Source organism: Ochotona princeps, chromosome 6 (genome assembly GCF_030435755.1).
Source record: "Ochotona princeps isolate mOchPri1 chromosome 6, mOchPri1.hap1, whole genome shotgun sequence".
NCBI classification, from domain to species: domain Eukaryota; kingdom Metazoa; phylum Chordata; class Mammalia; order Lagomorpha; family Ochotonidae; genus Ochotona; species Ochotona princeps.
Genome location: NC_080837.1, coordinates 46,556,172 through 46,699,591, shown reverse-complemented (window position 1 = coordinate 46,699,591; position 143,420 = coordinate 46,556,172). Strand labels below are relative to the sequence as shown.

General features: G+C 45.9%; 2 protein-coding genes and 1 gene segment (V, D, J or C); 1 reads left to right on the top strand and 2 right to left on the bottom strand.

Annotated features, from left to right (window-relative positions):
* Positions 1 to 36,107: 36,107 nt before the first annotated feature.
* On the bottom strand, positions 36,108 to 55,583 carry ABHD4 (abhydrolase domain containing 4, N-acyl phospholipase B). Of its 3 annotated transcripts, none has more exons than XM_058666188.1 (7): positions 55,352 to 55,583; positions 44,289 to 44,377; positions 43,105 to 43,477; positions 42,791 to 42,945; positions 40,878 to 40,989; positions 37,912 to 38,098; positions 36,108 to 37,213 (listed from the first exon to the last, which is right to left on the bottom strand). In XM_058666188.1, the coding sequence occupies exons 2-7, from the start codon at positions 44,326 to 44,328 to the stop codon at positions 37,124 to 37,126; spliced, it is 957 nt and encodes a 318-aa protein (XP_058522171.1). In that variant the 5' UTR covers positions 44,329 to 44,377; positions 55,352 to 55,583; the 3' UTR covers positions 36,108 to 37,123. The 3 variants fall into 3 exon arrangements, with proteins under 3 accessions (XP_058522171.1, XP_004584730.1, XP_058522172.1); XM_004584673.4 differs by lacking the exon at positions 55,352 to 55,583 and adding an exon at positions 48,745 to 48,896; XM_058666189.1 differs by lacking the exon at positions 55,352 to 55,583 and adding an exon at positions 48,639 to 48,748.
* Positions 55,584 to 55,805: 222 nt separating this feature from the next.
* On the top strand, positions 55,806 to 79,026 carry DAD1 (defender against cell death 1). The gene is made up of 3 exons (XM_004584672.4): positions 55,806 to 56,093; positions 67,926 to 68,098; positions 78,790 to 79,026. The coding sequence occupies exons 1-2, from the start codon at positions 55,883 to 55,885 to the stop codon at positions 68,054 to 68,056; spliced, it is 342 nt and encodes a 113-aa protein (XP_004584729.1). The 5' UTR covers positions 55,806 to 55,882; the 3' UTR covers positions 68,057 to 68,098; positions 78,790 to 79,026.
* An 11,920-nt stretch (positions 79,027 to 90,946) lies between these two features.
* Positions 90,947 to 123,336, bottom strand: LOC101536246 (T-cell receptor alpha chain constant-like). The segment is given in 5 exon segments: positions 90,947 to 91,516; positions 92,123 to 92,230; positions 92,963 to 93,007; positions 93,572 to 93,826; positions 123,235 to 123,336. Coding segments are annotated over 4 exon segments (447 nt in total).
* Positions 123,337 to 143,420: the final 20,084 nt, after the last annotated feature.

Here is a 143,420-nt window from a genome sequence, read left to right as displayed (position 1 = left end):
TGGCCTTGCAAAGTGAGCCTGGCTGATAAAGACTTCTGAAAAATTCCCACGTGAGATGATATTTCTTTTGTAAACCTTGGTGCTGTAGGAGACAGACAAGTCTTCCTGGTATAAACACACATCTTTGTGCAAGTGACTAAATGGTGGAAAGATTTGATTTGTAAGTATTTCTTAAGGGATCTGTTCATCTCTCTACTTTGATGGGGCTTGGGACTCCCCAGAGGATTAGTATAATGAGCCTCCTTTAGCCTCCCTCCAAGTCTCTTGGCTGTTACCACAACTTTGCCAAAATTTGTTTAGACTGAGAAAAAGCAATTACTTTTAGTTAAAGTAATAAATCCAATTATGTTCTCCCAAACTGGAAACTCCTATTTACCGTTAGGTGTTCTTCTTGCTCCAGGAATGTCAGGAGCCATCACAAGTAGCATAGAACTGTGTCCATCCTGTCCTGACCTCTACACCTTTGGGGTCAAGAGTTGATAGAAAAGGAAGACCTGGCAGGAAAGGGACAAAATGAGAGCAGGTTTGAAAAGTTAGAATTAAAGCATTTTATTTGCTTAAAAATGTAAAAGCATTTGAATAAAAACAAGATCCAGGGACCAGTGCTGTGGCCTATCAGGGTAAGTCTCTGCGGTGCTGACACTCGATATGGAAGCTGTTTTGTGTCCTGGCTGGTTCACCTCAAGTCCAGCTTCCCACTTATGGTTTGAAAAAGCAGCAGAGAATGGCTCAAGTTCTTGGGAACTTGCACCCACATGGGAAACCAGAAGAAGCTCCTGGCTCCTGGTTTCAGATCAGCTCAATTCCGGGTGTTGCAGCCGTTTAGGGAGTGAACCAGCAGATGGAAGACTTCTCTCTGTCTCCTCTTTGTAGCTCTACCTTTCAAGTAAAAATAAACAAATTTTCAAAAAAAAAAAAAAAAAAAAAGAAAAGAAAAGAAAGAAATCCAAAATTTTTATTTAAGGCAAAGTTATGAAAGCAGGATAAATGATGAAAAGTATGATTCTGTGCCAGCTAAACAAATGGCCTAGTTTCATGACACGGTGGGTCAGAGAAAAATATTTGAAATTATTCTGATCTTCTAATTTGTTAAGACTTATTTTGTGGTCTAGCATATAACCTATCCTGGGCTAAAGTCCATGTGTGCGTTTTCGAGAAGAATGCATGCTCTTTATCTGTTGGGTGAAAGGTTCTGTAATGTCTATCAGGCTCTCTGGCCTGGGATGTGGTCTAAGTCCAGTCCAGTGCTTCTTGGCTGATTTTCTGTCTGGATGATCTCCTTTGCAGTCTGGATTGCCAAAACTAGAGCAATGAAATCTACTATATTGAAGTGGATCTCTTTTTAGCTTTTAAGTTTGGGTGCCCCTGTGTTTGTTGCATATATAATTATAATCATTAAATCCTCTAGATGAATTGACACTTTCATTGTTAATATAATGACCTTTTTTACCTCATTTTGTACTTTTCAATTTAAAGTCTTTCTTACCTGAGTATAGTTACTTTTGCTGTCTTGATTTTCACCCCAATACAAGCTGTTGTTTGCTACCCACAAGGTGTATTAGTAGGGAACCAGATGGCAAACGGGGTAGCCAAGACTCAACCTGTCATTATGACATTGGATGTGGCCATTCTGAGCAATAGTTTAACTCATTGTACTACAACACTGGCCCTGATAAGGCTGCTTACATAGTGTCTGGTGTCCCTGAGACAATTATTAGAACAGAGCTGGTGGAAATTGCAGGCTGACCCAGACTGTGGTTATATGATATTATACTGCCTTATTTAGTTGATCAAAGCTTGCTGTTGGGCAGGTGTTTGCTACATCAGTTAAGGCACAGCTTGGGATGTTGGAACACTTGGGTTTGAGTTCCAGGTCCACCGATTCCAGCTTCTCGCTAATGAGCATCCTGGGAGGCAGCAGGTGTTGGCTCAAATACTTGTGTCTCTGTTACCCAGGAATCCCTGTGTCTTTAATTCCTAGTTCTTGGCTTTGGCTTGGCCTAGTCTTGGCTATTATGAGCATTTAGGGAGTGAACCAGCAGACAACAGATCTCTTTGTTTTCTCAAAATTTCCAATTAAATGAGAATAAATAAATAAAACTTTTTAAAAGAAGCTGTCAAGATTTAGGGCCCGGCACGGTGGCCTAGCAGCTAAAGTCCTCACCTTGAGCATCCCGGGATTCTGTATGGGTGCCGGTTCTAATCCCGGTGGCCCCAATTCCCATCCAGCTCGCTGCTTGCAGCCTGGGAAAGCAGTTGAGGATGGCCCAAAGCCTTGGGACCCTGCACCCGCGTGGGAGACTCGGAAGAGGTTCCTGGTTCCCGGCTTCGGATTGGCGCGCACCGGCCGTTGCTCTCACTTGGGGAGAGAATCATCGGATGGAAGATCTTCCTCTCTGTCTCTCCTCCTCTCTGTATATCTGACTTTGTAATAAAATAAATAAATCTTTTAAAAAAAAAAGCTGTCAAGATTTAAATGGAGGGGACATAAGGTCTGATTGTTGAGAAGAGGAGTAGAAAGGAGTGCACTGTGGAATAGGATTGGGGATGGGCCATATTTAGATAATATAGTTTGTCACATAGAGATAATATGATTGCCTATGTTATAAGGTTTTATGAGTATTAAAAAAGAAACTACTTAATATGGTGCTTGCAACACTGATAAAGCTCATTAAATGTTATCTGTATTATTATTGTAACACTGCCTTTGCAGAATTTTTTACTTTGAAGGAAATACTGTATTGATTTTCTGAGTTACTTTTGATTCTCAAAAATAACTGACTAAGCTTAGACAGATCAAGGCTAAAAGATACAAAAGAAATTATTTAGAAGTATATTGTGGTTATCTTTGGAGAGTCTTGAATGCTGAAATCCAGAACATCCTTTTGTTGAAAAGAAAATGTCCGGAATCAGGAGGTCGTTCTCTGTGGCCCTGGTGCTGACTTTGAGGTGATGAAAATGCTTTGAATGCAAGCCTTCATGGGAGTGTTAGCACCTATTGCTTTAGGCTTTGTTTTCTTACCTCTAAGTTTGTTGTGATGATGAAGTCAATACAAACCTTCTTATCAAGGCCTGCAGGACTGTTCTTTATGATTAGAAGAGTCACGGGTTTTCAGTCATCCCGAGATTCAGCAGCTGTAACCTTGCCTTCCCAAAGCGACTGGAAAGGAGCATCCCAGATGAGGAGCCTACTTCTGACAAACTCAGCTTGTGTTTTGTTGTCAAGCTGTGATGATTTAGATTCCACTCTTGTTGGCTTCAGAAATCGATGTCACAGCTGCACCAGGTAATGGGCAAATGATGTTCTCTTTATCTGCTCTGCACTATGAAATGGCGTGCTTATCACTGTGGGCTGAAGGACATCTTTGTTCCCGGCCGCTTTGATTTGAGGGGGATGTCAAACAGGTTTTGACTCAAAAAAATATTCAGTTGTGGGAAGAATGACAATTTGTTTCCTTCAGAAGTGTGGAATGAATGAAGTAAGGAGAAATATATTAAGTAACCTTTTTACTTTTCCTTTTACTGTAAAATAATTGATGTTCTTCATTGGGAAATTGGAAAGTAAATAAAAACAAAAAGAATAAAGTAAAAATCACCTCTCCTATTACCTGGATACATTAAATGATCAATTTGGATTATGTGTCTTAAGTGTAACACATATAAACATACCATAGATTTAAAATACATTGTGATATACATATTTTGTTATTTTGATTTTAAATTAAAATAACAATGCAGCACAGAGGTCTTTTCATGTTGGTAAATACATGAAATCAATTTCGATTGTTTTATTCCATTTCATTTCTCTCTCTGTATTTAGATTGTTTTCAGTTTTCACAAATATAAATAGCACTATAAGGAATATACTTATGCAATATGTAAAGAGTTCTTTGAAAAATTTATAAATTTATAAAATTTATAAAAGGTTATAAAATGGAAAGTTAAAAATTTCCTACCCTATTCCCTAAACTCAAGTCACCACAAGCACCACTGATAATAGTTTCTGATTGAGTACTTCTCATGATGGAGATTTTTTCTTTTTTCTTTTGAGATTTATTTTGTTTGAAATTCAGAATTGGAGAGCGAGAAAGAGGAGGAAACAAAGAAAGAGTCATCTTCCATCTGCCGACTCCCTCCTCAAATGGCCGCCATGTCTAGAGACGGGCCTGTCTGAAGCCAGGAGAAGAGTTCCAAGGACTTGAGCCATCCCCCACTGCATTCCCAGGCCACTAGCAGAGAGCTGGATCAGAACTAGAACAGCTAGGAAGTGAACTGGTTCCTATATAGGATGCTGGCACCACAAGCAGAGAATTAGCCTGCTGTGCCACTGTGCTGGCCCTTATTATTTTATTAAAAAAAAATTAAATGCAGAGAGAGTGAGAGACCTTCCATGTTCTGTTTCACTCCCCTGGTATATATAATAACTAGGTCTGAGCCAGGCTGAAGCCAGGAGCCAAGACTCAATCTACATGTCCCACAAGGGTATCATGGTCTCAAGTACTTGAGCCATCCTTCACTGTCTCCCAGGATGTGGATTAGCAGGAAGCTGAATTACAAGCACAATAGCCAAGAGTCAAGCCATGCAATCTGATAGAATGCAGAGACCCCAAGTAGCAATTTAACTGGTTTGTCTCATGCCTTCCCCTATTTTGTCCTTCCTGTTTCTTCCGTTAGTAATGTTTCTGCCCTTTTCCTAGGGATTATTATTTTTAGATTGTCTATGGCAGTATTATAAAACATTAGAAATTTCTTTTACACCACCTCTTGTCCTTAACTTTCTCCAACTCCAAATTCTAGTTAGCTGCTTTCATTTTGATCATGCATTTGATAAATATACAATAGCATGTCTTTTTTTAATAATTCATTTTTTTTAGATTTATTTATTTTGTATTGGAAAGTCAGATGTACAGAGAGGAGGAGAGACAGAGATGAAGATCCTCCGTCACTGCCGGGATTAGAACCGGCGCCCATATGGGATCCCGGTGCGTTCAAGGCGAGGACTTTAGCCGCTAGGCCATGCTGCCGGGCCCAGCATGTCTTTTTTTATTAAAGATTTTATTTATTTTTATTGGAAAGTCAGATATACAGAGAGGAGGAGAGACAAGAAAGATCTTCTGTCCAATGATTCACTCCCCAAGTGGCCGCAACAGCCAGTGCTGAACTGATCTGAAGCTAGGAGTCAGAAGCTTCTTCTGGGTCTTCCATGCAGGTACAGTGTCCCAAAGCTTTGGGCTGCCCTTGACTGCTTTCCCAGGCCACAGGTAAGGAGCTGGATGGAAGTGGGGCCACCAGGTCACAAACCAGTGCCCATATGGAATCCTGGTGCATGTAAGGCAAGGACTTTAGCTGCTAGGCTACCACACCGGGCCCATACACTATCTCTTTTTAAATAACTTATTTATTTGGAGAAGAGAGAGGTCTTCTATCTGTTACTTTAAACTCCAAATGCCTGCAGCAGCTGGGGCTGGACCAAGCCTAAGCCAGGAGGCTAGAACTCCATCAAGGTCTCCCACATGGGTTACATGGACCCAGCTGCTGCCCTCCAGGGTATACATTAGCAGAAGTTGGATTGGAAACGGAGGTGGAACTCAGTTCTGCGCACATTGCATGCAATATGGGATGTGAGTATCGCAAAAGTTCTCTGTCTTTGGCTGTGCTAAAATGCCCAACACTAGAATCTCTATTCTTAATAATAACCCTAGCTAGATCTCCTAGATACGTTGTTTTCAAAGACTAATAAATAAACTGTCCTTCAGTCTCGCCTCTAATCTCCTAATACTGTTAGTTGTGTTGTTAATTTATACTGTCAGGATTTATAATATTCGCATACTACTCTGTAACTTCAGTTAAGTCTTTGCATCCTGCCTACAGATTAATTTTAGAAGCCAATAAACATAAACATCATTTACCATGTAATTGAATAAATTTCACAGAGCAAAAGATAGAAATTTAGTTTATGTCTTTTAAAACTTCGTGTTATCGTATATTTATGGTGACATTGTATACATAAACGTACTGTGCTGCCAAGTGTATAAAAGTATAGCATATGGGCCTGTGCAGTAGCCGCCTAGTGGCTAAAGTCCTTGTGTTGTACACGCCTGGATCCCATGTGAGCGCTGGTTCGTGTCTCAGTAGCCCCGCTTCCCATCCAGCTCCCTGCTTGTGGCCTGAAAAAGCAGTCGAGGATGGCCCAAAGCCTTCGAACTCTGCACCCATGTAGGGGATCCGGAAGAAGCTTCTGGCTTTTGACTCCCGGCTTCAGATCAGCTCAGCTCTGATCATTGTGGCCACTTGGGGAGTAAATCGGCAGACGGAAGATCTTCCTCTCTGTATATCTGACTTTCCAACAAAAACAAAATAAATCTTAAAAAAAAAAAAAGACTGGGAAGTAAAGGTCAAAGTAAGAGTATAGCATATACAATTATGTACTGTACATAATACTTGAATGAATATGGTACTGGTTTATGTATTTAGTATGCAGTACTTTTAATCATTGATTAGGGTATACTTCCTCAACTGATTTTTTTAAAGCTTCCTGTAAAACAGTATGCCACATGATATAAGTAACACCCTCATACTTCTCATGCTTTGGCTCTTGATTCTATCAAGAGATTGTAGCGAATTGTTGACATATGCTATCTATGTTTGTGAGGACTCTCTGTTGTTTACACTGCAAAGGAATTGCCTAGTGGCACAGTTCTCAGACTGCATTCCTGCTAAGCAACATATGACTGTATCTTTGTTTATGGACCACTTGCACTTCTTTGGTCTGCCAATGACTCATGCTTCGCCATTGCCTGTTTTCAGTATTTATACCTGGTTGAAAAATGTTTTGTGCTGGGCAGAATCAGGCTGGGCTGCAGTACCTGTTGGTTCCAGTGGAAGACAGGGCTGGAAGCAGAACCGACCCAGCAATTGCAACCACCAGCTGATTGGGGCAATGGACTGTAACGGGCTCTGTATTTGCAAACACACACAAGAATTGGTCTGGGATCACCTCAGACAAAGTTTCTTTCAGGATCTCCTTAATTGAACTGCCAGACTCAAAACCCATAGTCTGCCATGGAATGCAAGTGCCAGAGCTGAGCCTCCTCAGAGGCTCAGACGGAGCAATGGAGAGCATAACCAGCTGCACATGGAGGATATGGCAGTCTATCGGAACCTGCAGAGGATACCTGGCACACCAACAGAGGACAGAACTAATCAATCAACTACTCCAGCCATATGTTGGCAGTGAAAAACTGGGCATACGGAGACTCTAAGATGGACTATGTCAATCAGTGGATTCTGCAGCAACTTCATTGTGCTTGGAATGGCGAGATTGGCAGCAATTCATAACTGTTGAACTATCAAAACCACTTGAGCAAGACCCTCAGAGCACACCCCATATCGGGGACCTGGGATGGGTGGGAGGCTGTGTGGGGCTTTTCCCTTTATCTCCCCATTTACCCCAGACATAGAAAGAAAATATGGAAATAATAGTCTTACCCACTTTCCTGTAGCCCTTGAACCTTTGTGCCCTAATTAACTATGTAAAGATTGTCAAAAATAAAGAAAAAAAATGGAAAAAAAAAGAATCCTGAAAAATGTTTTGTGTGACTTTCATGAACTCTTCAAAATTCTCAAGGCCAAGGGATTTCTGAAATAATAGCGTTCACAGAGCCGTTGGTCCTAGTCGGGAGAATTCTAAGCCCTGGAAGAATTTCCCACACATCTAGCATCAGGACTAGATAACAGTTGGGAAGATGTTCACCAGACAAGTAAGAGCATTTTTGTTGTTTTGTTTTTTGTTTTTTAAATAACAAGGATTTGGAGGAGGAAAACCTAAGTTACTTACATCAAGCCTACCTTGGCTAAGATCACCTGGTGGAATTGCCCGGAACAGGGATTGTCTTGGAACAGGAGGACCATCCGTAAGGACTGATTGCTACTTTGGGATTGGTTGGGGTTAATGGGCTGAAAAGTTTGGATGCAACAGGGTTGGTAACCCCTGGTGGGTGACTATGATGAGATTTTTAAAAGAAGACTTACTTTGTTTCTTTGAAAGGCAGACCACCAGAGTCGGGAGGTGGATGGAGAGGGAAAGACAGAAGTAGATCTTCCATCTGCTGGTTCCCTCCCCAGAATGGCCACTACACTCAAGGATGGGCCAGGCTGAAACCAGAGCCAGGAACTCTATCTGGGTCTCCCACATGAATAGCAGGTGCCCAAACCACTTGGGATCATTCTCTGCTGTTTGCCTGTATGCATTAGCAGGGAACTGGATTTGAAGCAGAGAAGCTGGGACCAATGCTCTAACATGCTGCGGTATTGCAGGCTGAAGCTTAACCCACTGTGATGAGATTTTTAAAAAAAGAATTATTTATTTTATTGGAAAGTCAGATTTGCAGAGAGAAGGAGAGACAGAGAGAAAGATCTTCCATCTCGCAGTGGCTGATGCTGAGCCAATTTGAAACTAGGAGCCAGAGCCTCTTCTGGGTCTCCCACACAGGTGCAAGGTTCAAGGCTTTGGGCCATTCTTGACTGCTTTCCCAGGGATAAGCAGGAAGCTAGATGGGAAATGGGGCAGCTGAGACACTAACTGGCACCCATATGGGATTCTGGTGCATGCAAGGTAAGGATTTAACCACTAGCCTACTGCACTGGGCCCTGTGATGAGATTTAAGAGACGGTTTGATATTCTTTTTGTTGGTTTTGTCAGCAGCTGTTGACAGACTAACTCTCTCAACCCCATCCTTCAGCCCTTGTGATTAAATTTAAGACATCTCACGTTTTTTCTTTATTCAATGACTAAGAATCAGACATGAAACATAATTATAGATTCAAGAAATATTAAAATAATTAGAAAAGTTTACGTGGAACTCTATGGCAAAAGCAAGATTCTTTTTTAAAAGAAGATATTTTTGTTGTAAAATACATATGATGAATAATGGATATCAAGATGTTGCAGCTCATCTCCAGCAAACATGAGCTAGAATGGGGGCAGACCAGGCCAGGCCAGGCTGCAGCACCTGCTGGTAAATGCCGAGGTGAGAAGGGCCAGGATAGATTGGATTGCTACACCCACCAGCATATGTGAGATACCGGGGGTGGTGAGCCTGGTAGAGGAATAGTGGGGACTCCGCTGCTGGGCCACTGCTCAGGCTGGCAAACGTGAGAGCTAGAACTAGGGGCAGACCAACCTAGGCAGGGCTACAACACCTGTTGGCCTACATGTGAACTGGGTTAGGGAATGAGCTAGGCTAGTGTATCTGATTGTATTTACTGGTATAGGCATGAGCCAGGGGTATTGGGCTTTGCTGGGACTGGGGGCAAGTCCTGTCAAGCTGGACTGCAGAACCACCTGGAAAGTGCAGTATCCAGGGCAGGAAGTGGGTCCATGGGGAGGTTGTGGGCTCCTCTCTTATGGGCTGTGACTCCCCTAATGAGCATGAGAACCAGGACTGGGGGTGAGCCTGGCTGGACAGGCAAAGACACCCGCTGGCTTGAGTGTGGGCTGGAGGCTGGAGTTGGTTGATTTGAGTTAGGCTTCAGTGCCCAATGATGTATACAAGATCTCAATGGGATGTGGGGCAGACCAGACCAAGTCCACTGCACATTGCTGGCAAGCACAGGAACCAGAGCTGGGGCAGGGCAGGGAGTGCAAGTCAGTGGGGGTTATCTGGGGTCACTCTGACTAGGCTGCAGCTCCCCCTGTGGTACACTGGAACTGAGTGTGGGTTGGGCAGGCCAGGGCTGGACTGCAGCATCCATTGGATTGCTGAAGATGGAGGCCAGAACAAACTAATCAACTAACCCAGTGAAGCTTGACAGCAAGTATCTGGGCTAATGAAGACTCAGAGTTGGACTATGACAACCAATCGATCTTGGAAGGATTTCCTCATTTGTAGAATGGCAATATGAGCAGCCTCTCAGAACTATTGGAACCACTAGAGCAGAACCCTCGAGAAATGCCCACAATGGGGATCTGGGGATGACATCAGGTGGCAGTTCCCCATCCCCCGAGGAATGGAGCAGTTGGGAGATTGGGCGTGGTTTTTTCTCTTGTCCCCCACTTCCCCCATATACAACAAGAAGAAAAAGAACATGTGTAAACAATGGTGTCACCCACTAGCCCCTGATCCTTGACCCTTCCCACCCTGATCAACTATGTAAACTTCATTAAAAAAAGAAAAGATGTTGCAGCTGAGATAAGCCAATTAAGTAGAAGACATTAGAAAAGTGATTTAAGAGTTACCAGTGGAAGAGGGCACAACTTGGTAAATTCACAGATGTGGTATATTTAATCTTTTCAGATAAGATAATCTCAATTTTGTTACAGAAAAAGATAAAAATCTCCATGATTCATTTTGTGAAACCAGCATAACTTTCATCTAAGACCTAAAAATAAAGAAAAGGAGTTACATCAGGCTTGTGTTACAATGTGAGAGACAACTCTAAATGAAAGAGTAGAATATAAAATTTAGTGTTTATTAAAAGGATAGTAAATCATCGTCTAAAAAGTTTATTCCAAGAATACAATTGTGTTGACCATCAGGAAATTAATCAATGTAAACTATGACATTAAAAAATTAAGTAGAAAATAAGATCATGTCAGCATCATATTACAGATGCTGAGAAGTTGTTTGATAAAATTTGGCAGCCTTTCATAATTTTAAAGCTATAGAAATAGGGAGAGAGGCAGATTTCTTAGATATAGCAAAAACCAACTACCAAGCCCACCAGTAAAACTAATTGAAGTATGGTTTCAATTAAAATTAGAAACCAGATAAGGATGCTCGCTATGACATTGCTGTTTGGCATTATCATGTAGACTTTCTAGGAAATACAGTAACACAAAAATGGAAAAGCTGATTGAGTCACTGGAAAAAAAGGAGGTAAACACATTTTTTTATACTTATGAGTATATAAACTCAAGAAATTTGGGGAAGTATCATTAGAATTAATAAGACAATAGCAAATGGGGGAAGTATTGTGTTCACAACAGTAAAATATTTGTACGTGTAAGTTTAACAAGGATGGGGCTGGCACCAAGGTGTAGTAGGTTAAGCCTCTGTTGGCAGTACCATCATCCCTTATGGGCTGCCATTCGAATTCCGGTGCTCCACTTCCAATCCAGTTCCCTGCTGGTGGTCTGGGAAAGCAATAGAAGATGGCCTAAAGCTTTGGAATCCTGTACTGAGTGGGAGACCTGGAGAAACTCCAGGCTGCTGGCTTCAGACAGGGCCAACTCTGGCCATTGCATCTATTTAGAGAGCGAACCAGCAGGTGGAAGACCTGTTTCTCTGTAAATCTGCCTTTCAAATAAAAATAAAATGTTAAAAAAATTGAGAATGGTAATATTTTTCAACACTTTTAAGATATTTGTGTTTTTGAAAGGCAGGGAGACAGAGTCCTCCCCTGTCTACTGGTTCATTCTCCAAGTGCTTGGAGGGCCAGGCCAAAGCTGGGAGTTGGACCCAATCCAGTTCTCACATGGGCGTGATAAGGACCCAACCGCTGCCTCCTGGGGTAGGCATTAATAGGAAACTGCAAGTGGAGCCAGAACTTGAATTCAGGTACTCTGATATGGACTGTGGACATCCCACTGGGGGCTTAACCACTGGGCTGAACATTTGCCCCAAAATGTGACTTCTTTAAGAAGATAATTTTATATACAAAATCTGAAAACATGGAAGCACATACCATGTTCTTGAGGAGTTAAGACATTGAAAAAGTTAATTCTTTCAAAAGTAAATCCAGTTAAATCACAGTTAGAACATGTGTGTGTGTGTGAAATTAAGTTTAAATAAAAGGTGATTCAGTAGAATTAAGGAATTTTTTGTGGTGGAAGAATTAATATCTAGCAAGGTATTTTTTTTGCCTTCCCGAAGATGCAAAGCGATGGAGCAAATCAAGATCGTTGTGGACAACCATTAAATTGATGCAATAGAATGTGCAATAGAATGGAGGATCCGTAACAGATTGCATCATGGGATGGGTCTGGAAAGTCCCAGATCAAGACACCAGCAGGTTCATGTCTGGCAAGGAGCTGGTCTGTGCTCAGAACTGATCCTTGATGTCTGTGTGTTCACACAGCGCAAGGAACGCAAGGGCCCAAGGATTCCTCCCTTCCTGACCTAACCCATTATGCCACAATGCTGGCTCTGGATCTATTTTTTTTTTAATTTTCCAATATAATAGGAAAACTCATTGTCTGTTTTAGTTGACCATTTTAAAGAAATGTGCAATTCTGCAAACAAAAAATATGAGAAGTATATAGATTTAACTAAATTTTTTAGTGACTAGTATGTGAGTATTTTTCTATTTCCTAATCTACTTAATATGAAATGATTGGCATGAGGTTTTGTTTTCATAAAGCATATTATGACAGTGTCTTTGCCCTAAAGCCTTTTGTTAAATTGCGAAGTTTTACCACTTTTTCTTCAGTTATGATTTCTAATCAACATCAAACAAACGAACATGAAGCTTGTGTTTTTATGGTTTCATAGTTGAAATTGTTTTTAATATTTCAACATTGAGTATAATCATTAATTGGCATCTTGTGAATTTTAAATTTCTTCCAATTCTTAATAAGAATTAAAGAATTGAATTAAAAAGGGCCCGGCGCAATAGCGTAGTGGTTAAAGTCCTTGTCTTGCACTCACCGGGAACCTATATGGGCACTGGTTCATATCCCGGCAGCCCTACTTCCTATCCAGCTGCCTGCCTGTGGCCTGGGAATGCAGTTGAGGACGGCCCAAAGCCTTAGGACCTTGTACCCTTGTGGGAGACCCAGAGCTCCTGGCTCCTGGCTTCAGATTGGCTCAGCTCCAGCCGTTGCGGCTCACTTGGGGAGTGAATCATCGGATGGAAGATCTTCCTCTCTGGCTCTCCTCCTCTGTGTATATCTGCCTTTCCAATAAAAATAAATAAATCTTTTTTTAAAAATTGAATTAAATGGTGAGTTATTGTGCAATAGATTCCCATTTCCAGTGCAATAAAGAATTCAAGGATAAAACATAGGCAAAGGTCAACAGAGAAGCAAGATTTATTTGCATGCAAAGTAGGAATGTACATGAAACGAGAGAGAGAGAGAGAGAGAGAGAGAGAGAGAGGGTGTGAGGCATTCGGTGAGGCACATTGGGTGATCTGCAGGTGTAGGGGTTTAACTGAATATTCATAAGGAATGAAGTTTGGGGTGGGGCTTGAGTGCCATTCATCGCCTTTGTCCCTCTCTTCCATTGACTCAGATGTGTTTTGGTATGAGGTGCAAGATGGCAAGTGTGTCAGCCATGGTAATTTTATTGTAATGACAATATAATGAGCTAAAGGTTAATTTGGGGCTGCAACTAGCAGCCATGTTGTTTATCATTTGGCCAGGGCCTGGTTCTGAGTTGTGATTTCATTTTGGCAGAAAGCTGGGTCAGGAATATGGAGACACTCCAATGTGGCATGCAGGTGTCTCCATGCAGCAACTTGGCCCACTGTAGCTGAGAATTTTGTGATGAAGAGCTGAAGAAATTTTGGTCTATTTATAATTATAAAAAAAAAAATCTAGGAATGCTACAGAGATAATAAAAGACATGCTAAGTAAAAATTACAGGAGGCCATTGTTTTGGACTAAGTTCCTGTACTGGGTCCCAACAGACTGTACTAAAAACCAATGTGGCCTCACCCATGCTGAAGTTCCCAGTCGGCAAGCTAAAACCAAGTTGTGATCTGACCTTGTAAGATTTCAGGAGAGTGTAATAACAGCCGAATTTCCCAAACAAGCCATGAAATTGGCATGAGAAAAAACTTCCTCCCCCTTAGTACTCCCACAAAAAAAGATAACCTCAAACAAGCTGATGCTAACTGGCTACTTTTCCACTGTTCTGTCTCCCTTGACCCTGCTTTATAAGGAAAATAATTTTGAAAACATAAGTCTATTTTTTGTTCTTTGTTCTTTCTTCAGCCTCTTCTGTTCTGCTTGTTAGAACTCCCCCTTCAACTTTATGGAAGGAAATATTATCTGATTCTAGAAATGAAAATGAAGTCAGTTCACTTCATCAGATTGTCCTACTGTTGGTTGTTAGCAGAAGGAAGGGGATCGGCTGTGGGGGAGGTACAATATCTGTGTGAGTCAAAGACAGGTGGGGGTGACCCTCTGGTGCTTGTCCTCCTGAAGCTCATGCCGTTGCTTGGCCTTGTCTGTAAGAGCTTTATGGAGTGGCTCTTGTTTGGCACAGTGGTTAAGAGATGCCTGCCTCCCATTTTGTGGTGCCTGGGGTTGAGGCCTGACTTGACTCACCATTCTGCCTTCCTGCAAATGCACTCCCTGGGAGGTATCCGGTGATGGCTCAACTCTTTGGGTGTCTGCTGCTCGCACGGAGACCCAGATGGAGTTCTTGGTTCTTAACCTGGTCCAGATGTGGCTGTTGCAAGCATTTGGGGAGTGAACCAGCAGATGAAAAATTTCTAGTGCATTTGTTTTTGGTCTTTGTCTCTCTGACTTTCAAGTAAATAAGAATAAACGTTTTTAAGGTGAGCTCCATAGTTGCTCTTCATGTAGGATACCACTTGTAACAAAGACTGGAGAAGGGAGACAGATCACTCAGACAGACCCAGGGTGCCACTGCAATTCACATGCCTGTAGAGTTCACTGGATGGTGTCCAGCTGCCCTAAAAGCAGCAAGATGGTGCTGGCGGGGGTCATTGGTTAAGTGGTACCTAGAGTCTGCCTGCTGCCTTCTGTCGGCGCCCTCTGTGGGACAGCCTGTGCCTTGCATCTCACCCTGAGCGTTTCCATCAGGACGCTGAGCATCAAGTTCAAGACCCTGGAGTTCAGGAAAGCCAGCTGTTTGTTTTCTCCCCGGCATGAAGAGTTCATACCAATCTAGCACTTGCCAAGAACAGGAGTGTTCTAAGAGAAACAGTGTTTGCCCCATTGGTCAAGAAGATTCCCATGACAGTGAAAAGTAATTCCAGCAAAAGATGCGTGCCTATGCTGACCATATCTTTAGTCATATTGTGAATGTTTTGACTACTGGACAGCCTCCAGAGGGCTTTTCATGTAATACCTAGGGCTATATGTCCCAGTTCTGACCATGATTTGAATTCTGACTCTTATTATCTAGCTATGTAACTTTGGAAGCAAGTGCCTATTGTCCCTGTCCCTTGGCTAACCCTAGCGGCTGAAGTCCTCTCCTTGAACGCGCCGGGATCCCATATGGATGCTGGTTCTAATCCCGGCAGCTCCGCTTCCCATCCAGCTCCCTGCTTGTGGCCTGGGAGAGCAGTCGAAGACGGCCCAATGCTTTGGGACCCTGCACCCTTGTGGGAGACCTTGAAGAGGTTCCTGGTTCCTGGCTTCGGATCGGCGCAGAACCAGCCGCTGCGGCTCACTTGGGGAGTGAATCATCGGATGGAAGATCTTCCTCCCTGTCTCTCCTCCTCTCTGTATATTTGATTTTGCAATAAAAATAAATCTTTTTTAAAAAGTTCACTTATAGGGCCCAGCGGCGTGGCCTAGCGGCTGAAGTTCTTGCCTTGAACGCCCCGGGATCCCATATGGGCGCCGGTTCTAATCCCGGCAGCTCCACTTCCCATCCAGCTCCCTGCTTGTGGCCTGGGAAAGCAGTCGAGGACAGCCCAGTGCATTGGGACCCTGCACCCGCGTGGGAGACCGGGAGGAGGTTCCTGGTTCCCAACTTCGGATTGGCACGTACCGGCCGTTGCGGCTCACTTGGGGAGTGAATCATCAGATGGAAGATCTTCCTCTCTATCTCTCCTCCTCTCTGTATATCTAACTTTGTAATAAAATAAATAAATCTTTAAAAAAAAGTTCACTTATAAATCAGGGGCAGTAAAAAAGATTAATGATAGGGATAGAGACAGGCTAGACTATGCAAGGCTACAATACCTGTGCGCTGCATGTGGAATAGATCAGGGAAAAGCCAGGCTGGGCTGATTATTCCTGCTGGTGCAAGCATAAATTAGAGTGGGTGAGGGATGTTTGGGCATAGCCGCAGAAGCTGGCACTGGGGACTAATTCTGTCAAGTCAAATCACAGAACCACCTAAAGAGTGCATAAACCGGGACAGAGAGCCCTGGGAGGGAAAAAGTGGGTTCCCCCTTCTTGGGTCACTAGTTCCGTGGGAGGGCATGAAAACTAGGACGGGGGCTGGGATGGCTAGATAGAGAGGCACTCAACAACACCCGTGAGGGCTGGATGGTTGAGTTGGTTAGATAGAACTAAGCTTTAATACCCATTGACAAGTGCCAGAGCCAAATGGGATGGGGGACAGACTGGTCTTCTGCTACACATACTGGCAAACCAGGGTAGGGGGCGGGCCTGGTGTGGGTTATCGTGGGTTGCCCCAACTAGGCTGCAGCTCCCACTGGTTAGTGTGAGGGCCAAGTACGTGCTGGGCAGAACCAGACTGGACTGCAACACCCATTGGTTCCAGTGCAACTCGGGACTGAAAACAGAACCAACCCAGCAATTGCAACCACCAGCTGATCGGGGTGATGGACTGTGCCGGGCCCTGTGCTTGCTAGAACATGCAAGAAACTAGTCTGGGAATACCTCAAAGTTTCTTTGGAGATCTCCCCAATCGAACTGCTGGACTCAGAACTCTAATCAAGAAAAGACAGAAGACAGAGCAGATCAATCATTCATCTCAGCTATATGTTGGCAGCGAAAAATGGGGCAAACAGAGACTTTATGATGGACCATATCAATCAGTGGACGACCTCATCGAGCGAAACTGGCAGCGATTCATAACTGGAGAACTATTAACACCACTCGAGCACATATTTCAGAGCATGCCCCACATCCGGGACTCGGGGTGGGCAGGAAACCGGGTGGGGCTTCTCCCTCAATATCCCCCTTTACCTCAGATACGTGATGGAAACAATATGGACATAATACTATTACCCACTTCCCTATCCCCCTGAACCTTTTTTTTTCTTTTTCTTTCTTTAACTGTAATTAACTATGTAAAGATTGTCAACAACAACACAATAAAATAGATTATAAAAAATAAAAAAAAGATTAATGATAACTAATAATAAAATAGTGATAACAATATTCTGTAATAAAATTTCAAGCATCAATACACTTTGGGGCCATTATTAAATAAGGGTTGTTTCAACACATGTACTACCAGCACAGCAGTTCATCCAGTGGCTACTAAGTGACTAATGGGCAGGTAGTGAATACAGAGTGGACACACTGGATAAAAGGTTGACTCATGTCCTAGAAGAAACAGCAGAAATGTTCTCACAATACTAGAGTGATGTGCTTAGCACTATTGAACTTTTCATTTCTTGAGTTTTCTAAAATAAGCAGGGATCACTATGACGGGACATCCTTGGGTCCATTGTGTTACAAGGGAGTGCTTGTTAGATGCTGTGGAGTGAGTCACCCAATCTGCTATTCTTGGTCATCTTAAGAACCGCTGTCAGTAAGGGAGCCAGGGCCACTGCCACCACTGCCACTTCTAGAAACCTGCTGTTAGCCATGCTGTCAGCTCAGAAAGGCATGGGGAAACCACAGCCAGGTGAACTAAGTCTCAAAGTATTAGATCCTGTAAAGGGAGATGGTCATCAACTCACATGGTCCCTTACTCACTGATCCTCCCAAGGGACTCTGGGAATTGGTGTTCAGCACAGTTCATCTATCTGTTCAACATTCTAGTTAGTGTCCTGTGAGGGCTCCTTTATCCTTTTCTGCAACATAACCTCAGGCTGGAGCCACTTGCATATCTCAGTTCTATGTTTGTATCTAAATGAGGATCAGTGTCCCAGTCCTTTTTAACCTTCAGGAAGAGTCCTTCATAACCTTTGTGTTATATGTGCACTGGTATATGCAAATAGGCTTGAAAGGGCACTTAGTATCTCTATCAGCACCACTGTGAGTGCTGTAAGGCGTGAGCTCAGGAGGAATGTCAATAGTGCCAGGCTGGGGGATAAATGTTGTCTGCTTTTCTTCTCTGCCACAATGACACCCAGCTCTTGTCTAGCTGAAATATACCACTCATCTTGCTTAGTACCAGATTTTTACATTTTAAAACAATGTTGACTTTTGGGTCCTTCTTGCTTTTTATAGTCACCTCATAGTAATTGGCACCATGGGACACTCCTAGAATCTCAGATTTCACCTTCCCTGCTTATCAGTGTGGCACGGTTCTCTCTGTGTTGCTTTCCTTTCTGACTTGTGTTCATAGTGGTGACTCTGCCTTTTGAATGAAGGCTTCTGCCAAGGTTCTATCCTTTGTATTTCTTTATAGGAGCCTCTCCGGAGTAGTCAGTTTCACACCTTCTCAATCATTCACTAAAAATTTTTTTTTTTTAATTTGAAAGGCAGATTTTAAGAGAGAAGGAAAGACAGAGAAGACAGGTCTTCCATCTGCTGGCTCGCTCCCCAAATGGCCGCAATACCCAGAGCTGAGCTGATCCAGTGCCTGGAGCCAGGAGCTTCTTCTGGGTCTTCCATATGGGTGCCAGGGCACGAAGACTTGACCAATCCTTTGCTGCTTTTCCAGCCACATTAAGCAGGGAGCTAGATCAGAAGTGAAGCAGCTGGGACAAGAATCAGCACCCATTTGGAATGCTGGCATTGCAAGGTGATGAATTAGCCTATTGAGCCACCACACCAGCCCCAGTCATTCAATAGTTTTATTTTTAAGATGTCTTTATTTGCATTGAAAGATGAACCTAAAAAGAAAGATGGAGAAAAATAATTCATCCACTGGTTCACTCCCAAAATACCGTTAACTGAGAGAGAGAGAGAGGGAGAGAGAGAGAGAGAGAGAGAGAGAGAGAGAGGGAGAGAGAGCGAGCGAGAGCATACATCCACTGGTTCACTCCTGAATGCTTGCAACTACCAGGGCTAGATCAGACTGAAGTCTGGAGCCAGGAATTCACCCTGCTTTCCCATGTGAATGGAGGGACCCAACCACTTCGGCCATCATGTGGTACTTTCCTAGGCATGCTTAGCAAGAAGCTGGATCAGAACTCAGACCCTCCTTCTGATAGGGGATGCTGGAATTACAACTGCCATGCCAGATGCCCATTCCATGTGTTTTACATCTTTGGCTCAACCTTGCATTTGTAAAATTCAGCCCACGTTATATAAGTGAGTCATATATTTTTAGAGCTTATCTATTGGAAGCACAGATATACAGAGAGAAGGAGAGACAGAGAGAAAGATCTTCCATCCGGTGATTCACTCCCCAAGTGGCTGCAATGACCAGAGCTGAGCCGATCCAAAGCCAGGAGCCAGGAACCTCCTCCAGATCTCCCACACGGCTGCAGGGTCCCAAAGCTTTGGGCTGTACTTGACTGCTTTCCCAGGTCACAATCAGGGAGTTGAATGGGAAATGGAACAGCTGTGACACAAAATAGTGCCCATATGAGATCCAGGCATGTGTAAAGCAAGGATTTAGGCACCAGGCCATTGTGCCAGGCCTGAGTCATATTCATTCCCAGGTATTTCACTTGTGCTTATTTTGACCCTGGGCTGATTTTTCAGGTTCCTTGTGAACAGGATTCAGGGAGCTGGATTTTTGTCATGAAATTGTTTTTGGAACGCCTGTAATGCCAAACTGGAAAACCAGAAGTTGCTCAAAAAATGTGGGATTCAGTCTTTTTTTTTTTTTCAAGATTTATTATTATTATTGGAAAGCCGGCTATACAGAGAGGAGGAGAGACAGAGAGGAAGATCTTCCATCCGATGATTCACTCCCCAAGTGAGCCGCAACAGGCCGGTGCGCACCGATCCGAAGCCAGGAACCAGGAACCTCTTCCGGGTCCTCCACACCGGTGCAGGGTCCCAAAGCTTTGGGCCCTCCTTGACTGCTTTCCCAGGCCACAAGCAGGGAGCTGGATGGGAAGTGGAGCTGCCAGGATTAGAACCGGCGTCCATATGGGATCCCGGCGTGTTCAAGGCGAGGACTTTAGCCACTAGGCCATGGCGCTGGGCCCGAGATTCAGTCTTAAAAAGTTATTTTAAGGATCCAGCATGGTAGCTTAGTGGCTAACATCCTCCTTTTGCGTGCTCAGGGATCCCATATGAGCACTGGTTTGTGTCTTGGCCATCCCACTTCCCATCCAGCTCCCTGCTTGTAACCTGGGGAAGTAGTAGAGGACAGCCCAAAGCCTTGAAACCCTGCACCCACCTGGAAAACCCAGAAAAGGCTTCTGGTTTCTGGCTTCAGATTGGCTCAGCTCTGGCTGTTGTGGCCAATTGGGGAGTGAATCAACGAACAGAAGATCTTCCTCTCTGTATATCTGCCTTTCCAATAAAAAAAAAAAACTTATTTTAAAAGAGATTAAAAAAATATTTATGGGCCCAGCACGGTATCCTAGTGGCTTAAGTTCTCACCTTGAATGAACTGGGATCCCATATGACCACTGGTTCTAATCCTAGCAACCTCACTTCCCATCCAGCTTACTGCTTGTGGCCTGGAAAAGCAGTCAAGGATGTCTCAAAGCCTTGGGACCCTGACCCATGTGGGAGACCTAGAAGAGGTTCCTGGCTCCTGGCTTCAAATTGGCGCAGCACCAGCTGTTGCATTGTGGTCACTTGGGCAGTGAATCATCAGATGGAAGATCTTCCTCTCTGTCTTTTCTCCTCTCTGTATATCTGACTTTGCAACAACAAATAAATAAATCAGATTTATTTTAAAAAAAAGAGTGCACGATGCTCAATTTATCTGTGTTTTGTGCCACTGCACTTGACTGGACAATTTGGATTATGCACTAGTGTAAGCTTGGTTGATTGAATGGTTTTATCATGTACTAGTGCTCTCAGTTGAATGTATGACCACTGCTTAAAACCCCCTGAACACAGCTGATCAGGGATGCTTCTCTCTTCCACTTGCAGTGGTATAGGACAGCCTACCAGTTGGTACTGGCTGGTAAATGAAGACTCCCAAGCTTTCAAGAGTATGCCTGAGACTAATTTCTGGGATAGATTTGGTCAACTCACGGCAGATGTCCACAACAGCCAGGTATGGGCCAGGCAGAAGCCAGGAGCCAGAAACTCCATCCACATCTCCCACGCACGTGGCAGGGACCCAAGTACATGAGCTGTTTGTTATCCACTGCTTTCACATGTGCATTAGTGGGGGAGCTGAACTGTAAATGGAGTGGCAAGAGTTGAACCATGCTCTGAACGTTTCCTCTGGATGTTTCCTCTATGCTCTTTTCAACCTCCCTCATCTGCTCGTTGCCAGGCTACAGTTCCAACATCATGAAACACATCTACTACAGTGGGACCTTGCTGACTTTGACCTCTGCTGATACCCGTCCCCAGCAGAATGCATGGATTTTATGCTTTTGTCCATGATCATCCTCTGGTGCACAGTGCTCATGACCTGTTCACACACATAGATCATCTTGATGATGATGGGTATCCCTTCTGTAAGTGGAAGGAAGCAGAACTTGAACACCTGCATTTCCCACCTGACTAGAATGATCATTTCTGGTGCCCTAACTGTGTTCATCAATGTGGCACCCTCTCAGAGAGAACATCTGAACAGCAGTCAAGCCCCTTTGCTACTAGGCAGGTGGTGGCTCCGTTCCTCAATCGCTTTGTCTAAACATGGAGATGTGACAGAGTGCTGGGGTGCCTTGGGGATTTGTGGGTAAGGATTCAAGGATAAAAAGGGAATGAAGACAATGTTGAGGAGTAGTTTTCCTCCTGCAGACCCCACAAGGGAGGGGCTCATCATGCTTCCTCGTGACTGCACAGGTCCATTGTAGAAAATCCAGTCTTCAGATGAGAAGACCTGTCTTAACAGCAGAGAGGGTGCTAGCTGAGGGATCTCGTGTGGCCTGTCGTGTAAGGAAAATGGAGCTCAGAGACAAAGTTGTGGGCTCCGGCCTTGACTCTATTGAAGACTAATTACAGGGGGTCATTCTTCTGGACTAAGCTCCGGCTTTGGGCCCCCACAGAGCAGATGAACAATCAAAATGGCATCCCCCACTCAACGTTCCAGTTGCCACATAGAGACTAAGCTGTTTATCTGTACTTCCAGCAATCAGCATTAGAGAGATAACAGCCCAATTTCCCAAGTAGGCCAATTTCAGTCTGGCATCTTAATGAAATTCCCTCCACCTGAATCCTTATACAAAAAGGGTAACTTGAAGGAATCTGATGTGAACCAGTCAGTTGTTTTTCTGTCCTGGTTCTATCTGTCGGTGCCTTACAAGGAGAGCAACTCTGAAATAATCCATCTGCTTTTGGTACTTTGTTCCTGCTTCTTTGGCCTTTGTCTATAAAACAAACCTCTTCTGCTTTGCCCGTTGCAACACTCTGTATCTTATGAAATGGTGCCAGTTAAGATCTTTAGGTTGTTGTTATTTTTCGCTTTGACAGATCTAACTGTTCATCTGTGGCTATGCTGTATCACAGTGTCACTAGCCCCTCTAGCCCTCAGTGCTGTCATCTGAAGGCTATCAGGTCTGGAAATAAGTTCAGTCTACCCTGAATATTGCAAGAATTGCAGAAGAGCTGTGCAGGCTGTGTCCTATTACAAGTCCTAACCTGCGTGGTCGCATTTCTTTATGGATCATAAATGCACCTGTTCTATCTGCTTGGCACAATGTCCTCCCTCCCTGAACCTCTCTGCATGAATCTCTTCCTTTCCATCTTCTCCAGCAATGTCTCGCTCTCAATCTCCTTCCTTTAAAGTATATATTTGAGGGCCCGGCGGTGTGGCCTAGCAGCTAAAGTCCTTGCCTTGAACGCGCCGGGATCCCATATGGGCGCCGGTTCTAATCCCGGCAGCTCCACTTCCCATCCAGCTCCCTGCTTGTGGCCTGGGAAAGCAGTCAAGGAGGGCCCAAAGCTTTGGGACCCTGCACCTGCGTGAGAGACCCGGAAGAGGTTCCTGGGTCCCGGCATCGGATTGGCGCGTACCGGCCTGTTGCGGCTCACTTGGGGAGTGAAACATCGGATGGAAGATCTTCCTCTCTGTCTCTCCTCCTCTCTGTATATCCGGCTTTCCAATAATAATAAAATCTTTAAAAAAAAAGGTATATATTTGAAAGGTAGACTTACACAGAGAAAAAAAGAACTTCCATTCCCTCCCCATCTGGTGACAGCGGACTAAAACCAGGAGCCAGGAGCTTAATTTGCATCTTCCCCCCCACCCCATGTGGATGTAGGAACTCAAATATGTAGGCACTTGTCTACTGCTTTCAGGGAGCTGAAAGGAAAATGGAACAGCTGGGAATTGAACCAACTCTCATATGGGTTGCCAGCATAAAAGTGGCAGCTTAAAGTGCTATGCCATGATACTGCCTCTCCAGTAGTCTTTCTAGGAATAACTTTCACTATTCCTTGGTGTGCCTTTTTAATAATAATTTGTTGTTAGGGCTGGTGTAGTGACTCAACAGGCCAATCTTCTGCCTACCAGCACTGAAACCCCATTTGGGTGTTGGTTCATGTCCTGTTCCATTTCTGATCCAGCTCCCTGCTTATAGCTTGGGAGGGCAACAGAGGATGCTTTGGGCCCCTGCACCCACAGGGAGACCTGAAAAAGCTCTGACTCCTGGAATTAGATCAGGCTGTGTGCATTGTGGCCATTTGGGGATTGACCAGTGCATGAAAGATCTCTCTCTCTCTTCCTCTCCTTCTCTCTGTAAATCTGCCTTTCACATAAAAATAAATAAATCTTTAAACATTTAATTTTTTGTTGTTCCTTGTGGTCATGAGTGTAATGAGTATATGAGCTGTTTTATTTAGTAACATTGCTTTCTTAATAGAGCATGCTGCAACTATCCAACATGCTCATATCTTTATGACATGGCCAAATTCCCCTAGCCAAATGTGGGTTACCTGATCTCACAATCCATTGCTGGACCAGTGACGTATGTCTTGGGTGGATTGGCTGGCACATAGAAGTTGTAAAAACGAATCTCTTATTTGGAGAACCTAATTGAAAAGAATTGGGGATTGTACCAGTAAATATTCATGCTCCCCTCAAAAACTCACCTGAACTTGGCAACTGGAGTGGTCATGCTAGAGATCACTTACAGACCAATGAGCAATTAGAGGAAGCCAGTCTTCCATCATAGTGCAGCTGATGTGTCAAGAAAAGCGGAAGAGATGGGTGGGAAACTACTGAGTTGCACAGAAACCACAGAATGACTTACAACTTCTCAGACCAGGGAACTGGTGGGTTTTTGTTCTGTTCCTGGGTTCTGTGAAGTTAGTCTGTATCCATCAGTGGAACCCCTTTTCACTGAGCTATAATAGAAAGGTCTCCATGATCTGTGACTGAAAAGTAGCTTGGCTGTAAAGTTCTCTCCCTTTCCACTAAGCATAGTCCTTCCTCTGCTCTGACTACATGATGAGAGTGTAAAGAGTGTGTGTTTAACTGAGCTCTCAGTTTGAATTCCTGGTGCCCAAACACTTCCTGAGGATACTTAACTGGCACCATCCAGGATACTGGTTCAGGTTAGTGTAAACCAGAATTTTCCATGTCAGCGGAAGCTTTTTGAGATTTTATGTCCTGTCCCTCTTAGCTTTCATGCTAACAGCATCCACTCTACCACAATTAACCCCCAAACTGCATATGGAACTGGCCAGAAGGATAACATGGACCCTTCAGGGAACTATGCAGAGTTCTGTGGAAATAAATGAAGACCACTCAGATCAAAACAGAGTCTCTTTGTTCAGAACTGCCTCGGCCAGGGGAGTCAGCCACTGTTGCTTACGATTGACAGAGACTCAAAGGTAGGCAGGAAAGTAGAAAAGCATTGCTGTGGGAAAATGGGAAGGATAAGGTATATTCTGATAGATTGTTGGCTTCAGGTATGGCATCTTAGGTGGTCAGAGGAACGTAGTATATTTGGTTTTATCCAGTTGTTGCTGAGTTAAAAAGAAGTGGGAAAGAGGATAAGGGAAGTAAGAAATAAGGAAGTTGGTAATTGTGACTCAGTCCTAACTGGGCCACCTGCTGCCAAGGTTGTGGTTTAGCTTCCCTGGCTGGTTACTTGATGGTTTGTGAGTCAGAGGTCATTGTCCTCATGGTCTGGTTATTGTCAGTTTGTATATTCATTCTCCCAATTCTTATAACTTTGGAAGTTCTTCCAACACTTGTGAGTTTGAACAGATGGACCGTTCTCGCAGAGTCAACAAGATCCCATAAGTAATGGGTGATGAAAGGTGAACTCAGGTCAGAGTTTAGTTGGGGGCTTTACACAGGCCAGGGGGAAGAGCTGCAGAAACAGATCTTGCATGTGCCAGAGACTCTCCTAGTTTGGGTAAACTCCAGGCCCTGAGTCTGAGATCCTTTGGCTGGGAGAGCTTGCCCAGGACACATGTGGAAGAGGCAGCTCACTGTTGGCAGTACAACAAACAAAGCTGTGAAGGCTGCAAGGCCCAGAGCCTAGGTTAAAGAGACTTGTATGGGAATGAAGAGCAAGCATGGAAGGTCACATTAATGGAGAGGAAGAAGCTATGTTTCTTGGTTGGGCTCTGAGATTGCCTCAGAATTCATGTCCCTCTCTAGGAACCGATTCACTTGACACAGCTGGAGAGGCACACGTGTTTAGTGCAGTGGTTGCAACATTGCTGGAATGCCTGTGTCCTGAATTGGAGGGCCTAGGTTTGAATCACTGCTCTCTGCTTTTATCCCCAGGTTTCTGCTTATGCGCATTCTGGGAGGTAACAGATGATGGGTCAGGTATTTGGGTCCCAGCTTTAGGCAGGCCCAGTTCTGACTGTTGCAGACATTTGGAGAGTGGATTAATTAAAACATCTCATTTATCTGTCTTTCAAATTAAATAAATAAATAGAAAAAAATTGATTGAAATAAATGGAGAAGTATCCTGAAGGTACTGGGTGAGTTTTTTGAGGGTCAGTAAGTATCAGCAAAGGATCATGGGTTCACATGTGAATGCTGGGACAATAGAGACAGAGTTTATGTGCTTGCAGAGTATGCCTTAGCTGGCATATGCTTGCTGTTACTTCTCACTCATTCTAATTCTCAGACTGAAATGGAACCCCTATCCATAATGCCTTTGATATAGAATTTATCAGACCCCAATCTCTTTCCCTTAGCTTGCAGTTCCTCTATTGTCACCGTGGTTATTACAAGTTGACTTCTTCCTAAAGATTAACTCACCAGATCAACGGAATGGTGTGATGGTCAGGCTGGCCCCACAGGACTCCAGATTTCAGGACTCAGAATTCAATTCTCACCTCTGGGGCTCACATCCCACCACCAGTTCTATTTTGAGATGTTTTTACAGCAGCTTCAACCCCTGATCAAACAGAGTAATAACCAATCTGCCTGCAGTTCTTGACGGGCTGGGACCCACTTCGCCATCACAGCATCTTCACAGGAACATGTTGGCCTCCTGACACTGACCAATCCAAGGAAGGCAAAGAGCACTATATATGGAGCCATAGTCGGAGGATCACACGCTGCTCAGCCCCCACTTTGACCTATTAAAAGGATCACTACTCTTAATCCTTTGGAGAGCCGGGAGATTGAGTGGCAACTGCCCAACTCTATGCTTGACACACTGCAAATGACTTTCTTTCTTCCTTTGTGTGTGTGTAACATTTATTTATTTTTGTTAGAAAGGCAGATTTAGGGCCCGGTGCGATAGCGTAGTGGTTAAGGTCCTCTCCTTGCATGCTCAGGGATCCCATATGGTCGTCAGTTCTAATCCCGGCAGCCCCACTTCCCATCCAGTTCCCTGCTTGCGGCCTGGGAAAGCAGTCGAGGATGGCCCAAAGCTTTGGGACCCTGCACCTGTGTGGGAGACCCAGAAGAGCTCCTGGCTCCTGGCTTCGGATTGGCGTAGCTCCAGCCATTGTGGCCACCTGTGGAGTGAACCATCAGACGGAAGATCTTCCTCTCTGTCTCTCTTCCTTTCTGTATATATCTGACTTTGCAATAAAAATAAATAAATCAATCCTTTTTTTTAAAAAAAAGGCAGATTTATGAGAGCAGGAGTATCAGAGAGAAACATATTCTTTTTCAATATTTTATTTTTTATTTATTGGAAAGTCAAATTTGCAGAGAGAAGGAGAGGTAGAGAGGAAGATCTTCCATCTGCCAGTTCATTCCCCAAGTGGCTGCAATGGCCGGAACTGAGCCAATCTGAAGCCAGGAGCCAGGATCTTCTTCCGGGTCACCCACACTGGTACAGGGTCCCAAGGCTTTGGGCCGTCCTCTAGCTTTCCCAGACCACAGGCAGGGAGCTGCATGGTAAGTGGAGTAGCCAGGGCACAAAATGGCACCCATACGGGATGCTGATACTTCCAGACAAAGGATTAGCCAGTTGAACCATTGTGCTGACCCCTGCAAATACCTTTCTTTCCTCCACGATCTCAGTGTCCATAATTGGCTTGCTGCATGCTTGGTGAGCTGACTAGTTTTGGGAGGTCCTATAGCAATACTTCTCATCAATTTTGGGGGTATTTTACAAGTCAAATTGGAAATAGCTGCCCTTAGAAGCTCTCTTGGAAGCCATATAAAGATACTTGGTTGTCCAGTTCTGAGATTGGATTGTCCTTTACATTGCTGGTCATTCAGAAGAGTGATCAGACGTGCTAATGAAACCCAGTTCCAGAATAGTGCCATGAATACAAATGCTGTATACTATCAGGCCCCAGTCTGCTCCCATAATCTCCCAGCTTCTTTGTCTTGCTTTTCTGATTGCAAATCAGTATCTTACTAAAGTCATCTTACTGAATTCAGGGAGTAGTATAACTGTCTCTTTAAAGTCTTTGATCACTGGACTCACGAGCTCACTTAATTCTCTGATGGAGAACAGCCCGGTGCTCAGTCTTGTTTCTTTCTAGGAAGTCCAGACCTGGAGCTAAAAGTAACCATCGCTTGCCTGTAACCCCTAGATTGCTTGATGCCCACTTTGCCATCAATAAAATCCCTTCAAGGACACAATATTACCAAGCAGTCAAGGAAGGCCACACACATGGCTGACCAACCAGGAATTTGGACAGGAGTAGAGCACACAATGCTAACTTCAGTCTATGAAACATTTAATCCTAACTCCTAGGGAAGTCTGGAAATTAAGTGATAGCCGTTGGGCTCTTTGCTCTATGTATTGCTGCAATAAACACCTCCTTTCTTTTCCACCACCTCCTGTCAGTATTGGACACTAGGCAAGCAGTCTCAGTTTGAGGGCTTCTGTAACAATAGCTCTATGCCAGGGCCCGGCGGCGTGGCCTAGCAGCAAAAGTCCTCGCCTTGAAAGCCCCGGGATCCCATATGGGCGCCGGTTCTAATCCCGGCAGCTCCACTTCCCATCCAGCTCCCTGCTTGTGGCCTGGGAAGGCAGTTGAGGACGGCCCAATGCATTGGGACACTGTACCCGCGTGGGAGACCCGGAAGAGGTTCCTGGGTCCCGGCATCGGATCGGCGCGTACCGGCCTGTTGCAGCTCACTTGGGGAGTGAAACATCGGATGGAAGATCTTCCTCTCTGTCTCTCCTCCTCTCTGTATATCCGGCTTTCCAATAACAATAAAATCTTAAAAAAAAAAAAATAGCTCTATGCCAGCCTGACCTGAGCGATTCCCAACTTCTTTACCTTGCCTCATCAATGTTTCTGCGTGGAAGCTCCCTCCTCCCAAATCCATAAGGCTGCCCTCAAGCCTCTTGTTAAGAGGAGGCAAATTTGAGTCACTTTTCTGAGTACTGTCAGCCAGGACCTTTCTTGTCTTGGATGACTGGCACCCCAGAGCATGATGGGGAGCAACAGACAACGAAGCTCCCTCTTTCTCTAACTGTCCTGGAAGGCCTGGGAACAAGGAAGCAGGTCAAAGTGGCCTCCTGCAGATTTCTCTCTTCTGTGATGTGTTTCTTTCCCTAACATATCTGGGGCCCACAGCCTTTTCGACCAGTAGCCTCATTCACTCTCCTAGAACCTGGGTTAGGTTGTTGCTGGTGGTGGTGGTGTGTGTGTGTTCATTCCATTCCTCCAGAGACAAATGAAGCAGTTGGGAAATATGCTTAAAAACAAAATCTCCCAACTCAAAGGGATGCTCCACAAAAGCAGAAGAGAAATATTTTTTTTTTACTCTTTAAAAAAGCTTTATTTATTTATTTTCTTCAGTTTGAAATGCAGAGTTAGAGAGAGAGAGAGTGTGTGTTATGTATACATTTCATTTGGTAATTCAGTACTTAAATGCCTGCAACAGCCAGGGCTAGGCCAGGCTGAAGCCAGAAGCCAGGAGCCAGCATCCCCCTCTGGGTCTCCTGTGTAGCAGGGACTCAAGCACCGGAGGGATCATTCACTGTTTCCCAGGATGCATCAGCAGGAAGCTGGATCAAAAGAGGAAGTGTCAAGTCTCCAACTAGATCTCCAGTCTTGGATATCAATACTCCAAGCAATGGCCTTATCCACTGTGCCAAACCATCAGTCCCAGAAAAAGTTTTACCATTGAATAAAGATGGAATCAAAATGTAATTCGTATCCCAGGAAAACTGCTAAGAGATCACAAAAACAGAAAGAGATTTCACCCTTTCATACAAAAAGAGCAAACTAATTGTGCACATTTTCTCAAGATAAACAATGAATCCCCAAATAAGAGAATTCAGCAACAGTATTTGTCACAGTGTTCCTCCTAAGATCACTGGCAATTAGGGTGAACATCTGTGTTAACGAGGTGTTTTATCTAAAGGAAAAAAATAAACTTTTCATATCTTTATTACAGAAAGGAGTTGGGGAGCAAGGGGTCTACCCCAGTTAGGGTCCTAGCCCCCACTTAGGGATGGAGTCGGGTTACAGGTGTGAGAGCACTGTTTCTGGGTCCTGAAGAAAAGACATTCCCAGGTGGGAAAGCTGGCCAGGGGACTGATTAACACTTGAAAGGGTATATGTGTATTTCAAAGGAATTGAAGAGCTTCCCAAAGAAGTAGCTGTCTTAGCAAAGGCAAGTGGGTAAATGTTCTTTTTTATCTTTCAACAAGGAGAAACTAAGCCTCTTAGCTCTAATCTGTGTTTGAGGACACAGGATCCTCAGGGAGCCCCGTGTGTTCCTTATCTCTGTATCCTCAGGCTTTGCCTTCCCGGGTTTCCCTAGCAGCTTGAAAGTGAGGTGAGCAGACCCAACTGCTGTCTTGGGGACTCACCCTTGCTACTGACCTCACGGATGGAAACCACCACAGAGGACCAACTTCAGGGTTTCCATTGTTAATGTTTAATTACAAAAGCACATGTTCCCCGTAAAATCTTAGCTAGCAGGGAAGCGTATGAAGTAGAACACCTACGTGACAGTCCCACTCTCCAGTGGTGAATTTTGTGAATTAAATATTTCATGTGTAAAGGACATACATGCAGTTATTATTTTTTCCTTATTTTTGTAATTTTTTGTATACATGCACTTATTCATGTACACCTCTACAGCTTGAAGGAACTCAAGATTTGCCACCCCAAAACATGTTGCTCTGACCTACTGCTTAATCCAACTGAGGGAACCTAGGGAGCAGCAAGGGCAGGAAGCGGTGCCCTCTGGATGCCCCTTTCTTTGCCTAAACTCCTCATTGCGCACTGAATCCCCTCCCCAAGAACATATCGATTTGGGAGGAGGCAAATGAAGTTGAGCATGCCCAGGCAAGACTTTGTCTCAGCTGTCGTCTGTTCTTTGAGTCTCAGTCACTTAACCCTTCCTGCTCCCACCTCCTTGACCCCAAGTGTCTGCCTCCACCTTTGGTGGGAGCCTGAAGCATGCTGGTCCCTGGCACTGCTGTAACTTATCTCATCAGTTTTCACCATGAATCAAGAACACATCCTTGATGTCCTCTGATTAATTTGACATGCATTCCGTGGTCCTGCCTGGGTTTGTCTTTTTACCTTTTGCTTCATGTGTTACCATCCCAACGCATGCACTTTCAGTTCTCATTTGGGCTACTGAGGAGTCCCTTGAATAAGATCTGCTTAACCTGTCTGTTATCTTTGCACAGTCATCTGCCAGTCATGAGAGCCACATGATCGACCCATTTATGTTCTTATTCCAAATTTGAGTTTCTCTCTGACTCTGGTCTTCTGTAATTAGTCACTTCTAAGACTTTAGAATTTTACTAATATTAATTTAAAATATAGCTGGGGAGGGGGAAGATCAGAAATTGGTATTTGGCACCAACAAAATGACATTCTCTCCCATCTCCAATCAATCTGAATATCATAAAAAGAATGATAGCTAGTGCTAGAGCTGTGGTGCCATGGGTGGGGCCACTGCATGCTGCACTGGCACCACATAAGGGCACTGGTTTGGGTTGCAGCTGCTCTGCTTGTGGTTCAGTCCCTGCTGGTGCACCAGGGAGGGTGGCAGAAGATGGTTCAAGTGCCTGGGCACCGCCACCCACATGGGAAACCTGGTCCAGCCCCAGCCATTGTGGCCAATTGGGGAATGAATCTACAGCTGGAGGATTTCTCTGTCTCTCCTCTTTCTGTAGCTCTGCCTTTCAAATGAATTTATCTTTTTTAACATTTGTTTTTATTGGAAAGGCAGATTTATAGTGAGAAGGAGACACAGAAAGATCTTGCATCCACTGGTTCACTCCACAAATGTTCAAAATGGTTGGAGCTGAGTTGATCCGAAACCAGGAGCCACAAGCTACCTCCAGTTCTTCCACATGGGTCCAAGGTTCCAAGGCTTTAGGTCATCTTCCACTGTTTCCTCAGGCCACAAGCAGAGTTTGATGGAAAGTAGAGCGCCCAGGACATGAACTGGCACCCATGTGGGATCCTGACACTTACAAGGGAAGGATTAGCCAATTGAGCCATTGTGTCAGGCCTTCAAGTGAATAAATCTTTTTAAAAAGTAGCTTATGATACAGGTGACAGATTGAGCTGGACCCCACCCTGTCTGGCACACAGAGGAGTCAGGTCTGGAGTCACCTCAGAAGAGGTCACTCTGGGGATCCCCTCCCCACAACTGGAGAACTGGACTCAAAACTCTGACCACAGGGGGAAATCACAGGATCTGTGGTCTGACCTTGGAATGCATGTATCAGAACTCGGCTTCCTCAGTTGAAGCCTGTGTAGTGGATGGCATACCCAGATGCACATGGGGGACATGACAGATCATTGAAGCCTGCAGAAGATTTCTAGTATCATGGAGAGGGGGACAACCAACTCTCCTGGTCAAGCTTTGACATCAAGTATCTGGGTGAATGGAGTCTTTAGGTGTACTGTATCAGCCAGTGGACTTTGGAAGGATTTCATCAACCTTGGAGCAATGAAATCAACTGTATCTCAGAATCATCAAAACCACTTAAGCAGTATCCTGAAAACATGCCCCACATCGGGAACCCTGGGACGACACTGAGTGTCCATTCCCCATCCCTGAGTGCTGATGCGGTCAGGCTGTTGGGAATGACCCCTTCCTTTCTCTTCCCCTTCTTCCAGACACAGGAAGAAAAAAAAATTGTAAGCAATTGTCTCATCCACTTTCTCCCATTCCTCAATCCTGCCCACCCTAATCAGTGGTCCACATGTCATACAGCCTTCTCAGTTGTGTAAATATTATCAAAAATAGAAAAGCTAATAAAAATGTAAATAACTTAATCAAGAAAAGATTAGAGAGGACATAATTTTGGAATTTAAAAACCCTGGAGGGCCCGGCACCATGGCCTAGCAGCTCAAGTCCTTGCCTTGAACACGCTGGGATCCCATAGGGGCACCAGTTCTAATCCCATTTCCCATCCAGCTCCCTGCCTGTGACCTGGGAAAGCAGTCAAGGATGGCCCAAGGCCTTGGGATCCTGCACCCATGTGGGAGACCTGGAAGAGCTCCTGGCTCCTGGCTTTGGATCAGCACAGCACCAGCCATTGAGTTTACTTGGGGAGTGAATCATTGGATAGAAGATCTTCCTCTCTGTCTCTCCTCCTCTCTGTATACCTGACTGCAGCAAAAATAAGTAAATCTTAAAAATAAATCCTGGAAAAGGGGGTATGTATTTATTTTTTTTAAAAGATTCATTTAGGACCTGGCACAAGATGGTTAACATGAATGTGTCACCTGAGTCATTGGGCATTGTTTATTATTAATGAGTAGCAGGATCATTTTCTATCTGGCCGTGAATTGCTCCTGCAGTTGTGGGCTTAACAGACTGGTAGTGGATCAGAGTGGAGAGAGGTATTCATCAGGATTTCATCACCCTTTTGGCAACGAAATCAGACTACATGTTTTGCACACATATTTTGGTGTCTATCCCAAGGAAGAAGTTAAATTTAGTACATTTCCTGTCTGTCATTGAGCAGTAAAAGCACCCTCTGCATCTTGAGTCATAATCTTTTATGTCTGTCTGTGGAAAATCTCTTTTTAAATGGCTAGGTCCTTGAGAAGCCTGACAAATTTATGGCTTCAACCGTCATCATGAATTTGCAGAGCTCATCAAGAGAGGCAGTGCACACATAGTGATCTTTCTTAGCCCATCTAGGACTGTTTGTACATTGTGTGTGTGTGTGTGTCCCTGAGTTTGGGATTGGCCATGTGAACTTGACCATTGGAGGGACTCTCCCCAGACTCTTCTTGTACCTGCTTCTGAGCAATGTGTTTATGTTGGGTTGGGTTTGGGAGAATCAGATCAGGGATGTGTAGCCTAAAGGATCCTGCTGCAAGCTAGATGAACTTTCAGAGGGAGAGAGGTCCTACTTCTCTGCACAAGTCTTCTGGGTCAAGTATCAGAGGTAGCCTGGGGCCTACAGCTCAGGACAGCAGAATCTACTGGGGAATGTGTTGTTCCCCAGGAGCACATTTCAGAGGGTCTGAATGAAACTTTAATGGTTATACTTCATTCTGGGTTACTCACTGGGGGGTTACAGGTCAGGAATCCAGATTTTAAAAGCAACCACCCTGAGCTTGGTGCAATGGCTCAATGACTAAACCTTCACCTTGCAAGTACCAGGATCCCATACGGGTGCCAGTTCGTGTCCTGGCTGCTCCACTTCCCTTCCAGCTCCCTGCTTATGGCCTGGAAAAGCAGTAAAGGATGGCCCAAAGCCTGGAGACCCTGCATTCAAGTGGTAGACTCAGAAGCTCTTGGTTTTTGGTTCTGGATCAGTTCAGCTCTGGCTGTTGTGGCCACTTGGGGAGTGAACCAGTGAATGGAAGTCTTTCTGTCTCTCCTCCTCTCCGTAAATTTTATCTGCCTTCCCAATAAAAATAAATAAATATTTAAAAAAGAAAAGAAATTCCTACCAGGATGTTTTGATAGTGTGAACAGCTTTGGTAACTGCTGCCTCTGCTTGGTCCTTCTTCAAGAGGGTATAGAACCACTCTGCCAATATTCAGTCCCCCCAGTTATACCTCCTCCATATTTCTTGCATCTCTCTACTATCTCCTACCCAAGCCCACGCTACCTGCATCTCCAGCCCATTCCAGTGCAGCAGGTCTCAGTGCTGGGCAGGGACTCTAGCCCTCCTCCTCCAAGCAGCCAGGGAGGTTTTTTCAGACCCAGGCTAGTCTCACCACACACTCCCACCCCACCCTCACCCTCATTCTTATTACCTTTTAGGATAAACACACTTTACTCATGGGGCCAGAGCGCGTGTGTGAGCTGGTTCCTTCCAATCTCTTAGATTTGTTTCATGGCCACTCTCTGTACTAACAGGATTTTGCCAGCATGGTCACTTCCACATTCACTCCTTCGTCTGCCTTCACTGCAAACTCAGCTGAGTGTAAACACAGAGGGAGACTTTCACAGCCTCTTGTGCTTGGTACTTTTCAGTGACAATTTTACATCTATTGACAATTAATTTGATTGTCTCTATAATAGGTAGATTGGTAGGTCCCATGAATGCAGGGACCATGTTTTTTCACTATCTCAGCCTAGGGTTTGGTGTATAGTGAGCTCCCAATACCTGTCTTCTCCATACAGTGAGCTTCAGTCAGTGGAGATGGGGTCCTGGGGGCAGAGTTTTGTAGCAATCCTCAGGAGTTCTCTCCAGCTAGCCAGCCATTCATTCATCCGTTCATCAGGACCTATGTGGTATTACATAGGATTCTGGGGCCAGCCAGAGTCAGCCAACACAGAGCAGGCTTGGGTGGTAATAACCAGAACACTCATCCTATCTTTCCTCCCTTGACTTGATCAAAACAACTACTGAGCATTAACTGTGGCCCTGTTATGCCCCCTTTCTTAGGTAGTTTATGGCCCAGGAGAGGACCGACCCTTCTGTCAGTAAGCAAAAGTATGTAAATTTTGCAGAGGCGACTGTTGAGTGTGCCATAAACAGTACATGGGGCCTGCATCTCGTCTGGAGGCTCACGGGATGGTTTCCCTGAAGAAAGAGTATTTCAGCTGGGATCCCAAGAAGAAGGAGCAGCTGGGTGAACAGGCTGTAGGCAGCAGTACTTGCATATACCCAGCTGCATTTTGAGAGACAGTATTAATGGGATGTGAGGAGCGCACAGTTCTGACTTTTCTCTTGTGAACTGGGGCTTGGCTTGCTCCCACCATGGATCTCAACTTCTCATCCCTTGCAAGCAGGTTGGCTAAGATGGGATACTGGGCTGGGTCTGGGGGTCGGGGCAGGGGCAAATATGGCCTAAGTTGGGGAGGAGCATGCAGGCAGGCACTTCTTGGAGCTCTGTTCTGGCCTCAACCATTGCTGGGCTGTTGTGAAGTCCATGTACTGTCTGGACTTGACAAAGACCACCTGGTACTCTATCAGAGCAGCAGAAATATGGTCATGACCAGCAGTTTTTACTCATTTCTTTATTAATGTAGAAAAGGAGCCCTAGGCAGCTGGACCAGTGGCACAAAGCACCAGGGGTTAATACTATTCTGGTGAGGGGTGGGTTGGCTTTACAAAAGTGAAGGGGCACACAGGAGCTGTCCTGGATCTGGGACCAGTCCCAGCCTACTGCCCAAAACCTTAGAACAGCACCCAGAATGGGCCCTGGGAAAAACGCCAATAGGTGTAGTTTGAGGGGAATGAGATGAACTGGAGACCATGGGAAAAGGAGCCAGGAGTTGGTGGTCAGACTGTGATCACCAACCTGTGGCTGATGAGTGCAGGGAACTTCTAGCTTGAGGCTCCCTGCTGGACCACGGGCAGGGCTCATGGTGGGCCTTAGCTCTGAGGGTAGGTAGAAAAATGCTGCAGACAGCAGTGGGCATGGAGAATCCAGACTTGGCCCTGGGATTGACGGGCAAAGGGCCTTTCCCCTCTCTACCCTGCCAGGAGCCACCTTTGTTCAATATTTCATGTGGGGCTCCAGGGCCCAAGGCACAGAGGGAGGCTAAGAGGCCTCCTGGTTGGGAGGAAGAAAGGCAGGGGGCGGGGAGAAGGGAAGCGGCAGAGTGTCCCCAACGTAGGCAGCCAGGGCTGATAGGGCAGGAGAACAGCAGTCCTGAACAATGGGCCTGGCACATGGAGCAGGCATGGGTTGTCCTTGGCTGCTGACTCTGACCAGCCTGATGGCCTCATGGCAATGGTGCCTGTATTGAAACTTAGCAGAAATCAAGGCTGCATAAGCACTGAGTGTCAGCAGATCTGGGTTCATGTCTGAGCTTTGCTGGAGCTTGAATCTCACATGGAGCTGTACCATCTATCATGGGCCAGCTATGTCCTGCCCTGGCCTGTTTCCTCATCTGCCAATGAGGTCTTTTGGGGTATGACCTCCTGTCTTCCAAAAGGGATTCTGCAGGTGAATGGTACTCCATCCTCTGCTCTTGGTAATTAAATGTGAACTGGTCCCAGCCAGAACCTGGATGGACTTGGCATGGATCAGGGTGGGTGTGGGGTGATTGAGGAAGATGTTGTTGCATGGAACCTATCCCCCCAAAACATTCCAGAGCTAGGAAGGCTGCTAGGAAGGAAGGAAAATCTACATTGGGAAGGAATGTGGCTCAGTATAATCACCCCTTCATAACCATCACCTGGGTAACATGTGGCATGGAGAGAATTGGGTGGTACTGGACAACCCTTTATGTGCTTCCCTGGTTGGGAATGCAAGGCCTCTTGTGGCTTCTGGCTCCAGTCCTGGCGTGGGTCCGGAGAGCTCTGTTTTCGCTGTGGTCCTGTCCTGAGGTCAGCCCCAAGACTCTGCCTGGCTGGCACGTGTTAGTTGGAGAGGAAAGGAGAGAGGGGGTGAGTAAGCAGACAGGGGGGCTAGAGTGACTTTCTGGCTTTCTCCTCTTCCTCTGGAGAGAGCCGCTCAATCCACCGAGTCGCAGATCTCTTCCACCACAGCATTGAAGATGTGTGGCTGGTCAGCGTAGACATGGTGTGAGGCACCCTCGATCTCCTGTGAGGAGAGGCCCCGCCAGAGTGGAATGATCCTTTGTGGTTGGCACTAGGAAACTGTCACACCACTGCTTCCTCCCTGAGACCCACCTGCCTGTAACTCATAAGTCCACTTTTCTGCACAGATCTTGCTATTTCTGGGAGCCAATGAATCCCAGCATCCCACTTGACTTTTTCTGCATCTATTCGCAATGTCTTTCCTTCCACGTTATTTCCACCACTGATCTGCTTTTTTCATCCAAAGGTTCAGTAAACTGGGACTGAGAACAGCATCCAGCCTATTGAAGCACCCTTTTTGGCAAATGACAGTAGGGTGGGGTAAGAGGAAAGGGAAGGCAGAAGTGGGGGGGGGGCTGTACTCTTCACTCTACCATTCATGGCTGTGGTTGGGGGAGGGATCCTAAGGGGCATGGAGACACAGCACATGCTTGGCTATTGAACAAGAACCTGACTTTCAACTGAACTGGGCTGCACACAAGCAAGAGGTTCCTTATTAAGGTATTATAAAGAGAGCCTAACTTGTCAAATCTACTGCTTGATCTCAGTCTGTGTGCTCCCGTTTCCCCCGTGGATTCTGGGAAAGCCTTCTTGACCCTGAGGCTGAGGGCTGATGGAGAATCTGTCAGCATGTGCTGATGGTCAGTTCACGGCCAGCATTCCCACCTCGGCTCCCACTCCCTCTGGGAGACCCCAACGTACCATGTCCCGGACGTAGGAATCTGGCCGCTGCATCTTCACCTTTTTGCCGGTGCTGGTGTCTATCCAGGTGTTGGCCCCATAGATCATGGTGATGGGCACGTCTTTGCGGATCAAGTGAATTCGTTCCAGCATGGGGCGCCGGGCCCAGCCAAAGGACTCCATCATGGCTTTGAAGGCCGTTTCACCACTGGCAAAAGCAAGACAGGGTGAAACTGTTAGAACAAACCCCATGGTAAGAAATGCCAACTTCTACGTCTCTCTGGAGGCTGGGGTAGCATCTCAGTCACTCTGTATTTTTCCCAGAGGTCAGCACTGGACTCATTAAATATTGGTAAGATCTGCAGAGTTCTCCCATCAGAGAAGACAGAGAGAAAGCTACATTTGTAGAAAACCCCATGGCCCTAAGAACAGTCCCTAAATGGGAAGGGTTATTATTTATTCCTTAACGATTTTTGTGTTGGGGCTGGTGCCATGGCATACTAGGAATAAGCGCCTACCTGCAGTGCTGTCATGCTATATGGGTGTTGGTTCGTGTCCTGGCTGTTCCACTTCCAATCAGGCTCCCTGCTTATGGTCTGGGAAAGCAGCAGAGGGTTGCCCAACGCCTTGGGCCCCTATACCCATGTGGGAGATCCAGATAAAGTCCCAGGCTCCTAGGTTTTGGATTAGCTCAGTTCTGACCATTGAGGCTATCTGGGCAGTGAGGCAGTGGATGGAAGAGCTCTTTCTCTCCTTCTTTTTCAAATGAAAAAAAAAAATAGATTTGTGGGTCGTAGACAGTATAAGGGGTTTCTTGCCCTCCTGCGCTCACACTATAGTTAATACTTAGATCAGGGAGGCATTACATCACTAATCATATAATTAATGCTTTACCCTCGAGGAAAGGGTGGTAGAGTGCTCTGAGGACACAGGCTTAGCCCACTGCAGTCGAGGAGTTGACATGAGGTGAATTTTCAAGGGGAAGTCCTTCAGTAGTGGAAAGGGCTTCCCAAGAAAACACTGGGACTACAAACCAGTCTTTGGAGGACGAGGGGAATGCAGTCTCTGCCTAGCAAGCAACAGATCTATCTTCCTCCTTGGTCAGGGTCTCAGGCAGAGATGACAGGCCGGAGCATGAGATGTACACAAGGCTGGGCCAGGAGCTGGCTTTCTGGGCTGCTTGGGAGCTTTCATGGGAGGTGGGAGTCACTGCCACTTCCTGGGTTTGTCCTGTTGAGTGTAGTCACATCCCATCTCCTGCACCTAGCTCTTGGCTCCCAGGAATAATTTTTCTCCCACTGGGGAGAACTGTATTCTCATGATGGGGAAAATGAAAATATACACTGAGTGCTCCTTGTCTGAAGTTCCTGGGAACCAGAAGTGTCTTGGGGTTTTGTTTTCAACTTTGGGGTCTTGTCCTTAGCAAACTGGGATCTTGGAGATGGGCCAAAGTCTAAACAGAAAATTTATGTTTTATCTATACTTTATAGAGATAGCCTAGATGATAATTTTATAAAATATCTATATATAGTATGTGCTTGGGTTTGACTGAGAACCACTGCACCAAGTCAGGTGTGGAATTTTAAAACTTCAACATTACTCTGTGGTCAAAAAGTTTTGGCTTCTGAAGTATTTTGGATTAGGGATGCTCAACTTGCAAAAACAAAGCCACTGTAGATAAGGTCAGTAGATGCCCCTCAAATATGTTTCCCTTAGACCCATTTCATTTGTCCCAAAGGAATGGCAAGCATCACCACGGAATTATCAGAGAGTCACATGGTTCAACAATCAGGCACTTATAACATTGAGTGATGGTGCTTGGGGACAAGGTGTGTGGTTACTCCTGGAGTCATCCCTGTACGTGATATGGCAAGGTGACCTGTTCTCTGACTTAGACTGGAAGGTCATTGTGTAGAACAACCCTGAGCTGGGGAATTCCAAGGCTGGACTTGAGGAATCTTACACTGGCACTGAACTTATGAGGCTGGCAGGCGCCGAGAGAGCAGGGATCTTGGGGGATCTGCTTTGACTTGAGCTGAGAGGTCCGTTCCATTGCATCATTGGGGATTTCCACTAGCTGTGTTCACATGGAATGTTGGACAGACAGCTCCCACGCTGTCCCTAGAAGATTCTGGGTGTGGGCTAATACGTTCCCACCTTCTTCACTGCTTTTGGTTCACAACAGAAGGCTTGGACAGACTTTGAAAGAGGTGGGGCGGTGACCTTGGCTCCGCTGAAATGCTACTCAGCAGTGTGGAATGAGGCCTCCATAGAGGTGGCACCACTAACGCAGCCGCATGGTATCAGTTGTTCACAGGGCACTGCCACAGGGCACGGTGACCTCGCTGGCTCTTCCCTAGCTATATACACTGCCAAGGCTTCAGATCGGCCAGGTCTGCTGCATAAGTGAGCAGCCACAGATAAGAACCTTTGGGTATGCTTCCAAGTCTCCCAGGGATGTGAAGGAGTTTTAGTTCCAAAGTAAGCAATTTCAGAGTACATGGAAAAGCATGCAAGGAGCTTCCTGAAGCAGAGCACAAAGCATTTTAAATTGGAAATACTAAGGAAAATTTAGAAACTACAGTATCAGACCTGCAGTTTGTTGTTCTCCTTAATAAAAGGCAAAAACCAGAACCAAAACAAAACATGTGTACATCAATTTTTTAATTAAAAAAAATCAGTCTGAACATTTTCCAGACTTGCCCATCAAACCAACTGCCTATCTCTAGGGAAGGGAGAAAAACTCCCTCCTGTAGACAGGCAGAATGTTTAATTAAGTGATTATCTTCTACATTCTTTTATGCCTGTCCTCTGGGGAACTCTCTGGAAACGATCAAACCTGCTGGTGCCCCTGCTCCTGCTCCCCTCCCTGAGTAACAGTGCTATGGAAGAAGGAATTAAGCACAGAATTCCTACAGCTGGAGCTGTCTCTCCAAGCCAGCCACCCGTGCTGGTCCTCTGAGCTGGCCCTCCCGAGCCGTGCTCACCTGGGGTTCTGTGCGTTGCAGTGATAGATGTATTCTGATATGGTGTCATCTTCAAAGAAGTCTGCAAACTTGCGCTTGAAGTCAGGCCGGAACCGCTGCACCAGGCCGGGCCCTGAGAGGGGACAGAACAACACTTGAGTGGCCAGTTTGGGATGGAGGGATAAACCTCCTCCCTGTGCATTTTGTAGCCACTTTAACCAGTGCTGTTTATCCTAAGGGGTTTTGTTTGGGCAGTGGCAGAAAAAGTATGGGAATCCTACTGGCAAGCTCCAGGTGACTTCAAATGACACTGCTAGTTGCCATGGAATTTCGAGGCAGTCTGACAGCATGGAGGAACCAGGTTATTGAGCTCCAGGGAGTTCCCAAGTCTTTTCCCTTAACGACCACAAGTGTCACTAGAATCAATGGTTGAGACGCTTTTCCTCATAGTCTGAGCTATCTCTCTCCCCAAGTCTTTTAGGGCCTGTGGCCTCTTCTGAAGGTAGCAGCTGAAATTAGAACACCTCCCAAGAGCCTTCTCATCTTCAGGCCTGTAACAGGATACATGGCAGGATGAACCTGAAAACAGTAGTCTCCAGCTCTGGGCAAGCTGTTTTACAGCAATTGATTCTTTTCACCTTCCTTTATGGCACACAATTCAGAAGGCATCCAAAAGAGACTTAAAAAAAAAAACAACAACCAAACAAACAAAAAAACCAAAACTGAGCCTAGCAGTCACTTGCCATCTCTCTCTCTCTCTCTTTTTCCCTCCTGGTTTTCTCCCTGCTTGTGAGAAGCAGTGGTGTGAGAGGGAGGTCGTGCATGCTGGGAGATGCAGCGAGGCCCCTGTCCTCCCTCCTGGCACAGCCTCCTCCAAGGCTGCCAGCCAACCATCTCAGCTCTGATGCCCATGTGTGAACCTGACCAGATACAAGGCCAGAGATGGGGATTAGAGCAAGATCCCTTTAAGGGCAGGACTGTAGTGCATCCACCGGAATCCATGGTCCTGGGAAGCCAAGGAAAGCTGAGTCCTTTGCGTACATACTCACTTTTGACACCTGCAACTCTTGCTTTCCTTCCTCCCAGAATGCCTTCACTCTTCCTTTGACTCAAATGCTCATTTCTCCCCTTTATCTAGGAACCATTCTATTTCTCTTGAGGGACCTAGATAACTCTCATTTAGCCATTTACCTCATACTACTACTACTACTGATAATAACAGGCTGTTGAACATTACTCTAAAAACATGGGCTATCATGTAAAATAGCAATCATCACTATTTTCCATAAAAGGAATTTACTCTTTAGTTCACTGGAGTGAAGATTCCCAGAAGGGAAGGGTGTAGACAGAGTGTACAGTCAGAATGTCCAAAGATGCTGATACTGTTCATGAGGGCTGGCTCTCCCCCTCCATCTCCTTCCTTCTCTTTTACCTACAGAGTATGCTGATGGTTACTAAGTGCTGAAAGTCCCACAGCAGATTAGATGAGGTGCTTCTTTGGAGCAGGGCATAGTTCAGATAACTTTTCTTGCCAACCTGTGTTAGGTTGGAGGTTCTGGTTTTGGCCCCTCCCTGTTGCAGATACTGGGTGAGTCATAAGGATGGAAACCAGTGGAGGTTACAGAGTTGGAATCAGAGGTCATAAAAACGTGTATGGGTGGCAGAGTCACTTCACAGTCCCTTCTCTCTCTTGAGGTCTCAGGGTATGGGGATTCTGTTCTGTTCCATTTTTGTTTCCTTGCACAGGATAGCTTTTTCCAAGCAAATGACAGCATATAAAGAACCCTCTAAGACCTCCAAGAGACCTGGTCTAGGGTAACAGCTTCAGGTAGCATTGCTAGGCTCATTTGCCTAAGTGTAAGTAAGTGTAAGTGAGGATGGTGGGAATTGGGATGCAGTGGGGGTTGGCTGAACAGGATTTGCAGGCTACTCACCCCAGGGCCCAGCTACTCGAAGAACAGCCAGCGGATTGGAACGTCCCAGGACAGAGGCCACGGCCTTGACCCAGGTGGGGGGTGTGCGGATCTCACTGGGGTCAGTTGGTCGAAGGGGGAAGCCCCATGGGTCCACCAGGATGAGGTGCTTAACTCTACATTAGAGAAGGAAAGAGGGAAAGACAGGGTATTCACCTGGAGGTTCCACAGTCCTTCCATTGAGTGGGAAGGAGAGAACTACAGAAGTGAATACTGCAGAGTTTCCAGCAGGCCTGCAGGGTAGGTCACAAGGGAGGAGGGTGGCTGCTCAATACCTTTCAGGATACTTGATGGAGTAGGAGGTGGCCAGGAACCCTCCCAAGCTGTGCCCCAGGAGGATCATGCTGGGGATGCCCATGGTCTCCCGCCAAGTCTCTATGGAGGCCACAAATTCATCCTCGGCTCCCTCTGGGTCCCTGGGGAACGTGGGCCTCGAGCTTCTCCCAAAGCCAAGTAGGTCAAAGGTGTGCAGGGTACGGCGGGTACTCAGCGAATCCATGTTGAGGATCCAAAGGCCCACACCACCCCCGAAGCCATGCACCATCACCAGGGGGGTACGGTCTTTCTGCTCGGGGCTCACAGTCACCGTCCAGATCTTGTTCTGGTTCGGGAGGGACACATATCGGGCCAGGAACTTGTTCTGGAGACCTGGGGTGGGGAGAATCCGAGGGTGAGTCAACAAGACTGCTGCCAGCGTCACTGGTTTCTGAGTTCCTTCTGCATTTCGCCAAGTCCTCCCCTCCTCCCTCGGCTCTGCAGCCCTCTAACCCCTGACAAAGACTCTCCTTGACCAGACATTCAGTAAACTCCTCTGAGCTCTCTTCTTGTCTAGGCCTCAGTGTTGATCACCCTCCTGTCTTCATCCTACTAAGCCTAGTCTTAGCAAAAATCCCCTCATTCTTTTTTTTATTGGAAAGTCAGATATACAGAGAGGAGAGACAGAGAGGAAGATCTTCGATCTGTTGATTCACTCCCCAAGTGGCTGCAACAGCTGGAGCTGAGCCAATCCAAAGCTATTTGGTGGAATGCAGAAGGAACTCAGAAACCAGTGACGCTGGCAGCAGTCTTGTTCAAATCCCAACTGCTCCACTTCTGATCCAGCTCCCTACTAATGTGCCTGAGAATGTAGTAGAGGGTGGCTTAGGTGTTTGGGCACCTGACCCAGATGGGAGGCCCCAAAGAAGCTCCTGGCTTTAGCCTGGCCCAGTGCTGGCCACTGTCGTCATTTGGAGAGTAAACTAGCAACTGGAAGACCTCTCTCTCTGTTCTCTGTCTATCTGCAACTGTGCCTTTCAAATAAATATTTTCTTTTGAAAACACTGTGATGTCCTGTATGACTGCCCTCCTCCTACCACAAGCACTGTTATTCAGGAATCAATGCTCACTGTACTCAACCCTCAGCAGGGCCTGTGTCCTTCCAGAGCCTCCCAAGGAACACAGGACAAACAGTGCTACTTACACTGGAGGATCCTGGCTTCCACATTCTTCAGCTGTGACATGGAAGTGGGGCGCCAAGCGGGCAGCCAGCTGCTCAGCCAGCCTTGAGGCCTGGGGGCAGGAAGACAGAGACACTCATTAGTGACAGTGTACGGGCAACACTGGCGCTCAGCCTCGCTGCTGGATACAAGAGCGTTATGAAGGTGCAGGGTGTTTCCCAGCCTCAGGCGTCCTGCCCCAGAGTCTGTTCTTCTCTGACAAACAGCTGTTACAACAATGCGTCCCCTTCCAGCAGATACTCAGAACAGCATGTACAACCCTTCAGAGCTTACAAAATTCTCTCCCATCTATTATCTCATTTAGCTTCACAACACCTCTTTATTATGGTTATCGTAAGTTATGTTCAAGGAGATGATAAGGGGAAGAAAAGCAACCTTGAATCACTGTTGTGGTTATTTGTGGCCATTCCCTGGACTAGCTTTTTTTTTCTTTTTTAGCATGGGACAGATAAGCCCATGCCACCTGCTCTCCTGGCAGGGCAGTAGCATTTGTGTGCAGCCTCCTTCATGTTTTATGTTGGTACCCAAGAGACCCCTGATAACTAATCAATCCAGTTCTGAACATGGAGATGGACAGGCAGGTTCAAGGTCTGCTGTGGTTCACTGGCTTTGTAAAGTGGGTAGAAAGCTTGCCTATGTCCTCCCATGGCTCGGTCCTGCTTTCTCTTCCTTACCCCAGTGACTTGAAGTCATTACAGGGGAGAGGTTATACGCACCGGATCTTGGTGGTGGTAGTGGTGGTGCAGTGTGGGGACTCCCACCAGAAGCCTTCTGCATGCACAAAGAGGCTATGCCCCATTACATAACCTTTGCTTGAGTGCCTAGTCATGCAAGGAACCTCATAAGACACCTGGCAGAAGTCAGATAGTTAATGAGTGGCAGATTGTATAACTCCTCTTCCATTCCCTGTGACATTTCTACTTCCTTGAACTCTGCCAGGGTAAGTGGGTTACAGAAGGGACACCACCAGCTATGGATGGCCCAAGAAAGGGACCAGAGGAACCATGACCAACCTCCTGGCACATGCTGGATGTCCTGGCATAGCATTTGAAGCACAGAAGTAGACTAGGATGGCTTCTTAGGAGGCCTGCAGCCCAGCCTTTTGATTTTACAGATGACTAAACTGACATCCAGGGAGATCACACTGCAGCTTAGAAAAAGCAGACTTGGGCTCAGCACGATAACACAGTGGCTAAAGTCCTTGCCTTGAAAACGTCGGGATCCCATATGGGCACCAATTCTAATCCAGGCAGCCATGCTTCCCATCCAGCTCCCTGCTTGTGGCCTGGGAAAGCAGTCAAGGACGGCCCAAGGTCTTCGGACCCTGCACCTGCGTGGGAGACCCCGAAGAAGCTCCTGGCTTCGGATTGGCTCAGCTCCAGCTGCTGTGGTCGCTTGGGGAGTGAACCATCGGATAGAGGATCTTTCTGTCTGTCTCTCCTCCTCTCTGTATATCTATCTGCCTTTCCAATAATAAATAAGTAAATCCTAAAAGAAAAGAAGGAAAGAAAAAGCGGACTGGGACCCAGATTTCAACTTCGTGTTTCTCAGATCCCACTTGCTGAACCTCGAAGCCTGGGCTTCCATGGCCATTCGGGGATGTGTAACCACATATTCACACCTGGCCCTATCTTCTGAAGGCACAGATATCATCCCAGTATCACCACTCATTGGAAGCATGATTCTGGGCATATTTTCTAGCTTTTCTGTGTCAGAGTTTCCTTATCTTTAAAGGGAAGTAATAATGGTTTACACCCTATAAAAGAGTTACAAGGATTAAATGAGTCAATGTATGTAACGCATGCAGAATAATGCTCAGCCCAAGATAAACTTCTAATAAGTGTCCTCCCCCTCCTCTCTAGCATGCCCCCACTCTCCCAAGCCCCCTGCCTGCGTTCAAGTGTTTTCCAAGTAGCAACCCTCAGTGGATGTCTGGAGTTTAGGAAGAAAAACTGAGGTTGGTGCTGAGAGGGGTCCCTCGATGGCTCCAGCCGGAGCTGAGCTGGCTGTCTCCATGAGCCTGACTGTGGAGCCTCAGACCCTGTCACTAACTCTACTGGAAGTCATGGTGACCTTAACGCAGGAAGACCAAGGCCACAGAAGGTGCCAGTCTTGAAGACAGATCAACTTTGTCTCCCTGTCCTAGAGCTTGTGACAAGACAGATCTCCCTTCTGGATGCCATAATTGCCCTATAACTGCCCAGGGCAGAGCGAAGGAAAGGTGCTGTGAACTGGCTGCTCAGCAAATACTCCCTGGCCAGACGGAGGGGAGGAGGGGGGTTTGGTGTGGCTTTTGAAGGCTTTTGCGACTACTTGTGGGCGAAATTTGCATCGGACCTGGAAGAGGCTGTGTCAATCTGGCATGTCACCAGGGCAATGGAGCCCTGGTGGACCAATGACCAGCTCAGGCTGGCATTTCCTCTCCTAATAAGGACCAGAGCGGGCACCCGAGTGAGGAGGGGTATAAAAGCCTCCTGCACACTTTTTTGCATGTCTTTTCGTCCTCGTGGCTACCCGCGTTCTCTCTGCCTCTATTGCGCTGAGAAAAGGCCCGAGAATGAACTTTCCCCCTGAATAAATGCCTCTTGTCAACAATCCGCCAAGGCTTTTTTCTTTTCCTGGTGGTCGGCAAACTTTACTGCTTTGACTATGCCTTTCCTCTCCATCAGAAAGTAAAGACAAAGCAATGGAAATTATACTGGGTGGGACTGGCGTGATGGCTCAACCCGCCAATCCTTTGCCTGCAAACACCAGCATCCCATATGGGGCACCAGCTTGTATCCTGGTTGCTTCATTTCCCATCCAGCTTCCTGGGAAAGCAGTGGAGAATATTCCAAAGCTTGGGACCCTACACCTGTGTGGGAGACCCGGAAGAAGCTCCTGGCCTCAATAAGTTCAGTTTCAGCTGTTGCAGCCATCTGGGGAGTGAACCAGTGGATGGAAGAGCTTTCTCTGTTTCTCCTTCTCTCTGTAAATCTGCCTTTCTAATAAAAATAAATGAATTTTTAAATTTATTATTTTTTAAAGGTTTATTTTATTTTTATTACAAAGTCAGATATAAGAGAGGAGGAGAGATAGAGAGGAAGTGGAGCTGCCGGGATTAGAACCAGTGACCATATGGGATCCCGGTGCATTCAAGGCGAGGACCTTAGCCACTAGGCCACGCTGCTGGGCCCGAATTTTTAAATTTAAAAACACAAATAAATGGCATACTGAGTCTCCTTAATACTATCAGGGAGGGAAGAGCTGGGGTGGGATTGAGGCAAAGAGCGGAGCAATCACTTCCATAAACTCAGCCTGACCAGGATGGGCTCTGGCATGCTGATGGAGGTGAAGTACAAGGGGCTGGCAGAGGATCTAGGTCTCTGTGACCTTGGGCAAGTCTCCTAGTTCCCGTGGGCACTGGCCTCTTCATTTGTTTAAAAAAAAAAAAAATCAAGCTAAACCAGCTACATTTCTTCTAGCTACAGCGTTCTGCTTCCTGAAGTCTTTTTAGGCATTGCCGAGTTCCTCTAGGGTAAAGTTCTTTTGGAAATCAGCTCTGTCCTGGGCAGTCCTGCAAGCCCTGGAGAACTATTAATTATGGTCATAAACTTAATGAGTTTCTCAGACCGTCAGATGTGCAGGTCTGAGAAAGGGACTGGATACAGGGAAGGCCGGGTTCCGGAAAACCCAGGCTTGCCTGGGAGCTGAGTCATTCTCCTGGGAACAACTTTTCTTGGCCCCTAGCACGTTGCCACCTGCTAGTCACACCACCTACAGGTGGGAGCTTATCCCAAGCCCGGTGTTCACAAACTCCAGTCAATAATAGCTCTACTTCTGAGGCTCCCCTCATTAAGGATGTTGTTAAGACGACTAAAAGCATCGTTAATTAGGATCGCTAGCAGCCAGGCGTTTCGGTGGGGCTAGAGTCCCGAGCACAGGAAACTTGCGAGCCCGTTAGTTCACACAACCCCAGCCCCCGCAGCTCTCTTCTTCCCACGCTTTGCCCTTGCCAGAACAACCGGCTACCCAGTCGGGCAAGTCGAGACCTGCGGCCCGACGCTGCTACCCACCCTACCCCCACCCCCGCCCCACCTGCATCCCAAGGGTTTTGCTTTTGGAGGGAAGGGGTGTTTCACGCATTGCCACTACACCTGTCCCTCCATCCGCCCCCCTCCGCTCCGCCCGAAACACAGCGACTAGAGGAGAAAGGACAGTCTTGAAGACGCCCCGGCTGTACGCAAGCGCATCCACCATCCGGCCCCCGCAGGCTCTAGGCAGAAGCAAAGCGAGTCAAGGCCACCTCCAGCCCTCCCCCACGGGAGGCCGACCTGAGAAAGGCAAGGCGGAAAGGTGACTGAAGCTGTTCCTCAGTCACAGTCCCAGGATCGTGGGCTCAGAGAGAGAGAGAGAGAGAAAGGGACGGGATGAACTCACTGCTGCTCCAGATCATCAGCCATAGTAAACAAGTCCCGCCGGGTCGAGCCGAGCCAGCCCATCCCTTCGCCTGACGCCGCACCAGCTGACCCAGGCGGGCTCGGCTCACAGAGGGGGCGTGGCCGGCGAGGGGCGGGGCCCGGGCGCTGGGACCGCCCCCTCCCCTGTTTCCCTCGCCGGGTGCGTGGTGTTTCTGCGTGGTGGCTGCAATGGCCCGTGCCCACTTGTATAATTGGCAGAGTGTGTCTGCTAGGAGGTGATGGGATCTCATAAAACTAGGACTGCAAGCCTGGTCACACATTTGGGAGACAACGGGGAAGATCGGTAGTTCTTCCTCCTGCTTCCAGCCAGCGCTCCTTTCTTTCACAGTGAAAAAGTTACACTTTCAGCCTAGCGCCAGCAACTGACTCCTAGTCTTTCCTCTCAGTAACCCTAGGAGGCAGCTGGTGCTGGCTCCAGTGCTGAGCAGCCTCATGGGAGATCCCGGACCCAGTCCCCAGTTCCGAGCTTCAGACTGGCCCAGCCCTGAGCCTTGTAGGTGAACCGGCAGATGGGAGCTGTGACTGTCTGTTCCCCAACAGCAACAGAAACGTGTTAGAACTGAACTGTCCCAGCCTACTCACACATTCAGCCTCAGGCTTCCTTGTAAAACTCCCTCCTCCTCAGCACAGCGGCATGCCTTCTAATGGGGATGCTGAAACAGAATCTGAGGCAGTTCCACGGAAGGACCTGGACTGCGGGGGAGAGAGGTTGTCTCCCAGGTAAGAGTGCCAGTCTGGGGCACAGAAGGCAGAATACCTAGTCACACTAGAATGTGATAAACAAGGTTTTTTGTTTGTTTTTTAGTAAGTATGTGCCACACAGTATTTGGGACATAACTGGGCACCCTGTTTTATCTACAACCCTAAACCTAGGTGACGTCTGAGAGACTGACATGCCATTGTGCTCTAGGAGTGAACTGTGTATTCCTCTATTCCATTACTTTCCAGGAGAAGTGTAGAAATGTAGGGCCACCCACACCTGGTGCAATGGCTCGATTGCCTAATCCTCCCCCTTCAAGTACTGAGATTCCCCTATGGGTGCAGGTTTGTATCCTGTCTGCTCCACTTCCCATCCAGCTCACTGCTGTGGTCTGTGAAGGCAGTAGAGGATGGCCCAAAGCCTTGGGACCCTGCACTTGCACAGGAGACCCAGAAGAAGCTCCTAGTTCCTGCCTTCAGCTCTGACTATAGCAGCCACCTGGGGAGTGAATAAGCAGATGGAAGCTGTTTCTTTCTCTCTTCTCTGTGGATCTGCCTTTTCAATAAAGATAAATATTTAAAAAGAAAAAAGAAATGTAGGGACACCTAAGTGTGTCCCTCTATTGGGAGGATTCCTCATGGGACCCTTCCCTTCCTAGGAGGGGCTGTGGAAGAAGCTGGTTCTGCTTTAGACATGTAGGGTGGGGCTGTGGAAGCTGAGGTGGCTGGCCTAGCTCAGGGGTCCCCCAGCGCCCTTTCAGCATGTTTGGTCAAGGAGCCAAATCTTGAGGCTGGCTGCAGAATTTACTGGAATGGTAGGCACAGCCTGATGTTCCTGGTGTTCAGCAAGTTGTTCAAGTCAGGCGAGGTGGAGACTGGCCTGAGAGGAGGCAGCCGTGGAGGGCTTTATCACTGCCTTTTTTTTTTTTTGTCACCTCTCTTGCAGGCCTCAGGAGATTCTGAGATTTCTTCTTTCTTGTAATATCCTTGTTGATCTGGTCATTCATTAACAGGATTTCAAGTTTGAGAGAACTGGCAATCATGCAGTTTGGGAGGCTAGGAATTTGCAAGATGTGGGGCAAAGTAGGACAGATGGCAAAGAACCTATCTCACTGCATATGGTGGTACAAAACTTCAGTGTGCATAGAATCTTCTGGAGTGCTTGTCAAGTCAGATTCCAGCTCCTGTCTGTTGCACTTCTAATTCAGAGGGTCTGGTACATGCTAGAAAGCTGTTTTTTTTTTTTTTTGTTTTTTTTGTTTTGTTTTTTTAAGGAAGCATTGCAGATGCTGGTGCTTGATGTGACTTAGTTGACTTGAAGCATAGTCTAGGGCCACAGTCTGGGTTATGGCTTTACTGCTTAGCCAATGCAGGCTCTTGGGCAAGTTACTTAGTTACTTAGTACCTTTTTGTTTCTTTTTCTGCCTTCTGTCTTATAGTGAGAATTAACCAAGATAATACAAATAAATACTGGTATGCTAACCTGTTATTTATTGTTCCTCTTATGCAAATCCAAGCATTATATTAGGTACTAAGAACACAGTTAGCAATAAGGTAAGATACACTCTGTTCTAGTGATAAACAGATTTTCTGTTGCCACTCCAGGTTGTTCCTAATTTTGTAGAAGCTGGCAACACAGAAAATGAACAAGGTGTGACTCTTAGACTAAACATTGGCACTGGGTCTGGCATGATAGCCTAGTGGCTAAATTCCTTGCCTTGCATGTGCCAGGGTTCCATATGTGTGCCGGTTCATCTACTGGCTGCTCCACTCCCCATCCAGCTCCCTCCCTGCTTGTGCCCTGGAAAAGCAGTGGAAGACAGCCCAAAGCCTTGGGACCCTGCACCCGCGTGGAAGACAAGGAAGAAGCTCCTTGGAAGAAGCTCCAGGTGAGAGATCAGGAAGAGGTTCCTGGCTCCTGGCTTCTGACTGGCTCAGCCCTAGCTGGTGCAGCTACTTGGGGATTGAACCAGCAGACGGAAGCTCTTTCTGTGTCTCCTCCATGTAATTCTGCCTTTCCAATAAGAATAAATCTTTTTAAAAAATCTTTAAAAAAAAAAAAGACATAGGCACTGAATAGAATAACTATAAAAGTGTCCTGTCCAGCAATAGCTACTAGTCATATGTGGCTGCTTAAGATTTAAATGAATAGGGCCCGGCGGCGTGGCATAGCGGCTAAAGTCCTCGCCTTGCATGTGCCAGGGTTCCATATGTGTGCCGGTTCTAATCCTGGCAGCTCCACTTCCCATCCAGCTCCCTGCTTGTGGCCTGGGAAAGCAGTCGAGGATGGCCTGAGGCCTTGGATTTTTGCACCCAGAGATCTTCCTCTCTGTCTCTCCTCTCTGTATATCTGACTTTGTAATAAAAATAAATAAATCTTAAAAAAATAGATTTAAATGAATAAAAATCAATAAACTTTCTTTAGCCACACTGAATCTATTTTGGTGCCTGTACACATGTGTCTGGACAGGACAGACATTTTCATTACTGGAGAAAATTCCATTGGACTGAGTTGACCAGGCATTGATAATTTCAGCTCTGTGTCTTAGGCAGTATTCTGCCCTTGGAAAGGACATGACAGGCTTTCTCATGAGCCTGAGGGGACAGTACTAAGGTTAGACGGGAAGGAAAGCTGAGAAGGAGGCTGCCAGGCTGTTCTCTCCATCAGGGTCTGGCAGGAGGAAGGGGTAGTGGCTCACTGAAGACACCTGCCTCTTTCTGACACTTGGAGCTGTTATTCGATAATTTAGAAATTTGACTTTGCTCTGTTTGCAATTTGAGTTCCCTTCTGAAAATAACTGATTTGTTCTATTAGAAAACAAGGAAAGGGGAGTTTGGCACACTGGGGCCAAAGTTAAAAAGGTAGGAATGGCATTGTGGCGCAGGATGTTAAATTGTTACCTGAAGTATTGGCAACCCTTAGCACCAGTCTGAGTCTCAGCTGCTGCACTTCTGACCCAGCTACCTGTTAATGGGGTCTGGGAAGGCAGTGAAGGATGGCCTGTGTGTTTGGGTCCCTATGTGGAAGTTCTATTTGGGAGTCCATATAAAGTTCCTGGCTTTGGTCTGGCCCAGTCCTGGCAGTTGTGGCCGTTTGGGAAGTGAACCAGAGGATGGAGGCACTCTCTCCCATGTGAGTGGCAGGGGCCCTGCTGCTTTCCCAGGGGTTTTAGCAAGGATCTGGATTGAAAATAGAGTAGCTGGAACCTGAATGAGGCATGCTAGCTAGCATTGTGGGCACTGGCTTAACTAACTGTACTACAATGTCAGGCCCCTTGGGAAGATTCATGTTTCTTTTAGTAAATAATGTGATTTTGATTATAGAGACAAGATGTAAAGTCATGGATTTTACCTTTTAAGAGAATTTACTTGTTCCCCTATTCTTTCCTTGTTCTATGAAGCTGAGTGTTTTAACCTGTTGCTGATTTTTAAAAAAGATTTATTTTTATTTTTTATTACAAAGTCAGATATACAGAGAGGAGGTGAGCCAGAGAGGCAGATCTTCTGTCTGATGATTCATTCCCCAAGTGAGCACAACAGCTGGTGCTGCATCAATCCAAAGCTGGGAACCAGGAACCTCTTCCTGGTCTCCCACATGGGTGCAGGGTCCCAAAGCATTGGGCCGTCCTCGACTGCTTTCCCAGGTAAAAGCAGGGAGCTGGATAGGAAGTGAAGCTGCTGGAATTAGAACTGGTGCCCATATGGGATCCCGGCGCGTTCAAGGCAAGGACTTTAGCTGCTAGGCCATGGCGCCGGGCCCAACTTGTTGTTGATTTTAGCTTTAACTTATAAATCTGTTTTGCTGCGAGAGCCATCCTTTTCAATCCCTCTAGCATCCTCTTTTGCATTGTCTTGAATATTGGGTTTTATACTTTGGCCAGTGACCTAATTATTCCGTGAGATAAGGGAAGCAGATACAGTTTATTCCTAGGAATAATGATAATTAATAACAGCAAACATTTATTGAATTCAAAAGCATGATGCTGATTCCTTAATGGCTAATATTATCTCGTTTAATCCTCTCATCCTCCCAGTAATTCCAGGTATTGTCATTTCCATTTTATAGAAAAAGGAAAAATGAGACTGCCACACCACGCAGCTGGTCTTGGGTTAGTCAACTAGAAAACAGTAGAGTCATGGTTTAACCTATGTTTGTTTGATCCTAGATATTGCATACCTACTGCTCTGTGTATAAGCTTTTTTGTGTGTGTTAAGATTTATTTATCGGAAAGTCAGATATACAGAGAAGGAAAGACGGACAGATCTTCCATTAGCTGGTTTACTCCCCAAGTGGCCACAATGGCTGGAGCTAAACTGATCTGAAGCCAGGAATCAGGAGCTTCTCCCGGGTCTCCCACGTGGGTGCAGGGTACCAAGGCTTTGGGCCATCCTCTGCTGCTTTCCTAGGCCACAAGCAGGGATCTGGATGGGAAGTGGAGCAGCTGGGACACAGACCAGCGCCCATATGGATCCGGTGGGTGCAAGGCGAGGATTTAGCTGCTAGGCTACTGCTCCAGGCCTTGGGTATAAATTTTAAAACAGATAAACATTCAGATCTATTGAATCTAAAACCAACACATTAGTATTAGCAAGTTCCCCCTGTTGACAGATTGTCATAAACTGAATGCAGAACAGGACTTTGGCTGTTCTAAGTGGTCCAGAAAAGCCTTAGTTCATTATGCTGGTGACTTGGCAGGTCTCAATAAGAATGTATTCAGTAAGTGAATGTAAAGTTGTTTCATCTCTCCTGCTCTGCTCTGGTGGGAGTTCCTGTGGAGATGTTAATGATGATAGCTGACAAGGATCAAAGCAGAGAAACCATAAGGGAGAATCTTCTGCAAGGAGACTGGCTGATGGGGAGAAACCTCTTGGGGAATCTCCTCCTGAATGATTCAAAAGCATCCTCCCAACCGCGGTACAGTTTGAAGTCAGATACTGGCAGGGGAGCGGGGCACCTCCCTAACTGCTGATGAGGATGAGGCAAAGGTTCAATTTGGCTGAGGCACCTGCAGTTTCCTGCGCTATTACATGGAAACAGGAACCAGCTGGCTTCTCCACTTCCTTTTCCCCCCCTTTCTTAGCAACATAAGAGGACTTAGCCCGAATTAAAGCTTTTTTTTTTTTGGCAGTGTAAATATCCAGAGGTGTGAAGATGGCTTTCTCTCTTCACATCAATCATAGCATTTTCTGAGGATAGCCACTCTGTCCCTTCTTTCTAGATCCGAAGTAGGACCTTGCTCACTCTCATAAGGCTCATGCTATTTTCCAGTTTAAACGTAAATAAAAAGGGAAAACTGAGGAGCCATTGTTGGTTTTAGGCATTTGCTTGCGTATCTAGCACACACAGTTCAGCTGAAAATTAAGTATCTGGCGGTGAGTGTGAAGACTTACTGCTGAAAAGGGGATAGCCGCCACGTGTAGAGAATCGGGTTCAAGTCAATCATGTGAAGTTAAAAGGGCAGCGGAAGCCAGAGACTTTTTTTTTTTAAGCTAACATATTTAAAATAGTTAATGGCACTTGTTAAAATACAGAATCTCAAACCTTCATTTCAGATTCTTTGCCAAACGACCAGGGTAGGGTAGGTTTGAACCCGGCCCACTGCGGCGGCCTTCCAGGTTCAGGGAGCCAGCTGCAGGAGGGGAGCTACAATGGTCTCCCTTCCACCACCAGCTCCTTAGTGATCGCCATTCTCTCTACAACTTAGCACAACTTTGGGCACCGAGGAGGTGGCCGAGAAACGTTTGTTGAATGAATGGATAGCTCAGGTTCCTACCGCAGGGTCAGATCCCGAGTTCCAGTTCAGAACCTCCTAGAGGTCAAATTCCCTTCCCACCCTCCGGCCCTGGCTGGCTGCGGAGGCTCTCACCGTGGAGACACTGATTGACTCTAACGACCGGCATGTGCAGAGGACGCCCTTCACAGAGCTAGAGCTGGTACCGAGCCCCAGCTGCTCCACGAATTGCCTCACAGTAGATCCAGTTACTCTTTAAGGCTGCAGGATGGCCAAGGAGAGCCGGAACTCTCTGCTTAGCTACACAGTCCGCTGTAAAAATGTTTCCCCCTTTTCCGCCTACGCAAACGTGTTGCCACAGCAACTGTGGGCGTGACCAACCGCTCGGCGGAAATAGGAAGAAAGAAAAGGTACACGTTTCCAGCCTACGGATACAGCCGTGGCACACGCGCAGTAACGTTTTCTGGCTGTAGTTCGCGCTTTGTTGGCTCAGTGTGCGTCTGCGCAGTAGTTGCCCCGCCCCTTCGCTTGCCTCCACGCCTGCGCATATCCATTCACCGAAGGGGGCGGTGCTGGGCCACGGCGTTGCGCACGCGTAGACCTTACATCCGTGGTCTTTGCCTTCGCTATTTGGGGCGCGCGGGGACGGGTACCTGTGGAGCAGTCATGTCGGCGTCGGTGGTGTCGGTAGTCTCCCGGTTCCTGGAGGAGTACTTGAGCTCCACGCCGCAGCGTCTGAAGCTGCTGGACGCGTATCTCCTGTACATACTTCTGACCGGGGCGCTGCAGTTCGGTTATTGTCTCCTCGTGGGCACCTTCCCCTTCAACTCTTTCCTCTCAGGCTTCATCTCGTGTGTGGGGAGCTTCATTCTGGCGGGTAATAATGAATGACTGTGTTTGTAATTGTGATGATAACGTGTAACCTTTGGTTCCCAGCGCTCCCCGTGAGCGTGGCGGTGGAGGTGGTCAGTAGGCTGCCCGGCAGCTGCTGCCCTTCCCCAGGGCTCAGGAAACTTTGCTTTAACTCAACTTTAGAGTCGGCCTACTGGTAAAACCCGCGGCCCGGCTCTGCATCCTCTGTCGCCTGGGCCTCCTCGCCGTCAGCTTCCAGTGGAACATTTCAGCGATTGTGTGTCGAATATAAATCTGAGTGACGCTTCACTCAGTTTTGCTTTTCAGCTTCTCCTGCTCATTATGGACAACACTGTGAGTGTTCCTTTTCCTCAGGGACTTCACAGTCCAGTTATGGAACAAAGTGTTAGCGTTGCCTGGAGGCTTCCTTCATGCTGGGCCCTGCTTAAAGTTACACATCTGTCATTCACATAACTAGTTCAGGTACATAAAGATGTGTTTTTCTGAACTTAAAACAGGTCTGAGGACTTGACTTGTGCACTAGCGTGGTGTGGAGTTGTGGAATTAGCCAGTTGATTGGATATACTGGACCGTCACCCTTGAGTTTTATCCCAAATGATCAAGACCAGGTTGTCTCTATTTTGTTCCAGTGTATTCATGACCTACAGTTCTCTTTTAAAAAAAAGATTTATTTATTTTATTTGAAATGCAGAGTTACAGAGAGAAGGAGAGACAGAGAAAACATCTTTCATCTGCTGGTTCACTCCCCAAGTGGCTGCAGTGGCTGGAGCTGAACCAACCCAAAGCCAGGAGCTGGGAGCTTTCTTCTGGGTCTCCCACCACCCATCCTGCAGGCTATGGATGGGTAGATGCAGGATCCCAAGGTCTTTGCCCACCCTCTGCTGCTTTCCCAGGTTGTGAGTAGGGAGCTGGATCAGGAGTGGAGCAGCCTGGGCTGGACCCAGCGTCCATTTGGGATGCCGGGGTTGCAGGCAGCAGCTTTACTTGCCATGCTGTTTCTTCAGCCCCATGATACACTGTTTTATTAGCCAACCCTTGACGAAAGCCTCTTACTAGTTTTGTTTGGTGTTTGCCCCAAGGTCTGGAAGAGCAGAGGAATATGGGTCTGATAAATGATTTAAAAAAATGTGTACTCTATTCCCTTGTCACCTTGGCTTCATAAAGGCCTTGGATGAAGAATTACCTCAGGGGAGGGAGGGCAGTGTGGTGGCTTGTCAGGGTAATCTTCCGGTTGTGGTGCCAACATCTCATCATTGCCTGTCTGTGTTTGGTTGCTCCACTTCTAATCCTGCTCCCTGCTTACAACCTGGGAAAGCAGCAGAGGATGGCCCAAGTCCTTAGGACTTTGCACCCACGTAGGAGATCTGGAAGAAATTCCTGCTCCTTCTTCGAACTGGCCTTGGTCAGGCTGAAGAGGCCAGTCGGGTCGTGAGCCAGCAGCTGGAACATCTGTCTCCTCTCTCTGTGCATCTGCCTTTCCAACAAAAATAAATCTTAAAAAAAAAAAAAGAATGATTTTTCAGTGCTATATGTAAGAGTATGATTTGCTGAAGAGTAGGCATGGACTAAGGTTAATGGTATTAATGTAATAAAGCCAGTGATTTTTGAATATATGACATTTGCTTACAGTGTGACCTATTTCTAGCATGTCATGTCTAAAACAGAATCGGTGGCCTCCCTTCCCTTCACTGCAGTGGGAACTAGTTGTCTTGTTATTGGAGGGAATGCCTAGTAGAAGGGCATATTAGTTGTGGGCTTGATAGGGGGGTTTGGTTTATCTAATTCTAATTAGATTTAACAGGTTATAGAGCCAGAGAATCAAAAGTGACTTCTGGAAAAGAATTCATGACAATTCATTGTTGTTGCTCAAGGGTATAATTTTCTTTCTATTTCTTTTCTCTCTCTAAGATTTAGTGTATTTTATTTTTATTGGAAAGTCAGATATACAGAGAGGAAAGAGACAGAGAGGGAGATCTTCTGTCCATTGATTTCGCTCCCCAAGTGGCAGCAACAGCTGGAGCTGAGCTGATCTGAAGCCAGGAGCTTCTTCCAGGTGGGTCTCCCATGCGAGTGCAGGGTCCTAATGCCTTGGGCCGTCCTCGACTGCTTTCCCAGGCCACAAGCAGGGAGCTGGATGGGAAGTGGAGCTGCTGGGATTACAACCTTCGCCCATATGGGATCCCAGAGTGTGCAAGGCGAGGACTTTAGCCTGTACACTACTGCAATGGGCTCTACTATCATTTTTAAAAATTTGAACAGCAGAGGGATGGAGGGACAGAAATATTTTCTGTCTGCTAGTGTACACGTTGGCTGTCTACAACAGCCATATCTTGGTCAGGTAGAAACCAAGAGTCAGGAATTCCATTCTGGCCTCCCGTGGGAGTGCTAGGGGCATAAGTGTGTACTCCATCCTCTTCCACGTTCCCAGGCACTTTAGTGGTAAGGCATCGAGCGGCTGTGGAGGTTTGGGCCATTTCACCACCTCCCTGTTTTCACCACCAGTTCCTCAACTTGCACTTTTTGACAACTTGACTTTACTAAATCTTATGTTCTCTGCTGTGTGTTAGCCCAGATAGTATTGGGCACTGATTTTAATGGGAAATTTGAAATTCAGATGCTTGTCCTTCTTCTGATTGGTGTCAAAGGAAGCTTTGTACCTGTTATGGTGCTAATGTTTCTAAGGTGTGTTTCCTGTTGGAAGAGGATGGAGAAGGATAGTAAGGCAGGAGAAAGGGCACAGAAGGGGATGATGTTGAATTGGGTGGTGCTTAATGTTAGAACATTGAATGCCAGGTTAAGGAAGAATCTGAAGTTTATTAATGTTTTTGAATCAAGGGGTGACTTAAAATTGTTGTGAGCCTATAGGTTGAGTTGGAGAAGAAAATTGCTTTTCTTGCTGCTCTTTTTTCTTTGCATGTGTTAAGTGTTCCTATCTTTGGAAATTGATTTGTGTGTGTGTGTGTGTGTTTTTAAAGATTTATTCATTTTTATGTGGAAGGCAGTTAGGAGAGAGAGATCTTCTATCTGCTGGTTCACTCTCCAAATGGTCACAGTGGCTGGAACTGAGCCCATCTGATCTGAAGCCAGAAGCCAGGGGCTTCTTCCAGGTCTGCCCCATGTGGGTACAAGGCCCCAAGTACTCAGGTCATTAGCAGGGAGCTGGATTGGAAGTAAAACTCCCAGGACTTGAACCAGAACCTGTGTGGCCTGCTGATACCGCAGGCAGAGGCTTAGTGTGCTATGCCATAGTCCTGGCTTGGATCTGTACATTTTAAAGTAATTTAAAATGCTACCAGTCTTTTTTTTTTTTTTTTTTTTTAGGGATTTATTGTTTTTATTGGAAAGGCAGATTTTCAGAGAGGAGAGACAAAAACATCTTCCATCTGCTGGTTCACTCCCTAATGGTCGCAGCAGTTGGAACTGATATATTTCAAGCCAGGAGCTTCTTCCAGGTCTCCCACACGGTTGCAGGGTCCCAAGGCTTTGGGCCATCCTCTGCTGCTTTCTCAGGCCACAGGCAAGAAGCTGTATAAGAAGTGGAACAGCCAAGGCACAAACTCTTGCTCACTTGGGATCCTGGCACTTGCAGGGAGGAGGATTAGCCAATTGAGCCTTTGCACTGGGCCCGATGCTACCACTCTATAAAAATGTTTGCTTTTGGCCTGGTGGTAGGAAAATGGGAGAATTACCTGTGTTTGTCAGTCATAATGTTGCTATAGTATAATTACTGAGCCCGGGTGTAAAGAAAAGAGATTGATTCAGCTGATAGTTCTGGAGAGTCAAGGGTATGGCACCAGCTTCTGTTTGGCATCGCAGTGCTGGGAGCTGGTGCCAGCTGAGACCAGTGAGGCTGGGCAATGGTCAGAATTGCCTGAAAACAACAAGTCAGTCCCTGTGAGAACTTATCGGGCTCTCTCAGGAATTCCTTTATTCTGTTGGCGGGCTGGCCCCCAATACCTGAGGAGTTCCCATTATACCTCCTTTTCATTTCTCGTTGAAAGAAATTGTTTTTAATATATATTATATACATACAAATTTCATATATAAAAATACTAAAAATTTAATATATAATAAAAGTATATATACAGTTGTTTTTAATTATTTTAAATAGAAATTGTTATTAATATATAATTGTTTTAGTAAATGATGGTCATTTGATGATGCGTTAGAGACCCCAATGTGGGGAAGAGTGTTCTGAGGCTGCTTGCTACCCAGGTGGTCTCAATAGTTCTGACACATTGTCAGCTTCATGGCTCCAATCTCTGTAAGGTCTTTGGCTTACCAGCTCATCTTTGTGCATCCACCGACCCGGGAGCATGTTGCACAGCTTGGCCAGGAGAAGTTTCCATACTGTCCTGCTTTCCATCCTCTGACGAAGCAGTTGGCATCCCTGCTGGTCTAGATGAACTGGCTGTCCTGTCTCCCATGTACATCTGGCATTCTGTCCACTGTGCAGGCATCAGCAGCTGAGGAGGTTCATTCTTGATACATGCACTCCAAGGTCAGCCCCCAAGAAAGTTCTCCAGGGGTGACCTCAGACTTGACTGCTATGTGTATCAGCCAGCGAAGGGTCAGATTTGATCTGTAACCTGCACCAGCCAGTGCACATACTAGTGGATGCAGTTGCCTAGTTAGTTCTGCCCAGCCCTATATCTCACTCAAACTGATGGGTACTGTGGCCCAGTTGAGCCAGCCCACCATTGAACTGGTCCAAATGAAAACCAGTGGGTGCTGTGACCTAGTCGGGGTGGCTCCCAATAACTCCCACCAGGTCTGCCCCCAGCCCTGGTTTTTGTGTGTGTTGGCATGTGCTGAGGCCTCGCCTGACTCGGCCTGCATCCCATTCAGCTGTTGTGCACACCCATGGGTGCTGCAGCTTAGCTCTATCTGACCAGCCCCCAGATCTGGCCCACATGTATGCTGACAGGTACCACTGCCCTGTCTAGCCTGGTCCACACCCAGGTCCAGCTCTTGTGCTCACCAGTGGTCAGTACAGCATGGCAGGGTGTGCCCACAGTTCTGCGCCAGGCATGCATCCAGCCTGGCATGACTCAGATCCAGTAATGGTACCTGCCAACTGTGTGTAGGCTGACTTATCAAAGTTTGTCATCTCCTGGACTCCCACCCTAGGCACCAGCCTTCCAACACATAAACTCTTGGGGACAAACTGTATCCAGACCATAGCACTGTGATTTCTAAAAGGAACTAAACACATAAAATTGCCATTGAGAGGCCTTTGTTTTGGATTAGCCCAGTGTTGTATACTAGGCTTTAAAAAGAACTCAGATGGGCCCAGCGTGATAGCATAGCTATTAAAGTGCCTGTTTGGGATCCTGGTGCTTGCAAAGTGAGGATTTGACCATTGAGCCATTGTGCTCAATGTTTTTTTTTTTTTTAAGATTTATTTTTCATTGGGATGTCAGATTTACAGAGAGGGGAGACAGAAAGATCTTCTGTCCACTGGTTCACTCACCAAGTGGCTGCAGTGGCTGGAGCTGAGCCGATCTAAAGTCAGGATCCAGGAACTTCTTCTGGGTCTCCCACGGTGGGGGTACAGGATCCCAAGGCTTTGGGCCGTCCTCGACTGCTTTCCCAGACCACAAGCAGGGAACTGGATGGGAAGCGGGGCTGCCGGACACGAACTGGTGCCCAAATGGGATTCAGGCACATGCAAGGTGAGGATTTAGCCACTAGGCTACCGTGCCAGGTCCTGATTATTATTACTATTTTTAAAAGATTTATTTATTTTTATTGGAAAGGCACATGTACAGAGAGGAGGAGAGACAGAGAGGAATATCTTCCATCCGATGATTCACTCCTCAGGCAGCCGCAACGGTTGGAGCTGAGCCAATCCGAAGCAAGGAACCTCTTCCAGGTTTTCCACGTGGGTGCAGATTCCCAAGGCATTGGGCCATCCTCAACTGCTTTCCCGGGCCACAAGCAGGGAGCTGGATGGGAAGTGAAGCCGCTGGGGCATGAACCAGTGCCCATATGGGCTCCTGGCGCGTTCAAGGCGAGGACTTTAGCTGCTAGGCCACCATACTGGGCCCGATTGTTATTTTTTTTTAAATGTAGATTTTGATGCAGAAGTCTGAGGTGTGACCTTAGACTTTGTGTTTCTTTCTTTCTTTTTTTTTTTTTAAAGATTTATTATTATTGGAAAGTCAGATGGGAGGAGGAGAGACAGAGAGGAAGATCTTCCAACCGATGATTCACTCCCCAATTGAGCCGGGCCGGTGTGAGCAGATCCAATGCCGGGAACCAGGAACCTCTTCCGGCTCTTCCGGGTCTCCCACGCGGGTGCAGGGTCCCAAAGTCTTGGGCCATCCTCGACTGCTGTCCCAAGCCGCAAGCAGGAAGCTGGATGGGAAATGGAGCTGCCAGGATTAGAACTGGCATCCATATGGGATCCCGGGGCATTCAAGGTGAGGACTTTAGCTGCTAGGCCATGCTGCCGGGCCCTTTTTTCTTTAGTTTTGACAATCTTTACATAGTTAATTAGGGCAAAAGGTTCAAGGGCTACAGGAAAGTGGGTAAGACTGTTATTTCCACATTGATTTTTTTCCTATATCTGGGATAAAGGGGGAGATAAAGGGAGAAGCCCCACGCAGTCTCCCACCCATCCCAGGTCCCCGATGTGGGGCATGCTCCAAGGGTTTTGCTCAAGTGGTTTTGATAGTTCAACAGTTATGAATTGCTGCCAATCTCGCCATCCCAAGCACGATGAGGTTGCTGAATAATCCACTGATTGACATAGTCCATCTTAGAGTCTCTGTTTGCCCAGTTTTTCACTGCCAACATATGGCTGGGGTAGTTGACTGACTTGTTCTATCCTCTGTCTTTTCATGGTTAGGGTTATGAATCTGGCAGTTCGATTGAGGAGAAACTTTGTCTGAGGTGTTCCCAGACCATATTCTTGTGTGTACTTGCCAGTACAGGGCCTGGTACAGTCCATCGCCCCAATCAGCTGGTCGTTGCAGTTGCTGGGTCCGTTCTCTTTTCAGCCCTGTCTTCCACTGGAACCAATGGGTGTTGCAGTCCAGCCTGATTCTGTGCAGCACACGCTCGACCCTCACACAAACCAGTGGGAGCTGCAGCCTAGTCGGAGCAACCCACAGTAACCCCCAAAAACCCCCACCAGATCCGCCCCCTACCCTGGTTTGCCAATATTTGCAGCAGACTAGTCCAGTTTGTCCCACATCCCATTTGGCTCTCGTACATGTCAGTGGGCATTGAAGTTAAACCCACCCAGCTCCACTATCCAGCCCACACACATGGTGTTGGATGCCCTTCTGTCTAGCCACCGCTGCCCCTATCTTGGTTTTCGTGCCTTACAGTGGGAGTGGTAACCCAACAGGGAGGCACCCACTATTTCCCTTCTAGTCCTTTGTGTTTCTTTTTAAAAAATATTTGGCTAATGAGTGAACTTCTATCTGTGAGTTATCCAGGGCTGGTCTGGGCTGAAACCCGGAGCCAGGAGGTTCTTCCTGGTGACCCATGTGGGTGGTGGGGACCCAAGTGCTTGAGCTGTCCTCTGCTGCCTTCCTCCACACATTGGCTGGATGGGAAACAGAGCAGCCAAGACTTGAACCAGCTCCTATGTGGCATGCTGGCATTGCAGGTGGCAACTTAGTGCACTATACCTCAACGCTGGCCTCAAGGCTTCTGTTTCTTAACATTGTGATGCAAATAACTTGGCTTAGTATGATCATTATCATGATGTCAGTTTATTACTGTGCGCACTCCTGGAGAGGTTTGTTTTGATTCCTCATGTTCCCCTTTGGTGGTCCCCGTGTGTTCCACCCTGTAACCACTGCTGATGATTTGGTATTTTTGTCTTCAGATTTTTGTCTAGGCTTCAACTTAAACAAAATGACAAAATAATTGCAGATTTTTATATATAATTTCCATGTAATTAAGCTTTTCTAGTAGTTCATGGAAAAGGAAGATAGCACACATTTCCCATGACTTATTTTTTAAGTGCCCTCATATTGAATGGAATAAATGTTTTGATTTTTTTTCACTTCATAGCTTGATAGCTTTGCTGCTGGTGAGTAGAGAATTCACCTTGTTTTCTACGCTCAGGTGGGCTTTCACTGCTGTCTGGAGTATAATGTAGTTAATACCCTGGGTGACGTCTGAGTTGCTTTCATCTTTTTAACTTTACAAGCAAGCTGTTGGACTGTCTTTGTTCTGTATGAAGCATTCCTTTGTAGGAAGGTGAAAAACATTTGAAATATTAATGGGCAGTACCGGTTGCTTTCCCCATGGAGCAGCTGCCGTGTGCTTCCCACAGCGGGATTTTAATTGGTTGCCCTTGCTTCAGTCAGTGTCCTTCCTGTTTTGAAGTGTCTGAGGGCCTGCAAAGATCAGTGGTGCTTCTGTGGTGTTTACATTTTTAAGTGAATGAGAGCTGTTGCCATGGCGATGGGCTCTGGCGATGTGGCATGATTGTTTTCTGACCTTTGGATTACATTTCAGTTCGTTGTCTTTGCTTTGTTAGTGATGGGATGAATACTTGCCTGAAGCAAATTCATTTTTTAAAAAGTAATGTAATAATTTATCACAGGCAGAAAGATATTTTGGGAGTGTATACTCCTGGAACTTCCTTTTCATGTTACTGGTGACTGTGGTTAATGTGCCCTGACTCTTCAAGGATATGGAGGGGGGCAGTGTGAGTTCTCTGAAGAGTTAGGTAGCACAGGTCTCTTGCCTTTCTTGAGTCATACGAGCAGCTGGTAGAAGTTTGGGCTCAAAGATTTAAGCTCTGAGGGGCTCACACATGAACCTATCTAAATCCCTGCTGTTTACTCCATGCACTTCTGTTAGAAAGCAGAAATTCACCTTTAAATTCTTTTCCTCAAAGATTTACTTATTTATTTATTTAGAGATTTATTTATTTTTATTGGAAAGGCGGATATACAGAGAGGAGAGACAGGAAGATCTTCTGTCCGATGATTCACTCCCCAAGTGGCCGCAATGGCTGGAGCTGAGCCAGTCTGAAGCAAGGAGCCTCTTCCATGTCTCCCATGCGGATGCAGGGTCCCAAGGCTTTGGGCCGTCTTCCACTGCTTTCCCAGGCCACAGGCAGGGAGCTGGATGGGAAATGGGGCTGCCAGGATTAGAACCAGTGCCCATATGGGCTCCCGGTGGGTTCAAGGCGAGGACCTTAACTACTACGCTGTGGCGCCGGGCCCTATTTATTTATTTTTAAAGGTTTATTTTATTTTCATTACAAAGTCAGATATACAGAGAGGAGGAGAGACAGAGAGGAAGATCTTCCTTCCAATGATTCACTCCCCAAGTGTCTGCAATGGCCAGTGCTGTGCTGATCTGAAGCCAGGATCCAGGAGCTTCTTCCATGTCTCCCATGCAGGTGCAGGGTCCCAAGGCTTTGGGCCATCCTCCACTGCTTTCCCAGGCCACAGACAGGGAGCTGGATGGGAAGTGGGGCTGCCAGGATTAGAACCGGTGCCCATATGGGATCCCGGCATGTTCAAGGCAAGGACTTTAGCTGCTAGGCCACTGCGCCGGGCCCAGATTTATTTATTTTTATTAGAAAGGTAGATTTATAGAGAGGAGAGAGAGAGAGATCTTCCATATGATGGTTCACTCCCCAGATGGCTGCAATGGACAGAGCTGAGCCAGTCCGAAACCAGGAGCCTCTTGTGGGCCTCCCACGCAGGTGCAGATTCCCAAGGCTTTGGGCTGTCCTTGACTGCTTTTCCAGGACATAAGCAGGGAGCTGGATAAGAAGCAGGGCTGCCAGGATTAGAACCAGCGCTCATATGGGATCCCTGTGCGTGCAAGGTGAGGACTTCAGCTGCTAGACTACTATGCTGGGCCCTGGCCTCACTCTTCAAGGTTTTTAATATTTATTTTCATTTTATTTGGAAGATAGAGAGACACATGGGGATACAGGGAGGGACAGATCTGTTCTGTGCACTTCCCAAATTCCTGTAAGGCGAAGGGTGTGCCAGACTGAAGCCAGAAAGTTACAGCTTCATCCGGGTCTCCCACATGGGAGTGCTTGATGCGTGACTTACAGTCTCCTCGGGGCACATTAGCAGGGAGCTGAAGCAGAGAGCCACAGGACTTGAGTCAGACACTCTGATGTGGGACAGAAGTCTCTCAGCTGGTTACCTAGGTCACTGAGCCACACACCTGTTCTGAAATTCAAATATTAATGACTTTTTGTAATTTCAGCTTGGTCCTTTCGTTGCTGCTGCAAGCACATTTCCATTTAGGTATAATCAAAAAACCTTTGATTTGGGAGCTAATTTGAGTGACTGTGGCTTTTAGTGTGACTCTGAGGAGTCTTTTTTCTGTAACAAGCAGCTAAAGCAAAAGTTAAGTGTACAACTTTGATGACTTTTTATATTCATCCATCCAACCACCATCTAGATGAAGATCTATCTGTCCGATGATTCACTCCCCCAGCGGCCGCAACGGCCAGAGCTGCACCAATCTGAATCCTGGATCCAGGAGCTTCTTCCAGGTCTCCCACGCAGGTGCAGGGTCCCAAAGCATTGGGCCATCCTCGACTGCTTTCCAGGCCACAAGCAGGGAGCTGGATGGGAAGTGAAGCTGCCGGTATTAGAACCGGCGTTCATATGGGATCCCGTGGCTTTCAAGGCGAGGACTTTAGCCACTAGGCCACTGCGCCGGGCCCCAGAGAAATCTTTTTTTAAAGATTGATTTATTTTTATTGTAAAGTCAGATATACAGAGAAGAGGAGAGACAGATCTTCTGTCTGATGATTTACTCCCTAAGCAGCTGCAGTGGCTGGAGCTGCACCGATTTGAAGCCAGGAGCCAGGAGCTTCTTCTGGGTCTCCCACAGGGTTGCAGGGTCCCAAAGCTTTGGACCATCCTTGACTGCTTTTCCAGGCCACAAGCAGGGAGCTTGCTGGGAAGTGGGGCCACGGGGACTAGACTGACACCCATGTGGGATCCTTGCGCATTCAAAGTGAGGACTTTAGCTGCTAGCCTCACATGCTGGGTCTGAGGCAGAGAAATCTTGCATCCACTGGTTCACTCCCCAAATGGCTCCTATAGCCATAGTTTCACTAGTCTGAAGCTGGAAGCCAGGAGCTTCCTCCAGGTCTCCGGGACTGTGGTGCTGGGGCAAGAGGACCTGGGCCATCCTCTGCTGCCTTCAGGGCACTAGCAGGGAAGTAGATCTGCAGTGGTGCAGCAAGGACATGAACCGGCACCCAGATGGGAGGCTGGCCCCACAGGCAGAAGATCAGCTTGTATGCCACTGTGCTGGCCCCTTGTATGTACTTTTTGTATTTGGATTGTGTTTCCCAACATATTTGAAATTTATCACTATTGTATATAGTGGAAGTTCTTTTTTCATTGCTACGTAATGTTTTCATATGCTGTACTTTATCCATTTTACCTTTCGTAGACACAGATTTTTCTTCAATTTTGAATTATTATGGGTATCTTTTCTATATATTCATGTTCAGAAGATAGATTTATTTGACAGGCAAGACGGGAAAGAGGGGAGGGGAAGGGATCAGTTGGTCTTCCATCTACTGGTTCTCGTTCCAAATGCCTGCAGCAGTCACTTGGCCGGGATGAGGTCCCCATGTGGGCCATAATTCACTGCTTTTCCAGCTGCATCAGCTGGATTGGGTGTGAAGTAACCAGGACTTGAACCAGCAACTCTGATATGGGATTCGAGCATCACTAGTAGTGGCTTAACCCATTGCACAGAATGCCTGTCTGTATGCACATGTCATCCATTTCAGTTCGTTAGAATCATTGTGTCACAGGATCATAATTATTTATACCTCTAGATAATCATGCTTGCGTTTTTCTTCTTGTAGTGTGCCTGAGAATACAGATCAACCCACAGAACAAGGCGGATTTCCAAGGCATCTCCCCTGAGCGAGCCTTTGCTGACTTCCTCTTTGCCAGCACCATTCTGCACCTTGTGGTCATGAACTTTGTTGGCTAAGCATTCCTGTCGCTGCAGCCTAGGAGAGGAGACTGGAAGAACGTAAGTTAAGATCATACTAGCCTTTGTCCTATGGTGTTGGTTTTAGGAAGAGGAATTAAATGGGGCTGGTTTTGATCTTGGTTGGCAGTGCTCCCATATTGCTGATGAAGACGTCTGCAGACGTAAAGTGTGCATTAATATCAGTATGAGTCATTAATACTGCCTCTCTTGGTCATTGCCTTCTCACTGTTAGGCAGGTCATTAAGGTAACAGAAAATGAGTGTTTGCCTATAGCTGATATGTTAATTCCTATACCAATAACTCCATGAACATAACTCAGATTTTGGACAAGATGTAAATTATAGGTTTTGTATGCCTTTAAATTTGCTGTTGCTTTTTCTTTTCTTTTTTTTTTTTCCCCTTTTGATTTTGATCTTCTGTGATTTTAACTGCTTGTCCCTGCTTTTAACTCCTTGACCTGCTTCACCTGGTATCTCGTGTTTATACCTGGCCATCTGGTATACACTGAATGAAAGACTGGCCATTTGCTATGTGTCCTGAAGTAGAATTATTTTGGGAAGTTGGCTTAATTTGGGAGCATATTGAAAAATGTGAAATGGGGTATTTCTTTCATTTGTCCCCTCCCCCCTTATTTTAAGTAATAGTACTCTTCTCTCCCAAACTCTCACATGGAATTCTGGTGTAAAATGCAAAAGTAAGACTCGAGTTGTTTTGATTGACAGAAGTGGAAAACCCTCTCTTCTTGGCCTCTTCTCCCTCTCCCTAAGCGGAATCCTAAACCCAATAAGGACCTGGGATTTTCTTGGTATAAAGGAGACGTTGGCCCTGAGCACCCTGGTGACCTTGTCTGACCTCATGGATAAGTGGTTGCCCACTAGTGTCTGGGTCCGGTGGAGCTCCTAGCTCAGTGCTCATTCTAGTCCCCAGGGAGCTTAGGGATGAATGCAATACTGTTTTCTTTTCCTCTGCTCTACAACGATTATGTTGCTCTGCCTGAGTGGAGATAAAGGACTGCCCTGGGAAGTGTCTTTGTACTTTCGAAGTGAATATTCCAGGACCAGGCTCTTCCCATCCCAGCCTGGTCAGGTATCAGTTTTGTGTTAATCTGCAGCAGCCATGTGCAGAGTGCATGTGGTAATGTGACAATAACTTCATTTTCTGGCATGCATAATCAGTTACTTATAAAGCTACATAAATCCTTGCCTTTGTATTGCCGCAAAAATGCTTCTGTGGGTATGGTTTCATTTTTGGTAATGGTAAGTTGACAGATGGTGTATTTCAGTGAAAATGCTCACGAACCATTTTATTGTGTTTGGTTACAACTTAGCTCCTTGGAGACCTGATGAAGATGAGTGTTTCCCCAGCCCTGCCCACCTGTCCACCCTCCCTCTTCAATTCCCAGTTAGTGCTTTGTTTTCAGGACCACAGAAGAGTGGAATGGGGCTCTTCGCCTTCAAGGAGTGAACACTCTAATAGAGGAGAAGCCTTGGAGACCAGTAGTTAAGACATAAGGTAGTTAGAGCCTCACTGACAGTTGGTGAGAGTCCGTAGACACTGACCATGCCAGCAAGCAAGTTATGTGGATGGTAGTTAATAGCTGTTACCAGATGCTAGTTAATTGTTACCAGTGGGTAAGCTTGGGCAGCTGGGAACTGATCCACCAGCATTGACTTTCCTGTTCTTGTGAATAGCCCAGGTAACGCTGGGGCCCTCTGATGGGCACTGCTGCACAGGGCGCAGTCTATTCACCTGACCTCAGGTTCCTGAAGTTCTCTTTGACTAAGGGAGCCATGATGTAGATTTAGGAAGAGGGCAGAGCAATCGTTTCATGGATGTTCTCTCGGCTCAGGGAGATACCAAATCATGGGAAATTATGTCCCAGAGCTGTCGTGATTGGAGGAGGGTTGCTGCAGAGAGCTTACTATTTCAAAATTATGACAAGAAAAGAGACAAAAAAGCAGGCTCAGCGGAAACTGTGTACTGTAGACCATATTAACAACCCGGGGCCACCTGTTCAGCTGGGAATTATGGGCCCAGGCACAGCCAAATCTCCCACTCTCAGATTGGGATGTTAAATCATGCTAGAAAGAGTTTGTACATACAAAAGTCATCCTCTCTTGGGGACTGTCAGACTATTTTCCGTAGAGATTCTTCACTTGACATACACTACACCGCCCCCCTTTTAAATATAAAAGTTTAACTCCACACTCAAATTTTTTAAATATATACTTTTTAAATATACATTTATTTGCTCCTTTTTATGTGCTTCTAACTCAACTCTGTGTAGTGTGCCAAAGCGCTTCCCAAATAGTTTCCCAGTGAGTTCTCAATATTTATACCAGCTTAGAAGGTAGAATAAAACAGATTGAACAATCTCCCTGTTTTCCAACTGAGAGTTGGGTATAAGAAAATAAACCTCTATAGTGTAACTAACTGATCTTGCCTGGATTTGAGGATGACATTTATAACAGGCAGCCACTCTGAAAAAGGCAGATCAACAGAAAATGGCATCCAGTGAAGAGATGTATTTTCGCATAAGTGAGGAAATTCGCAAACACTGAGCACCCACTCTGTATCCATGCTTTCAGTGCTGTTTGTTCCACACCCCGCTCTCGAAGTAGCATCATGGGGACAGGTTGCTGTTCCCCCTGACACGTGAGGACCTGAGTTCCAAGAGCCTTGCTAGAAAGCTAACAACTAATAAGTTTCATAATTCGGTCTTTATTTCAATAAATAATTGTGTAGAAAATATGTATGCAAGACAGAACTCCCATCCACTGTTCCCTCCCCCAAATGCCTGCAAAAGCTGGGACTGCGTGGGACTAGAGCCAGGAGCTGGTCACCCGTGTGGGGGGCAGGAACCCAGTTGATTGAACCATCACCTGCGGCCTCCCCAGGCTGGCGTTATCAGTCCCCAAAGCTTAAATTGAATCCAGTTGCTTTGGTGTGGCAGGCCGGTGTCGTGACAATTAGGCTAAATGCCAGCCCCACGACTGTTTTCGGACCTCATTTTGGTTCAAGTTTGTTTACCATGTAGTGTTTGTTGAGTGTGGAGTTAAATGATACCACAGATGTGTTATCACCATCCTCACCTTACTATTTTCTTCACTTTTCTTATGACAATTTTAAATGGGGAGAAAAAAATAGCATGATAATGTAGCAAGCACTCTTGTATTCGCCAGCTGGAATTAGCGTATTTTGAAAAGAGTTATTTTGAACAAATATTATTGATTCAGCTAAGTTCCCTTTGGATTCCCTCTCCAGTTCCAGTTCCTTTTCAGTCCTGTGAGACTTTGTGGCATTTTTTTAAGGTTTATTTTATTTTTATTGCAAAGTCATATATACAGACAGGAGGAGAGACAGAGAGGAAGATCTTCCGTCCAATGGTTCACTCCCTAAGTGACCGCAATGGCTGGAGCTGCGCCAGTCTGAAGCCAGGAGCCCAGAACCTCTTCTGGGTCTCCCACATGGGTGCAGGGTCCCAGGGCTTTAGGTCATCCTCGACTGCTTTTCCAGGCCACAAGCAGGGAGCTGGATGGGAAGCGGGGCTGCCGGGTTTAGCACCGGTGCCCATATGGGATCCTTGTGCGTGCAAGGCGAAGACTTTAGCTGCTAGGCTACCGTGCCGGGCCCTTCATGTTTAACCAGGACTAACATGATGATATCTAGATCTGTTATCACAGCATTTCCAAGGTGGAGACTTTGTGATGTCCTGAAAACACGCCTACAAATGGCAGTCTGGAAAACGTTACAGGGATAGTTAGCTGCCCTATTGCTTGACAGTACTGGCTGTTGATCTGGGTATTAAGAAAGATTCACTTTTTTTTTTCCTACATTTTATATTTATTATTATTATTATTATCACTATCATTCTATGATACAGTTCCATAGGCTCCTGGCATTTCCCTTATCCCCGCCCCAATTCCCCCCCCCACCTAGTTCCTCTATATCATTACTAAAGTATAGTTCTTCATACACAGTCATATGTCCATCATTGCGGGCATGGACAATGGCAGAGAGTCCAGCATCCTATTGTCAAGATATAGTAAACAGTCCATCTTTGTCTGGAAGTAGAAATGCATACTGCATTGTATCCTCACATTTGTATAAGTTAGTCTCCATTTCACAGCTACATCCCCTCAAATGAAAAATCATAATACAAAATCAACAATAGAGAGGAAAAATAGAAATTTACAATGCCATGAAGTTAAATAACATGCTGCTAGATATGACAGTCTCTATTACACAGCTACTATACATCCCCTTAAATAAAAAGCCACAAAACAAAATCAACATCAGGGAGAAAAAAGAAGTTAACAACACCATGAAGTTAAATAACATGCTGCTAAATGACTAACATGTAGCTGAAGAAATGAAAATCAAAATCTTGCAGAAAATGATGCTACTGTATGATCTACGAGTCATTGAGGAATTTAATCAGAAGAAAGTGTTTTGAAGAGATGAAACTAACAGAAAACATCAAAACCCATGCGATATAGTTTCCGCTGATTTTTGTTGGTGAAATGTGTCTCTTCTAGACAACAAATAGATGGGTTTTGTTTTTTAATCCAGTCTATTAATCTGTGACGTTTGATTGAGCTTAATCAAAAGATTTTTTTTTTTTTTAATAAAAATGCTCCTGATGAGCTCCTGAGATGCAGAGTCTGGGCACACCTGCAGTGATGACCAGGGGTTGGCATGGGGGCGCAGCACCTGCAGTGATGACCAGGGGTTGGCATGGGGGCGCAGCACCTGCAGTGATGACCAGGGGTTGGCATGGGGGCGCAGCACCTGCAGTGATGACCAGGGGTTGGCATGGGGGCGCAGCACCTGCAGTGATGACCAGGGGTTGGCATGGGGGCGCAGCACCTGCAGTGATGACCAGGGGTTGGCATGGGGGCGCAGCACCTGCAGTGATGACCAGGGGTTGGCATGGGGGCGCAGCACCTGCAGTGATGACCAGGGGTTGGCATGGGGGCGCAGCACCTGCAGATATTTCCCTGAGCATATTTCCCACTTGGGTTAGTCCTGCTATGCCCAGTATCTCTCTCCCTACAATCTAGAGTTCAGTCATCAGGAACTTGGATGTCCAAACTGCAACACAATTTTAATGCCTCTCTTTTCCTCATTTCCCTTCAGAACCGCCTGATATGGACTGTCTCCCCACTGCCATTCCCACTTCAGTTGAAAAGCAGTGGAAGGGGGTGAGGCAGGAAGGAAGGGAGGGAAACAGAGGGAGGGAGTTAGGGTGGGGGAGAAAGGGAAGGAGGGGGAGGGAAGGAGGAAGGGAAGAAAGGAGGGAAAGAGAGGGAAGGAGTGAGAGAGGGAGGGAGAGATAGAAACAAAGACAGAAATCTTCCATCCACTGATTCATTCCCCAGAATGCTCACACAAGCTGAGGCCAGCACAGGGGAGAGCCAGGAGCCTGCACTCCACCTGGGTGGGAGGGATCCAAGCACAGGAACCACCTCTGCTGCCTCCCAGGAGTGAAGCGACTCAGGAGAGCCAGGATTCAAACCTCAGGAGCCCCAACACACAGCGCAAGCAGCATCTTAACCACTGTGCTCAACACCCACCCCGAAGGTCATGAAACGACATGTGAAAGCATAACACCAGTGATGGCACAAAGTGCACAGCTACTGAGCTTCTGTACCATACCTTCATTCTAAACTGCACTGCACCCCCATGCCAACCCCTGGCCATCGCTGCAGGTGCTGCGCACCCCCATGGTAACACCGGGAGAGTCTTTGCTGAAAGCTTGTGCTAGAACACTGCTTGTTGGCTTTGTTATGATGGAGACTGGCTTCCCATGGGTCTTAAAGTTGGTAGTGTTTAATCCCTCTTGGAGCAAGGAGGCTACAGGACAGAACTCTTTAACCCTGACAGGAGGTACTGTTTACAAACATGCAATTGTGTTGGCTTTTTGAATTCTTGAGTTGAAAATATAGTAATCTAGAGAATTACCTTTGGCAGGGACTCCAAATGTTATTTTTAAGGCTCTACTGCCACCTAGTGGCTGGTACATTTCCTGTGTTGGGAGAAAGTGTTGCTAAGCCTGGGGAGCTGGGGGAGGAAGTCACCGACCTGACCTTTGTGATAGCACCGAGTTTCTTTCCAGTCATTGGAGGGCAGCAGAGGGCCAAGTGGGTTCAGACGGAGAGAGGAGGGGTCCTTCATGTCTGGCCAGAAGTGGGCAGTGTGGAGTTAGGAACAAAAAGCCATGAAATTTAAGATTAAGCCCAAGGATTTCATTGTACAAGGAGGATGCTCAAATGTCTCTTTTGATTTTTTTGTTTTTTTGCCTTTTTTCTGGTATTTCTGTTGCTCTCAGCAATGACCTTTCACTGGCAATAATCTCTAATTTTTTGTTGGTGAGAGTCCTATTTAGTTTTTATTTCCATTTTCTCTTTAGCATTTCTATCTTATGTTGGATTAGGTCCAGCTACAAAATAGTTTCTCCAAAAGGAAATTATCCTAAATTTGTAGAAAATCTGCTCAGTTAGGCACAGTAAAAAAGGTTTTCTCCCTGTTTTAACTCATTTCCTCTTGGAAATTAATAATTATTAATTATTCTTAAAACCTTGAATCTGATTATTTTATGTACTAAGAAATCAGTAATTGATGACTCTAATTTGTGACTGAACTTTAATTTGCATTTGGTTCATTAAAGCTACTTTAAAAATTGAGAGAAAGAGAACATTAAGTGGATTTGTGTTTCTGAATTTCATTGCTGCTCTAATTCTCTGCCTTATCTTTGCCATCCTTCCAGCTCAGATGAGCCCTGTGTGGCATCTTCTCCTCCCCCCACCATCCCAGGTTACTTGGGATCCTCTTCCCTGGGCTCTCGGGGCCACTGCGCGTGTTTCTAAAATCATGTTGTTATGCAATTGTTCATTTACTTTCTTGTCTCTCCCAGGACTCTATATCAAGTTCCCTAAGTCTATCCTAGACTCTATATCAAGTTCCCTAAGACTGGCCACATCAGGGCTTAGCACAGGACTGACAAGGGTAACGCATGCTTACTGAATGAAGCAGTCACTTCCAGCATTAGGGTTAATGACTCTGATCGATTAGTGCATGGAACAAGTGCTGTGGAGGACCAGCTCCTGTGTCGGGCTGTGTGGTGGGGAGGTGGGAGGAGACATTGGAAGACCTGCTTCGTGAGTTTTGCTCTGTTGACCAGTTGAATGCACAGACAAGCCATGTCCAAGCTGTTGTTTTCCTTGTCTGCACGGTGGAGGTTGGCCTGGATTTTCATCCAAGCTTCTGTGGTATTAAAGCCTTCATCAGTACAATTTATTTTCCCCAGTTGTTGCTTTTTATCCATGTTTCCGGAATCCCCTGTCCATTCACAGGAGGGAGAAGAGTCATTAGAACAAAATCACCTTTCAGGAGCGTAGGACTCATGCACATTCCACACATGCTTTTACTGGTGTGATTTTTGCCAATCACTCTGTGATGGAGGTGCATTGATTTTATACACCCAAGGTGATTAAACTTTGGTGACATTGAACTTGACTTACTCTAGCCCTGGAACCACAAAGAGACTAAGTGGGAGCTTGGCTCTGACATTTGACCTCTAGACTTTTATAATCCTGCCTTTCTGTTGTGTTCAGGGACTTTGGGTAGTGAATATGTGTGTTTTCCTGTTAGAAATTTTGCATTAGAAATAAGGGGATACATTTGGAAATCTGTTAACAGTACCTGCTGATGTGGTTGTAGGGGAAAGGTACCCCACTCCACTGTTGGTGGGAGTGCAGGCTAGCACCGCTGCTGTGGAAGTCAGATGGAGGGTGCTAAGACAACTGAGATTAAGGAGTGAGGGGAGGTAGAGGGGGAACCCTATATGCAAAACCTGTATCATGGAAAATAATAACAATAAAAATACAAAAACAAAACAAAAATAAAAATGATGTGAGGCAGGTAAGAAAGGATGATGACAGACTGTCTCAAATGCCTCTGCCAAGTTGGTCATCTGTAATGTGGCCATGCAGGTGCAGAACTGGCACCTGTGCTGTCCAATAGAACTTTGTGCAATGTGAGTGTATTCTGCTCTGCCCAGAACTGGAACCATCAGCCATATGTAATTTTTAAAAATATAAAATACCTTAATTTTTTTTTTAGAAGGCAGAGAGAGACAGAGAGACTTTCTGTCCACTAGTTCACCCCCCAGATCCCTGCAGTGATGGGGCTGAGCCAGGCCAAAGCCAGGAGCCTTGAACTCAGGGCAGCTCAGTTGGGTGATCGGGATCCTGCTGCTTTGAGCCATCACTGCTGCCTCCCGGGTGCACGTTGGCAGCAGAGCTGGGACTTGAACCCAAGCTTTGGTGTAGGGTGTGAGTATCCTAAGAGCCTCTTAACTGCTGAGCCAAATGTCTGCACTATTAAAATGGGACTGAGTGGCTGAGAAACCGAATCTTTCATTTTCTTTCATTTTAATCGAGTTTAAATGGTCACCTGTGGCCTGTGTTTAGTATCAGATTACATCTCTGAGAGGGTTAAGCCAGCTGAGCTCTAAAACTCCTTTCAGATTCAGAAATACACAATCTATACCTTCCAAAACCAGAGTGATTCAGATTGAGCTGTGAAACCAGAATTGTTGTAGTCTGGTCTTCAAGTCATAATATCTGTAATTTCTGTTTTAACTGGATGAACAGGTTCAGGGATGAGGTGGATTGGAAGGAAAAAAAAAAATCAGTATTTGATGGAATCTGCCTGGTGCTAGTTTGGGAGTAGACGTGGTGTTACAGAAGAATACAGATTCCAGATAGGGGGCTGTGTCCGGCATTCTCTTTCCAGTGTGTACAGAGGGGATTGTGCTGTGTCTTCCCCCCCCAAACATGAGTAGAGCAGATTGGTCAAATGGCACTGTCTTTTCTGCATAGAGGGAACAGGCTGCAGAAGTCACACTAACTCTCCTCAGCAGGGATCTTCCATTTTGCGTGTCTTAATATCAGGGGAGGGACGTTTGTTAGTCATTCCTCAAAGCCTTATGCCTCGGTTAACAGTGGCAGCCATTCTTCTGAGCTGTTAACTAGTCTGATTGTGCCAAACTCTCAACGCAGAGCATCCTAGACCCTGTGCTCTCAGCATAGTGTCTGGTACATGTACCTTTGCCTTAGAAGAAGGGGAAAAGATGGTTGTAAATAGTTCTGTGAAAATCCCTATCAAAGATCTACTGTTCTTTTGCCTTCTACGTGAACGATCTTCATGGCCAAGATGAAAATGTTTCATTTAATATAGACTTAATACTCAATTTACATACCAAACCATATTTCTTCTGGAATCTTCAGCATGCCAAGGCTTTGTTCCCTGCTCTGGCCTTGTAACTCTAGGTCTTTCTCACCATTGGAGCTGATGCCACATGGGCTAGAGTTTCCTGCTGGAGAGCTTGCTTAGAAAATATAAGTGCGAGTAGATGAGTCTTCACAGGCCTTGTACTTTCTTGGCACTAGGAATACATTTTTGCTTCCTCCTTTTGTGCGTTCTTTCTACACATTTCTTACAGTATTACTGATAAAAAGTGTTCTGAAATATGAGGCATTTCTCTTAGGGATTGTTAGTGGATTAAATCATACCAACTAGACAGATGGCTCTGATGAAAGAATCTCTGGGTCATTTGACCAAAGTAAGGTGGTGTGTGCTTGTTTACCTACTCAGAATTTTAGTTCTTCTGGAAGGCGTGTTTCCCAGTGGTTTTTGAGTCCTGCCGTATGAATAGATGGCTATAACATCTTTAGGGCACACTGCAGGAATGTCTGTTGCTTAGAGATCTTGGGGCTCAAGGCCAAGAGGCCCATTTCTGGTTCCCTGTATCTTGGAGTCCACTAGGTGAGAACAGTCCTCTGAGGGACTTAGAAAGGGAGCCTGTATTTTGAGGATGAGAGTCTTCACCTCACATTTTGTATGTCCCAGTGCCATCTGGTTCTCACAGCAATGTAGCCAAGTAGCTTCTCATGCAGTTAATTCTCCTCAATTTTGCCATTAAATGAAAACTCAATTAGGGATCAGCTTTGTGGCTCCGCAAGTAGAGTCACTGCTTATGATGCTGGGGTTTCATGTTGGAGTACTAGTTTGAGTCCAATCCAGTTTCCTGCTAATGTGCTTGTTAGGAAGGCAGTGGAAGGTGGCCCAAATTCTTGGCTTCCTGCCACCCATGTGGGAGATAAGGAAGAGTTCTGGATTCAACCTGGCCTAGATCTGGTATTATAGTTTGGGGACTGAACCAGCAGATGGAAGATGTCTCTCTCCTCTCTCCCTCTCTTTTTCTCTTTCTGTCTCTTTGCCTTTTAAATAAATGAATAAAAAAAAAATACGTGAACCTAAAAAAAATGACCTCCTCTGTTTGTCCCTTTCTTAGACCGAGATTAGGGATTTTTCTTTACCTTTTTTTCTTGATTGTTTTCTTCCCTTAATTCCCTTAATATTGGATTTCAGTACTAGATCCAGAAAAGCTGCTAGCAAATCCCTTACCTCAAATGATTTGTGGACCAGGAGGTCAGAGAGACAGGTCAGGTGAAGTCAGCAGTGATTGGTGATGGAGCTGTTTCCTGTCCTTAGGCTGTGGTGTACTGGGGATTGAGGGTTGACCATCGTACTTGTTTTCTGTTGGGTGTTCTTGCTTGATTTGAATGCTTTCCTGAGCTTAGGAGCTCCAAAACTGTTGTGTGGGTTTAAGAGTTGAGGATTTGGCCCACTAGACATTTTACCTTTCTGTTTCTTTCTTTTAGGTTCTTTTTGACTTCACCTGGATAAGTTATTGAGAAGGCAGCCTGTTGGAAACGTGGATTGTCTGAAGATTAGTGTTTACTTGCGACTGTGATTTGGTGTGCAGATGGAGAGCCCAGAGAAGTTCACTCACTCTGTGTCTAAACAGCTTTGTAATGAACAATTACTAATTATGACCTCTGCCTTCCATTAAGTGTAACCTTTTGCTTTTCAAATTAAAAAGCTCCATGCCACTCCTCTGAGTGTCTGTGGCTCTTTTATTTGTTTTATTCTCCATTAGCATCAAAATCCTCTTATCCCCTTCAGTCTTATGTGCTAAACTCTTTGAGTGGATGGCTTGCAACAGTGAACCTCCATCCTTGTTTTCATGAAGTTAATGATGAAAGGCAGGGCTGACAACCTGGGAAATGGCAGTCCTTTGTCTTTTCCCTGGAGCAGGTAATCCCTTATTAATCCTTCCCTTGTTACCAGTGCTTCGGCTCTTAGGACACAAGGCATTCCTGGAACTGCATCATTAAGCACTTTGTTAGAAATTGAACCAAGTGTGTGCTTTTGCATTTACATTTGTTTCAACATGCCTTAGTGGGAAAATGAAATATGCATCTGTTAGGCGATGTAAGCAGAGTGTAGAAAGTGGAGATTGCTTAGGGGTTGATTTATAGCCTACGATGGACTCCAAAGCCACCTTCTCGAGTGTTCTTGCAGTTATCTCAGTCCTTGTTAGATGGGTTGGGAAATCAGAACTCCAGTGTTGTGACTTGCTGAAGATCAGAGTTTCTTGCAGAGCTCAGGTAGAGCGTAGGTCTGCTGACTGAGGTCTAGGCATATTTGTACACATCATGCTAGCAAGCCTATTTGCATCTTGGGTGCTGTTACTGTCGTCGTGTCTCGGGAACTAGCTGTGACATTTCCACTGCTTGTGTTTGGCTGACTGCAGGGAGGGCTGACTTGAGGGGTGGTGTGCTGAAGTCTCTTCAATGGGACTGCACATGATTGTCCCCTGGGAAATCAACATAGCATCTCAAAGCCCAGACCATATCCCAGGCCAGTGGATTCTTCAGGAGTGGCTTCTGTAGTTGGGGAACTACCCAGGTGATTGCAGTGCGCTGCTAAGGTGGAAGAGTACAACTCTGGGTTCTTGCTACTGAATATTCTCTGACTGGCAAAATGGATACCACCTAGGCGCTTACCTGAAAGGGAAACTCCCAGGTCCCAGTCCAAACCCGCAGAAGCAGACTCTTCATCTTCCCAAGGTCCCTGGGTGATGAGTTTGTGAAAAGCTGCTGCAGAGCAGTGGTTTGCAAACCTGGGCGTATCTCACGGGAACCTAAGAGCTTGGTGCAAAGCTTGGGCCTCTGCGGTTTCCAGTGACCGGCTTAACTGATGACACACCCTGAGCAGTTCTCAACGGGAGGCAGCAAACTTTTTCTTAAATGAGCAGGAAAGACTATTCTAATATGCTTAGAAAAACTGGCTGTTGGTCCATAGGTCATGTGTTACCACTAAGAGTATGAGTTAGTTTAATTTACTTTGTAACTTATAAACAGCCATCATATAGTTCTGTCAGGGCACATCTGAATTTTTTTTAGTGTATATTGGATGAACCGGCATTTTGAATAAGTGACAGATTGGACATTGTGGCACAGTGAGTTAAGCTGCTGTGTGAAATGCTCTCATTCTAGAGTGCTGGGAGAGGTAGTCTGGTCTCTACGTCTGGTCCTGCTACCTGCTGATGTGCGCACCCTGGGAGGCAGCAGATGATGGCCCAGGAACTTGGGTTTCTGCTTCCCATGTGGGAAACAAGAGTTCCTGGCTCCTGGTTTCAGTGTGACCCAGCCTTGCTGGTGCCAGTGTTTAGGAGGTGAACCAGCAAATTGAAGAACTCTGTCTTTGACTTTCCTTGTCAATCACTCTGCCTTTCAAGTGAAGAAAATGTCTGAACTGGGTTGGAGTTTGGTTGAGTAGTTGAAGACATCCCATGTAGAGTACCTAGGTTTGAGTCCTGCCTCTGGTTCTGGTTCCAGTTTGTTATTGATGTGCACCCCGGGAGGCAGCAGGTGGTGGCTCAGGTGTTTGGAGCCTGCCATCCCTCTTGGAGACCTGGATTGAGTTTGAGACTTCTGATTTGGTCCTGGCCTAACTCACGCTGGCTGTTGTGGGCATTTGGGGAGCGAACTCCAGTGGACATAACAGATGGGAAGTCTCTCCTTGTATCTCTGCCTTTCAAACAAACATTGCAAACACTTTTTAGAAAGTATCTGAATTTATGGACAAATGGATTGTAAACTGGGGATAGTGATAATATTTATCCCGGAAGACAGTTTTCAGATTCTAATTTTTAAAATAGATTATAATTTCACTTGATACATAGAATATTAGCGTTCCCTTTATCAGACTAGCTATTGTCTTACAGGTTGTGATTGTGTTACAGGTTGTCAGCATCCACAGGAAACAATCCCCTTTGGCAGTCTTCACTGTTTGCGACAGGACAGAAACCTACAGACTGCTTTTGGAGTCTAGGATTTAGATGTAGCTGTAGGTGACTAATTTGTTTATAGCTTCTGTTGATTTGCTCCCTGGTTCTTAATGCTCCATGCGCAAAGGAATTCGCTGTACAGATGTTTTTTCAAGTTCAAAGGAATGTGTATGCTTCTCTCCTGAGTGGAGTTCCTGATTCTTGGATATTTTGTTAGTTGAGGCATGTTGATGAGTTGATTTGTGTTCTACTGTACTGAGAGCGAGGTAAATTCTAGCACGTTCTGCTGTCTCCAGCGCAACACTGCTAGAGTGGTTTATTTTTGTTTTCTGTGCTTTTGTGGGGGCCAGAAGCCATCCACCATCAACACTGTATGTGGTCTCCACCTCCTTGCTGTGCTTTGTGCAGTAGTGGGAAGCCTCACCCTGCACACCTCCTGCCCACACATTTCCTGTTCCCTATCACATGGAAACCATCTCTCATGTTTTCTCCTCTTAGCAGCTTATATACCTTTGGCTTCTATGATCACATCCTTTCATGTTGGGCTTCAAAACCCTTTTGTTATGATGGTTGGAAAATACCTGGGGAAGTCATGGGGGCCTGCTGTCTGGTTTTTGAAATTCAGTATTTGGGCACTGGTTGGTTACTAGTGACTGGGGAGCTTGGACAGAAGCTCCATGTGACCCTGCTGACCCCACACCTTAGTACACTACAACTCTGGGTTTGGGTAATCTAGACTAAAATTTGGGGACCAATGTGCAGGATGGGTTTCTCTAGTGGGAGAAACTGCTTCTGAGAAGAAGGATCTTAGATGAGGGGGAAAACAATGGGAAGGAGCTTAGGCAGGATCACTAGAAAACGTGTTTGATTTGCTTACCTTGAATTTATTAGGTGGGTCTGACTCATGGGAAGAGGTGTCTGTCAGTAGGATTAAAAAAAAAAAAAAAAGCCTTCACAGCACCCTTCAGGCCGCCTGGGGTTGCAGAAAGTCCTCTGCTTGACCTGCAAGTGTTGATTCAAGGGCTTGTTCTGCTGCTTAGAGTCTGTTGACCTTTCATCTCTAAAACATAGTGAGTGATTAATCAGGCACTGGCGCTCTGCTAGAGAATGCATGGGACTGAGAAGGTATGATAGACCTTGTGTCCAGGTCTGACATTAGCTAACCACAAGCATCTGCCTCCCAGTGGCATGGTGCTGGTGCCCTCCGGATGTTTGCACTTCCCTGCAGTTTTAGGAGACAGATGGGTGTTAACCTTTCAGATGAGAAAATAAGGACTCAGTTCAGCCAGTCCAGGAGTATGAATCTTACCGTTGTCTGACCCAAAGTGTTTGGGTACGGCTTTGAATGAGGTAAATTATAAGCCTGGGATTAATGCTGTTGCCCCAATAAAATGTAAGGGAAAGTACCTCCGTGAATGTAGCTGGGGCATGTAGCTAGCAGTAGACCCACAGCGCCCATCAGAAATATGGAAGACTGTTCCATCTGCTGTACAACTGGAGGGGTGTAGTAGTTAGTGGTAGGCAGACCTTGCCCTGTCCTCGGAGAAACAGAAAGACCTCTTTAGGAGCCCCATTAAAATCTGCTATTATATGTCAGACTTTTAACTTTGTTTTTAAGCTTTTACTGAAACCTTGACACATTACACACACTCACATGTCCAGAGACTAATAAACTCCTTGATACCTAACTCAGCTTCAGTGGTTGTCTCCATATATATATATTTTAGGGATTTATTTATTTTTATTGGAAAGGCAGATTTACAGAGAGAGAGGGACAGAGAAGCATCTTCCATCGCTGGTTCACTCCCCAAATGGCCGTAACAGCCAGAACTAAGCTATTCTGAAGTCAGGAGCCAGGAGCTTTCTCTGGGTTCCCCATGTGGGTACAAGGGTCCCAAGGCCTCAGGCCATCCACTACTGCTTTCCCAGGCTGTAAAAGGGGAGCTGGAAGGAAAGTGGAGCAGCCAGGACATGTCCCACTGCCCATATGGGATCCTGATACTTTGCAAGGGGAGGATGAGGCAATTGAGCTATTGCTGCAAGAGTTTTCTTGAGAGGTACCTGGTAGGAGAGCTCATTCCTTCATTTCACTGACAAGTATTTGAGTGCCTACTACAAGCTAGAGACAGAAGGGTAGGAGTGTTCAGGTGGACAAGGCACCTCCCTCCCAGAGTCCTAAATGCTAGTGGGGAAGAGAGCCAGATTAGCATGCAAGTAGAGTGATTTGATTGTGAAGGTAAAGGAAGTGAACTGTTGCGATAGAAAATGGAGTGGGAGGGGGCTGCTTAAAGTGAGGAAGAGCAGTCTCAGGGCAAGGGAGACTTAGGTGGAGGTGAGTGAGCTGGGACAGGCAGGAAGAGTGTGTCTGGACAGTTCTTTAACCGCGACTGCCATATGGCTGAGCAGTAGAGTCTCTGCATGGGGGAAACAGTGACCTCAGCAGAGGACCAGCAACAGCAAATATCTACCATGGGAGAGGTCAGGGCTCTCTGTGTTGCCCATTTATCCGAATCCCAAGGAAGATTCCACACAGTCAACAAGAGGAAAGGAACATTGAGACAGAACCCGAGTCACCGTCCTTGGGGACCGAGGCCAGGTCCTGCCCCTTCCTCTGGTGGCTGCACGAAGGCAGTGAGTGTGAGTCTGAGTGTGAGAGGGTCTGAGTCTAGAGCAGATCAGGGCCTGTAGGATCACTGTGATCCTACACAGGCCACTTCACCTGCTTTCTAATTTGTAAGAAGAGGAGCGAATTCTCTGCCTACTGCTTGGATTTATTGTGAAGCTCAAAGGAGATAACATCTGCCTTGGTGTTGTGCAGACACGGGAAATTGGAATCACGCCTTCGGATAAGCAGTCTCTGCACCTGTGTCCTTTGGTGAAGCCCTGGAATCACTTGGGTCAGCAGTAGGAAGGGCCGACCTCCTCCCTCTTCCTCCAGACACTGATAAAAATAGGGTTTTGCAGTTTCTGCTGGAAAGAATCTTCTTTTAAGGCTAACCTAGTTTCCTCCCATCAAGGCGGGAAGCATGAAACGAAGACCAGTCGTTCACCACTATCTACACCACATTCTTTCATCTACTTAAAATTCTCTTAAGTCCTGCCAGCCTTGTCTTTTTGTATTTATATGATCTTCCTCTAGTATTACCTCCCTCTTTTTTTCCTTCATTGCTAAATTTTGTGTGGGTGGTTCAGGGGAAGAGTGGAGTGGTGCTCTCCCATGCTCCTCCGTGGGATTTTAGGGAGGCCTTGAGAATGCCCAAGGGCCTCTTCTGACTCGGCACAAGCCCCCCATGGCCAAGGCAGGCAGTCACCCAGAGCCCCTTGGATCAAAGGCAGTGTGATCCTTCGGCTGGAGAAGAGATGGCTGCTCAGAGAACTTACTGGCTGGAAGGGATCTGGCTCCACGTTTCAGATTTTGTGTCCATCCAGAGTCTCTGACCCCGGGGTAGGGGTGGGAGTAGGGTCTTGTTGCAACGGCAAGGAAGCCCCTGTGGGTGAGAGGCAGGGCTAAGTATGAGATTGTTCAGGAGTGATGCAATGAGAAGCTTTGGGGAGGCCCGTGGAGCCCTGGGACCAGGAGTGCTGTGCCCATCAGTGCCCACTCGTCCTGTAATTCTTCTCCCTCTCCCCCAACCCAACAAGCTTTGCCGGAAGTCCGAAGCAGGAAGCACATAAGATGGTGTCACAAGAAGCTCCCAGGACCATTGTGAGGGGGAGATGGGGACTCCTGCACAGTGGGAAATACCGTGGGGTCCAGGGAGCCTGAGTGAAGCAGGGCCCCACTCAGCACGGTGGGCAGGGGGAGGGAGCCCAGTTCATCTGACAGCTGGGGTCAGTTGGGGTCATGGTGCATCTGTCCATCTGTGTGGGCTGAGCCATTGCTGCTTCGTGTTTGCCTTGGAATTCCGATGTCCTAAGCATTTTCTTCCAAACCCTTCAACACTGACAAAGAGGTGGACAGGTCTTTCTGTCTCCTTATGCATAATGAAAATTGGAGACTCAGTAAAGCTAAAAGCTCCGAGAGAAGACTAGTGGGGGGTGGTAGAACTTGTAGTTACGTGGCTGACTCTGCTTGAGGACTTGCCCTGGTAGTAAAATTGCCACAGCTGTGGCCAATGTCACAGCTATATGCTCCAGTGTGGGCACATGTCTGTGCATCTATGTCCATGTGCTCACTGGACTGTCAGAATGTCTGTATGTGTGTGTTTATAATGGGAACAGTTCTTCAGCGAGCTATAAAAGGCATTGATCTGCAGCAGGCACTTAAAGCTGAAGTTAGGCTGCTGCTTGGGTCATCTCCCCTGTATCAGAGCTCCTGGGTTTGTGTCCTGGCTTTGCTCCTGAATCCAGCATTCCTGTTAATATTGCCCTGGGGGACATCATGTGATGGCTCAAGTACTTGCAAGACTTGGAATGAGTTCCAGGCTCCCAACCTCAGCCTGGTCCAACCTTGGCTGTTTGTGTTGGGGGGGGGCTGGGTGTGTGGGGGTTACAGGGGGAGGAATGAACTGCATGCAAGAGATCTCTGTCTCTCTGTGTTTATCAGTGAAACATCAAAAACTTAAAACTCCCACCCTAATAGGTGTGTGGTGTAATGTGTTCTGAAAGACGGGGCCACACGCTGGTTAAGATGCAGGCGAGCTCTGATTCTCTCACTGGCCAGCCCCTCTGCCTGTTCTTGAACTTCCTTGCTGGAGCCTGGCCGTGCTGGCACATGGCATGTGTCCTCTGTGACATGGGGCCTCAGTTCTTGAACTACCCCCTAAGAGAGGGGTCCTACTGGGGCCTGAGGCCAGGGAAGCTGTGGGCTCTGGATCAGCCTAGGCTCCCACGTTCTGAACCAAAGCTCCCTGCTGACTCACCTGGGCAGGTTCTCTTGGGCCCCTGGCTCTCTGGGTTCTCTCTAGGGCTTCATGTAGGGGTATGCCTGGGTTCTCTCTAGGGCTTCATGTAGGGGTACGCCTGGTGACCTCTAGCAGGCAGTGAGTGCCCCCTGCTGTCTGCCAAACAGGATCCCATGCCCAAACCTCCCCTGGGGATGGGTCAAGATCACTCAGGTCTGAAGGCCAGGACACTGACTGGCACAAGGTGGGGACTTGCGAAAAGAAAGCCACCTTCCTGCCCCTCCCTGCCCTTTTCCTTCCTCTCTGACCTCTCCAAAAAGAGTTTTTTTTCTAAGTGGTTTTTCCTCCCCAGACTGAATAGACAGTGAGAGATGTTTTTTGGTGGAGCACTGCTGCCTCCAGGTGGACGACCAGGGACATGACCGCCTAGCAGGCTGTCCAACACTGCCTGCCTCAGGTCTCTGGTTGTGTGGCCTTTCTCCTGCAGCGTCCTGGGCTCCTGGTCCCTGAGAGACAGATGTCCGGCAGGAGTGTCGCCCAGTCTTCAGTTGGAGTCTGGAGTGGGGGAGTTGGGGAGTAAACGGGAATGGGGGACTACCTTGGAGAACCAGCTCTGATTGCATAAGCCCCTGACATTCTTCCCTCCCTCTGGGAAAGGCCAGGCTGGACAAGGCCTTGAGGGTTGGGCCTGTGCTAAGAGTTCAATCGGCTGAGAGCCAGATCTGATCAGGAGCTTCATTTGCGCTGGGGGGTGGGGATGGGAGTGGGGGTGGCAGAAGATTGGGTGAGGGAGACTTCTGGTGGGGGAAGGGTGCAGACATCACTTCCCCGGCCTGCTGCTGGGTCCCCAGCTGGCTCAGTGGCCTCATTGTTGCACCTGTGGTTGGGTGGCGGTGTAACGGCAGGGCCTGCCTCCCCTGGGCACGTGGCCAGAGGCGATGTTATCTCTGTGGCAGTATTTTTACCTCTTCTTTCCAGAGGATGTGGCTTCTGTGGGAGAGCTTCAAAGGCTGCCCCTCCTGGCAGCCCTGACATCATGGAAATGGGAGGGGGGCCGCCCCAGCCCCCAAACACCTGCAGGGAAGTGGGAGACTTTTTCCACTTCCTGTGCTACTTCTGGTGACTGACTCAGTGTCTGACCTTTTGATTAATTTCAAAAGACAGCTCTGTGTGTGACGCGTAAAGGCAAAACTCATGCGTGAGTGTGTGTCTGTGGGAAAGTAGGCTGGGACCCCCTCCTCCGCCTCTCCTCCCTGTCAGGTGTGGGGGGAGGTGCAGAGACAGGGCGCTGACAATCTGAAGGCATTAATGAGATGACAGTTCTGAGTATCTACCTGGTTTGCTCCCACCCTGCTCACAAGCCCTTCTCCCCACACTTTGCTTGAGGAACACTTAGGATGGACCATGTGGAGCAGCTGAGGTATCCATTGACTCTGGGCATTCGTATGGCCATGCAAGGCTGGAGCTCAGCGTCCTGACTTCCCTGTGTGTGTGCTTGCCCAGAGTAAATGTGCCTCTGGCTTTGTTGGACAGATGAGGACCTGCTTGGGCACTGTCCTGGCTAGGGAGTCACCATGTAGGTTTTGCTTTTGCTATTGGTTCTTGACAAGTAAGTTATTCCGAGATCCTGGTGGAGTTGTGACATAGTAGGCTTCCCTGCCCACCTCCTCTATGACCCCCCACCCTGAACTTTCCTTTCTTTTCTACTTTCCACCCCTAACCTCAGCTCACTCCCCAATGCTGACGGCACCATGCCATCCATTTGTCCATCTGAAGACACTGCATTAGCTGCTGGGGGACACACCAGTGAATAAGGCATAAAGATCCCAAGGTCAAGTGGGCTTCCTGCAGAGGTGTCACCTGATTATAGGGGGTCTCAGAGCTTTCCATGTGACTCCAGGCTCCTACAGCTCATGTGTGTTCAGCTGCCCCATCTGTCTTCCCTGTGACATGGAAAGCAGGTCTTGGAGTGATGTTTCAGAGAATCTTGGGGCTGTGGTCGTGGGAGGTTTTTTAGTTCGTTCTTCTGCCTCCAAGGCCAGCTGGCACTTACGCCTATGGGACAGGGCACTTGTTCAGAGAATTCTGTTCTACACTTGGCCTTGGCAACACGTTCTTGCTGACTCATCAGTCTTCCTGCTTAGAGCAGGGTCCAGGCTGGCTGCTCAGGGTGGGACTCTCCATGAACCTGACCGAGTTTCCTCTGCTGTCTCTTCCCTCTAGGACAAGCAGGCGTCCAGATCCTTGCTTACCGCTGGCTTCTCTACATGGGGCCTGCTGCCCTAACCTTCCTGGTGGGCACAGGAACTCCTCTCCTGGGCCTCTCTCGAGCCCCTTGACATCATAAGTAGGACCTGGAGCCAGACATGGCCCCACAGCAGTCAGAGAGGGGAGGGCTCTGCCTTTGCCCCTGACACCTGCTCACAAGCCACCCACTTGCTCCTGGTCCTCCCCTTCTGACCTCAGCCCTTAGTGGCTTCAGGTTTTCTCTCAGCTTCCTGCAGAAGGGAAGGCTAGGCAGCACCTAGCTGTTCTCTGCTTTCTGCAGAGAGTGATGGACAGGACCCACCCTGCTCCATCAAAGCTGTAGGTTTCCTCTGGGGACTGAACAGTGGCTGGTTGCTGGAGGTGATTTCTCAGGGGTAGAGCTGACCCTGCTCCCTCCATTGCCCCTGTGTGACCAGGCCTTGTCATCCTGTGCCTCAACTTGGACCAGGTCTAAAGAAGGATGCCTCAGCCTGTGCGAAGGCGAGGGTGGATCCCCAGTCCCTGTTGCACCACTTGGTATAGGTCCTTGGGTGGTTTTGGGGGTTTGGTGTCTGCTGGGATCTGCTATCCAGGGCCCTGGCTGGTGTGGCTTCACAGGCTCTCTGAGCATAGTGGCAGGAGCTGTCTTTAACTTTTCACTGCCCTCCAGGCTCCTACCCCCTGCCCTAAGCCCTCTCCCCCACCATCACATTCAACCTGGAAATCTCTGTGGTCAGCTCACAGATCAGCTGCCACCCTGGCCGTCACCCTGACCGCTCCCCTCCCAACTCACCCCGACTGCTCCCCTCCCAACTCACCCCCAGCTTCCCTCACCTGTATCAGCTTTATTCAGAGCAAAGTGAGTTGCCGCTGTAGGGGGGAAAATGAGATAAACCAATTTGCCCTGAGTTTTTAATGCTTGATATCGGCTTGCTCTATTAACCCTCCCAAGGGCATTTTCATTTACTACAGGGGAGAGAATGCCTTAATGGAAGATACTGCTGGTGGTGAAATTGCTGATATTGTGTCAGAGGGATGGGGAGGCAGTTTGGAGCCAGGACTCACTGGCGTCCCTTTGCAGGTGGCAGAGGCACCTTTGGGAAGGTGGCATCTGTCTGCCCGTGCAGGAAAGTGACCTTTAGTGGGATCACCTCTGAGACTTTCCCTTTAATGACCTTTAAAAGGCTTGTGTTCAGACTGGAGATGAGGTAGTTTAGAAAGAACTGGATATTCTGTGATGACCCTTGGTAGGGCTGACCGGGGAGTAGGACCCTGGCTCTTAGTTTGACATGGATCACAGAGTCAGAGATACACAGAGCTGGGGGTATCCTCTGTAGCTAATATTTCATAGGTGGTGACCCTATCCCTCCTGACGGGGAAAGCCATGCTTTGGGTCATCTGTTCAGTGTGCTGACACTATCCGCAGGGCAGGCCTGGACTGTAGTGGGAAGGATTTGCACATTTCAGGCTGGTGTGGTAAGAACACACAGGCACACTGTGCAGGTATTTGGAGATGGGACTCTTCCCAGCGCAGGGAATTAGGAGCCCCTGGCTTTGGATCTTGGCAGTGGTGGCTGTTAGGAGGCTGGCTGGTTGGTCTCTGAGTGTTCCTGTGAGTATCCACGGCCCTGGTGGCCGCAGGAGTCACAGGACAGTGAGTCATGTGCTCGAATCTCCTCTTGTCCCCAGGTGAGAGCTTGTGACATTTGCTCTCCTTCGATTTCCTTAGTCTTTTATTTCTTCTTAAAAAAGCTTTACTTATTTATCTGAAGGGCAAAGTTACAGATTGGGAGAGGGAGAGAGAAGCAGAGACAGAGAAAGAAGAGAGAGAGAGAGAGAGAGATTCCCTGGTTTACTCCAATGGTAGGAGCTGAGCTGATCTAAGGCCAGGAGCTTCTTCTAGTTCTCCCATATGAGTGCCAGGGGCCCAAGCACATGGCTGTCCTTCACTGCTTTCCCAGGCTCATTAGCAGGGAGCTGGAGCACTAGTGGAGCAGCTGGGACTCAAACCAGTGCCCATATGGGATGCTGGCACTGCAGGGAGTGGATTTACCTGCTGTACCATGGTGCTGCTCCCACCCTTGTTGTTGCGTCCAGGTTGGTGGGAGAGTAAAGTCTTGCTGGGGCCACAACCTCCTCCTGGCATGCTGTGGGCACCTTAATGGACTGGGCAAGGGGCTGGGACCTGAACAGCAGAGTGGTGGGTTGTCCCTGCTATATAGATGTGGGGCCATGCAGGGTTTAGACAGAAACCCAGGGCAGGAGACAGTGGGTGGCCTTTTTTGGGGACTTGCTGGGTGGTTCTTGTCTGACAGATTTCAGCTGCTGGTCACCATCATCCACATGGATCAGTTTCCCACCATGGGTGGTTCCGTGGTGTGACATGGATACAGAAAAGCAAAGGCCCGAGTTTTATGAGGGTTTTCCTGGCCCCCAGTCAGTTCTTCTAGGAAGAAGTTGACTTGACTAGCTTGTGATAAGTTGGTTTCCGTGGGTAGCATGATGGACAAGAGCCTCGGTTGCCCTCTGCCCAGCCCGAGGATGGTAACCAGAGACCCTCAAACCCGCCCAGTTAAACAGTAGCACAACCTCTGATCTTCGCAGTCACCTTTAATGATGAAATAGGCAGTGGAGTCACAATATGGCTCAGATATACAGCAAGGCCAGGTCTACAGAGTAAGCCTACCCCTCTACCACCCCCCCAGATAAAAGCAGAATATTCCCCCTTTTTTTTTTTTTAAATGAACACTATTTTAAAACATACAAACATTCTTCAGGAGCTATAGCTGAAAAGAGTCCATGGGGTATTGTGAGTATGTCCCCATTATGGGGAGGGAGGGCTGGGGACAGAAGGGCCAGGCTCTGGGAGGTGGGGACAGAGTCTGTCAGGAGAGACTGCCACTTGCTGTGAGCCTCAGGCAGTGGCAAGCAGCAGAAGGAGGGCAAAGGGGCTCAGGGTAGCAGCAGTGCCGAGCAGCTTGTCCACAGTCTTCATTGCAGATCTGGTTGGATCCAGCCAGTGGCACTGGCAGTTTGGGCCAGGGTGGTGGTAGGAGCCTTCTTCTCCATGGGTGGGTTTGGGTGAACACCCCCTGACCTCCAGATTGAAGGGAGAGATGAGGGGTGATGAGGAGGGAGCAAGACTCTTGCAATCTTGCCAATCTGGGAGGAGGAAAAACAGAAGTCAGATTGGTGGAGGAGGACTCGGAAGTTCTCCAGGGATGCGAAAGTGGTAGCTTTGTGGCAATGGGGCCCTGAGGCTCTGGGTGATGGTGGGGAATGGGGTGCATGAGTTAGCAAGAGGGGTAGGCGATGGGGACAGGATTAGTACAATAATCTGTGAGTACAATAATGTCTTCTCCCTTGTTGAGCTGGCAGAGGATGTGAGGCAGGGATGGGGAAGGCACTCTGGAGTACACAGGGGCACCCAAGGGCATGTGGAATGAAGGGGTCTGGGTCTCGTGTTTCTCTGTTCTCCCACTCTTTGGCTATGGGGAACCTTGAGGTCCCCTGACCTCGGCTTCTCCATTTCTAGGAGGAGGTAATGACAAGTGCTCTTCACACCTTGTGGGAGAAAGAACTTGGCCCAGGAGGCTGCCATGAGCATGTTTCATGCTACACACGTGGCAGGCTATTGTGACTCATGAGTGGATTGTGTCCCAGGGAGAAATGGCAGATCCAGGGGGCAAGACCCTGAGTAGAAGGCAGCTCTCAGAACTTGGGCACCAACCTCCCACTCCCAGCTTATCCGCCTAACCCCTCACTCACCTCAGCTGGACCACAGGCGCAGGGTCATGAGCAGGTTAAATCCAACCACCTTCAGGAGGAGGACGCGCAGCCCAATCACCGACAGGTTTTGAAAGTTCAGGTTCATGTCTGTAAAATCAAGGGGCCATGGTGGTTACAGGAGGAGGCAGAGGAGTACACTGGAGGTTTGCCTGGCTCCACCTGACACCACATGATTTTCCCCAAAGCAGAGCTGGGCCCTTGGGGGTGGGCTTAAGCCCATGTGCAGGTCCCTTGCAAGCAACCTTTGTGTATTGTTCTAGGATCCACCGAGAGGCTGCCTGCACTGGGCCTTTGTTTTAATGGCTGAGCCTCTATGGGCATGAGGGCGGGGTAGGTGTTCAGAAGTGAAACAGTTCCCAGGGCCTGGGCCCCTTGGGTAGAATCTAGGGACTGGGCTGACTCAATAGGGATGGCTCCCACGGAAACTGCTCCAGGCTCAGGGTAGGTGGCGAGGAATGGAGGGGATCATGGCCTACAGCAGACATGACCATCTGCTGCCACTCAGGATGGAAGACAGAGGTCCTGGCTATGCAGGGATGCGTGCAGGGGACCTGGGGAGTTCAGAGACCATTGCTAGCTAGGCCACCCCGCAGGTCCCTGAGGCTCTCCTCACAGATGGGCTATGAAGTCACTGGAGACCCACCCTCAAAGTGCTTGGAAAGGAAAAGAAAGACCCTCCCCACCCAGCAGCAGCAGCTCTGAGCAGGTCTTGAACTGCTGTTCTTGCTTCTCACACTTTCCTTTGAAGATCTACTGATTCTCCCTGCCAATGTCCATCACCTTCCAAACCCAGTGCCAAGCTGGGCTGTACCTGCTCACCTGTCTCAAAGCTTTGCTCCACCAACTTGGCATCACAGGTTACATCTACAAGGAGAGAAACAAGGAAGTTTATATTCTCAGCATCTGGAGCAAGCTGCTGATCCAGACCTCCCAGCTGTTGGCAGGTGAACATCCACAGCCTTTCCATGTTCCCTTGTGGGGAGACCTGCATGCAGCTTAGGGTGTCTGCTGGAGAGGGCAGCTGTCTCTGGGAGGACCAGCACCCCAGGTTCCAGGCACTGTACCATTTACTCAGCAGGCAGTGGTTGTGCAAAGCATGTGTTCCATAACCCACCCAGGCCATAGGGACCCATCTCATAGATGCCAGTCAATGGGAAGTTAGGGGCAAACAGCATCCAGTGAAGGTAGGCAGGGGGCAACTTAAACGAATGCCTCCTTCTGTCACCTTCTCATTTGCTTTGCATCTAGGACTTTCTGTGGAGTGTCACCATGGGCTACACTGTTCCCCTGCAAAAGGTGGGGATAGGGTGGAAGGGGGCTTTGCTGATGGCTGGTGAGACTGGGACAGCCCGTTTGAGCAAATCTGAACTCTAGGGAGAACCAGCCTTTTCCAGTTGCCAACTTGCCATGCCTTGAAGCTGTACTCACCAGAGGAAGCAACAATGCTGGAGTTTTTGAAGACACCTGAACAGGAAAGGTTGCCTTTGGTACTCCAGGCCAGGATGCCATTGCTCTTGTGATCCATGGACCTCATGTCCAGCACGGTTGTCCCTGAGATGAATGTATCATCTCCTGGATTATCTGGCGGAGTGGTGTTAGACTTAAAGTCAGTGAACAGGCAGGCGGAGAGGTTGTTGGACTTAGAGCTCAGCTGGAATATGGCAGGCTGGGGGTTCTTGATATCTGTGGGCCAAAAGGATTGGGGTTAATCTGTGCTTCTCTTTGCCTCTGTGCCTTAACCCGGCCCACCATCCAAATACAAGGGATGGACAAGAGTAGGGACTCCGTGGGGTCAGCAAGTCATATTCTCGGTGTCACATGAGAGATATTGTAATATTTTAGAACCTAGGTGGCCAACATGATGGGCTGGGAGCCCAGAGACAGGCACATGCCACGGGTTCTGTCCATACAATTGACGGCAACCAGAAAGACAGAGCTAACTAATGCTGCTTGTTTCTCTCCGTATGGATAAGAGGAAGTTCAAACCTCAGCAAGCCTGCTCAGCAAACAGCTTTAGCAGGACAGCGGGAAGAGAGGAAAACTGCTCAGCAAAGCAAACCAGAAACCAACAGATATTTGTCTGACTTCACTCCAACTTTGGTAGGGATTGGGACTTTATGCTATGGACACATTAAGTTGCAAAACCCATTGCGCCATTGGGAGATAGCCCCCTCATTGGTAAATGCTTTGGGCTGCAAATTAAAACATCTGCCTCTAAGCCTTGGCCCTACACTCTCCTGGTTTGAAAGCCTAGGAACGAGCCAGCTTCTTCAGTCTCAGGCATTTTACCTGTCAAAATGGAAAAGCTACCTCGTACAGTTTCCTCAACAGGCAATTCTAAGAAACCAACGTTTCTCCATATAAGATCACGTTTAGGGTCAGGTGTTCAGTGTCAGTAGTTTAGATGCCTGCTAGGATGCTGACATCCCACACTGGAGTACCAGGGTTCAATCCTCTGCTGTAATTCCTAAATTCAGCTCCCTGCTGATGTAGACCCCAGGAGGCAGGGAGAATGGCTGCAGGAATTGGGACCTAGATTGAATTACTGGCTCCTGGCTTCAGAGATCCATTCTGCGTCTTTGGGAGGAATTAACCAGTAGATGGGGAACTCTCTGCCTGCCTCTCAAATAATAAATCAATGAGTAATTTAAATACTAAAATATTTAGTAAACGGCAAAGTTCCCTGCCAGTGTTGGTAGCTGGAGCTACTGGTACTGCCAGGGCACTGCCAGGGTAGCTGCTCCTGAGCAGCACAGTCTGAATCTATTTCTCGCCCCAGGAAGCAGACTCTGCTGGAAGCCGTCCCTCAGTGCTGAGGCGTGTTTTTACCGTGAGTCTCATTGTTTATTCTTTCCCCGACGTCAGCTTTCAGAGGAGGAAGCAAGGTTTGCCAGGAGGATTAACACATTGGGGCCACCCAGAGAGTTTCCAGCAGAGCTGGGATTAGAATTTCCTGCCCCTGTGGTTCTCTCTGCCTAGCTCCTTGCTGCGCTGCGCACATAAGATTTCTCAGACCCCATGGATGTGGCCTGCTGGCTGAGGCAGCTGGGGTGGCCTTGGCAAAACAGATGCTCCACTGAATCCCAAACCAAAGAAATCAGCTCTTGGCACAGCTCAGGGATGCTGAGTCAAGGCAGGGCTGCCTGCAGTGTTGACCGTCCCAGAGCAGGGCTGGGCTCCATGGTTGGATGGGAGGGACATGCAAAGCTCTGGCCTCCAGAGAGTCTACTTACTCCCTTCCAGCCTTCAAACACAACCCTCTTTTACTGGGAACAGGAGACAGGAAGGCATTAGCTTCCCTCCCATAATCCTGGATTTGGCAGTCCATAGTGGGGTCTTGGGTAGGAGGATGTGAAAGAGCATGGGAATACTGAATGTGGCCTTGTAGGGAAGGCACAGGATTAGGTGCCACCAAGTATAGCCTGGCCTCAGGAGGGAAAGTAGTTGACTGTGGGACCCAGAAGTACATCTTTGGATCCTAATGAAACACTAGCTGCAATCCTTGAGGCCTAATGATGCCAACCTGGAGAAGGGTAAGATCACTAAATCTGTGGCTTCTAGCTACATGTGATTATGCAGATCAAAATTAACCACTATAAAGCAAAAGTAAAATTCAATTGAAAAACAAAATCTTCCACTCTGTCTCTCTCTGTGACTTTGACTTTTGAATCAATTAAAAATAAGGGTGTGGGGCAGTGTTCTGGCGCTGTGGGTTGAGTTGCTACTTGAGTGCTAGATCAAGTTCTGGTTGCTCCACTCCCAGGTCCCTGCTAATACACCTGGGAAGGCAGTGGAAGATGCGCCTAGTGCTTGGGCTCCTGCCACCCATGTGGGAGAGCCAGATGGGATTCCAGGCTCGTGGCTTTGAATTGTCTCAGTCCTGGATGTTGCAGCCTTTTGGGGGGGCGAACCAGCAGATTAAAAAAAAGTCTCTCTCTGTTTCTGCTTGCCTCTCTTTACCTCTGCCTTTCAAATTAATAAATCTTTAAAAAATAAAAATAATGCAACCTCACTGTAGGCGCTCAATAGCTACATGTACCTAGTGCTTACTTTCCTGGAAGGAGGAGACTGACAAAACGTTTCCATCATCACAGAAAGTTCTATTGGACAGGGCTGGTCTAGAAGGAGCCATGTCATAGCACATGAGATTTTGGGGAATGGCAATGGGGCTGGGCATGAGGCTTAAAACCATCCTCAAGTCTATGAGGGGCGACTGCAGAGAGCCAGCTGGCTATTGCTTGCCTTTGCTAATGACAGATCAAGAGGAAACAGCACTAAAATGAAGTCATAAAAACTGAGGTGAATTTTAGCCTCTCTCAATCCTGCTTCTCTACCCACAGTTTTGCTCTTGTTTCTGCTGTCCAGCTCCTGCCTCATTTAATATTTTTAGAGAAAAAGATAAAGCCACACTGGAGGTATTTGGTATTTTTAGTCCCCTTTTACTTTCATCCCAATTTATCTCCAGCTGCTTTTAATTTGGAGGTCGTTAGGGTCCATATGTGAGAACCTCATGGGGAGAGACATTTTACTCTATCTGATCAAGAAAAACATACCCTTATCTCTGATGATGTCAGAAAGCAGCCTTGGCAAGATCAGATCAATTTTTCAAGGTGGAAGTTCAGCTATTTTAGATCCTAGTCTGTCATTAATTCAAAGATAACTGCAAAGCACAGGTCTGAATTCCACAGTACTTTTTTAATTGGAGAGGGATGGAGAGAGAGAGAAAAAGAGAGAGAGAGAGAGAGAGAGAGAGAGAGAGATTGAGACTAAGAGAGAGCTCCCATCTGCTGGTTTACTCCCTAAATGCTCACATTGGGCTTGGGACAGAAGTTGGGAGCGGGAGCCCAATCCAGGTCTTTTCTGTGGGTGGAAGGGACCCAGCCACTGGAGCCATTACCGACTGCCTCTCAGGGTCTGCACAGGCAGAAAGTTGGAGTCCAGAGTTATCAAGCTTGGGACCTCAAACAATGGGACCCAGGCTTTCTAACAGCTTGGCTAAATGCCTGTCCTGCTCTAGTGCTTTACCTGACCAGGGCATGGTGTGACTGAAAACCACTGCTGAACCTGTGCTCTGCAGTTACGTACAGGGAGCCTGCACAGACCCGGGAGCTCAGGGAGACCCTGGTAAGCATCAGGAAACCGGGAGTGTGGGCAGACTTACTGGGAATAATGGAAACCGTGGTGCCTTTGCCAAATTGCAAGTGGGAGGCAACTCCTTCGTACCACTGACAGTGTCTCCATTACAGTAACCCTTAGGGCCCTCCTCCTCCTCTAAGAGGGCAGGCCCTCTATGAGTCCACAGAGGAAAGGGAGGGAGGACTGCATGTGCTGGGCCATCCACAGACAGAGCTCATTCTTCTCACCTTCGCTTCTGGTCTACATTTCCAAATAGGGCTCCCAACCTCCCAGGGACTGGTGCTGGCCCCGCTTTCTGCATTCTTTTGAAGGCTGTAGTGTTTCTTTTCCTCAATGCCTAAGAAGACACTTTTTTGCCTGCCTCACTCATCATATTTTTACTTAGGCCAAAAGGCATGTGCACTGTTCATTTCTAAGAGTCAATCTTTTTCCGTATTGGCTTCCCTGCTTGAGTTCCTCTTCGTTCTTTGCTCATACTGATTTTTGCCTTCCTTTGGGGCCCGATAAGTCCTTTCTGTCATGTAAAATTTCTCTATCCAGGCTAACATTCTAGATAGAACCCCATCCCTCCGAATCTGTATCGTGCCCATTGATAGATATCAACTTGTTATTATGAAACTAATCTCCAGGTTGCTAAATTTACAAACTTTGACTAGTTTTTATTTGGGGACAGGTCAGGCATCTATCTTAGACTTCATACGCTGTCTACCATTTTCTAGAGTGATGGCCCCATGAAAAGCATTAAAAACATCCACTGAACAATTAAAGTCCAATCTTAATGTGTTTGACCTACAGAAACACAGATACTGAAGATTAATCGTGATGCTTTTCTCCTTCCCAGACCTCTGTAAGACAATTACTTACAACATCCCCAGTTGGCCTCACTACAGTAATAAATGATAACCTCCAGAGTTGAGATTAGTGACAATGGCCCCTGGGGTTGCAAATGGGAGCCCCTCCTGGGATGACTTACCAGTTATTATGGACACCTGGGTCCCTTTCCCAAACATGAGTTTACTAGTCATTCCTCCATATTCACACCACAAGTGGCACCATTACAGAAACTCTTGGGACCCTGTACAGCATAAATAGGAGCACTGATCTTCCATAGAGTGGAAGACTCTCAATTTTAAGAATTAGACCTCTTAATCTTTTGTACAGAGAGAGAGAGAGAGAGAGAGAGAGAGAGAGAGAAGCTCTGCTGTTTTCCCAGGTGCACTAACATGGGAAGAGGAGTACCTGGGACTCTCTGATAGTGTCCCAAGCAGCTGCACCACAACACCAACCCTTTTTACGGAGATTTTTTTTTTTTGAAAAACAGTTTTTAATTTTGGTAAATTACAACTTATCTTTTTTCCTTTTATTGTCTGTTCTTTAAATTTACTTAAAAATTTAAGTTTAGAAGCAGAGAGACACATAAAAAGACAAAGAGATAAAAAGAGAGAACTCCCATACATTGGATTCATTTTCTAAATGCCTGTAATTGGCTGCTGACTGGAGCTGAAGCCCAGAGCCTAGAATGGGTGGTAGAGACTTATTTCTTCCATCGCCACTGTCTCCCATGGTCTTCATTTACAGGAAGCTAGAGTCAAGAGTCAGGTATTGAACCTAGGTACTCTGATGTAGGTTGTGGGCATCCTAACCAGAATCTTAGTCAGTGAATGAAATCTTGATTGCTATATTAAGATTTTATCCTTGTGGGCTGACATGGCATAGTGGGTAAAGCTGCTCCCTGTGGCACAGGTAGCCAATATGGGTGCCATTTTGAGGCTTGGCTAATTCACTTCCACCCCAGCTTCCTGCTAATGCACCTGGGAAAGCAGCAGAAGATGGCCTAAGTTCTTAGGCCTCTCACCCTGCATGGGAAACCCAGATGGAGCTCTGGCTTCTGGCTGTGGCTTGGCCCAGTCCTGGCTGTTGTAGCTATCTGGTGAATGAGCCAGCAGATGAACAATTCCTCTGTCTCTTCTGCTCTCAGTATCTGTATCTCTGCCTTTCAAGTAAATAAATAAATCTTAAAAAAATTTTTTTTTGTCTTTGGTATACTCAATCTTTTCTCTCCTGCCCTATTCTATTGCCACTCCCTGAGCTGAGGCTGTGACTTCATGTTATTTCAATAAGCAGAAAATTCAGTAGAGAGGAAGAAAACTTTGCTTAGGGCAACAGAATTCTGACTCCTTTTGTGGAAGGTTTAAGACTGCTTGCCCATGATTGTCGAGGTCCCAGTGTAAGAGGCAATGTTCTCAGACCCCTGAATGCTCTTGGGAAGATTTTCTGGGATGAATGAAAAGAGGCATTTGGGATCCTATAGAAGAAGCTAAAAACCAGGACTCAAGTCAGCACGGTGGGCAAAGAAACAGTTGTCAATTATACTCTTGCCCCATTCCACTTACTTGGTTGGATGCTCAGTCTGGTCCCTGTTCCAAAGAGCAGTGTCAAACCTTGCTGTATCCCCAGTGCAGACAAGGCCTTTGCCATAACCTTCCTGATGTTCAGTTACTGAAATCTTCTGATATCTCCAAGTATCCTGCTAAAATCCCTGCCGAGTCTATGCTTTTTAGATCTCACATGGCCCAAGAACATGGTTGCCCTTTCCTTTCACGAATCATGTAAAGTTGACCATAGCAAAGCCTTGATAACACTATTTGAGAAAAGTTTTGCCCTTTGCTGATCACTGGCTATGTGCTAGGCATCCTCTCTCATCATGATAACGCAGTTACTGTCTCTTGGATGTTGAGAGAGTGGAGGCCTGATTCAGCCAGCTGATGAAGGTAGAGCCAGAGCTTTGCTGAAGCTTGCCATCCTCCCTAACACTGCTGCCTCCAGATGTGGCATACTTGCCATTCAGGTGGGGTATAAGTCACTTTCACCCTTGGGAGAGTACATAACTCTCCTGAAGTTTGGAGAGGATTGCATGAGCAGATATGCTCATAACATGTTCATCAGCCTGTCTAGAGAATTTAGCTACCTACTGCAACAGGAGAGTGTGTATTTGCTGTTAATTTGTCTCTTGCCCCCAAGGGCACTTAGCTAATTTACTGAATGTTCAGATTATCTGGTACTGACATCATTGGCTTCGCTTGAAAGTGAGTATCTGGAGCTCTTTATGTCTCTGCAAATTATTCTGCTCAGATTTTCATTTACTCAGTTGGCATTAGGTACTTCTGTCTTTAATATGAGAAATGGGAGTGTTTTAAGTCACCATGAGAGCTTACAGAAACAGAGAGTGAGTGCTTTCTCTGTCCACCACTTTGCTGTATTACCATCGCCGGTTTCTCATAGACAAGTCACAGCGTTCTCTCTTTGCTCTATTCATTTGCAGTTATACTCATGTGGGTGCACAGCCAGCCTGGTCCCTGATCCAAAGGTCAGCTTATTGTAGCCACCAGATAACACACAATGGGAGAATCCTTTACAAGAACTCTAGCCTGAGCAGAATGGGCTTGACTGGGGCTCTGTCCTTCCTGTCTCTGTTTTCCAGGCTCCTCCAAGTTAACCTTTCTTTGACAAGACAGAAACTTCTTGCAAGCGCCATTCCTCAGCTATCTGTGTAATTGTCCCATAGGCATTTCCCTCAGCCTGGGGCTGGTCAGGCCTTCTTGGAGGGTGGATGTCTATTTTGGGTTCCACAACTAAAGGGAAAGAGGGAAAATCAGAAGAGAAGAGCCAGAGATCAATTGCAAAATGGATCTTGAAGGAAGCAAGTATAGCATTGGCAATAGGCAGAAGCCTTGGGAAGGGCTCAGCAATGAACTGAGGCCAATGAAAGGCTCTCCTTCTAGAAAGTAGTTTCTGTTATTCCTGGAACACAGGGAACAGAGACACTAAAATCCATGGAACATTCATAGAAAAAACACAGGAGAGGGGAAGAGTCAGGATCCAAGAATTTCCATTTCTGGAGGTTTCTAGGATTAGGGCTGACCTCCAGATAAGCATGGGGCAGAAAATCTCCAAAGTTCAAGAATGGTTTAGATAAGTACAGAGTGAATATTCACATAGGAACCCTGGTCCTTCTAAAGTTCTCTGCAAAAACAGAATTCTAAGAGCACATGGAAATGTCTGTGGATTTCAAAATATTATGTACCAGAATAAACTTAATTTCACATCCCGTGAATCTTTTAAACTATCATTGCATATTCTTTAAAATTGCTTTCTCTGTTTCAAGCATTTACAATTCCATTCTAAATGTTAGCCTAATTTTATCCATTAAGTTTTCTGTGCTCTGAATCTGTTCTCTTACCCATTCCTGCCGACACAATTAGGGACCTCATTGATGCTGATAATTTCTGATCATCAATGAAATGGTGTCATTTTATCTGAGCAATTGCTCACACCTAGGCAAGCTGTGCAGGAAATGTGCCTGCCATGAACAGCATCAGCTCCAGTGCAGATCTGCAGGAAATTCACATGGAGGGTCTACACTACTCCAACAGTGGAGGCTCTAACTGCTGGGAACAACCGTCAACTTCAAAGCCCTATTCCAGATGTATGAGCTTTTGGTCCTCCCATCCCTCTTTCCCCACACCTGGGAGCTGTGGATTTCAAAGATGATTCTGGTCCTAATGGAGAAAGTTTCCTTAGAGCATCTATTTCCTGAGTGGTTCTCAAGTGGAGACTTCAGCTATCATCAAAGTGCTTTGCTTTCTTTTGCTAAAACCCATTTGTGCTGCTTCTCTGCCACCGATGTTATGATCCTTACACCTCAAAACTCTGGATGTTGAGTAACGTGATGGGTTACAGGCATTCTAAGTTTAGCCTGAAACCAACCCTTGGCAAGGAAGAGGCTTTGCCAAAGCTCAGCAATGGTCAGAGATGCACAGAGGAGCTTTCCCTGGGGAAACGGGCTTCTTCCCATCCACAAACATTCTGTTGGATTGTCTAATCTCCCCGTTTGGAGGCCTAATGACTCTGTTGGAGAATACTTGCTTATGTCCAAAGCAGTATGTTCTAAGAAGCAATGACTCCTTCCCATTTAGACTAGCCTTGACTTTCCAGCCAGAAGGTGATCATATCTTTGGTGACAATCTTGTGCCAGGCTGAGCTGCAGAGAAGAGAGACGAGAGGAGAGGGGAGAAGGGGTGTTGCTCTCACAGAGCTTATGGCACAATGGAGAATACACCTAAGTACCAGGCAGCTAGGATAGGTCTTTCTCTATACTCTCTTTGCAACTTGAATGTACCTGTACTATAACAAGGGGGACCCTAGGCATTAAGTGTGTGTTTACATTCTGAGATCCTGGATGGCAGAAAATCTGCATTTTCCTTCCCCCCTTTGTTTCTCTCCTTTCATTTCCCTTCCTTACACCTAGGATAGTGCTTGGAATATAAAAGTTGCTCAGTAAATATTTATTGAATGCATAAGGTCTCCAAACACTTTAATTCATTTTCCATGCAGTCCTGTTTCTCTCCCTTCCTTTATTTGAACTATTTCATTTCTCATTTCACTTCTGAACATTCTATTTTCTCAACTTGCTATTGTGTTTTTAGCATTATTTAGGCTCTCCGTTCCTCTCGCATCTCTCAGTCAGACAAGGAGGTTTACGAGAATGTGTCCCCAGTGTCTTGGGGAAGTTTAATTTAACACCTTTCATGGAAACTAACTGGTAGCCAAAATAAATCTTTGGGCATAATCAGTCACAGTTGCTTTTCTGATAATGATCTAGAAACAGCAAAAGAGCCTGTCTCTGTAGTGATGAAAAGGCCAATTCCCACTGGCAATTACCACCATTAGAAAATAAACTACTATTAAACCAGCGACTGGGAATTCAAATTTCAAAACACACAAGCCTCATGAAGACACATGAAGAATTAGTTCAGGAAGTAACAATCCATCATGGAAGAGAGTAGAATAATGACTCTGGGTCTTTGGCAGAGCCACTGGTCATGCACTTACTTGGGTGCACTTGGAGTCTCGTTCTACTCCCGAAAGTGAGTACTCTGCCATCCATTCCCACACCCTGGTACGGTGCAGTACAAATACTGCCCTGCCTGTGTCATCTGGGAGAGCTACCCGTGCCCACTCACAGCCATCTCTCTGGGGAAACAAAGCCCTTTAACAGCACCAAAACCTCATTCTGATGATAAATCTTCCTCTCTAATGTGACTTCATGCCCAATAAACAGTCTCCCCAAATTCTGACTCCCTTTTCTGCTATACCTGCATGCTATCACCCTAGTTCACTGACTTAACCGAGCTCTTCAGAAATGCCGAGTCACTCTCATGGTCATTATGGTGAGGAGGCTCAGGAGAGGCTAGCTGAGGACCAAATGGTAGCCTAGAAGTTGTACAATCTTCCTTCACTGAGTGCAGGAGGGATGAAAGGCAGTGTGGTGACAGGGTCAACATCAGGCCCCCAAATCCAATAGACTTGGGGTAAACTCTGGCTCTGGCACAGCCAACTGTCTGATTTAGGGCTAAGTTACATCTCCAAGCCTTTATTTCCCCAGCTGTAAAACAGGCAATCCATCATCAGGATGGATTTGAGCATTGAAGGAGAACGGCTGTGAAAGCTGGAATATGGTCACTGGTGCGTGTCAGACACCTAGCAAAGAATAACCAATGATAGGATGATGCCTAGCAATACTTTCCCCCAGGAGGGAAAGGATGAGATTTCCTGTCCATTCCTGTCCCATTTCCAGCAACCCAGCATGCCCAGCAACTTGCCAGGATGTCCTAGAAAGAGCTAGACCATGGGGAGGTAGAGGCAGGGCCTCAGTCCTGGGGCAAGGGACAGGGCAGACCTATCAGCTACCAAGATGAAACTTGTACTCAGACACCTAACCAAGAGGAAAGTCTCTTCTCCAAACCCTGAGGTAAGTCCTCTGAAGACCTCATGCAGAGCCCTGGCATTGCCTCAATCACTGCATTAGACCTGGCATGCTGCGGGCTGCTCCCAGTCAACAAGGACTCCTGCAAGAATAGGGCGGACCACAGCACAGACCTCCTCTGGCGCGATAACCTGCCTGATTATAGTCTGTCTACAAAACTTCCCTCTGTCACATTTCTATACCTGCTCTTAACCAAAAGGTTGAGAGGTGATCTTCATCATTTCTGTTAATACTTACATGGGTGAACAAAAAGACCTGTCCCTCTTCCAAATGTGAATGTGTAGCTTCCTCCGACACACAGTGAGGAAAGCCTTTGATAAAACCCACCACACGTGACCTCTGTCTACCAGTTGTTCCAGCAGCATAGAGTAACCATCCAGGGAGATGCTTGACCAACTGGCCAGAGCTGTGGGGAAACTCCCACTGGTGTCTCAGGACAGGGAAGGGATCCAGGGCTTGAGGGGTTGGAGACCACTTCAGTCCCCAGTGACCCTGGGACAAAGCCACTTTCCTGCAATAGAGAAGGGGGAAGCAACCTGCTACCCCCACTCCTGCCAGACACTGCGAGGGGCTGATTCAATTATTCTTACCAGTTGCAAGGAGCTTCTCAGAGTGCCTGGAGGATGGGGGCGGGGAGCAGTTTGATGATTTGCAGAGGCCATTCTGATAGTTTCCTTGACCTTCTTCCTGTCTTTCCTTTCCCACTACTCTTTGAGGTTTCCCATTCCCAGCCTTCTTCCTCCAGGAGGTCCTGGGGGCGGGGGGAGATCATTCCTGCTTATCCTTGTCCTCGGCAAGACTCCAAGCAGGATTTAGGCTCTTCCTGTGGTCTGTGCTTTTATCCTTCCCTCTTCCTCACCTGGCAGTAGGCCAGGGCACCCTAAGCCCCTTTGATTCCTGTGTCTCTAATATCCTTGGTGCAGCCAGGGCCCTGCTGCTGTATAACCCCAAGACCACAGAGCACAAAGTCGCAATAATTTCCCTAACATTTCCCAGAGAGAAAGATGAGAGGAAACGAAAACCATACTGCCTGCTTCAGAGGTGTGAAAGCCGAGGCTCTCAGAAGCCATGGCCTGGGCCATTGTTCTGAGCTGAGGTGGGACTCAGTTATCAGTTCCCTGGTCTTTGTGCTGGGCTGACACAGGTGACCTCACATGGGGGACTCTGAGAAACAGATAAAAAAGAGCTAACTGTGTGCATCTGCCGAGCTCGAGTGGGAGTGAAGGCCTGGGCGGCAGTCCTGGCCCTCACTGACCTTTAGCCCGGGCTCCGACAGATGCTTAGACTCCAAGCACCAGTCTTCCCCTGAAGCTTGAACAAAGATGTCCCCACGGGTCCCCTCCAACCCTTACTTCTGAGATCATTTTTTTTTTCTATTATAAACTCAGCCGCAGGACAGCTTGATATAGAGATGGGAGTGTGCTCAGTGGAGATGCCGGAAGAGGAGGAGGATGGAAAAAATAGGGGGCAGGCAGAGATTTGAGACCATTGATCTAGCAAGAGCCCCTGGCATGGCATTTGTGAATGACACCGTATCTTCCACTCCTGTGGGAAGATAAAAAATTGGCTCAGGCCCATGGTAGAGAAGGGCTAGGTAGCACAGAAGGGGGACATTCATATAGCAGAAGCCCAGCTCACTTACTTGGTATGACCACCAGTTGGGTCCCCTTCCCAAAAGTGAGGCTGGTGGCTGCGTTGTCACACTGTGAGTCAGTGCACTACAAAAACATCCTGGCTCCGTCTACTGTTTCGTGGGATACACATGGAAGGACACCTCAGAAGTTCATTAAAAAATGGAATTAAAAGATAAACTTACGCTGGTACAAAAAAGCCAGAATGCATGCAAAGAATCCATGGAATCTTTGAAGATCCCTCATATGCTTGATTTCAAAAACTTTTTTCCAACCAAATAAACTTGTCTTTTTGTCCCATTTACCATGAGCTTTTTGAAGTACCCTGGTCCTATTCTCAGTAGCTTCAGAAGTTCCTGAAACCAGGAAAGTCTAAAGTTTTCCCTGTAGTGGGTGGTATGAGGACTTGGAAGAGCCCCCTTAAAGGGTGTAAATAGCAGCAGGCCCCCACTGCTACCCACTGGCAGGCATTTTCCCCATCACAGCTACCAACAATCATAGCCTCTAGCATTTTCTCCTAGAGTCTTTAAAAAACCCTATGAAACACACAGCCTCCTACACAGACTGAGTGGGTGTAGTTCCCCTCCTTAACTGCGGTGCCTGAGAAGGAAACTCCGTTTTCTTGAGGGACATCTGCAGAAATATATTTTTCACTTTATCAGAGAGAGTAGGAGCAAGAACATTTTCAGTGTACTGCAGGAGCTCGTGCTAAGAACACACCCCAGCCTGACTTCAACCCTCCTTGTCTGCCCTGGGCTGAGCAGGCGGCCTTCTGACTCAGCCCCGTTTCTGCCCTCACCTTGCTCAGGGATGCTAACTGCTGATGGGGACCGTTTGTCCTAAAGAGAGTCAGAGATCTCAGCTGAGTCCTGTAGCAATCGTGCTGGTTCTCTGCTGAAAAAGGCGAAGCGTCCATTGTCATGCCTGCCAGCAAAGTGCACATGCTTGAGTGCATGCACACACACACACTTTGGTATACTCACATGCACACTTTTACTTGACTCTTCATTATGACTGTGTTGTCTCTGATAAGGTTGGGAGTTCTGGAAGCCATGAGCTATATATTCAGTCTCTCCATATTCTTTGTTTCTTTCTTTTTTTTTTTTTTTTAAAACCAACACTGGTCCCTGGTTGGCTCATGAAACTCAATAACCATCTACTGAACTGAATTGACTTTAACTTGTTTAATTATTGGGACAACAAGACCAGTTTTGGGAGAAGTGAAAAGTTAAGAACACTCCTGCCAAATGCAAACTGCAAAATCTAAATGCTTAGGCAAGGGGAAAAAAACAAGGGAGAGTTTCCATGGGAGCTGACAGTCAGGAAGCAGCATAAAAACCAGATTAACCTGATGTTCCTCTTGCCCCCTCAGCAGAGAGGTGAGAACCAAATAAACAAAAGAGAAACGTGCTTCTGAAATGTGTTTTGTGAAAAAACAAACATTTTTCTTTTGATATTATGACAGTGACATCCCATAAAGGGTGAAAAGAAGAATATGGCAGAAAATGTAAAGTCCAAGTTAACAGCATTGTTATGATTGGTAAAAAAAAATAGTAATAATTTTTATAGACCAGAGTAACGGCTGTAAAAATAAATGACTAAGCACAAATCCAATGCTAGGAGCAGTTATGTTTATTCCCAGGGATCTGACTTACTTGGGTTGACTGAAAGCTGAGTGCCTGTTCCAAATACGAGTTTCTGAAAACCTGTATTCACACTCTGACATAACTCTATACAAAATGTGACTGGGACACAGCTTGGGGTTCCTAAGCCACAGACTTCATCCACTGCTTCACTCTCCAAAAGCCTGCAGTAGTCAGGACTGGGCCAGGTCAAAGCCAGGGACCCAAAATTCCATCCAGGTCTCCCATGTGAGTGCTAGGGACCCAACTACTTGAGTTATCATCCATTGCCTCTCAGGGTGCCCAGTAGGAGGAGGAAGGATCAAATGTGGAGTAGCTGAGACTCAAATCAGGCACTACAAGATGGGATGCATACACCCCAAGTGGTGACTTAACTGCCTACTTCTCCAAGACCACTGGAAGATGACAAGAAACAAGGCAGAATCCAGTAGGAGAGTCTACTTCATGTCTAGTGAGTTTCATTAAAAAATCACCAATACTCATGTTGACAAAGTCAGTCACATCCTCAAAATTACAGAGTTCCAGTTCCAGACAGGATCAAGGGGGAGTTTCATGCATTATTTACTGAGTGTTCATTCTATGCTCATTTCAAGAATAGCACTCACAGATTCAGGTACTGTACAATGCAACTAGTTTATTGTTAATTTATTGCATTTATATGGCAGACAGAATTCTGACTTCCCTGTTGCCCCCACCAAAAGAAATAAAAGCCCAAGAAAGCAAAAAGGATAAAAGAAAGGAAATCAATGAACACAGATGTCCCTCAACTGAAAAATAAATACACTTATTTCATAGAACTTACTTGCTTCAACAAATAGTCTTGTTCCTGTCCCAAAGACAAGTTTGGAGGTTGCAGTATTTCCCACAGTGATTTGCACTGTGGCAAAATGGGCAATTTCATTTGCTTTTCATTTTACAACCACTGCTGAAAGCAGGTTCAGGGAACCTATAATAAAGGGACAGTAATAAGGAGCACCTTTTTATACTCCTTTAGGTAAGCCCATTTTTTTTTCTGACCGTCAACATGTCTTTATGCCTCATGTCTGTGCAAGCTTAGTCCTGGAATTGGCCCCAGGACCAGGATCATAGGTTCCAGTCTCAGCCCTCATTCCCACTGACTTTATATCAATTTAGGTGACTCCTCTGTGTCTTTATTTCCTTATCAGAGAAACAAAGAGGCCTGAACTAGGTGAGTTCCATGATCCAGCAAGGCCCCAAGTACCCCCACATCATCTGTTTTCTGTAACTCATAAGTAATGAGGTTGCTACAGAGTCATTGCACGAGTCTGCTTGGTAGGGGCCAAACAGTGAGGGAAAGGGGGCAGACAGCAGGACCGTGGCTGCTGCCAGCTCCTCTCCCTCCTCTCCCCACTGGGGCAAATGCTCCCAGCAACCCTGTGGTTTTTGCTTAGTCATTGAAAAAGGAAGGGAATTCTTTAGACATTTTAGGCATTCACATCAAGGTTTGCCGAGGCTCCATCTATCACCCATGGCAATATCTGAGGATAGAAACGGCAAGCCCCATGTGCATCCCTAGTCACTGCTACTGGCATTGTCCTTCACCTCTAAGAAAATCTTTGCACAGGATCTGTGACATCGGGTAGTGGAAAGAGCAGTTCTCAAGTATCCAGGACATCAATCCAGGTATCAGTTTAGGTGCTTCTGCACATTAGCTTTGGGATTTTGCACTATTACTTTTCTGAGCCTTAGTTTTCTATAAAACAAGGGTACCACCTCTAGCCCCCCTTATGGTTTTTTTGGTTAAACAGTATTCTATGTCATTCATCTAGCATCATACCCAAACAACCATGGGTGCTTAGAAGGGGGCTAGTCCCTCAGTGTCAAAGTTAGATGAGTGATCAAAGCCTTAGGATCAGAGAATTTATTTATGAAAAGTATTCATACAGATGCTAGACTGGTATAGAATGAGATCTCAGAATTGCAGATTCTGAGCATTTTGGCCTCCTCAGCTCCTGGAGGAGTTTGAGGTGTAAAGCAAGGCAGTGGCTCATTCAATATTGCACAGGCACTGGGGGCTCAGATCACAGCTAGTCCCCTGGATGGAAACCAAAAGCCCTTAGCTGCTTCCTCTGCATATCACTGACCCTTCTGGGACACTGTTTGGTGAAAAGAGACACTTAATCTCTGGAGTGAATTGGGCTTGGCTTATTTTGGACATTTATAAAATGGCCTTGCGGATCCTCCCCTGACTGGTCCTTGCACTCGGTGACTGTGGAAGTGGAAAGGGCCTATTACATCATGATCCTGCAATTTTCTGCTCTTCTATCTCTCCCCCTCAATCTGGCTCCATTTATCTCCAGCTCCAGCGTCAAAATGGAAACATTGGGCAGAATGTCTGTCAGTCTCTCATCTTGGGAAAAGTGTTAAAGGTTTGGTAGATTCTACCCAAAGAAAACAGAATCAGATAGACTCTGAGAAGTTCCACTAATTTATCTGGAGGTCATAATGCTTAAAACTTTAGCACTAGGTTAAATTAGTTAAAATCAGATACAGTGGCACAAACAACATTGTCTTTTCCCTGGTCACTGTCACCTGGACACATTTATTAGTTTTTATAGAATCTTACACTTACTCGGTTCTACTTTAAGCAGGGTCCCTGATCCAAAGGTGAGCTTGTTTGTTCCTCCCATGGTTCCCACAGTGTTTGATGCCTCACAGTAAATGGCCTTCTGCCAGCCCCTCCCCACTCCACTGAGTAAGAAAACACCATTGACTTAATACAGCCTTTGACTCTAATGAGTGAGAAAGAACTCTGGATTTAATATTTGGCTAATATTTATAACACACACACACACACACACACACACACACACACACACACATACACACACACACACAAACCCAAACTCTTTTTCTACCACGAATGTGATAAATACACAGACTGCTGTTGCTAAGTGCCAGAGGGGCCACATAGACTCATTTCTCTATTAATAGATGAGAAAATTGAGGATTGGAGGCCAGAGACCTGCTAGGTCATGTTTACCACTTGGTGGCAAAGACTAGCCCGTGGAGCTGTTTGATTCTCATTCTGGATTTCCCTCTCTCTCCCATAAGCTTAAATCAACTGCATGCTTTGCTTCATTTTCTTCTTTCCTTAGGCCCGGAAATGTGATTTCTTTGAGCATTTAATTTCAATTAAACAAGCATTTATGGAGCACTTACTTTGTTAGAAGGACAATATTAGATACTTGGTGTGACAGACAAGAGCATGTGATCGAAAGCATCTTTGGCTTCAATAGGAGGATGTTCTCAGTAATAAATGAACTATGTAGTGGCATGTGTCAGGGACTGCCTAAGATTCCACAGCTAACTTTGGGATACAGAGGGTAAGAGGCATGCGGAGGATGCCGGGGGGAGAGACCATAATCTAGGCTTCAGACAGGAAGTTAGGCTATTTCTGAAGGTATGACATGGTTTCTAATTGTCCAGTGTTGAGTTTCCATTCCATTTCCACCCAGTGAATCAGTTCCATAGTTAGAGCCAACTCTTCTGTTAACTATTTTCACTTTTAAACAAGGAGCCCATGAATGTTCAGCCTTAAATTCTTAGAATGTCAACCAATAAAAATGATGCAACTCATTTCTATGAGTTAAAAGTTAAAGACACAGTAAGTACAGTAGAAACCTTAAGCCGGATAAATGGAAGACAAAGGAGGTTAGAATTTACCTGGAGAGACCAGCAGCACAGTCCCCTTTCCAAAGGTGACTTTGTTGTATCCTGAATCCACACTGTAGCTAACCTCTATACAAAAATGGTTGCAGCACTGGGCTTTTCAACCTATGATCTACTTGGGCAGAGGGAAAGAAAACAACATTTATGGAGACCCTATTATGTACAATGTGGACCAGAATCCATATACATTACATCTTCTTCTTTGGACTATAATTGGGTTGTGAGCTTAGATATTACGATCCCTGTCTTACAAATGAGGAGCAGGTGATCTGAGACTACACAAGTTAGGCCAGCACTTCTGACAAAGACACAGATATCCTGGATCTACAAGGCATTTTAACAGATAAATCTATGAGAGAAGAATCCTCAGGTTTATTCCTTCTATGGTGGGATTGTGGCTCTACTGGGAATAGTTTTGCTAGAATCAGGTATTAGAACTCTTGTAACAGAGATGCTAGGAAATTCCAGCTCATCCTCACAGTGTGATCATTTCCTGAGACATGAGAACATTTCACTCTCATTCTCTCTGTCATTCTCCTGATATCCCACTCACCAGGTCTGACCAGCAGTTTGGTTCCACTCCCAAAGGTCCATTTGTAGTCGTACCACAGTGTTTCTTAGTAAGACAAAAACAGCCATAAACCCACACATCCTTCTCATGCTTGAGACCTAGAGCTACAACCCTTTCACTTGCAAAGCAATCTATACTTTAATTTTCTTTTTACATTCTACCTAACACACAGGGCATTTGACTTAAATTTGTGCAACATTAAAATTAAGTGTATCCATATCTCTGGGTCTATCACTATCATGATTTTCAACTCTATCTAAGGCACTATCTAGCTCTCCCTTCATTTCCATGATATTTATCAGTTTTGAGGTTCCTATCATAGTGTTTGTCCTAATTTTAGCTTCTGTCAATTGGAAACATCATGGCATAGCATGTGGATCACTACGAGTGGCAGCTCCCAGCTCCCCCCATGGCAACTCTTTTTGTGAACTCTGAATCTTACTATTCACTCAGTTCTGTTCTGTCCCCAAAGCCAAGCATCCCTCTGGTTAAAGCGCACACACTGTACTTCAAATTTACTAAAAACAAGCAAACCGCAACACTTGTCCTCTCTTTAGTTTCTGTCCTTTGCAAATCTACAGTGCTCCATGAGCCTTATGGAACAGTATTTTAGCTCTCTTTCCTCCTGAGAAAGAACACAAGTTGGAATGGTACAATATTATTAAAATGTTAAGAGATGAATGAAGGACCTTATCCAATTCCTTTAAGTATCCTGAAAATGACCAGAAAACAGAAGGTCTATTACATTCCATTATGTGTTCCAAATGTTAGAATCCAAGAGTTGATTATGCAAGGAAGAAGAAATAGGTAGGAAACTGAACTCACTTGGGATGACTTGGAGCTTTGTTCCTGTCCCAAAGGTAAGTTTCTGGTTATTCCCATAATTCGCACTGCAATTCAGACCTTTACAAAATGGCTGCTCTTGCTGTGCCATTTCTATCTGGGTAGCATTCAAGTCACTATCCTTCAGTGGAAGACAAGGTGCTTTCTGTCAGTGCTATGGCTGCAGATTCACACAAAAACAGTCCTTTGACTAAGACCCTACAAGGTGCCTTTATGTTGAATGAATTACACAATCATTCCAATTGTTCCCTTTCCCCCTTTTGGTTCTATAAACTAGTAGTAATATTTCACATGAGAACTTAAGAATTTGAAGCATACTTGTAGATATTCTAACCTGTTTTATCTTTGACATATGGCATGAACTGACAGTAAATGTTGTCACATGAAAGATAAAGAAACTTGGGCTGAGACGCACTAATCAAACCAGATGTACAAGAACCAAAAGAGTTTTGCCAGATTTTCTGCTTTTTGCTTTAGGATCAACTCTCTGGGCTGCTTCCATCTGTTATTTTGGGTTCATTTATGTACGTTTTTTCCCCCCTCCACAGCTAGCTTCTTTATTCTCTGTACCATTATTTGAGTATTTCTTTCTACATCAGGATGCACTTAAATCTGCAAAAGCCATTAGTTTCTTGACACTTGGGTCTTACAAATTCTGCAGTAAGTTCAGTGGGCCTCAGTAGCCACATTAAAGCCTCCTACTTCGGTGACATATTTCCTACTTAGTAGGTTTTACTGATAATCTTGTCCCACTCTCTGAGATGAATGTGTTATAAATCACAGCACTGTGCTGCCTGACAAAAACGCCTGAGCTACGTTGATAATAGATTAATGTGATTAGTATGCCTTTATCCTCCCTCCTGGGAGCTCCAGCTGGGATTCCCCCCTTTTTGATTGCTGGAATCAAGACTAAGCCTTGGCATTAAGCCTGCAAAAGTCTCCTTTTGGGGTACAATTGTATGGTACAACAGATAGAGCAGAAAGCTCGAGAAGAGGCCAGGTAGTATTCCCCAGGCAACCCTGAAACTTATTCCTTTCAAAAAGATTTGCACGGTTTCATCAAGCAATCTTATTTCAGTAGTCAAACGATATCAACGTGCATTCCCATTTTCATTCCATGCATCAAAACCTGTACACACTCATATCTACCAGCAGTTTGTGAACTCTTCATATTCCTATAGGTAATTTTTCTTTTTATCACTTAAATTTATTCTAAAAGATGTTATGAGCATGGAGCAGGACATGGATAAATGGAGTATTAAGAGAAGACCATTCAATTTTTTTTCATTTTATATCCATGGTTTTCCTTTTAAACTTCAATACTCTTGATTTAAAGAACAGGGAGACAGTTAGTCACCTGTGCAGGGTAGAGCTACAGCCTAAATACAAACAGGATGGTCATTAATGACTAGATACTTACTGGAGCTCACGGATATGGTGGTTCCCTTCCCAAAGATCAGTGCATTTCCTCCCTGGTAGGCACAGTGAGATGAGGCCTTGCAAATACCTTACATGCTTGCTGATCCAAGCCCACGTTGTGCAAGGATCCAACTACAAACAAAGGAAACTTCGCCACTGGCCAGGGTCAGTCTTTACTGTTGGCCAGGGTCTTGGTGGCTTCCAGCTTGAGTCTGCAGGAACCAAACTATAATTGCATGAGAAGGAGGGGCAGCTACCCTCTGTCCTTGATTGACTTGGCAAGGATTTGCTGAACACCTTTGCTGTGCAAGCTCACATAATGGGCACTGGGGAAACAGCCACCCAACACTGTCCCTGTTCTTATGACACTTACAAACAGTAAATGAATATATGGACATTATGAGGTTAAGAGATGCGAGTGTGTACATTTGAATCAGGCTGGGTAACAGGATAGAGAACAAACAGGTGGCAGCTGAATTTGGTGGCTTCTTGGCACTGACTGGACCAGTAAGGACTCTGGGAGGAGGTGATGTCTGAAATGAAGCCTAGGCATGTAGGAGCTAATGATCTTCCCATTTACAGGTAAACAAAAAGAGGGAGAGAGACCAAAGCTTGTCTCCAAATCACATGATGTAATAAGAATGGACACCTAGAGTGTGCCTTTTCAGAGGTAAATTCCACCATGTAAAATCCCGCATAGAAAATAATAGGTTTTTCCCAAGTGACCTTGGGATATCATCTGGAAGCTGCATCACTGGTCACTGAAGGCATCTGGGTTGTGGGAGGGTGCCAAGAGAAAGGAGTTTGCCTCTCAAAGTAGCTGGCTGTGACAGAGCTGGCCACAGAGCTAAGGAGTCGGTTTCCATTTTGCTTCCCAATGCAGCTTTCAAGCAATGAAAATTTAGCTGTAAGCATGAGTGTTCCAGGTTAGGACAGGAAAGATATGGAAAGCACTCTGTTCCCTGCGAAATCTGGATAAATTGAGGACATTTGACAATCTGCTTATATTTCCAAAACAGTTTATCTGTCTCCAGAACAAAGGCAATTCACAATTCATGGAGATACTCACTAAGAGCGACCTTCAAGATGGTTCCTCTTCCAAAAATCAGATTCTGGGCACCTGAAAACCCCACAGTGATCTCTGCCATCACAAAAACCAGATCGTGCCTCACTACCAGCACAGGTGTCTCCTGCTTGGTGGGAGCCTAATGTGAAGCATGCATTTTGGTATGCTACAGATACACCTTTATTTCGTACACTCACTGGGAACCAGCAGCCACATCAAATCATCTTAAGTTTTTTTTAAAGGTCTCCAGGATGGTCTTGGTTACCAATCCCCACATAGTTTGTTCTCACAGAGGCCCATCTTGTGTCCAGACCCAACTGTTTCCCTGCCACAGCTAACGTCTCCCAAATTTGTTCCGCTTTGAGTTTACCACAAGTTGGAATTTTACATATAATCTAACTTTAAGAATTATCTGACTATCCGTACTTTTAAGAGATTTATCATAGTACCTCATACGAGTCTCACAATTTCTCAAGGTAGGAAGAGCTGGGATACTAATCCCCATGTTATAGAGAAACTGAGGTTTAGCAAGCTCAAGGAAACTTTTCTGGGACACTTTGTGAGTAGCTGAGTGGGGGTCCACACAGTCTTTTGGCTCCTTGTTGAATGCCTAAAGGATTTATTTTAAACATGTCCATACATTGATCATACCAGTCTTTCTCCCTTTTGTTTTCCTCCTCCCCTGATGAAACAGACAATATCACCAACAAAAACCTACTCTCTCCACCCAAAAGACACCAACCCTCTCCAGCTCCATTCCTTTTTAGAGCAAGGTCTTTTGAATCTGCACTTTCTGTGAGCTGGGAGATAAGAGTTACCAATATTTCTGTTACATTAATTGGGAAAAATGAGGGCAAGAGATAAATCAGAATGATGGTTCTAGGGGCTGCAGCCTCATAGAGGCAGCAACATATTGAACCTTAGAAAACGTGATCCTTGCTTTGTTATTGTGCATGTTCAAATCATTTAATTGCTCTGAATACAGACCTTCACCCTTCTCCTTCACATCTTGGGACAATCAGATAAGGGATGTGAAAAAATAAGCAAAGTAGTTTTAACTGTTTTCCTTCTCTCAAGAAAACAATTCCTAGAGACCATCCAGAAAACAATATGCTTTATCCGAATGGAATTTGTACACACATCTGTGCTTCTGTGTATGTGTAATACTAAACATTTTTGAGGGCAAACTTGAGACAGATTAATCTGTGCTGGCATAGCCCACTTCATTGAAAATTGATGACAAGGCTCCTGTTTCAGTATTGGAAACAAAATTGTGATTCAAGCCCTCATACTCACTCGGCTTAACTTGTACCGTGGTTCCTTTTCCAAAAATGAGCTTGCCTCCTGCACCCGAGGCCACACTGTGATTTGAGGCCCAGCAAAAACCACAGGGACCAGGGGAGTCACACACAGTAGATACTTGAGAAAGGACATTTTCTGAGGCCTTGGGAAAGTGGAGGGGCTGTGATATTCAGCGTTATCCTATGACCTAGCACTGTGTGCAATTTACAGAGCCTGGTTGTTCACACACAGATACATATTGTTAAGTTTTCTGCACTGGCTGTTAGGACCTGGCATCATGAATAAGCGCAATAGCCTCCTACCTATAACCTTTATCAGGAGCCTGTTTGTTTCTGCCCCACAAAAAGAACCTGAAAATAGAAAGCATTATAAGCTCTGGGAGCTATTAGGGCCAAGTCACTCATACAATGAGAATGGAAATGTTGAATGAACACACTCATATTCACATATTGCTTAATAACTGGGTGTCTCCATTCAACTAAGTGTCCAGGGAGTGACCTTGAGATAGGACCCATCTGTTTAGTCCTGAGTCCACCTGGGCACTCTGAGCTTTTCTAACAGCTGTGCACTGTGGACCCCTTTTATTTTGTTTGGTCCAAGTTTCAGATTGAGACTTCCCTCAACTACTTTAGAGTCTGACATTGGTAAAGTTAGCTACTGAAGGGGTAAGCAGGCTTCTCAGGGGGAAAGTTTATAGAGTATGATAAAGAGGTCATTGTCAATAAGAAAGATGTGGAGTGGTCACTGGAGCCTCTGGCATGGAGATGGCCAATAATCACAGTCCCCAGGAAAAGTAAATCTTGTAAACCTGCTCTCCACTTTGGCTTGCCTGACCTGGGCGAAGTGCCGCAGCCTGCCCCAAGTGTTGCCTAAGGACCTGCATAGGTGCTATGGAATCTCTTACACATTCTAGTGGGATTATCATGTCTTGAGCCTTTGGCAAAATCTCCTCACAGATTCTAGGATTCCTAAAAGGGACACTGGACTATCTGAATCTTTGCCTTTCCTCTGCTCTGCCATCTCCATCTCTTTAGGAACAAGGGCTCCTACAGGACAGTATTACACATATTCTCCACATTTCAGAGTTAAAGGAATCCCTTCATCTCCCTTTTCAATTTCTTCACATTAATTTTTCCAACTCACCAGGCCAGACAGTTAGCTGAGTTCCTTTTCCAAAGTACAGCCTCCCCAGACTGGTGCCTCTGTCGACACAGTGCTGGGCCCCTTTACATGAACCTGGCTGTGGCACTTCCCACCTCCTTCCCTCCATCTCTTCAGAGTATAGGGTTGAGATTCACCTCCACCGTCTTGAAGTGGCGGCAGGATTTTTGCTTGTGCAGTAGCAGCTCAGGCTGGACAGTGGGTCCTCAGAGGCTGTATCTCAGGGGACAGATAATCTGCGGTAACAATAGTCTTTCTACCTTCAGCGTCCTCTCCCATCAGAAAGCAATTACACATCCTTTGAGAGCGTTTAAATTGGAAGGACTCTCACTCCCTGACCCTATTTCCCAGTATAAAAGACTGCTCACTTAACTTGGCTCGACATTATGTTTGGATCCCTTTTCAAAGCTGCACTGGTGAAAATTTTGATGGGCCAGATCTGCCCCTCTGCCAAATCATCACATCCCCCTCTCCCTCCATTCATTCTGTGTCTCTCCCAGGCATTTCCTTTAGCTCTTCTTCTTTTTTTCTTTACTGATAACTCCTGTTATTTTTTCCATTGATTGCAATGGGAAATCAAAACCTACCATCTCCTAGGTGCAAAAAAATCTCCTGTGGTCTTGAGCTCATGAATAATCTGATGACCTATTTTTTTGGCTATCAAAATAAGATGAAGAAACAGCTCTGAGCTCACCTGTTCATCCTCCAGGCTTCAGTCATGGATGTTAGCACTTAGAGTTGAAAGGGAGCCCAGGGGTGATTCAGCCCAGTTCCTCAAATGGCACAGAAATCCCTTCCACAATATTCGGGTCAACTTTAGGGATCAAGTATGCAGATCCCCAAGGAATAAGAGCCCCACACTTCACAAAACAGCGTTTCTGCAGGTTTTTGAACCCACTTGTTCCATGGGGTCTTCTAGGGGGTCTGGGACACATCTTCTTTCATCTGTGCATTTTGATTTTGCCTTTTGTGCTAACTCCTATCCTCATCTACATAGCAGTTCTACAAATATTTGAAAAGAATTAACTGTCTTAATATGGCCCAGGAACATCCCATCCTCACTTTTAAAAAGAGACCTTAGATAACTGGAGATAGTTAAGTACCCCTCACTTCTACCCACCTTCCTGGGGCTAAGTATTCCTCCAACCCCCTTCCTGGGGCTGGGAACTCAATCCAGGTCTCCCATGTGTATGGCAGGAACCCAGTTTACTTGAATAGTCACAATTGGAGGTGGATAGCATACTGAGGCCCTCTGATATGGATGTGGGCATCTTAACTGCTTTGCTAAATGCCCACTCCAATTATCTCAGTAGATAATGCCCTCAGTAGATGTCTCTGTGAAGCCATGCCTGAGGGGAACAGCCATTTAGGAGCAGGAGAGGCAGTGAGAGAGACAAGTGAGGTAGCAAGGCTACTGTTCTAAGGCAAACTGGAAAATTTTGTTGACTTCAGGTACTGTTCATTGCTCATAAGGGTACCTATTCTTTTGCTCCAAATCATTTTGGACTTTTGCTTTTTACTTACTTGCTCTTACAGTTACTGTGGTTCCTGCTCCGAAACTGAGCTGGTAGTTATTATAACCACAGTGCTAGAGCATCCTACACAAACCTTGTCAAGACCCTGGTTAGAAAACGAACCAAGTGGGTAATGGGGGTTGGGGAGGTGGGGGTTGGGGAGGTAGGCAGCAGACACAGCTGTTTAGATACCACTTGGAATATTTGCATATCTTATCAGAGTGGTTCAAATCCTAGGGCCTCTAGTTCCAATCCAGTTTTCTGCTAATGTGATCCATGAAAGAGCAGATGATGATGCAAGTACTTGGATTCTTACTACTATCGGGAAACCTGGAGTTCTATGCACTTTGCTTTGGCCTGATTCAGCCTCTGACTGTTCTGGGTATATGAAGAGTGAAGCAGCAGATGGTAGATATATTTGTCCCTCTTCATGTTGCTCTGCCTTTCAAATAAACTAAAAAACAACAAACAAACAAACAAAAAACCCCCCAAAACAACGCTTGACTTAATGCAAAAATACACAAAATTTTCATTTAACATGGCTCCTTTCTAAAATCTTAGACTTGCAGAAACCAAATACTCTGTTATCTAGTCAAAGTAGTAATGGTTAAGATTTGGGAATTTTCTCTTTAGAGGAATATCTTGAGAGCATAGTTGACAGCTTCAGAATATTTATAGAATCATAAGATTTCTTTACTATATTATATCTTTGTTTAAGGACTGTTATGAGGTAAGGACCCAAAAACATAAAACAGAAGAATTCAAAACAAATACAGACTGATAAGAAGAATTTAGCACAATGTACTAGCAACTTTTCTTGTAGGCAGTTATAACTTACTTGGTTTTACAATTAGTTTGGTTCCAGATCCGAAGTAAATGTTAAAGTTCTGCACCATGCTTACTGCCATTACAAAAAGTCCCCTGGGACTTCCTAAAAGGGATCTGTTTTATTCAGTGATGAGTAACCAAGTTAGGCCAAGATCAACCCAACTCTCCTATTCTTTGCTATTCCTGGGAAAATTGGAGAACCATGGTGAAGAATGAGCTGGGAAGACACATTCATTATGAGAGACAGGCAAGATAAGGGCAACTGATTTTCTTCAGTGGTCTTATCGATTTCTTTTCTTTAGTTTTCTGCTTGGGTTCTTTTTTGTGTCCTCTGCACTACAAACACACAATATTTGAAATGAGGACACTGCAAGTAAATAATGCCCTTTACCTTTTTCTTTCCCTAATTATAAATGAGAATTGCCCTCAGATGGACTTGTCTGTGAGGAAAGCCTCTATTCTTCTTTTAGTTCCAGGGCTCTCTGGAAACTTCTCTTCCAGACCCTCCATCTGGATCTGGTTGTGCTTGGCGACTAGACCCAAGCTTCTCTTAATGGCATCTTGAGCCATGCCAGCAAGCTAGCTGCATTATATGTGCCTGAGCTAATACCATCCCTTCATCCTTTGCATTAAAGGAGCTACATTATGTAACTAAATGTACTTTAACAACCACATTGCTATTACCCCCTTCTGGCCCCCACAGCAAAACTGTGCATTTTTTTTTTTATTTGTAGTTCCTTCAAGGATAAAAAAAAAATAATAATAAGAGGAAAAAAGGCTGCAGTGTTGGTTATTGTTTGCAAGCCTAGATGAAACATTATTTATGGGCAAAATATTTTGCTGACAATTTCAAGAGAAAGGAAACCTAAGTGCCAACAGTTAGACACCCACACAGTTTGAATTGAAATAGAGCTCAACAAATGAGTACCGTTATGAGAGATAAAGTAGAGGTGACTTCAGTCTAAGCTAAGCAATTTTAATACTTATGCAGTTTCGGAGGCCAAGGGGGCTCTCACTTGTTCTCACTTGTACAAGTGATCAGTAATTGTGTTTCGGGAATTCTTTGCTGGAAGGGCACCAGAGAGCTATGGAAATAGAGCCTCATGCAAATAATCTTAACCAAATACTTTTGTTTTTAAAGACTTACATAGAAATAAGCTAGAATAGGCTAGAAATGTGGCTGGCCAACTAGACTTGGCTTAAACAGTTTGTTGTAGAATCATCCTGGAGCATGTAGTCTGGTCCTAGTGCAAACAACACAGGAGACAGAGGGGCACTGTATTGAATCTGCTTCCATTATGCAGCAACCCCTCTAGGTTAGGATGCCTTTTCTGCTCTGTTCATGAACTCTTATTCGGATTTATCCAGAAGGCACCTGCTCTTCTGTTTGGCCTTGAATAAGTAGCTCTGTTCTTGCTTCACCCTACTACCTTGCTGGAATCTGTCCCCCACCCTAAGGCTCAGGCTCATGAAGTTACCTACAGGCACAGAACACATTTCTAGGTTAACCCATTAGTGCAAATAGTATTTAGCTTGGGTGGCCTACCAGGTACAACAGTCAGGTGGGTTCCAGATCCAAAGATTACTTGCCAGCCTCCACCAGATGAAGCACAGTGATATGCCCAACAACAAAAACTAGATCCTGAGGCCAGGTGGGCAGAGCATAGCAGAGAGTTGGAATTTACATCATGAACTAGGCCTGTATTATTGTCATTCTGTGTTTAGTCTAGAGTGACCAAATTGCACACAAATCCTTAAGTATCCTTCTTGTCTTTCATTTCATTTTCTTTTGGTGTGTCTTTGCTTTCCACTTTCTTACCCCAGAATTGTAAAAGAAACGATATATGCTTGCAATGTAAACATAGGCTAAGGACTCTAATTTAGATATCAAGCAACATTTGGATCTTTTCATCCCAGAAGACTTTACAAAGTGCAAAACAAATTTTTGCTAATTTCTTTTCCATTAAGGGCATTGCTAGGTTACACAATGAAGGAACTGCTGAAATTCCAATCCTCCTTAGGCCTGGCTTTATGAACTCTAAATGATGTGGTTGTGGAGCTGGCTTTATCCAGTTGATTTGGCTATTAGTTTCATTTTGATTAAAAAAATTGTAATGACCAAATTACCCAGAAAATTGGTAATTTCCCTCTTCTTTTTTGGGTTATTCCATGACTAAAGTGGTACCATGTTGACTCATGGGCCAAAAATCCTCTTGAATGTCTCCTGGGGATCATGAATGAGAAGGAGCAAGGTATGTGAGGAAGAATGGGATCCACCTCCAAGGCAATGCCACCTCTCCTGCCTGCGGGAGCCAGGTCTGAGCACTGAGCCAGCAACACAGCAGGTGTGTTCTTTCTTGTCAGCCGAATCTCACTTGAAATTTGGATTCTTAAAATTGGGAACAGAGACAGATTGGAAAAACTGGGGGCTCAAGGTCTAGTCCTGGTTCAGCCACACCTCAGCTGTGGGGTCATGGTCTGTCTCTCTCTTCCCTGTGGTCCCATTTCCTCGTAAATGGAGGAATGTTGATTGTAAAGACTCTCCTTGGTGAGACTGTTTCTATGAACTTTTGGTCTACAGTCTGGGAAACAGGAACTGTCTGTCCCTTAGTCCTCTAAGTAAATCTTTAAAAAGCAGTTTTTAGACTTCGAGGTAGACTAATCACATTTATTTTGGTCAATGATTATTATTTACAAGGGTCCTTCTAGAAGTTGATATAATCATAGCTGAAGAAATAGTGCCTTAGAGGGCTTGTAAAAAATTTGAAATCTTGTTGCTGATGACTGCACTGCCAGTATCTCAGGGAATCAGCCCCACCTTTTCATCCCACATCTTCTAGGGACAGCTCCGGGGACACTCCCATGCAGCCCATCCTGCCAGATGCTAGCCAGGAAGACTTTTGGCTCCTTATTTGATGCTCATTCTACTGCTCTAAACATTCTTTATGTAGTCTATAATTGTGTCTGAATCAGCCCTTAATCCACAGACATTGCTTAATCCAGGGGTACAATTTTATACTTACTGGGCTCCACAGATAACTTGGTTCCTCGTCCGAAGATAAGCTTTCCTCCCTGGTTAGAACTCACACTGTGCTACGTATACTGTCAAAAACACAGCCAATCTTCTCAAACACATTTCTAATCCTCTAGCCCCAAATCCATAGCAGATCTCTCCTACACCACAGCATGAATCAGTGCTATACTGCTTATTGTAACCCTTCTTTCTCCTTATAAGGGACTGAGAGAGAATAATATGAATTTCTATTTATCTCCCAAATGCTTCTCTTGAACACCAAACTGATCTACTTTTTGCTTAATAGCTCTGGCTAATACCGTGGAGGGAAATGGCTTCTTTTCCAAGGTATTTCTCGTAGTCTCAAGCAGATATCCCCGGGGTGGGGGGAGGAACACATTGTTTAAGATGAAAGGCAGGGCAAACTCCGGGGAGCTGGGCTTACCTGGAGTGACCACCACTTGGGTCCCTGCCCCAAAATGCATTTTCGCCCAGCCATCCTTTGTCACACTGTGACGAACACCTCTACAAAATGGCTCCCCCCGAGAAGACAGCTGCTAAATGAAGACAAACTGCTCACGGGGAAACAATCTTGCTGCAAAATGAGGTAACTGCATATGTGAGATATAAGCTTTTCCTTCCCTTCTCTTCTAATTTTTCTCCTTTCTAGATACAAAGGGTAATGGGTGAGGCAGGAGATGTACTTGCTGGGTGCCAGGGCAGAACACTAGGCTGCTAGGGTTTCATGAGGCTTGATGAGACTGTAGGGGTGGAAGCCCATCCCTCTGAGCATTTGCCTGGTACCAGACCCAGTGCCCAGACCACTGGAGCACCAATCACAGGTGGTGACAACCATTACCCTGTCACTGAAATAACCTGCAGTTTTGGGCTTGCAAATCCGTGGAAAAGCTATTTCAGGATCCTCACAATATGCTTGGCACAATAGTTATCATTAATTTCTATTTGCCTCAGTTTTAAAATCTATAAAATGGGGATAGCTGCGAGAAGAAAACTTTGCTACTAGATGGTTTTTCTTACTGGAAGTCTGGTAAAGCAGACAGATCCCAAAGCTGAGGCTGTGGTGGAGAGAAGGTGAAGAGGTACGGAGGCTGGATCTGTTCAATGCTTTCAATGCTGTGATCCACCCATGTGGAAAAGCCAGCAGGTGCCTTTGTGGAGATACTCTCATTTAGCCTGGAATTTGAATTCAATGCCACTTACTCGGTTTGACAAGCAGCCTTGTCCCCATCCCAAAGATAGAGGAGAAGCCTTGTCCTTTTGCACAATGATTATCTCAGCATCAAAAACCTGCCAGCTCAGCTTTCCCAGAAGGAGTGCCCACACATCTCCCCCGTGTGTGATGCACCCGGCCCCCACCCCAAGTGTCTTTACTTTCCTGTCCTTCTTTCTTATCTACCTTGCCTCTTCATCACCACTCCTGAGATCACAGGAGATCCCCAGTGTCCGGCTCCCACCATCCCTCCCACTCCCCACCAAGCACATTCCCATGCTGAGGGCAGACTTAATTCCCCTCCCCATCTGTACTCACAGGGCAACACAGACACTGTGGTTCCAGTACCGAAGAGCAGAGTCTGGCCATATATTCCCACAGTGATTGTGCACTCAGCAAAAAACCTACACAGCTTCCTCCCCACATACCAGGGCATCTCAGCACCTCAGGCAACCCATGTGTTTTGGCTTTGGAGAGGGTGAAAAAGGCAGCCCACATATCCCGTCAAATCCTGAGAACAAAAGGAGTTTGGGAAGCAAGTGAGCAAAGATTCCAGCAATCCCTCGCTTCCCGAAGGCAGCAGCTTGGCATATATGAGTGTGGGTCTGTTTATGAAGAGGGACTTGGGGATCAGGGGCCTGGGGGGCTAGGGGCAGCTGGGGTGAGGCTTACAGAGGTTCTTTCAAGTCCCCTGCATGCCCTGAGGCAGGGCTGCTCTACACTTACCTGCCCCCTGAAGGGAAGGTGTCTATCTCCTTTCAAAAACCCTCTGGAGAAAGTGCTCTGGCAACTGCTCCTGACAGCTCATTTCCACTGTTCTAAACCCTATTAGGAAGCTTTTACCGCTCACCCGACTCCCTTCCTCTGGCAGGGCCAGCCTCATCTTGTGGGTTGATTCCTGGCAGAGCTGGGGAGCAGAGCCCCGCCAGCTTCAATGGAAAGCTTCCTAACCCAGAATGAGAAATGTGATTCAATTCCCACCTGACCCTCAACCTTTCTTACTTTGAAATAAATTGCCCCAATTTGCCTCCATGTACTTCATGGATTCACATCTTCAGGTCTGAGAGTTTTGCTGAATGCCTATCTCCAAGAGCCAATTTCTCCGGAACTTCACTTCCCAGAGGAGTGGAAGGATGAGCTGGGGAGAGATTGCCCTTCAATATTCTCTGTTAGCACTGTCCCACTGAGAGGGGCCAGGGAGGGCCGGGAAGAGGGGTCTCTATCTCTTGGGAGGGGCTCAGGACACTTCCGGAGAAAGACATGCCAGGGTCAGCTTGGGCTGGGGGGCCTTGCAACAAAAACAGTTGCCTGCAATCCCAGGAACTGCTTCCTTGCTCCTGGGGTTTGCATGTGTAGAGCCCTGAGCCCCAGTCACATAGCTGTGTGTATACACCACTCCCCTGCTATGGGCATTTGGATGATTTTGTATTTGAATGAGGATTTGAAATTCCAGTGAAGAATTTCATAAACCAGACTGACATCTTTCCTCTTTTCTCTCCCCCATTTTAACCCTGTTCCTGATGCATGACTAAATGGCCTTGGGCAGAATGAAAGCTGAACTGTCCGTTAGAGATGCTGTTGACCAGCATCATTCACAGCTAGGTTTTAAGGAGCTGGTTCTGTGTTTTCAGCACTACACCTGGTAGGACTTGAGCTATATTATTTCATGGGGTGCTCACAACCACTCAACAAGGCAGGTGTATTTTCCAACTTCGTTTTACTCATGTGAAAATTGAGATTCAGAGAGGCTCAGCAACTTGCTAATGGTCAAACAGCTACTTCAGTTCTTGGAGCAAGGACTGGAATTCAGAGTTTAGTGAAAGCTCAGGTTATAGTTCCTAATCCCTAGTCACACAGGCTGTACATGTCTTGAGGGGACACATGACATCTCAGGGTGACTGTAGCAGCAGCCCCAGTTTTGAACCTCTCAATTTACAGGGGAGTTTTGTTTTTGTTGGTTTTTAGTTCCAGTCAAGATGTGCAGAGATCTAGTATGTCTTTTTAATCACAAATGGAAATTGTAAAATTGAATGAGAGAAAGCCCTTCCTGGCAGCTGAGGAGTCTCCCATTCCAGATCGTCACCAGGAGTTGGAGCACATCCTGTGTGGACAGGCAGCCTGCTGGGAAGACTATGAAGGATGGAGATTCCTGGCTTCCTTGAAGCCCTGCCTGAGACCTTCCCCAGCTCAACTACTGTCTGTACAGCCCTTCCTTTCTTGTTAATTGCTCTGGCAGGGCCATACCAGGCCAAAACAGAGGAGAGAGCCAGCTCTCTTTGGTCTGGGTGAAGAACAGAACAATAATGAAGAACCCAAGCAGATGCATGGGATTAAAGTACTTTTCAAGCTAATGATTGGATTGATTGCTCCTAAAGGCCCAAGCAAAGAAGAACACAACTTACTTGGCTCCACGGTGAGCGTAGTCCCTTCCCCAAAGGTTAATTTGCCTGTGTTGGTGTTACACAGTGCTCAGTGGTATTGCAATAACCTCAACAAGGGGCCTCTAGGAAGACAGGCAGGGGTGGGTGTGATATTGGGGTTGGGGGACAGGGACAAGCAGGAAAACAAAACCTGAAGTGATTGCCCATGGCCAAAACAATCTCCTTGCAATTAAGTTGGAACATGGGAGGAATGCTGATAACCAGTGACTTCCCAGCTCTGTTCTATTTGCCGTAACTTTTCCTGGAAAGAATAGGCCTTGGCAGGAGCACCTCCTGGGAAATTCACTCCAAGTGGTTAGTGCTCTGTCTCCTGGGATCCTGTCTTGTTTGTTATTCCTTCAGGCCCTTTGTCTATTTTCATCCAGTTCCTGTCTTTCCCTGCTCCGCTTCCTGGACCTTCCTCCTTGTGAATATATACGTATTTTTTTTTTCATGGAGAGACTACACGGATATTAAAGGTCCAACTACAACACCCCAGGGACTGTGTGCATAAATAACCTTGTTTTCCAACCAGTATCACGAACCACCCAACACAAACCAAGCAAAGCAAACAGCACCTGTGTTTTGACAGCTTCTGTGTGATGGAAGACAGGCTTCTGGGGGAGAATAATTAGCCAGAAAAGAAGAACTTACGTGGTGTGACCGAGAGTTGGGTGCCCTTTCCAAAAGTGAGTTGGTAGCCCCCAACTCCAGAGTACACACAGTTTCCTTTCTTTGCAAAAACCCCACGGATACCGAGAAAGTCAAAATACTCAGAGCACAGAAGCAACTCTGCTGAAAGTTCAAACTGCAGCAACAAGCAGACAGCAGACAAGAGTGCAGGGCGTTGCAGGGCTGGCCATGGACTGCACCATCCCTTGCAGACCTGCTGAGACCTGGCTGGTCCTAGAGAAGGCATCTAGTTCTGCCTCCTACCTGTCCAGTTTTGAAGAGCTCTCCTTTGTACTCAGCACCTTCCTCACTTTGCACTGGAAGCCTGCAGACTATAGGCTAAGCGCTGTATCTCTCAAGCTTCCTTCTTGGAACATGTCAACACATCCACAGAGAAATTTCATCACAAGCCAACAAACAATGCTTAGAAGTCCCTTCTATGGGAGGTAACCATTATCAAAGGAAGGGATCAAGGTGAATATTGACTTTCTCAGCAGCTGGGACAGTATGCAGTGAGACATTTTTATAGAAACCCACAATATATGAGTACGTAACAATGCCTTTCAGCTATGAGACAAGCCTTTCCCATTCCTTCCCCAGCTAAAGGGTCTCAGGTCCTCTGTGCTTGAGTTTTGGTCTCCTGGGGTTAAACAGGGGGTACTTGGCTAGAATTGTGTGGTCAGAATAAGCTGGAGGTGCTGGGGCCAAGATGCAGTGCAGAATATAGCTTTGTGCTTCCCCATCATTTTCTGGTTGACCTTTTAATACTGTAACAGAATACCCTGTACATCTTCCTGTCCAACACTAACAGCCCATCTCTTAACAGACTTTCCTTCAGGGGAAAGAATATTCCTGCATATAATGCAAAATCACTTAACAGAAGCCGACTTTGCTGATCAGGGCTAGGGATGGCCAGGAACACTTACTTGCAATCACAGAAAGTCTTGTGCCTGTTCCGAAAATAAGATTCCTTCCTCCCATATTCCCACAGTGATTGTCTCCATGACAAAAACTCTGAATGCCTGGTCTTGGGTTTTCTTCTGGGTTTTATTCTTGATCATCCTCTTCCCTGGGTACACTTACTCAGAAATATTCCTCCTTAACTCCAGTTTAGTTTCTCCTTTAGCACAACTTTGCTTTTGGGTCCCGATCCTCTACAAAATGTAGCATCATGAAAATGCCACCGGCTTGGCTAGTCTGTCATGCTGACAAGAGGGTCCAGACATCGAGTTGTGGTCCAAGAAAGCATGTCATAATGGCCTGATTATCCTAGCTTATTGTCATCCTGTAAAAAAGGTCGCAATGGAAGCCCTCATTACTGATCTTAAAGGAATTTTTTGCTGTACTAGAAATGAAAAGGAATGGTAACTTTTCCTAAATGAAGAAAAGGATCTGGAAAACAGCATAGAATGAGAAGATTCAATGCAAGATATTATTCTTGGCCAACATGCTATCTTTGTTGTCTCTGACGTTTGAGATGCTGTGAAAAAAAGTTATCTCCAGCCCAACCCTGGAACAAGGGAAATGAGAAAGCCTAGGGCATCAGAGCCAGGCCCTCAGTGGAGATGGAACAGAAGAAAGTAGATCTATCATGAAGGGTAGAAGGAGAGAGATCACAGGTACACTGGGGTCATTTCCAAAACTAACTTAGCTAGAGCCAAAACTCACACTGGGTTAACAATGGGTCCAGATAAAGTCCACTGGGAATAAGTCTGGGGGTGGGAGAAAACTTGAAAATGAATACTGGACTGTTTGATAGTTTTATAGCACTAAATCATAGGCAAGCAAGGAAAGAGATAATTGGTTTGTAAATAGTAGGAGACTAGCAGCAATCTTCCCAGGACTAGAGTGGAAGAGTCTAGAATTTGCCTAACCAATAGAAAAGCTGAGAAGTGAAAATCTGCAAGAGAACTGTGCAAGACCTCCTGGCCACCTGCATGTCCTCAGAAATTTTCTCACCCAACACCCAAACACAATGAATTCAATGAAAGTCAATACCAGAAAAATCACATGAATAACACTCACAGGGGAGGACATGAAGTTGTGTCCCTTTTCCAAAGACGGTTTTGTAAGTATTTGTTTCACACTGTGATTGGGACTATAACAAAAATTCCCAGTGACTCTTTTTTCTTTGAGGGGTGGAGTTACCCATTGCTTGATGGATACTTCACCTTCACGGGACTTTGATTCCCAAACTGCTTCTTTTCTTGTCATAAACAGGCTGCTTTATCTGTTCAGCTCTCTCTCTCTCTTTCTCTCTGTCTCCTGGTTATTTTGCTTGAATTTTATGCTGCTTATTGCAAATGTGCAGAGAAGAAATTGAATGACCTCATTTGACACTGAGAGTGAATTATAAAAGCAACGATTCAACAAACTCCTTTCTGATATCAAACATAATTCTGTTCCTCTAGGCAAAAAAAAAAAAAAAAAAAAAAAGTAGGCAAGCAGCCACTAAAAATCCACTCTTTGGAGCCCAAATTAGGATGGTGGCAGGAACGGGCTCTTCAGACACACACCTGATTTCTACCTGAGACAGAACTGTGTTACAGAGACCTCATTTCATCCACATCTCTGAGCCTGAAGTTCTAGAATTAGCTGCATCATCAAATTCTGAGACTCCTTTGCCTGTGGCCAAGCCAATGTTTGCTACCCTCGCTGTAGGCTACTCTAGCTGAGAGTGTCTATCCTGGGATCCTGGTTTCTTGGGAAATAGTGTCATTTCACAGTCCTTGGGTATGGCTCCTCTCTACCATATCCATCAACCTGGATCCTGATTTGACACTTAGAGAATCAAGCCCCACTGTCTTCTCCTCCCTGTCTGTTTGACCCTAAAGGTGCTCTTCATGATAGTCATTGAAAAAGATGAATGTGGGATGGCTATGTTTGTGAAATTTTTAGCTCATTTCCTTGAGTTCTGGAATTACCCATAGTTAAATCATTCAGAATTTTAGAGTGCTTCCAATTGGTCATTCCATAGTCTCAATTATAGCCAAGACGCCTCTCTTAGTCTCAATGTTTTAATCTGCCATTTCAATGGGCTCCATAGTCCCCCAAATGAAAATGGGGAGCAGATGACAGCTCAAGAGCATCCCCTGGAATGCCAGGATCCTGAAAGCCTTCTTTCACACCTCTCCAGTGAGGTGCATTTAAAAGGCTTTTTACTTCACAGGGAGGACTCGATCATTAAACAAAAATCTTCTCACCATACCTGCCCTTTTATTTCACTCTAAATTTCCTTTCAGGTGTTTGTGAAGCCTCTGGGATTGTCAATTCATGTTGGAATTATTATTTTCTCCAATTTGTTTGGAATAGTAGAGCTGTGGTTTTAGTAAAATTTGACATGCATGGGACTAGATGAGGACATCTGTCAAAATGGGACAATGTTTGGGTTTCCTCTTAGGTCTTTTAGAATAAATATATGTATAGGCATGAGAGAAAAAGAAGATACCTTATAAATATTAGTAACATTTAAAATGAGACAAATTCTCATTTTAAACAGAAGACAAGTTCTCTGGGCAAAAATCACAGTAAACACACAAATCATTGCAGAACATAGTTTAAGAGCTGCAGCAGCCATAAATAACTGTGGCCCTGATATTTCTCTGGAAGGAGAGTTGAGTTACCATACTAAAGGTGATTTGGTATCCTCTCATTTTGCATCTATTTATCATTATTGCTCCATTCTCAACAAGCATGAATGTTTCATGTGTTTGCAAAAGTCATTTTTCAAAAGGTACATTTGTTTACATATTAAATTAAATCTCCACTAACTTCACAAGATTTATTTGTTTGGTGGAATATAAATAGAAACAAATACTTACTGGGCCTCACCACCAGCTGGGTTCCCTTTCCAAAGAACAATCTGGTGTTTTGGGTACACAGCATTTCCTGCCTTTACTGAAACTCCTCATAAAACCTACATAAGCCCATGGCGCCATGGTGAGGGGCAACTGGACTCAACCGGTTTTGCTTATTTTTCTGAGTCTCTGCAAATTGGCCTTTTAGGATAGAAAGAAAAAAATTGGTTCTGCAACATAAAGCAAACGGTTTCTTTTTAGAAAATGCTAAACCCAAGAGCTTTTAAAACTCTCTTGCATGCCTAGACTTAAAATCTGCCAATGCTGAATCAGTTTATGAACAACTTCTGTCTCCTCCACATGTGAAGTCAGCCTCTAATACACAGGTCTGAAGGGACGGTGCCTTCCCACCTCCACAAAGTTGTTTTCTAGCTACTGAGCCATCAGAGCTGGCCTTCAGGTGCTAGCAAAAACTGATGACTCTACAGTTCCCTGTGGCCTGGTCAAGTTGTTTTGAAGTCTCCCCAGTGTGTAATGGAGCCTACATGATAACCTAAGACTATACTTTAGGAAGGAAGAATAATAAAAGTTGAACAGTCCTATCTTTTTCCCAAGAAGATCCACCATGGACTTACATGCTTTTTAAATTAGAAAGACCTTACTATTTCCCACAGCTTTGAGAAACTCCAGTTCTGAAATATAAGGAAGAAATGAATGTTTTCTGTCATACAAAAGATTGTATACTGAAGAGAAGGATAAGGGTATTCAAAAGCTCCTTTATCATGAATCTGAGCATTGGCCAGGCTGCAATACACACCAAGTAGCTATGGATAAGTGAACATCACAGATCTTGTGTCACTGACTTTCAGGGTTAAAAGTTGGGTTCGAGTGACAGAGTCTCAAATTTGGAGGAAAAAAGGAGACTTGCTGTCACCCCTGACATGGCCATGGCTTACTGATTATTCAGATTTGAAGAGGAAGGGTTCAAAATTGACTTCTTTCCTCTTAGCTTGGCAGCAGAAGATAGCCAGAAGACACCGAAAGGATGTAGACTTTGAGAAAATGAAAGGGAAGTAAATAAAAGAAACATAGGGAAAGTGCTCCATGACTCATGGTTCTAATGGTGAACCAATCCATTTAAGCTTCCTCTTACCTACCTCTACCCCCAGCAAGTCACCCAGCATGACTCTGGGGGCTCTTTTGTAAGAAAAGTATGATAGGATTTGTAGAAGGCATTTGCAGCAGTTAACACAGAATTGTATAGTCAGGTTAGTGGAGGTTGTATCTACAAAGATAAGGATGTGATCAGAGCTGATAAATGGATCCATAGGAGCAAAAACCTGCAGCACTTAAAGAATACTTTTTCCACAGTTGTATTTTCTCCTAGAGTTTATCTTAAAATGGACACCATTTCCCCTTCCCTGACTCAAGTGCTATCTAAGACAATGGGAAATACTGAGACCCTGCCATATAATGGCAGATAAGGGATGACAGCAGGGAACAAACCTAGCCTTCAGTCTTCCTTGTCACCCAAGTACGGCTGTTAGCTCCCACTTGCCACAGATATGAAATCCACCTGACAAGTCTCACTACTCACGTACTTGGCTTGACAGAGAGCATAGTGCCGGTCCCAAAGGTGAGCCTGTTTCCAGCACCTGTATTCACACAGCCCTTCAGAGTCTTACAAGAACCCTCAGGCAAGGCCATGGAAGGCCAGGGTGAGGAACCTATCAGTCCCACCCTTGCAGAAGTCAATCTCTGCCTTTACCGGGTACCCTGCAACCTTCTTATTCCCCTGATGTGTCAATGCTAGGATTTGTCACTGTCTGATGGAATTTGTGTCAAAGCCTAGAACCTTGGGTGATTCACCAGCAAGTCACTGAGAGCTGCATTAACATCTGCTCTCCATGTGGGGCAGCAGGAAAGGTGCAGACAATAGTACTTCCCCCTTCCAGGTCTGTGGCTGGAATCCTTTGCTTTCTCTTTGAATTTGTTCTTCCAGCGGAAAGAGGCTGATTCTATCCTTGAACAAACTTCTAACCATGTCACAGGGAATCAGACACTTCCCAACAACCCAGCTCTGCTCCCTTTGAGGGTTAAACGCCATTCACTCCTGAGGCAATGGGACCCAACAAGAGAGGGAATATTCCATTTAGGTCAAGGATATCGCAACAGGCTCTGCATTGTTCTTCAAAATACAATTTACATGTGACACATTGTGCATTATTCAGCCAGTATCTGCTCTCCCTTAACAGTCACATCCCTGTGACTTACCTGGCTTTATAATTAGCTTGGTCCCAGAGCCCCAGATGAACTGATAGTTGTTATTCCCACAGACACAAAAACCTTAACAAAAACCTTCCCTGTCCTCCTTGGGATCGTGTTAGAGGTAAAGCCCAGATAAAAACTCCAGAGCAATACACATAAAACAATGTAGGAATATTGACGATTGAAGATTATTTGCTCATTTAATTACATTTGAGTCCCTTGCCCATTATAGATTCCAGACACAGATGATGAAATCAAATGACTAAACATCCAAAGTCAATCTCGGTCTCTCTGCCTATAAGGAAAATGTAATTCATAAACAGTTTTCAAATTGAGGTTGAACTTGCAGCACCTTTCTTGATATTTTAAATAAAAATGTGAAAGAGAGAAATAGATCATTTGTTGGGAGTCATAACACATCCAATTCTCTAGTGTCCTTATTTTCACTGCTGCTAAGATTGTAGGTAGTGGCAGCAAGTTCGTACAGGTATTAAATGGATTTTGGTTCTTTGTGGAATGCCATCCTGAGAGACAGGTAGCCTGGTAGCGAGGAATGGAGGAGGCTCTGGCAGAACTCCACCTGTTTGAGGGTGGCCAATCTGGGAGAATGCACCAACAGGCCTCGGCCTCTTCTAGAAACCAAATTTTTCTGGAAACCAAAACTTTTTCAAATTTTCCCCTTGATGTCTAATACTTACTTGGAAATACTTCTAATCTGGTCCCAGTCCCAAAGGTGAGCTTGTCTGTATTGGAGTACACAGTGGCACGGAGGTCTACAAAAACCTCCTTTGCCCCTTGGCTCTTTTTCCTAGCCCCGGCACTGAATGAGAGCCAGGGACAAAGAAGATTTGGGGAATCTATTCAAAACACTAGTGCCATCCAATAGCCAGGAATTTTTTTTGTTGTTGTTGCTGCTGTTGAGATTCAGCTCATGAAAATGTCTATAACCTGTACTGACTATGCTTTCAATTCACCAAGTGACAGCTCAAGGGAATTTGCCAGAAGAAAACGGACACACACACACAGATTTGGTTTACATGACTTTGTCTGTGCTTCAGCTTTTGTGTACTTTGAAATGTGTCTGATGATGAGTGACCCTGCTCACCTTATTAGAGAATGTTACAACGACAAAAGATCTGCTGGTGATGCTGTGGGTTATGGCATTGAAATGAATGGTGAATAACATGGGGGAAATGAGATTGTTCGAGATATTATTAACATGCATAGCATGGAACCTGTTAACTGGCGTTCATTGTCAAAATAGCTAACAGAAAAGCTGTCTTAGTGAAGACTGAAGGTGAATGTATCTGTGTGTTTCTCCATCATCAAGTTAGCAGATAAAACCACCAAATCTGTCAGTAGAAATCTGCATGGAAAAGGTCAGCTGGAGTCTCAGACCAACAGCCAGGGAAGAACTGACTGTCCTCCTCATCCCTGTGGTGACTGAGCACAGATTAGGTTCCCTTGATGTGCTAATTCCCCTGGGCTGTTGCCAACACTAAATGAATTTGACCATCTTAATTGTCAAACTGAGTTTGTAAGTAGATTCAAAGATTGAATTCCATCAGTGACTAGCTAGAAAAATGTGTACTGTGTGTGCGCATGCGTTCCTCTGTGCAATTCACAAACATGTTAGCCCTTAGAAATGAGAAAGGATGCACTTACATGGTTGCACAGTCACTTGAGTGCCGGATCCAAAGTGCAGCACATTCACGCCTGTCTTCCACAGTGACTGACTCGACTACAAAAACCATGCCACCCCTTCACAGTCGCCCAGCTTGAGTGGCAGGGTAGAAACCCAGGGTTCTCAGGCATGGGAGAAAAGGTGGACACAGGCATCATGAAAACCAGGCTTATTCCTCATTGCATGTGAACTCTTCTCTGTCCTGAGCCCAGCTCCAGTCCTCATTCAGGCGTTCATTTGTCCCTGGTGGCCACCTGCACTTCTGCAGAGGTTCTGCTGGGACCCACAAGCAGCGAGGATTCCCCAGTTCCCTGCATCATTTGAGCCTCGTGCAGAGAGCTAACAAGCTTCTCAGAATTACTGCTGGCTGGCAAAAGAGGCAGGCAGCCGTGGGCTGTGGAAGCAAGGGTGTTGGTGCTAGGGATAAGCATAGTGATCAGGATTTCAAAGGCAAGAGAAAGAGGTTGGATACAAGAGTTAGGGATGGAAGAATTAGCAGGAGGGGTGCAAGGTTCTGAAAAACAGAAATCAGAGGAGTAGATGCACACTAACTGCTGACACCAATGTTGGTCATGCTGAGCTTTTGGAAGTACACACGAGTTTCAGGGGAAAGCAATTCTTGTGGCTCTGTCAGTTGCCCTGACCTATTTAGTGTCATTCTGCCCTCCTGTGAGAACCTCTTGCCTGCAACTGAGAAGACCCCACAGCTACAAACACAGACGGCCACCTCCCTGCCTTATTTCTGTCTCCGTAAAGCCATATGACCAATGTTCTGTATGAGTGGGTGGGAGCAGCAGCCATGAGAAGATACACAGAATCTGTTTCTCTCTTCCTAATTAGGCTGTCAATCTGTTTAGCTAATAAGTCGTATAAAGTGTCTTAATCTCTTTCAGAGAAAGGAGTCATATAAATGCAAAACAGCAGCAGCCATAAGTCAAATGGCTCGCTGGGTCTCCTCTTTTTGTGTGCTGAGAGGCTGTTTAATAGAAGGGAAACTTTCCGTGTGGAGAGGAGACAGACCGGGGGAAAAATACAACAGCATTTGTTTTTATTAGGCTGAATCTATACGGCACAAAGTAAAACAGATTTGGTAATTATTTAGGTAATGTGACAGTCAATTCAAGCAATTTGGAGCACAAAGAAGTTTTCTCCAGGAACTGCCTATGTATCTGGACCAGCTACAGATATTAATCAAATTAACTGGACCATTGTGCAGAATAGACGCAAGCTAATAACTATACCCCAAGATGGCTCTTCTGGATAGTTGATGTTATATAAACTTCACTTCCAGACTGGTTCAATTCTTACACTCCCTCTCTTGATTTTGGCACTGCAGCTAACACTGGCTGATTTTCCTTACAACACCTGCCTCACGCTGCTAGCCGCAGAGGTAACGGTGACCTTGTCCCTGGAGAGTCTTATCAGGTTAACACATGGAAGCTCATTTAGAAATTCATTAGGTGTGTGGGACGTGAGAGCTGGTCATTACAGATTAAGGGCTTTTTTCTCAAATGGGAAAGGACTTACAGGGAATCACCGTCAGCTTTGTTCCAGTCCCAAAGATGACATCTTCTCCCCCAGAAACTGGCACAGTGTTTCTGCCTAGTACAAAAACGCTTTTCTGTTTCACTCTATTTTCTCCCTCTGTGGGGATTCCAGATGTATGCTACAGACATTTTGACTCCTAGAAACCATCCGATGAAAAGCACATTCCTTCATGCTTCTTCAAAAGCAACCAAAACATCCAACAGTCCTCTTTCTCTACTCTTTGCATTCTTGTATCGCAAACAAAAACTTGCCATTTCCACGTGACCTCTTTTTGCCGTGAAAAACAAGGCATGCAGAATTCTGTGGTCATAGGGCTGGCTCCATCTTTACTACCCTATACAGACTCTGCAAAATCACTTTTTTCATAAACTACCTGTGTTTGACATTTTCTTTTATTTCTCTCAAGTCAGCCAAGCTTAGTCACTCAACCTTCTGCAGAAGCTCCAGACCCAGCTAACTTGAGTCTTTCCCTCTTTTTCACACTTGCTGAAACCAAATGGGTGAGAAAAACATTTTATACATATTCTTTATACATTTTCTCATTATCTTTTGCAAAAGGAAGATAAACAAACAAAAAACAGGAGTCTTTGGTTAGAAGTTGTAAAGGCAAAGCTGAACTGAAACAGTGACACCTACCTGGCTTTACTTTTAAAGTTGTCCCTTGCCCAAAGATTAGTTTTCCTGCGGTGTTAGAGTTACACTCTGATACTCTACTTTACAAAAACTATCAAGGGGGAGTATTTCTGTTTTTTTTTTCTTCCCTTCACCAACTTGATGTAGCAATAATAAACACACATTTACTGAAGACTTACTATGTGTTTGCCATTAGGCAAAGGTCTCTCTAAGGATGAACTCATTTAATTTCATAAACACCTCTAAGTGAGCCAGGTACTATTATTGTCTCCATTTTATAGATGAGAACAATGAGGCACAAAGAGTTTAGGCAAACTGCTTAGTAACGCATCTAGTAAGTGGCAAAGGTAGGGTTTGTCCAAGCTGTTGGACTCAAACATTTATGTTCTTACCCACTTATACTATTCCTTTTATTGCTTTTCTTTCCATTTCTGATTGCTCTTTGAAGTGTGCATACCAATGACACTGACAAAATAGTTGGCATATTGACCCTAATAAATATGCTCTGAGATGGTTCTTCTGCAAGTCTTAAACTTCATAAACTTAACACTAAAACTTGTCCAGTGTTTAATCTTTTCATGCTGGCGCTATATGACATTTTTCCCTTTTTTTCTTGCTTTTTTCTTTTTTTGCTAGACATCTTATATTTGGAGCCGCAAAGGTGAGGGTAACCTTATCCCTGGAGAGTTTTATCACAGCTGTGCATAGAAGCTCACTTAGAAATTCATTAGTGCCTACATCAAAGACATGTTTCTCAAAGCCCCGTGGCTCCACTGCACAATTCCCTTTCCCCTCCCTGAGCTCTGTCAAACCCGGAGCTCCAGAAATAAGCCAGGACCCAGCCCCAGCCAAGGTCACCAAAAACACTGTTGGGAGCACCATTTGGCTGTGGGAGGCAAGATCCTGAAGAGAACAAGGGGGTCACTAAGATGCCTGAAGATTCTTGGAGAGGAGAATTTTTCAGTAAAGACCAGAATTAGAATGAAATCAAGTTCTAAAGCAGAGAGAATACAAAGATGCAGGAAATGCATGGCCAGCAAGGTGTTCTGTAGTCTGGTCACTGAATGGCCCTAAGTCCTGGGAGCTCCCAGCAGCACTTGACTAATCTATAGTTGAAAAGAAACAATGAAACAGTGCTGGGCACCCATGGCCCATAGAGAGGCTGGCTCTGAACAGACTACAGAGGCTATAAATCATGATGCAGATTCTCACCTTCTCCAATTTTTAAGCTCTCTGAATGACCTTTTTAGGAGTGGGCTAGCTTGTTTACCCCACAAGAAAGCCACCTAATACTTCATCTGCCTTCCTATCATGTACTTCTGGACTCCTTCTATTTAGGTCCAGAATGTAGGCAAGGACCCAGCTTAGGTTGGGCAGGACAGAAGCTTCTAGCCACAAACTGAACATCTTAATCACGAGGGCTCATAAAGTAGAAGGCAGTTTCCGAAACATCTCAAACTACATGGACAGGTTCGAGAGAGTTAACACAGAGACTCACTTGGATTTACCACTAGACGTGTCCCCAATCCCCAAATCAGCTTTCGGTTGTTGCCAGTATTACACAGTCAGAGAAAGCTTTACAGAAACCGACCAGCCAGTATGGATCAGGAAATCCCTTTGAATCCCCAAATCCGGCTGGCGTGCTCCTCCAGCTGGGACTCAGGCCAAATAGGCGACAGGAGGCACTATTTATGATGGTGGTCAATTCACAGCATGGTCAGGGTGAAGAGGTCCTCCTGAGGTTAAATGTCATTCCCAGAACCGACTGGTAAGGAGTGATGTGATCCTGATCTTGTTAGAACTGCCAGAGGAGGCCTCTCCCATTGAAGTGTTCACCCAGCTCCATGCTTAGCACATGGAACCAAACAGGTCAGACAAAATGCACCAGGAGTACATGTTTTACATAATACATCCGTACCTGCGCCAGATGATTACATAGATGCCCACTTTCACAGGTACAAATGCAGTCTACTTGGTAGAATTCACACACACACACACACACACACACACACACACACACACACACAAAATCGAATAGAGAAAATAGACAACTGAGCTCAGGGCTATAGTTTCCTTCTGAAATTAGAGCACTCATTATGGATTCAGTGGAGATACTCACGGGGTTTGACCATTAACCTTGTTCCCCCTCCAAATGTGAGCACATTGCCTGCATTATTATTCACACCGTGATCTACAGCTCAGCAAAAACCTCCTAGAAACTGAACTAAGTTTTCCCTAAAGATCCTTTGGAAGGAGTGATGCTGTGAGCACGAAGAATATTAAGTGATTGTCACAGTTACAAGTTGGTGCAGTGGTGTGGAAGCCTGGCACCAACTGGATTTCTGGACAGTTTGCACATTGGGTGAATGAAGGGTGTTCTTTCTGAATATTCTCAAGGATCTTTCCTTCAAGGGCCCCAAAACTGACCCACTAAAGCCCTAACAGATCCTCAGTGTTTTGCATGATAATTCTCCAGGCTTCTGAAAATCACCTTCGTCAACTGGACAAAGTAGGGAGAGTGTATGTCCCTGACACTGAAGCAAAAGCAGTCTGAGAAATGGTGAGCAAAGGGACACAACTGAGGGAAGCTGTCACTGCCCAGCCTGGAGGAGGGGTCGGTGAGTGGACCCGGAGCTTCAGGGTGCTGGCGACAGGCACCTCAGACAAACATCCAGTTTCAGGAACATCCAAGGCGGAATAAAACTTTTTCCTTGCACAGAATTGGAGACAGTCTCAGACAGTTGTGTGCTTGAGAGTTTACCCCTGGATCCAACTCCAAATCTTTTCATCCCCTTCTTAGATGGTCACTAGGAAAAGAACTCCTCACTATTGCCTATCCTTGTCCCAGGGAAGATATTTCCACTCTCCCAGAAGAGCGGGCCTTTCCAAAGAGATTTTACAGCTCAAGGACTGACCTGAAATCTTGTGTTGTAATCACCATGCCAGGTGATCCTTCGGAGTCTCTCTTAATTTTGAGACAACTTGAAGAAAAGCTCCATGGGCACTGAGTGCCCAGCATGGCTTTCTCCCCTTTCCTCACCACTGCTGTCTTGAGGATCACAGGACTTAACTGGCAATTAGGAAGGGGTCATGCCAGGGGGAAAGCAAGAGACACACAGACAACGGGGGTCTACAAACTTCTGGGGTTGGGGCCTCAGTTAATGTTTCTCTTCCAGGGAATCATTTCCCATGGACAGATCCCTCCTTCTCACATCTGTTGCAGAAACCACCTACTCCCTATTTTGCTGGATCTCTTACCCTGACCTCCTTACTTTCTGTTTTCTAAATGATATGATTTCCCAAATGCTCCCTGTGAAGTTAAGTCTGGTGACAACTGTGCTGGGTGTTCAGCCTAAGACACAGTGAAGCTCAACTTGTTTCAGCCTTGTAAGCCTGCTTTGGGTGAGGGTCCAGGTTATGTGCTGCATGGACATGAGGTACAGGTATGGGCGTGCATAAGCACTAAGGGGAAGCAGGTGTCCAGTGTGTGAAAAGGAGCAGCTAGAACTAAATGCAGAGAACAGAAAACAGCTCAGATTTTAAAGAGCCTTGAGTGACAGGCTAGGAAGTAGACATAATTCTCCCTTGAGATGGTTTCACAGATAGTTTTCTGCAGCCAGATAGAGTACTGAACTGGGCAAGGGAGAGAGGTATAAAGAGAGGTGGGAAAGTTCCTGAAAAAATGGGACATGAGACCATGGTGTTAAGAGAATAAAGACCATAGAATTCCTGTTGCGTTTAGACTATTCTTATAGTCTTCACCCCAAAACAATTACCTAATGATTACCCTTGCTCTGTAGAGGGACCCAGAATATCCATTTCAGGTAAGCAGTAATTTTGGCTTCCACAGTTTAAAATGGCAAATTACTGCTACTTCTACCTTTCCTTGCCTTTTAGACATGAAACTCAACAATTCTTAAAGTCTGTCTTACTGTAATACTCACTTGTTAAAACTTTCAGAGTGGTGCCTGTGCCAAAGATGTATTTGTAGTTTCCTGAGGAAGTCACAGTGTTATGGGTCTCTACATAAACAATGTAAGGCTACCATTCCTTGAAGCAATTTTACTTTCCAACTGTGGGACATCATATGAATTTTTTCCATAGGGAAGTCTTGATCTTGCTTTTTCTCAAAGGAATTTACTTGAGACTGCATCTCAGTCCACCCAGAGGCCCTCATTGGTTTAATAGAGTTGACAAAACTTTAATCTCATGTTATCTTTATCTTCAGTGTGTTTATTAGAAAGCTGATTGGGCAATTGCTCTAAGACTTAAACATCTAAATAATTGCTGAACCCTTCAAAGTATTCCCTGTAGGGCTCCCTGTGAGAGCTAGTTTATGAGCCACACAAACACACCAATGACACTAATTTATAGTGACACCTTATTTTGGATCTAAAACAACATTACTAACTGGCTTGAATCCCTCTTACATATTAAGACATGATCCCAGAGGCTTTTGATTACTGATAAAAGTGAAGTCCACCTTAAAAGACAAAGCCATGACAAAGGGTGCTACAAAAAGTGTTGTGTTCTCTGAGGGCAGTTGCAAAAGGGAAGATAAACAATGGGCGCTGTGTTAGGACAGAGTTAGGTCCCACTTCACGCTGAATGCTTTGACTACTTTGCTTCTTTAAGCATATACATTCTATTTGTTAACAAACCAACCCTATTACCTTATTGTCACTCCCGGTTCAAGCACAAATCATGGTTGATGAATGCCTGCCTACTCCAAGGGAGGTGGCAGATATTTCTGCAAATAGTGCTTGCATCAAAGACACCCATTTCTGGAATCCCAACAAAAAATGAAAGCAAACAACTCTCCCCCCCCCCCGGGGGGGGGGGAAAGCAAACAAAAAACAATCACTGAATTCTGCAAGGGCACAGCTAGTCTGGAAATTTTTGATAGTGCTTCCTATCAGCCATCTCTATTACCCTCTCTCTGACAGCTTCACAACTCAGATAAACATTGGGCTTTATCACAGATAATCCCGGGGAGGAGGGGAAGCCTTCCACAGTATGTCGTGGGGGGAGATTCTCTGCTTCTCCCAATGGCTGACTCAGCCAGCCCAGGCTAACAGGTCAAGTTCATGCAAGGAACTGTGTCGTCTCCAGAGTGAAGAAAGATACTGTCCAAAGAGAAGCAAGCCCGTGCCCTGACACAGCAAAGCCTGTTCTCTTGCAGAAAGCGTTCTGGTTCTGCTTTTCGCTCAGCAGTCAAAGCTCGCAACCCCGGCTGCACTTGTCTCCTTTGAGCCTTCAGCCCATTTGCCTTATTTTTCAATGCAACCAGATGACACAACAGGACCCTCATCACTTATCTGTGAAGGACACCCTTCCTTGGTTGTGTACTGTGTCCCACTAGTTGCCTCCCTTTACATTGCTTTGCTTCTGTCTCTATGGCAAAGCTTTTTTTTTTTCCTTAAATCTCAGCCTTTCTTTCAAAGCCATCATGTGCTCTGTGGACCTTTGAGAAAAACTAACCACAGTGTTAGTGTAATTTATCACTGCCTGTAGACCTGATAGCCAACCCCAGCCTCCAGGGAAACATGGATTCATATCTTGCTCACATAACCAACATAGTTAACAACTGGGCACTAAATGAAGCAATTAAATTCAGCTGTGTTTCAACAGGTCCCGTTAGACTTCTCTCAGGAAAGGATAATTAGTTAGCCACAAGAACTTACTGGGTCTGACCAACAGTGAGGTGCCTTGGCCAAAGTGAAGTGAGTAGCCAGAATCAGAGTTCCACAGTGCTTTTGCTCTAAACAAATAACCCCTTGCAGAAGCCACCTTGAATCTCTTCTTCCTGGGATCCCCACTGAGGGCTAAGGTCTAAAAACTAATCACGTAGCAGTCACACAGATGACAGCTCATCCCAGGCCCTTGGTGCTGGAGATCAAAGCTCCCCTTTTCCAGGAGACCATGGCTGAAAGGGTCACCACTCCCCACCGTGAGGTGGGTGATCGCTCCTGGGAGGTGCCACCATTGGGAAGGGGTCCTGCCTCGCTTTATGGAGTCTTGTGTGCAGGCAGAGGGAAGTGCCAGGGTAGGATGTGGACAGCAAAGGGACGGGACAACAATTTTGTGGGTTTTGTGGAGGATAGGTGGACATTCCCACAGAGGAAGAGGTTGTGAGTTTCTTTTCACTCACTCTGGGTTGCACTTTAATTCTGTTCTGTGATGTAACCTTTGAAGCCCCCCTGACACTTACTTGGTTTTACAGAGAGTTTAGTGCCTTTTCCAAAGATGAGCTTCCCTTGTCCTCCTCCGTAATTCACACAGTCATGCGGGGTCTTACAATAATCAGCCAGTGGAGAGACTTGAGCAGGAGATCAGTTGCCCCCTAGGGGGAGTCTCACCACCTGGCAGCCTCACTCC

Coding starts and splice junctions, on each gene's coding strand:
- ABHD4 (XM_004584673.4), bottom strand. CDS start 48,806: ATGGGCTGGCTCGGCTCGACCCGGCGGGACTTGTTTACTATGGCTGAT. Junction 43,478..44,288: donor GGAAGCCAGGATCCTCCAGT/GTAAGTAGCACT, acceptor TCCCCACCCCAG/GTCTCCAGAACAAGTTCCTG. Junction 42,946..43,104: donor TCCATCAAGTATCCTGAAAG/GTATTGAGCAGC, acceptor TCTCTAATGTAG/AGTTAAGCACCTCATCCTGG.
- DAD1 (XM_004584672.4), top strand. CDS start 55,883: ATGTCGGCGTCGGTGGTGTCGGTAGTCTCCCGGTTCCTGGAGGAGTAC. Junction 56,094..67,925: donor GGGGAGCTTCATTCTGGCGG/GTAATAATGAAT, acceptor TTCTTCTTGTAG/TGTGCCTGAGAATACAGATC.